This window comes from Xyrauchen texanus, chromosome 50 (assembly GCF_025860055.1).
Source record: "Xyrauchen texanus isolate HMW12.3.18 chromosome 50, RBS_HiC_50CHRs, whole genome shotgun sequence".
Taxonomy (NCBI): domain Eukaryota; kingdom Metazoa; phylum Chordata; class Actinopteri; order Cypriniformes; family Catostomidae; genus Xyrauchen; species Xyrauchen texanus.
The window spans coordinates 11,735,633-11,879,811 of record NC_068325.1 but is presented as its reverse complement, the minus strand read 5'-3'; the positions used below and the strand labels follow the sequence as shown (position 1 = coordinate 11,879,811).

The 144,179-nt window shown below is 40.4% G+C and overlaps 2 protein-coding genes across 5 annotated transcripts; one reads left to right on the top strand and one right to left on the bottom strand.

Moving 5' to 3' along the window:
• The first annotated feature begins 4,128 nt into the window (after nt 1–4,128).
• On the top strand, nt 4,129–61,086 carry LOC127641020 (transducin-like enhancer protein 1). 3 transcript variants are annotated; one of them, XM_052123749.1, is made up of 20 exons: nt 4,129–4,544; nt 16,532–16,686; nt 41,422–41,485; nt 42,840–42,884; nt 46,286–46,348; nt 46,885–46,926; nt 48,841–49,057; nt 50,549–50,565; nt 50,845–50,940; nt 51,080–51,124; nt 52,411–52,572; nt 54,571–54,697; nt 55,234–55,430; nt 55,508–55,587; nt 57,963–58,212; nt 58,311–58,558; nt 58,640–58,787; nt 59,118–59,268; nt 59,364–59,440; nt 60,291–61,086. In XM_052123749.1, the coding sequence occupies exons 1-20, from the start codon at nt 4,524–4,526 to the stop codon at nt 60,396–60,398; spliced, it is 2,313 nt and encodes a 770-aa protein (XP_051979709.1). In that variant the 5' UTR covers nt 4,129–4,523; the 3' UTR covers nt 60,399–61,086. The 3 variants fall into 3 exon arrangements, with proteins under 3 accessions (XP_051979709.1, XP_051979708.1, XP_051979710.1); XM_052123748.1 differs by having other exon boundaries at nt 46,885–46,959; XM_052123750.1 differs by lacking the exons at nt 4,129–4,544; nt 41,422–41,485 and having other exon boundaries at nt 16,642–16,686; nt 46,885–46,959.
• Nucleotides 61,087–63,887: 2,801 nt separating this feature from the next.
• LOC127641021 (transducin-like enhancer protein 4) lies at nt 63,888–124,000 on the bottom strand. Of its 2 annotated transcripts, none has more exons than XM_052123752.1 (20): nt 123,397–124,000; nt 108,072–108,169; nt 105,610–105,673; nt 92,203–92,247; nt 81,217–81,279; nt 79,050–79,124; nt 75,955–76,132; nt 75,582–75,598; nt 72,969–73,103; nt 69,939–69,992; nt 69,133–69,291; nt 68,468–68,609; nt 68,206–68,375; nt 67,928–68,004; nt 65,821–66,070; nt 65,444–65,691; nt 65,215–65,362; nt 64,972–65,122; nt 64,756–64,832; nt 63,888–64,390 (listed from the first exon to the last, which is right to left on the bottom strand). In XM_052123752.1, exons 1-20 carry the CDS (start codon nt 123,418–123,420, stop codon nt 64,283–64,285), a joined length of 2,283 nt encoding a protein of 760 aa, XP_051979712.1. In that variant the 5' UTR covers nt 123,421–124,000; the 3' UTR covers nt 63,888–64,282. The 2 variants fall into 2 exon arrangements, with proteins under 2 accessions (XP_051979712.1, XP_051979713.1); XM_052123753.1 differs by having other exon boundaries at nt 75,955–76,129.
• Nucleotides 124,001–144,179: the final 20,179 nt, after the last annotated feature.

Genomic DNA, 144,179 nt, shown 5'->3' with positions numbered 1-144,179 from the left:
GTCACCACCGTACTGGCCAAGCAACATGCTCACATGCCTCCATTGGGAGGCCACAGATCCTCATTAGCATTCATCCATTATTTTTCTATGCAAAATTCAGGCAGGCTGATACAGCAGGCTTGCCTGTAAAAAGTAATGGATGTGTTTGGTTTGTTACTTTGTTGTATAATATTTTTTCGCACAAGCAGAAATATCCCAACACTTTCCTCTAGTCTTTTGGCTGGTGACCATGTCATTAAGTGGACATAAGTTTATTTCACTTATATTTATTCTATTAAAAGGTGCTTTCCTAGCAAGGCCATTGTAAGTGCATATTTGGTGATAACTATTTAAGCAGGTAGTCAGGAACCAAGACAAAACCTCAAGTGCCACACCGAGAGCAAAGAACATACAAATGCAAACAAATTCTCTCTCTATCACTGAATTAATTTTGGGTTCTACTCTAATGTAGGTCTGTAACTGGAGAATGCTTCTTTCATGTTTGTGTTAAAGTATTAGTTCATAGTTGCACACATTCAAACATATGCAAGATTTTCAGTACATTACAACTTACATACAAATTTCAGTCTCTTACTCACACCGATCTACTGCATGACTTCAGAAGACTTACAGTACAGCTTACTACAACTTAAAAGCCCTTAGTTTGCTGTAGAGCACAACATTCTGGTTCTGGAAGTAAAGATTCCATTCATATTTTCCATAGGAAAAGACCGACCCACAAAGTACTCAGAGGTTATTAATCAGTGGTTCTGTTAAAGCTATCAATCTGGTGTTATTTCAACTTCTTTAAAAAAAAAATTGTGTTTAATAGTGGAATGTCTGGTTAAGAACTACACTACCCATGATCCTGACGAGAATCGATCCACCAATTAGAATATTGCGGCGAACAAAGCGCACCAAAAGAGCTCTACAGTGACTCCCCACTTCCATGACGCACTGTGAATAATGCTGGCTTCAAGTGGACCTGGGAAGATCATACCTCTGGGCATTTGTTAATATGACATGTCATACATTCAAGTGGGAAACAAAATACGGAAGAAACCAAAGTCAAACAAATGCACAGCAAAAGGTCTTTTTCTGTTGTACCAATGAATAAACATGAGTGAATAAACCTGCTTTATACAGAACATAAATGGTTTATTAATGCATGGTATCTAACAAACTATTAATCAATTTGCTTAAAACAAACCGTGAAGAGTGATATCTAACAAATTTATATTTTTCAAATAAAGTAAAGAAGATAAATAAATTTTGCAAAATCATTGGTTTCCATCAGTCATGTAGACATGCCCCTTACAAAGTCCCAACTTGGAAATTCGTGTATCATCAAGCATGTCGACTTTCCCTCTCGTAAATATGACTTTGCTGTCATTCATGTCATCGGAACTCGTAATTATGATATTTCCGACTCCACTTTAAGGGTGCAGTAAGCAATTATAGCCGTTCTGGAATCTCCACAGGATGAGCCATTGGATTAGCCATGCCAACAAAACGCTGCTCTCCAAAGATACCAAAATAGCCCTATTGAGACCAACACAAGCAGAAACGGTTTTCAAAAACAACAGTAGCATAATAGCGCCCTCAACTGACAACTGTTATGAACAACATGGCATAAAAATGCCATTAAGCCTCAATAATTCACAGCAACAACAAAACTATGAGAACGCGTCATTCGCTGCGGCCCACAGACACATTTTTGTTTACTGTTTACAGAGTCTAGAGCTGTCACAGAGACCAGTGAGAAACACTTAAAAATACTTCATATCTTTCAGGGAGTAGTAAAATATTTTTCATACATTTTCGTGAGAAAAATCAGTTACAGCACATTTAAGGGCACATGAATAACGCAATTGGGTCGGTCACCTACACACTCAAACTACTAATATTGTTGTGTATATCAGAATGTTTTGGAATAAAATGTAAATATATTGTTTCTATACTCATAATCGACAAATTAAAATCAATAGTCATATGTTTTCATAATTTTTAATTTGATTACATCATTCACAATGCTTCATGGGATTGTAGTTCATTTTCTCAAAGACGTTATGTACACAGTGTTATTATTTTTTGTCTTATTTAATGTTTGTAACCTTGTGATTCTCTTCAGAGCTGGTTGGTTTGGTTCATCCCTTAGAATGCTTTTATGAAATCCTTATGGAAGAAATGAATGAGAAAAATACTTCCGGAACCAAGACGGCTAAAAAATATTCAGATTGCGCTCATAGTGTCACTGTATGGAAAAGAGCAGTGTGAACATTCTTTGAAATATTTCCTTTTGTGTCATTTTTTTGAGTAAATTAGAGAATTAAAGTTTTTGGGTGAACTATTCTTTTAAATGTTTGTTTGTGTAGGGTGTAACATACTGGTGCACGTGCAAGTCTTTTTCTGTTGATTTCAAAATGCATGATCATCTTCTCTGATGCAATATTGTGTGGGCTGCATTCAGTCGACCAGCCGAAAGTGAATTACAAGGGAGGATCATTGATAAAATGTATTTGCTACTTGTGAGGGATGTCTCTCGAGTTGATAATGTAAAACATTGTAGGGGATTAAAAACATCTATTGTTCTGTTTTCTTGGCTCAAGCACTCAGCCTCCAAAGGCACCTTATTTTATATGCTTCTCTTGCCTGATCTGAGAAATGATGATAAATGGAGAAATTGACAGTTGCTGTAAACTTTTGCAAAATCTGAAAATAAAAAGCCGTACTTTCTTCCATTTCTCTCTCACCAGCTCTGTGCATTAATATTCATGGGAAAAATGGCAATAATGGCCCCCCACCCCCCTACAAACCCCATACATCCTTTAAATCTGTGTCTCTCTTTTAACCAGATCCCTCTCTCCATCTTCTTCCTATTTTCTCTCCTCCTCTGCATCCCTTCTTTCTATTTCTCAGCCACATTGCTGGTCGGTAGTGATTTCTACAGTGGGAAAATTGCTTTTTCAATATCAGTCCCTCTAATTATGAGCCCAGCTAAAGGGATAGTGCCACCAGAATACTAATTAATGTCTCCAGCATTTTTTTATTTCTTTACACCAAAATGGAGTTTACATATTATATTTTGCATGTCACAATGATGCTTGAAAATCAGCCATGCTGTCTTTCCTGCAATTGTTTGACTCAAATTCAGCTGATTCCTTGAAATTCCTAAGTGCCTTTGTAGGCATATTAAGCTGTATTCCCTGACAGAGTGCAACAGACACTCACTAGAGACTTGATTTAGGTCACACACTGCGCTTATTGTCCCCTGGAGCATGTCAAGTGATGTTTCACGTGAGATCAAAATTCAGAGATAAAAAAAATTATGTATGAATTTTAAGAATCTTGAAAATCAAGACATAAACAGATTGAGAGAATGGGAGTCTAAACACAAAGTAATTTACATAAGAAAAAATACTCCCCCGCCCATGGCATTTGATTGTAGGCGTTCAGAAACAATGCAAAGCGCTTTAAAGTAACAACAAAAAAAGAAGCTATTTTGCATCACAAAGGGAATTTGAATTCAAATGTTCTCCCAGCGCGCACCGAAACAGTTAAATTATTTTCTTGGTCGTTCCATGAGCCCCTGATTGACGTTTGGGGTTCTAGTTTTGTGACGCACACCAATCAGGGAGCGGTCAGTGGGCACCACGTGGGGCGCTCTTGGTGCTGATTGGCTACCTCCACCAGTGTTGATTATGGCTGGGTCAAACCCCACGTGGAGATTTCATTCAATCAATGTACAGTTAGCTGCACCTTTATTTTTCAATCGAAATTCTCGAAGGCTTATGCATAAAATTAGTCACCGTGAAGGTAGCGAGTGTGAACAGCCTACGGAGACTGAGTGATATATTTTAGTCACATAATTAAATATTTAGCAGTGCACAACAATACGCCTAGCTCTGATTGCCTATTTTTATTAATATATTAGGGAAAGTTTTCGAATTTTTGGGTTGTTTTGCACATGCATAATGAAATACAGCACTGAACACATCAATCCATGTGTCTTGAGCACTATGGATCCATGGTCCCAACAACCTAAAAAGAGAGTAACATGAGAATTTAACTCTTTGGTTGCCACAAGCCAAACCCCTTCCCTTTGCACAACTCGAATGTCCCATTGAAAAACATCTGAGGATCCGAAAGGAAGGGGTTGTGTGAAAGAAGTGGGACAGTGAAGCAGACAAAAGAAGCTGCGGCTGCGTGAATGTCGCACTATTGCTGGACATCCACTTCGTTTCTTTATTATTTTCATCAGCAAAACACATCCAGAGTGGCTGAAGGCCGAACGCCTGCATTCTGATATTTCGCGGTGCGTCTTACCGAAGGACTCGATACAACACCGGACTCGGCGCATCGTAATATTGCGCGATAAAGCAGAACAAAGGGAGTTTCGAGCGAGGAATGAGCGAGCCGAGTCTGGCGCCACTGAAGCAGGACCAAATGTTCTTGTGAGAGCCGTAAAAAGCACAAAAACTCCTTTGAAACAACATTTAACAACACTGGAAGACCCTCGAACCGCTGCAAACTCGCTATTCACAATGTTTCCGAATCGACCTCCAGTAAGTTCCTTCAGTACTTCACATATTTTGTGAGCCATGCGTTTAAATGTGTTTCATCTTTACATTAAAGCGTGTTTGCACCCTTTGTATTTTAATTTAGGGTAAACAGTCACGTGCAGTGTGCAACTGTAGTTGATAGTGCGGCTTATCAAAGCATGATTGCATCAAAACTACAATCACTTTAATGTGTTTGGGTCCGTAATTTTGAAAGTAATGGATTAGTTGATGCATTTGATCAGTCGGTGTGCCGCCCTTTTAAATTCCTTTGAGAAAAGTTCTTATATGCAGCAAATGTTAGTAATTCCCTTGATGTTGACCCCCTTTCATCAAAGAGCTTGAAGAGATCTCTGCATTTCGAGGACTTGCTACAGTATATTGCTTTCTTGCTAATTGCATTCTATTTGGAGTTTTAAGTTTCTTCAGTAGCCTTTCATCTTTCATAAAGGTAATATCATACATTTTCAGATTTAAGTACTGTATGGTCAAACCCACAATGTGGGCACCATTTGATGCAGAATATGCCAACCTTCCCTAAGAATGCTTTGACATTTATTTCCTAAGGGATGGAAATTAGATTCCACTGCAGTGTGCAATGTTATCATCTGGACAAGGTGCGAGATATATAGGTGGAATCAGTGGCATAGCCAAGGGTGGCAGGGCCACCCTAATTAGACCCTGTCCCACCCAGAATATTAGAGATGTTCTTTAAATTCAAATATATATTTCTAAAATTGTGTAAAAAATGCATAAATTCTGATTTCTGAATGTGTGAGAACTTTTTGAACGCTTCTCTGTTAAGTAAAATGTGGTTAAAAATAATTGGGGCGAAAACTTGGCCCATCCATTTTTATTTAGGCCCACCAAAAAGTAATTTCCTGGCTACGCTCTTGGGTGAAGTATTAAGACATTTTACCACTTTTAGTCGAGCTCTATAGTGACCATGTTGCTTGGTTCTTTTTTTTTTTTTTATTTGGAATGAGTGATTTGTCCAACTTGCTTTCCCAGGACGCTCATTTTAGCTAGTTTGGAAGAAGGGCTTGTAATGGATCTGTTTCCACTAGCATGAAACATCTAGAGACATTAAGAGGTAGATGGGCTACGATGTGAAAGAGCTAAACCACCCCAGATCAGCTGATTTGGAAAAGAGATCTTCATTAATGTCTAAATCATAGTTTTATGTTTGTAGATGTTATCTGTACATCCCAGGATTTTTAAGGTGAAGCGTTATGTACCCATGGTTGTATACTGTATAAGCATCTTATAATTCTATGGGTAATTGGCTGTGTAATCCATTTATAGTATTAAACTTGAAGTGTGATTTGAACTGAGATTTACTATGGCCTAGGTTTTTACTTTGGCAAAATATGAGCAAATATCTCTGGAAATGGCAATAAAACAGCAAGCATCAACCCAAACATTCCTGTGAAAACGGTTATTACATCAAACTGTCATGTTGTTTAAAGCAAGCAATTTAATACAAATACCATCTTTTGTATGACTTATGTTGATGGCTTTATAATAATAAAAATTATCTTTATTTGTCCTCTTAACAAAGACAATAATTTTATTATATATAAAAATGCTAATTAGTCCATCAGTTGTAAAAACACTTAACTGTGAAAAGAAAGTAAAGGCTCCTTCGTTTTTCGTTCCAAGCTGGAAAGAAGGTTGAAACAGCTGAGCAACGGTATACTGTTTGCAAACATTTGGACACAACCCCACGCGCCAGTGTTGCCAACTATTTCTCATGGGAAGTCATCAAAGGCTCGCTGAAATATCTCTAAACGTAGCTGAATCATGCGATAGTGTCATTTATTGCGTTATACATAAAATTAAGGCCTTCATACGTAAATTAATTGGTGTAAAGAGCTATGGAAATTCCTTAAATTTGTAGTGTTGAAGAACCATCATGTGTGTTTTTTTTTTTTATTGATCTAATCATTTAAGTATTTAACTACTAATCATTTAACTATCACAAATTAAACTTGTCAAACATTAAGCAAGTTGTGGTAGGCAGTGTGATTGATGCTTTTTGCTATTTGTTTGTGTGTTCTTTTTTTTGTGCATGTTTTGTAATAAAACTATTTTAACATTCATGGAAAAGCTGGCCAAAATTAACCTATTAAACTCTGCAGTGCATGCAGGGGAAGACAGTGGGGGATTTCTATTTATTATTACTTATGTATGTTTATTTTCTTTTGAAATTGAACTGCAGTATTGAACCAGTATCGGCAAGGCCAAAAGTCCTAGCGATATCAACCAGGGTGTTGGGGATGATTTTTTATTATTTATTTTTAAATATAGATGCCTAAAAATGCCTTGCATGGAGCGTTTTTTTTGAGATAAATGTAATATGTTTTATTTTTTAACTTATCTGGTGTGTAATGCTGAACCATCAGTGTTTATTACTTGTGCCAGTGTTACTGTGTCACAATGATTTTTGACAGTGACACCTCATCTGTTCATATCACTTATCTCTATACTTTATTATAGATCAGGGGTTCATTACCATTCTATCTCTCGCCCTGCTAGATCATTTCTCAATGGTCTTCTATCGCTGTAGGCTGACTTTTCCTCTAAATGGAGAGCATGCATGTGAATTGAGGTTGAGATACTCTCAGCAAATACCAACAACATAAAAGCTTGTCAGTCTTTCTGTTTATAGAACATCCGTTTGCACGTAAGTCCAACTGCTGATGCTGATGGCATGCCTCAATCATATTACTTGAAATGTAGGTGGAGCACTAGAACACCCATAAACATGAGACCTCATTCACAATAGAGCTGATTTTTTTTTTCTGTCACCAGATGTGGAAGAATGTCTCTAAAACAGCTAGATGGCTTTTTTACTCTCTAATGAGGTCAAAAGGTTGCCAAGTCTAGCGACAAAGTCATTAATCAAGGGTGTTCAGCCAGTACAAAGTTTTCCTGAAGTTTGTGCTGGCGAGCTGTTTCAAACCTAAGTCACACCTATTCTTTCTTCGATTTCCCTAGAATCATGGACCGATTAACCAGCCTGATCTCACAGTGAAATCGGAAAGAGTAGACGACTTTTCTTTCGGTAAAATCAGTATAAGAAGATTTAAATTTCGAAATGCTGCCCCCAGTGGCCAAATCGGTAAGTGTTGTAGGGCATATGGGCTTTACAGAAAGTTATACAATGAAGAGAAAAGCATATGTTTATAGATTCTATCCCCAAACCCAAATCTTACCTTAACCATTAGTGGAGTAAAAAATTTATGTTAGAGGGAAAAGTGAAACCACCTCGAAGTGAATCATGCTCTTCATTGATTATTCAAATGTGGTTATTGCCTGGCTTTGAAACCTTCTCTCCCACGCACCTGATGCAATGTGCTAGCAATCGCAACAGGTGGAAAGGTAAACACATTGAAACCACTGCAAACATGTCTGATAAGAATGCTGCATGTCAGCGCATCGACATACAGTCGCTGTTCCTAAGGTACCGAAACTTTTGGAAACATCTTGCCGACTTCATGTGTGATCATGTTGGATTAACCATATGGGCAATTGGGCGTGCGCTCTGGGGCTCTCAGGGCTGACTTAAATAGAAATAGAAAGGTTAAACCATACGTTTTGTTTTTAGCTCTTGGAAAATCCACAACTAATGTCTATTAAGAGTATTGCAACAAAGAACATGAGATGATGTTTACTTTGCTATTCTCGAGTGCTCAAACTTTAGCGAATTGCCATGTTTTCAGGGTCGAGGTAATATTCCGTGCTCGAGCCTCGAACCACAATTTTATTCACTGCATGCAAAAACACAAGAATAGCAGAAACTGTGAAGCGATCAAATTATTCTGTTTGCACAAGTATAAGAGTATTTGAAACTTTACTTATAGAACAAGCTTAAAGATGGTGAGCTTTGACTCAGAAACACTGAATTCACTCAATTCATTGTGTGGCTGTTGTCCAGAAACACCGTAAAGCCATAATACGCCACTGGCTAGAAGTATAATGGCTCCTTAAGTGGTTGTTATCCTGTATGACTTTGGGCGAAAAGGGAGAGTCATACCAAAATTTGATATAATTTAAATAAGGTTATTGTATTCAGTTTAAAAGAGAACACAACATTTGCAGCTGTATTTATATTAAAGCTTGAGTAATGCAAACTACAAACCAGACAGTTGTTCATATTTGTGACCATGGTGGTTGTACAATGTCAGAAACCAAGTGAAAATCACTAGGTTAGGTCACCAGACTGAAGCAGTGGGCAGTTTATACAGCTTGCCAACTGATACCTGCTGACTGGTTTTAATACTGGCTTCTGGAGGGATCTGCACCAGCTGAGACGTCTACCACAGAGTAGCTCAATCATCTTTCCTGTGTGCGGCTTTTCCCAGCATCCCTCCTTTATAGCCTTCCGAACTCAAAGGAGAATCCAAGTGCAGTCAGAGCTTGGCCCAATCCGACCATGGCACATGCCTTGGCACCCTCAGCTGTGAACATAACCATTGAGGTTTACAAAAGTCATTGGAGGAAGCATGGAATTCCTTGAGAAAGCAAGAACAAATAGGCTGCGTGTTACCTCATAAAAGAAGCACCTAGAGCAATTACCACAGCTGACAAGACAGCGTCACGCCGCCGCTAATGTATCCTGACAGCAGGGAAATTTGAATAACGAGCTTGCGGAGAGGCTAGAGAAAAGATGTGTGATAGTAATAAAACAGGTGCCTGGCACCATACTACCTTCCCCCCCTCTATGTAAATGGTTATTGGGGCATTCCTCTGTGCTGCCAGAGAGTACAGAATCAATGAAACAAGGATGTGCCACGGTCAGATTCCTGGGGAGGTTCTTAAGAATGCAAATGGCTAATGGTTGTTGACACTGTAGTCGAAAGATTTCATATTCAATGCCTGAATGTTGCTGTAGAAAGCATAGCCTGGTTCCTTGGATTTATGTGTATATCTAAAAAGAGGTTCGTCATATGGTTTGGAGATACAGAAAGTACCATTCTGTTTATTTTTAGCCTCAGTCCTTCTCATTTTCCATGGCTGGATGTACACAAATATGTTGTTTTTAAAGGAAAACATTGCTAGTTCTACAAGGCATCACTTATTAAGGCTACCACGAAAATACACTAATCTGAATATGGTGAAGTAAAGCAAACTGTTTATAAATTTACACAATGACCATAGCAGAGTAAAAATGTTTGTGTGATTCCAAATTAGGCTCTGTAGTTATTCTCTATGAATAAAATCATAGAGTGTGTTGTCAGTTATTTCCGAGTGATTTGTGTGTGAAAGGAGAAGCTGCTTTATCAAAGGTTATGCCACTGTGTTGACAGGTCTTGGGATGTCGGTCATCATGGCTGGCCGCAGCATTTCACAGACTGTGTAGCATTTCTCAGATGTAGGCCAAGTGGGAGTCATGCGTGTCCCTAGCCAGACCTCTGACAGAATGATAGATGCTGTGGTTTGGACAGCTAAATGGGCATAGCAGTAATTCTGTGTATGATTGTTTGTAGTGTTTACCAGTGCCTTCCTTGTTTTGAGTCTTGGCAAGTGGGTGGGCAGGAGGGTTTGGGAGGTTTGATGCAGCACAACATTCATTTAGAGAAAAATATATGAAAACATTGCATGCGCACACACACATACTCCTATAATATACGCATACTGGTATTTTAATGGTAGCCAGACTGCTCAAGCTGTAATTAATTTGCAACTCCCAACTTTCACCCCAGGCTGTTCCTTACCAAGTGTCACATTACGGCTTCTTCTCTGTTTGAAGTCCAGAGGGACATTCTCGCCTGACCAATCAGCTTTGCACAATCATGGATATTCAATCAGTTCAATTGAATAGGGTGTTCCGTGTTTGCCATAATTTAGATTAGTGTGACCTTGACACTTAGACAAGATTGGCCCACAATGCTGACTGACTGTTCTGTGCCATGTTACATTTACATTTATGCATTTGGCAGACACTTTTATACAAAGCAACTTGCAGTGCACTTATAACAGGGACAATCCCCCCCCCGGAACATCCTGGAGTTAAGGACACAATGGTGGTGCATTTGGCAGACATTTACATTTATGCATTTGGCAGATGCTTTTATCCAAAGTGACTTACAGTGCAATTATTACAGGGACAATCCCCCCGGAGCAACCTGGAGTTAAGTGCCTTGTTCAAGGACACAATGGTGGTGGCTGTGGGGATCGAACCAGCGACCTTCTGATTAATAGCCCTGGGCTTTAACCACTACGCCACCACCTCTCAAAATCGTGTTGTGAAATTGTTGTGGTCAAGTGATCCATAAATTGTGACAACCGACAAGGAAAGATGCATGGAGGCTTTTCAAATCGATTTAGCCAAGAAGCAAGTAATAAGAGCATTAAATAAAAATGGCTGCTATCCACAGTTTTCCCGAGCAACTACTGGGTGGTGCCATGATGATTCTAATTGCCTGTTTTTTTTCTGGCCTTGAGACACAATCTAAAACTAACTGAAATGAGCGATCCAGAGGGAGAACAACAGCCATTTAAGTGTTATTTGGATTAAAAATATATTTCGCACTCAACTTGTGAACTTGTTGGCTATCATAACTCAAATTAGTTAATGATATCAACTTAACTAATCTCTGACCATTGCTTCATGTCATTGCTTCCTATTCAGGTGAGGCTCTGTCAACAAAAAAAAGCTAATCTTGACTCTGTGAAGTATAGTTACTATAGAGCCACATATTTTTTGACAATTTCTACAAGTGTAATACTTTACCAGCTAAGAATAAACACAGATGCGGGTGAAAACACTGGAAAGCGGAAATGGAAAACAGGTGAATCATGGAAAACTTCCGTGTTCTGAAAAAAGGTGAATAATGTACTCTGGACTAAACACAAACGCACTACATGACTTGTAGTCTGCGCCCTGTTCACACTAAACGACTGGGCATACCAACTACATGACCATTCGTCCCTGACTTCTCATCTTGTAGTGTCACTACATGTTGATATCAGGTATACAGTCAGATCTTTGAAGTTCTTGTGCATGTAAATATATTCTCCTTTTTTGATTTTCCAGTCGAAATGTTAATTTCTATTTAAGTCAGCACGTAACTGGCAAAGGACCAAACTAATAAACTAAAATGCATTTTAAAGATATGATCACGAATTAATGAACTCACGCATGTGCTACGGATGAGTTTATTAGTAATGACATGTCAACAAACAATATTAAAAAGGGGCTTGTGCTTGTTTATTGTAATGATTTGCACAGAATGAACTACTGCTTCTCAATGCAATTGTTTTCCTCTTGCTCTCTCTCTGTATTTCATTGGCTTTTGCTCATTGTCAGTCTCTCATCAGGACAGTGCGCACACCTGACAAGACATCTAGATCAAGGGCGGATTAATGCACAGGCTAACCTAGACTGTAGCCTAGGGGCACAAAATAAGCCTATTAAGCCCAAAAAATATGATGTTATTAAAAGCAAATTGATTTATTTCTGTTAATATTTACCAGCTGTTTCTGATATTCAACTGACAGTCAATCAGTTTTGTCATATATGTGATGCTCTCTGGTTGAACCTTCACTGTTAATTTCCAGTGGTCCTGCATCCATTTAACAACATTTGCACTCTTTCACATTTGCCACACATTTGGTGAAAATATGCAGTCTGTATTTGTTTTTTTGTTGAGATACTTTAACTCTTGATTGACTTGGGATAATACATATCTGTTAAACTCATCACGGTCTTAACGACCTGCCTTAACGAAGCTTCAGGTTAGAAGGCACAGACAGCGATTTCAAAATGAATGTATTCTTTAGTGCAAAGAGTGCATGAAAATAACAAAGGACCCTTAATAATTGATATTGAATACATAGCCTAAAAGAAAATATTTTCATGCAATGAACAAGTATATTTTACTTGTATATTTTACAAAGTTCTATTTTAAAAAGAAATATGCAGTACATTTTAGAATTTTATTGAAATACATTTTAAAGAATTTGAAATTCATTGTTTTGTTCTATTTATGATCTGAAATATTTCTGTTCAAATTATTACAGTTTGAATGCTCCCCTTAACAGTTCTAAATACTTTAAACTTCGATACATTAATTATTATTATTTACTCTGCACTTGATGCTTGTATCATAGGCCTACTATTTCAGTTTCTTATTGACAACACTTGGCGGTGTAGTTAACTAATATGTTGACAGGCAATGTAAATGTATTCATGTTGATATTATGCATCAGGGCCCTTTGGTAGAGCCGCGCAATAAAATCACGATATTGGCATGCAATTTCAGAACTGCAGCAATGCAAAAAATTCTGTGATGTTTAATTCACTATTCTGATTGATACACATCTTTTGTACACTGGCAAGATCTCGCCAATCAGAATACAATGCACAAAGTAGGTAACGATGAGAGAACAGAAATTGGAAATTTATGCAATTTGATCTAAAATGTTTGCAAATACATTTTATTTCCCTCCTGAAATGTGTTTTTGAACACTGAATTGCATTTTTGTTTTTAAATGTTTGAATAAGGAACAATATTTGCCAAAAATTGCATTTAATCCCGCAATCACAATATCTATCAAAAATGTGCTAATATAATCAACTTTGTTGATCTCTGCTGTCAGTTACTTGAGATATTTCATATAAAAAAAGCAAGTAGCCTATGCACAACAGCATTTTTTCTCTGATAGTGCACAATAGTGGTTATGTGCACATGTTCTTGTGTAAAGATGTGCGAAGGGGGTTGGGAGGCCTCTGGAAACCTTCAAGCCTAGGGGCTTGTGCAGACCTTAATCCGGTCCTGGTCTAGATATCAAGCTGGTTTAAAAAAATTTGCAGAGACTGCATCTAGTCTGGGCATGTCACAGAATTGCGCACTGGCCATCGGTCGTGGGATTTCAGACCTCTCGTTGCGGACGAGTCACCGACTCAAATCATCAAAGGATATGAGCTTGAGTTGTTTATTGCTTGGCTTTCTTAATACTCAATTCTGAACTGTCAGTCATGCCATCCGGCTGTCTGATATTTCTGAACAATGACAACACATCCAGGGATAAAGTGAAATCAGACTGGTCATTGGGGCATTGCAAGTCATATCTCCTACTTGACATATCAATCTGTGATATCTCTCACTCTACAAGTGAGGTAATAAAATAATTTAATCAATAAATATTTCATATCCATTTGATAATGTATTTGACCAGTCATGCTAGAAGTCTGATAATGGGCTGTCAGATGATCATTTTCACAATATAAACACCTTACAGAACTCTGATGTGAATTTGGCTGTTTCTGGAGACTCCAGTCTCTTCTCACAAAATAACATAAATTCCCAAGTGCACGTCAGGGTAGTGACCACCGTCTGGGTTTATTTTGCAATAATGACCAGCTGACTGTACATTGCATTTTTTGCACTGATCACGGTTTGCAACTTTATGCAAGAAATAGCCATATGATCTACTACATTTGCCAAAATGTGCAGTATACAACAGAGCACCCTGTACAGAAAACAGTTTCCCAATGTGATGCACTTCACACTTTCCATTTACAGTGTGAGGAATTAACACTTTTTATTTAATCAGACTGCCAAAGGTTAAAGATATTTTTATGCAAAATTGATTTACAAATGCAACATAACCTTTTCTATTAATTCACTAATAGTACTGTAGGCAGTATATGGTGTAAAGTAAGTGGTAAGGTAGCATTTCATTCTGAACGTAGCTCATGGCCTATAATGGAGAGGTGAGAATCAGAGGTGGTTTTGGAAACCAGAATGTCTAGGTTAATTAATGAACATTCAGTCTCCAAGAAGCTCCATGCAACTGGCTCTTTGCTCTTACCCATTCAGCAAAGGCCCTGCATTGCCTTTCCTTTATTCCGGAAGTGTCTTACGCACCTGTACGCAAAATTCAATAAAAAGAGGTAAATATCAGCGTGAGAGGTTAGGTGGGGTTGAGAAAGAGAAGAGAAAGAAGGGAATAGATACAAGTGTCATCCCCCCTCCTTTCGCCTTCCCTGTCAAATGGCCTTCCTTCCGCTTATTCTCCAAACTCTTTTCTTTTGGCCTGCAAGGAGAAATTGTGGTGTGTGCGCTCCCTGCTAAGCTGGAGCTGTGAGAGTCTGGGGATCTGGACAGCAGATTGAATGCAGGGCTGCAGAGTGGAGCTCGTTAGAGTCTCTAACAATGCGCTGTGTCTGCCATTAGTCGATGGCCGAGGGGCTCCATTATTCCCATGTAGTTGGGTCCAACCCCCTACTAACATCCCTGCTGCTCCAACACAGGGTGACCCCTTTTGCCCACATACACCCCTACCCCCCAGTGGATACTTGAAGCTACATCTGTCCCCATCCCTCCAAGAAAAGCTTTAAGCTCCATGTACTGTATTTTTATTTCTTAGGTCGTGTCAAGGATTATCCTGTGTTAATGCATGCCACACATGAGTATAACACCCTTTGAGATTTTGCCAATTTTAAGTCATAAGTGTTTGGCAGTAAATGTGACTACCGTCAAAACCACATGCTCCAAACTAATTGAAGTAATGGGGTATTATGCAGTTTAACATTTTATCAATCATGCCCTTTTGGCAGGGTTTTCCCTCCTTTTGGCTCATTAAAAGCATAGATTCCCACGAGAATTGCAAGAACCCCTGCAAGGTGCATTGGCTAACTATAGGACCTTCGTCAGCAGAGGTATTTAGAGAGAGATAGACGGACAGATAGGCCCTACTGTATGGCACTTAGGCTTTTGTCTGTCTGTCTGTCTGTCTGTCTGCATTACCCTGAGGCCAAGCTCTTACAGTAATTGGAGGAGTTGATGGGATTCAGTTAGCTTGGTGGGGTCTCACTCTAATGGGGTCATCTTTCATGTGCCCTCCTCTAATCCATGCGTAATTTAAGCAAATGTCTTAATTCTAGCAGTGTGCATGGTCCCCACCCCAGTCCCCCATCATTAGCACACAGTGATATAGACACATTTGTCTGTATTGCTGTATCCCTTTACAATGGAGCCTATGTCATAGAACTACCCCAACCCCCATCCTCATCTCCTTCTTTCACTGCTTTCTCTCGTACAGGGGAGCTTGTCTTTCATCAGTGTCCTTCATTTCTGCCTTGTGCACAGTACTCTCTGTCTTGCACTCAGACGTTGCCCTCAATTCAATGAACTCCTCATCATGTTCGTGCTAACCATTCCCATCAGCTTTTGGAAATTATTTTTGAAGAATGGATAACTTTTTAGCTGAGGTTTACTACTTGCATTAACTGAAATTATTGTCATCTCCAGGTTCTTGTGTCAGAAATGTGCTTTACAGAGATAGTTGACCCAAAAATGAGAATGTATAATTTCCTCACACTTGTCATGCTGTTCCAAATCTGTGACTCCTGACTATTATCTCAGTGGCATAAATGTTTGGCCAAATGTTCAAACTTCCTTCTTCCATTCAATTAAAGCATATAGTGTTCAAAATGGATGACAAATCACCATAAATGTTTAAAAAGTGGTCCATCTGACTCTAGCACTATATTCTAAGTTGTGACGAGGAGGCGGGAAGGGCTGTGAGTGCGCATGGCTGGCCCCCAATCGGGCTAATCAGCCAAGGAGAGGGTAAAGCCGAGCCAGATGCGGCAGTTCGAGAGAGAGAGTCACATGCAGCTGCCATCTGTGTTTATGTTTATGTCTTTTTAAATTTTCATTAAACATTATTTTGACTGTTCAGGTGGTTCCTGCCGCCTCCTTGTCTATTTTAAACCCTGTTACATTGGTTCCGAAACCCGGGAGGGAGGAAGGATGTGCTGTCATGGATTCCTCACCACTGCCACATCCGGCTCTGCTTTATACCACTCCTCGACTGATTAGCCCGATTGGGGGCCGGCCGTGTGCACTCACAGCCTGGCCCCGCCCTCCTCCTCATCACACAAGTCTTCTGAAGTCATGACAGAATTTTGAGTCGTAGGTTTTCGTCATGCTTTAGAAAAGTTATCTGATGCTAATACTACTCCTTTTTTCCTGCAGGCGCCTCTGCAGCCACCACCCGGGGCCTCGGCTTCAGCTGCAGCAGCTGCCGCGGCCGCAGCATCAGGGTCGTCCCAATCTCTAAAACTCACCTACCCTGAGACCCTGGACCGCATAAAGGAGGAGTTCCAGTTCTTACAGACCCAGTATCACAGGTACAACCCTTGTGGAAATGCAATCATTCATTAAGATCTAAGATGCCCAATGTCAGTTTTATCTAAATGCATTTTTCCCTAGTCTGATACCAGTCTGTCTATCCATGGGAGGACTTCTTTACAGAATTCCTGATACAGTGTATTTGTATGAAGAAGGCTAAGAAGAAAGTTTCAAAAGTCTGTGTTTATAGTTGGATCCCTGCTGGAAAAACCAGGTTATATTAGCTTAACGTGGTGCGTTTGGTTCTTAGGACATGGTATCTGATTTCGAGCTGGTCCAAGGTAGTTCAGCTGATCAACCATTAGCACAAGCCATCTAAATTCAGCTATCATCAGAAGCTAGTTTCAGCTGGATTTTCTTTTATGAAAGGCATATCAATTTGTTAGTTTTCAATAAAAATACCTTGCTATACATTTTCAGAGCAGGGAGGGCCCAAAACGTTTTCAAAACACACACACGTGCACCTTTGATTCAGTGGGTTTGAGTCCCAGGAATGTGGCCAGACCAGACATGACCCGTGTGTGATTTCTGGTAGGTGCTGGCATCCTCTCTGGCAATCTGTGCCCCCTCTGCACACCCGCGCACTCCTCCTTATTCCTGGCATGACTTCACACGGCTCCAGCTTTGATTCCTTGAGCCAGATTTGACAAATCCACCCAATCCCCACATTCCTATTGTTAGGTCTCTTCTGTTCCCGCCTACAGAGTTCAGTCGCATAAGCTCAGAAATCCTCTGTCCAAACAGTGTTCAGCCATTCTTAAAACTGCTGGCTTTACACTTCTATCTGCCTCTAGAGTAATCACATCATTTGCTCAAAATAATTCCCAGAAGCCAGCAGTGAACAGTTATTATGTGTACCTTTCCCATATACATTTCATTGTTAATACTAAACACTCATGTGTCTCTTTATCGATCTGCCAATCAGATTTTAAGTGTGCTTGACGATCTAATGAATCTGACTGAAGCCTGCTGCAAAGGGAAAAACTTATTTTTATTAGAACAAAAGCCTTTTCTTAGATTTTGATTTGTTGGATGAATTGTCATTACAGCATTTCAACAAGTTAAAACAGAGTCTCTTAAAGGCAAATCAGGTCACAATCTAAAGCCGTGTTCGAAATGACTTCTGGCAGCCTGCAGGATGCTGTTTTCTATGGATACAAGTAAAGCTCATATACTTGAATGGGGTAAGATATTCTGCATTATTAATTATCCCATTCTTAAGTATACCAGTGACCTGTTTTGATTTTTACAGTCACTGGTTTAAGTTTATACTTTGCTCTAGAAATACATTTTACAATTACCGGTACATTTAATTTAGTATGCAAATATTACAATTACATCATCACGGAATGTTATGATGCCTTCAAGTCCTTCCTTTTTATTAGTTAAGAAGTCATAATAATGATGTCCTTTTGTGATTTTGGTTTAAATAATATTGATGTGGGCAACAGTATTTTTCTTTTGTTACTTCCCAACAAACACAATCATATTAAGCAATATGAAGAACAAGCTATGTGCATCTGTCTATTTAATCAGTCTTGTGCTGACAGAGAATAACGAAAAATAGTTTGGTGGTATAAGCCTGTCAAATAGGCTAAATGAGTAGAATTGTATGGTAAGTTTATTGCTATTCTTCATCAGCAGTACACATAAACAATGCAACTTGTTTCACAATTGCAGCACATAAACAATACAACTTGGCTTCCTCCATGAGTTTTTCCTTTGTGTTTACAACATTGTGGTAAGTCTAATAAATGTGTGGTTCTCTTACGAGAGGTTCTCTAGTATTGCGTAAGCTAGCTTACGCTACAGGAAAGATTCATCTTTTCTGAGATATTGAAGCCAAAAAATTATCCTTAATTTTGTATCATTTGTCAACGCAGTGCAGCAACTGCAGACCTTGAGCGGGCTAGCTAGCGAGCTCATTGGTTGCTCTGCGGCAACTGCTGCAGCCTATAGACGAACTTGCGTGAACTCGCGCCCAATGAGAGGCGCCAGCGCTCACTGTCCCAAAGCCCGCCAGAATGGGCGTGGCTAGGGTGCATATAAGCGCAGTTCGTGAGGCTGGAACCCTGATTTTAATCTCTTCAGCGAAGCTCTTCGCATCTCTGAAACTGCAAGACGCCGCGTCGCCGTTCGAGGGGCATCAAGCAAGCTTGGACAGCGCTCGAAGAAGCCGCCGCCGCCACCTTCAGCCATCCTTCGAGCTACGCCATCCGGCGACGTATCCTTTTTAAAGCAAACTAGTTCCTCAATGAACTTCACAAAAGAGCACGAGCGTCTTTTTAAAGATGCCTCGCACCTGCGGTTCATGCCGCACCCCTCTCAGCGCCGGAGACCGCCACATCATCTGCGCTCTCTGCCTGGACTGGGGCATGCAGAGCTCGCCTTCGCTGACGGCGGATGCGAACTCTGCGAGGAGCTTCCGATGTCGACCCTGCGGGCTCGACTCGAAGTGCTCAGGACCGAAGCCGCCACGCCGCCTTCTGTTTCACCGCGCCGGAAGAAGCGCCGCTCCCAAAGGCTGCCGGAACCGGGTTTAGAAGCGACTGTCTCGCCAGAGCCTCTCCCTCGAGCATCGCGTTCACCCTCCCCGCCCTCCCGGAGAGCGAGGCGGAGGACAAGGGCTGCTGTTCCATCATGGCTTCGGACAGCGAGGAGTGGTCACAAGCCTCCTCATCGGCCCAGGAATCCAGCAGGACCCGCGCCGGAGTCGAAGGGGAACTGATACGCCTCCTCACACAGGCCGTCGACCGCCTCGGGCTCGAGTGGTCACCGCCCCCTGAGCAGGCTCCCAACAGACTCGGCGGCTGCTTTCTTCAAAGCCGTCACCGTCGCGGCGCCAGCGGCCGGACGCTCTCTTCCTGCCGAACTCCACGCCAAGCTCTCTAAATCGTGGAATCGCCTCTCTCGGCCAGGATTCGATCCCACGTCTCCACCTCTCTCGCTTCAGTGGACGGCGCCGCCGAGAAGGGCTACTCTTCCATCCCCCCCGGTCAAGGATTCGGTAGCAGCACACCTTTGCCCGCCCTCCGCGAGATGGCGGTTTAAGCCAGTGCTCCCGTCTAAGGCCTGCAGAACTACTTCCGCCTGTGTTGGCGCGCCTATTCCGCCGCCGGCCAAGCCGCATCTGCTCTGCATTCCATGGCCGTCTTGCAGATCCTCCAAGCGGACCTTCTTCGGGAATGGAATGAGAAAGGCAGGCACCCAGAGGCTGTTACAGATCTAAGGAGCGCGATGGACCTCGCCCTTCGCGCCACCAAAGCTGCAGCTCAAGCCCTAGGGAAGTGCATGGCCTCGCTGACTGTAACCGAGAGACACCTGTGGCTAACGCTAGCCGACGTGGGAGAAGCTGAGTGCTCCACGTTCCTCAACGAGCCGCTCTCTCCATCCGGTCTCTTCGGTTCCGCGGTAAGTGGCATTGTTGACCGTTTTTCGGAAGTCCAGAAAGCCACCCAAGCCATGAATCTCTTCCTGCCTCGCCGCGCTAGCTCCTCTGCAGGCCGCCCACATAACCAGCCTCCTGCACGAGCATCTTCACAGCGCCCAGCTCAACAAAGCCAGACTTCCCAGCGTCGACGGGGCGGCCGCCCCAGATCGCGCTCAGACAGCTGCCGCAGACCGCCGCCCCCCCCGCGGGCCTATGTGAAAAAACGACGGCTCAGTCCCGCCGCGGCCGGACCACCGTCAAAGCTTCGCCCCCTGTCAGTCCCCTTCTCTCAGGCTACTACAGTGGTGAATTCAGCAGCCAACAAGCCAGTGTTACTACCCGCTTGCCTGCACTCAAACGCCGTTTTCACGGTGGCACAAAAAGATCTTGTAAAGAGCAAACATGTCTTATGTGTAGAAAATGTGCCTACAATCCAGTGTTCACCCCTACACACAAGCATTACACTTCCCGTGTCCCTATCAGAGAGCAAACATGTCTTATGTGTAGAAAATGTGCCCACAATCCAGTGTTCACCCCTACATACAAGCATTACACTTCCCGTGTTCCTATCAGAGCACACTCACATAAAGCGGGCACAGCCCGCTCGAGTGTTGGAGTCAATAACGCAGCCCACGAGCCCGTCGCGCACGTCCCCTCTCTGCCCGCTCTGTCACACGGCCAGCAAACACCTCTCTACGTGTAAGTCCCGTGCCCGTGACTATGCTCGCGCATCACTTAACAGATGTGACTCTTTCCCCATTCATCTCAATCAGGAAGTCACTCACAGAACAGCATGTCCCTGCTGTCTGCGAGCAGTCATGCATAAGCACAATAAGCGCGCTCACACATTCTGTTCAGCCCGCTGTGTACGGCAATCAGGGCGTCTCGGCCATTCACCCTCTAGCGTTACGCTTCAAAGCGTGGGAAGCTATCACAGGGATATGCAAATGGGCGTTAAGCACAATAAAACAGGGCTATTTGCTACAGTTCGATCGCCGCCCTCCCCACTTCAGGGCGCGGCTCGAAACTATGTGAACACGGAAGCAGCCTGCATGCTTCGTTCAGAAATAGCAAACCTTCTGTGCAAAAGGGCCATAGAGAGAGTGCCGCCTTCACTGAGCGAGTCGGGGTTTTACAGCCGTTATTTTCTTGTCCCCAAGAAAGACGGCGGCCTCAGACCAATATTACATCTCAGGGTTTTGAACAAGGTGCTTGCAAAAAGACCGTTCAAAATGCTTACAATCAGGAAACTCCTCGCGCATGTGCGCCAGGGGGACTGGTTTATTTCTCTCGATCTGAAAGATGCCTATTTTCAGATTCAGATAAATCCCGTCACAGGCCATTTTTGAGATTAGCCTCGACGGTCAGGTTTATCAATACACCGTCCTTCCGTTCGGCCTGTCCTTAGCACCCGTACTTTCACGAAGTGCATGGATGCGGCGCTAGCACCCCTCGTGAGTCAGGGCTTGTGAATTCTGAACTATTTGTGACGATTGGCTGATTTTGGCACAGTCACATCACGGAGCTTCTGTCTCACAGGACAGTTCTCCTCAGTCATCTGAACAGTCTGGGTCTTGCAGTCAATTGGACCAAGAGCTCACTACAGCCCAGTCATGCAATTTCCTTCCTTGGAATAGAACTAGACTCTGTGGCAATGGCGGCTCAGCTTATCTACACGTGGCGTCTTTTCAGATGAACAGCCTCACGCCTCTGAAAAAATTTCAGAGAGTGTTAGGTTACATGGCCTCAGCCGCAGCAGTACTTCAGCTGGGTTTACTGTGCATCGCCCGCTTCAGCATTGGCTAAACACCAGCGTCTGCGCCGGCGTGGGCCACAGGCGCCAGCCGATCAGAGTGACTCAGACCTGTATATCAGCTCTGCAGCCTTGGGCGGTGGCGAATGGTATCAGCGGGGAGTGGCGATGGGAGCTGTATCTCGCCGAAAAGTCATCTCGACAGGCAGCGTCCAACACGGGTTGGAGCGCGGTCTCGCGAGGGCTCGCCGGTTTTCGGCCTATGGTCAGTTCAGGAAAAGCTCCTTCACATAAATTGTCTGGAAATGATAGCGGTCGAGTACGTGCTCGTGCGCTTCCTCCCGGTCATTCAGGGTCACCACGTCCTGGTCCGTTCGGACAACAGATCTGTGGTATCCTATCTAAACCGTCAGGGCGGTGTCAGATCCAGGAACCTCTTCCATCTGACAAAACGCATACTAAGTTGGTCCCAGGGCCACCTGCGCTCGCTGAGGGCGACGCACGTGCCAGGCCACCTGAACGACGGCCCAGACAGACTGTCCAGAGACAATGTTCCCCCAGGGGAATGGTCTCTGCACGCTCAAACAGTCCAGAAATTATAAGAAATATTCGGCAGAGCAGAGATAGACCTCTTCGCGTCAAAAGAGAACTCTCACTGCCCAGTATTTTTCTCGAAAACAAGGGCAGCTGGCCCAGGACTGGCCCAACCGCCCGCTTACGCCTTCCCTCCCGTCTCGCTATTGCCACAGGTAATGCAGAGGATCAGGAAGCAGCGTCACTCGGTGCTCCTCATAGCCCGGCTGGGAGAATCAGACATGGTTCCGGAGCTTACGCAGCTGTCACTGACAGCCCCGTGGCCCATCCCAGTGAGAGCAGATCTCCTCTCTCAAGCTCGCGGCACGATCTGGCATCCCCACCCAGAGCGCTGCATGCGTGGGTGATCAACGACTACCCGTCGCTTTGCCAGAAGGAGTAATGAACACTATCATACACGCTAGAGCCCCTTCCACGAGAAGACTCTATGCGTCCAAATGGTCGGTGTTTTCAAAATGGTGCACCGACAGAGACCTGGACCCACAGACATGTGGGGTGTCGTCGCTGCTCGTGTTTTTACAAGAGCTGCTGGATAAGGCCAGATCTCTATCCACGCTCAAAGTGTACGTGGCGGTCGTCGCGGCGTTCGCCGAACCCCTGCACGGCCAGTCACGGGGAAAAACGAACTGGTCATCCGCTTTCTCAGGGGAGCTAGAAGGATGAACCCCCCGCGCCCCCCATCGGTTCCTATCTGGGATCTTTCTGTAGTTCTCGAAGCTATGAAAGCCCCCTCCCCTCGAACCGCTTGAATCCGTGGATTTGAAATACCTTTCACTCAAAACCGTTTTTCTGACTGCCCTGTCATCAGTTAAACGTGTGGGAGACCTTCACGCGCTGTCTGTCAGCGCTGCGTGTATGGAGTTTGGACCAAGTGACTCCAAGGTCATTTTAAAGCCTAGACACGGCTATGTCCCCAAGGTGATCGGTACTCCTTTCAGAGTACAGATTATTTCCCTATCGGCTCTGCCAGCATCCGATAGCGAACGCGACACAAATCTCCTTTGCCCAGTCAGAGCACTGAGATTGTATACTGTGCGCTCCACCTCTTTCAGATGCGCTGAGCAGCTTTTCGTTTTGTTCGGAGGGCGCACCAAGGGTCTCGCCACCTCGAAACAGACACTGTCTAGATGGATAGTGGACGCTATTGCTGCCGCGTACGCTTCGAAAGACCTGCCATGCCCGTTAGGCATTAGGGCTCACTCCACCTGAGGCATGGCCTCCTTGTGGGCATGGTCCAGCGGGATTTCTATTCAGGACATATGTGTGGCAGCGGGCTGGGCTTCCCCCTCCACCTTTGTCAGATTTTACAATCTGGAAGTGCCCGCTCTGCAGGCAAAACTACTAGCGGTTTAATACGCTACAGCTCCCCTGGTGAGCTGCACTAATGGGACACATTCCACACAGACCGGCACCGCCGCTCTGTTTTTCCCTTCCCACTATGTGCTTATGTAGCACACACACACACACTGACCCGCACTCTTGCCGGCCAAATATTTTTTCCCCACTCACAAGGGCTCCCCCGGGTCCCCCCACCCCCTGGGGCTCATGCAGTGGATGCTTGGCGCGCACGGCGTTGACAATGGGTTCCCGTAGCGTAAGCTAGCTTACGCAATACGAGAGAACCTCTCGTAAGAGAACGTCTCGGTTACCTCACGTAACCTCGGTTCTCTCTAGATGAGGGAACGAGTATTGCGTAGCTGGCCGTGCTTTCGCGCCACGGCGATTTTCGCTTCATTCAATGAAAACCAGGGTTCCAGCCTACGAACTGCGCTTATATGCACTCTAGCCACGCCCATTCTGGCGGGCTTTGGGACAGTGAGCGCTGGCGCCTCTCATTGGGCGCGAGTTCACGCAAGTTCGTCTATAGGCTGCAGCAGTTGCCGCAGAGCAACCAATGAGCTCGCTAGCTAGCCCGCTCAAGGTCTGCAGTTGCTGCACTGCGTTGACAAATGATACAAAATTAAGGATAATTTTTTGGCTTCAATATCTCAGAAAAGATGAATCTTTCCCGTAGCGTAAGCTAGCTTACGCAATACTTGTTCCCTCATCTAGAGAGAACCGAGGTTACGTAGGTAACCGAGACGTTTTACACGCTCTTTTTATTTAAATTGTTTTGTTTTTTTCACATATTGCAAGAACTGTAATAAGGCCATGTATGGCACTTTTTGTGGCCCTGTGTGAGAAACACACTAAGGTCGAGGTCAAGTTACAGGGCAAGTTCCAGCTGGAAATACGAACATGGCTGAAACTGTATAACAAATACGATTTTTCATGTGGCGTTGACATGCTGTGTTGCTTGTAGGGTTTGTAAGGTGATCAGTACTACAAAATTGTACGATGCCAGTCATTCCGCAGTATTGCAAATATGAAATACCGACATCTTTTGGTGCATGATCACTGTCTGACTGACTGGTGGCTGCTATGGAGTCAATATGTCCTTATATATTTGAAAAAACATGAAGTATTGCAAAAGACTGACACCAGCCTGGTCTTTTATGCAACCAAATTGGCCCAGAGTCACATGGGGTCAGCTCTCAATGGGGCGCATGGTAATTGTGCGTGGATCACAGAGAGTAACATGAGCCTCCACATGCTGTGAGTCTTCACACGTGATAAAATGCACGGATTGACGTTCTCAGAAGCGGAGGCAACTGAGACTTGTCCTCTGCCACTCGGATAGAGGTGAGTAACCACGCCAACACGAGGATCTACTAAGTATTGGGAATTGGGAGAAAAGGGGAGAGAATTATATATTGCAAATGACAAAGCTGAGTTTAATTGCAAAAAACAATGTATGTTGTAAACCAAACCCAAGAATTTAGATAATTTTTTTAATCTGCAACAGACTTTTGGCATCAATTTATTTTTTCCAACACTTCATTTTCTTTGAGCTTCACTTTGCGGAAAGTATTTGTTCTTTGCGATGCTCCTTTTAATGTTTGCAGTATCTCTTTCCCTTTGCACTTCATTTCTCTTTGTGCTTCTATGTGGTACTTTTCTGACATGGGTTGCAGTTTCGAGTCTGACAACATCACGTGGGGTGTGGCTTATTCACAAGGTCAAGGAGCATGTGCAGTTTACATGCACCTTGATGCCCACTATCTTCAAAATAGCAGACGCGATCAGCAGAAAAATGCCACTGATTTTAAGGTTTGTCCTTATTTTCTCTTATTTCTAACCAAGAAAAAATCAGTTTGAAAAAAAGCTCATTTTTAGGGTGAAAGTCCTGGTTACAGTGTGTTTGTGCTGTGTCGTTTGATATTACGGTCTGCTATTTTCACCTTAACTAGGTTTTTAAAACACACTATGTTTAGAATATTATATTTCTATTTAGTAATATTTAGTTTTTTATGGCAGACCAGTCTTCTATTACTCTCAAATACTATTTCTTGTTCAGTGATGATTGACTTGTTGGTTCTTGCTATCTTTTTCAGATGTTTCCCCTGTGAACTGCCCATCAACTTTGAGCTACTTTGATGTTTCCAGCTCCAATACAGGATACATTTTTAAATGTGTAACATAGGATCAGTTATTCTCTGTTGTGGTTTTCAGACTTTTTCATGTCTTCAAATGAAAGTGTAATAAAACTTGACAAAATTAGCAACACATACTTCTTTTGGCTGAATTAAAGGTTTAGTGCACTCAAAACGTACAATTCTGTCATTGTTTACTTGCATTCATGTATGACTTTCTTCCATGGAACATGAGAAATCTGTGAATATATCACTATGAATCACTGTTCTTCCCGTACAATAAAAGTAAATGGTGATTGAGGCTCCCAGTCCCTAACATTCTGCCTAACATCTTCTGGGTTCCACAGAAGTGTGCCATATGGGTTTGAAACTACATAAGCTAAAGTAAATGACAGAATTTAGTTTTTTGTTGAACTAATCCCTTTAAAATCATACATCTCTTATTCTGTGTTTTACCAAGGCATTTCAGGTTAGTTACGTTTTTAAACAACACAAAACATGACTCAAAAGCAAGTCAGTTTTTTGTATTTTATTCAAGTATTATTTATTAATTTTTAAAAACAAATTCATTTTTTAAATATTAAAAATGGTTGTGCATGTTACTACAAAAAACAACAAATCTGGATACACTTTACACACTTGAGCTCTTGGATTTTGTGTTTGGTCATGTCAATTGTCTTGGACTGATGCCTCTATTCTGGTCAAATAAAAAAATATTAAAATTATACATAAAGCCCACTCCTTTATTGAAAGGAAAATATAACACAAAGAAACAAGATTGTGGCAATGAAGCGTTGTAATTCCTCACCAGTAGCACAAAAGCCCCACAATTGTTTTCATCATCATGTGATAAGGAGCAGGGAGCACCATTTCTCCAGTAAACACTAAATTCTTTGGTGGTCTTGTACCTCACAGCCATATACTTCCTCAGTAAATAACTGGAATACACATTGTTTCAGGGTTAATATACATTAGGATTCCTCATGAGTAACATTGGATTGGCCTGCCACTAAACAAGTGCTAAAGAAAACAAAATAATGCTGTAAAATTATACTGCTGTTCTTCAGCATTAGTGCCTTGAATTTTGTTTTTATTAATATTTAAAAATAAGACAAAGATTGTTATGTTGCACTTAAAGTAACAGCTTCATATACTGACTTTTTATCAGACAGGAAACAGTTAGAACTATAATCAAGGCTTTGATGACACCATCACATACTTCCCATTATTGAAATAGGAGTTTTTAAAAACCTAGTTAAGGCAAAAATAGCAGACCGTAACATCAAACAACACAGGCCAGTGATATTAGCTAAAAATCTACATGAAGCACAAATGGACCGTAACCAGGACTTTGACCTTAAAAATGAGCTTGTTTAACAATTTTACATTGTGATATTTTTGGTTAGAAATTAGAGAAAATTAGAAAACCTTAAATCACAGTGAGATATTTCGGCCAAATTTTTGGCTAGTTTTGAAGTTAGCGGGCATCATTGTGCTTGTGAACTGCACATGCTCCTTGACCTCGTGAATAAGCCACACCCCACGTGATGTCATCAGCTCTAAACTCCGCCCCATGTCAAAAAAGTACCACATAGTGAAGGGCAAAAATAAATGAAGTGCAAAGGGACAGAGGTAAAGGGACAACGCAAAAAAGTGAAGCTCAAAGAAAAGTGTTGCCAAAAAATTTATTCCAATAGTCTGTTGCAGATTTAAAAAATGATCTAAATTCTGGGGTTTCGTTTACAACATGCATTGTTTTTTGCAATTAAACACAGCTTTGTCTTTTGCAATACTTTATATGCAAATATATAATGCATCATATTGACTCCATAGGCTGCTTTCTAATTCTCACACTTATTTATGCGTATGATCTTTTAGGAGCACTTGTGCCAGCCTGCAAAAATGGTCAAATTAACTTATTGATCACTTATTGATCAAAATGCTTGTCATGGTGAGATATTAATGTTAACAATGTAGTTTATGTCTTTGGTGAATGTAAGGACAAAAACAATCGGATGTGCCAAAATGAGATTTGTGCTTCAGGCTTTACAGTATAAATACTGTCCACACAATCACGGAACTAGAGCACGTTTTCGTCCACGCTAATCACTTTTCATTTCCAAACGTGATCTTTTTCCAAAGTTTGTGTTAATTGAGAGCACTTTCTAAATGCTCAGTTTTTGGTGGAGGCATAAAAGTAGAAAAATATGTTTTCAAACCCAATTGTCTTACCGTAGTGTGGATATGGCCATAGTTCTCAATAGAGAAACTGTTGTTCCAGTGTGGAAGATTGAAAATGGATTAGTGTTCATGTGGCCTTAATTTGTATCTTTTTATTTTTTATTACTGTACCTATTTTATTTCTTTTCATTTTGTTTGCTTTACATTTATTATTGCCTGTGTACTTGAAAAATTACTTTAGAACTTGAAGCAATATTTACTTTTAGAAATATTTAGACTACAAGCCATTTTTTATATATTAGTATGCTATCTACAATAGCATGTCAGGTTTTGCTGTGGTATTTAAATTGCTTTTGAGAAACACCAAATTAACTGGTATTGCTGAAATTTTGTTTTAGTGACAACCCTAGTTGCTCACATTGATGCATATGTTTTGTGTATGTCTCAGTGTGTTTATGAGTGTTTAGGTTTGGGGTTTTGTGTGTAAAAGGCCTCTAATAAGCACACAGGATGGCTTTAGACTGGAGGTTCTCATTACAGTGGTTCTTGTTTTGCCCAACCCATTCCAAATACACACACACAAGCTCACCTACTGTGCTAATGTTTCCTCTAGGTTTGCAATGCTTCGACATAAAGAAAGCCAAACCACAGGCAGCCACACACATGCAAACATTGCAGTAGTACCCAGGCATCTTTATGATGAAGCCTGGAGTTTTTGGTTGAGGTTTAGTGTGGTGGATACACATCTCTGAATGTGTGTGGCCCGGCATTTCCCCATTTGAGCGTGTATTTTTAAGAGCATGTGTTGGCGGTAGGTGGTTTGATTTGTAATTGTGCTTTAATGTTGTTGGTGTGTGTCTGATTGTGCGTTTCATCAGTAATGTTTGCTGTGTGTGTTGACTAAGGACTTTTTTTGGTTTGCAACATGTGGAGTGGCCTTATTTTGTTGTGATGTACTTATTCGAAGACAAAAAAACATGTGTGTGTGGCAATGTTTGGAATAGCATGCTACTACCTCCATTCTAGTGTTTCTGCTGTGTATATAGTATGTATACTGTGCATTGGAGGCAAACTATCTGTATGAATGGAATACCTGGATAACCTACTACATTTTCCAAAACGTAAAGCATTAGGGCTGTTACGATTATGAAATTTGACTTCCTACTAATTGTCAAACAAGTAATTGCAATTATTACTATTAATTGTCTGTTTAGGGCTCAAGATTATGACTAATTATTTGTTTCTGTCTTAGGGTTTTCACGGTTATGATGATTAATTGTCATACAAATTGTCATGCTTTTGTCTTAGCTGTAAGTGTGCTTCATAAACCTTAAGTAATTTATTCATATTAAACTGTTACATGATTTCCTTTAACCTTAACTTGTGAATGACATAAAAACAATATTAATATTTTTTAAACAATATTTAAAGATACTTAAAATATCTGTTCTCTGTTTGGTCAGCTTTAGTCTTGGTCCATTTTGCATTTGCACTGTTGTTGTTGTTGTTGTTGTTGTTGTTATTGGAACCCAGCCAACCTGAATAGCTATTATATTATATTAAAGCATGCAACAGAAAAATATTTCTATCCAAAATTCTTCACTTTCACACATTACTTTTAAGGCTCTCCTGTTAAACCCATGAGCCCTTATTTCACATGTAGAAAGGCCTTTGCGATTCTGTGTTTCTTCATTCTGTAATTTCGGACATGACACAGGGCTCCTCTGTGTTACTGCTTGTCATTTACACTGCCTGTATGAACCCACAATGACAAAGGGTTCCCACGCTTTCTGGAAAACCTGGAAATTTGCAATGCATTTTTCCAGTCATGGAAAAGTCCTGGAAAATTGGAAAAAATACCTATATGTCCTAGAAATTGAGTATTTGTCTTGGAAAATATTTTAGTATAACAAGACGGTTTGATTGTGTTGCTAGCAAGGTTTTCGTTACATGTACAAAAACATGGTAAAAACGGGATTCGGAATAGGAGTGAAATACGCTGTATCGGTTTGTCACTGCCAGCAGCTTCGCATTGTGAAACAATGTCAGTGGTTAAGGTTGCTTACACCCTCGTGATTGATTTCAGCTGCATCCAACTGTGTGCTTTGGGTCCAACCGATGCAGATCACTTGATCGGTTACAGCTACAGCCAGTCGCGTGCTTGGTTACAGCAGCACGTGCACGGTGAAAAGCAGCATTCGGGAAACTTTTCATTCATAAACAAACTGAATGACTTTGTACATGTACTGACCGTCTGAATGAGAAGGGCATGTTGCTCATTTACTTCAGCATTGGCATGTGAGACAATATTGTTCATCATGGAGACAAAAGGGCGGAAGAGTTATTAATGTGTAAAAGTGACTGATGATTATACATGTTGTGGGCCTTTCACCAAAGTGTTTTTCACACACTGTTTTCACTCATAAATTATGTCTTTGAGAGTAAAAAGCTACAATAAATATTTTAAAACTGTCCAAATTTATGAAGAGAGATTTGATGTCTCATTATTTATTTTAATTCATTATTACCTTATCTTTTCAGAGTATTTGGAGACACCATTTATATGATAGCAATACAGCGCAGAATGTCGTGGAATATGATATAGTTGGACGAAAATGAATGTTTGAATGTATAATTAATCAAATTCAAATTGTGATATGTCCTAGTGTGATAATTAAACTAAAAAATTCTCTGATTTTATTGAATGAATAAATAATCTGCAAGTGATGCGCACTTCAAAATGAAACACAATACATGGAAAACACCTCATCGTCATGCACAGTCTTGTGTGTATGAGATGACAGATACAGAGAGCACTCTGAAGTGCGCAGCACATACAGACTATGCATTTATTTAATTGAATCACAGCTTTACAGGGATTAATAATCACACTGGGCCATGGAGCAAACTGCTTATCTGGAGGTGAGAAACTACTGTCAAAAACAAATAAACACCAAAATATAAGCTTGATTTAAATGGACGCATGTGTTGTTGCTTTAAATATTACACTTGACCAAACAAATGACCAAACAATTATTTAATAATCGCAATTATAGTGTTCAACAGGTGGGGATCAGCAGGGACTTGACGATTTTTGTAAAATAAAAAGGGATTAAAAATGTCAACTTAAAGGTGGGGTATGTGATTTGCAAAACGGCCGGCAGATTTTGAAAATACACAACTCTAAGGTCCTACCTTCTCTCCTCCAACGCTGGCCCTGACTCCACCCATTCGAAAAACATGTACGCGCAATCATGCACGAGCGAAAACTCAGATGCGCAGTGTTCTAGCAGTGTTCTAGACTGACTAGTCAAACAGTGCATTCACCTGTCAGACAATTTTTCAGAGCAAATTGCTGACACAGCAGGAGGAGGGGTTCGCATACCACTCTTGAAAGGTGTAGAGCTGATTTTCTCATAACTGTAAAAAAAAAAGAACATAGCCAGCCCTGGCGTCTGTACAGCGGTCTTCTATTCAAAACAGGATTCATAGAAATGTGGAACAACCCCACTAGCACTATAAAAGCTCTATTCTCCATACATAAATACAATCGCTTCCTGTTACTGGGTCACGAGCTTTGAGTATGCGCATCGAACGGGACACGCGCCAGGGTGGTGGGGGAGGGGGCATGGTACGACCGTTTGATTGACACATTTTCTGTCCAATGATTCTAGATGGTCTTGAAAATGATTGGCTGGAGTTTTTCGAGTCCTGCCCGTTCCACAGATGATTAAATTGCTTAATTTTCATTTCAGTGCTTCTAATTTACAGCCAGTAAGTGGGTTAGGAATAGGATTTCAAGTTATTTTGAAAAAATGGTCAAAAAAGAAAATCACATACCCCACCTTTAATCATACATTTCAAAAAAGTTTTCAAACATATCATGAATTTTGAGTCATGAATATCAATAAGTTTTCTTAGGGTTACTCCATTTGACCTAAACAAAATGTGCATTTTTAATAAAAATTTCAAAACATATTAAACAGTCATGAGTCATTAATTGACAACAATGTAGCATTCTACAATTTGAAACCTCTTTTGCTGCATATTGCATACTATTTTACATATTTTTATAAAAATAGAAAGCACTTTAAAGTATATACTGTGCATTAAGTATTTAATTCCAGTATTCCATTCTGAACATAGCAAATTTTCCACAAAGGCAAATTTGCTGGGAAGAAAAGTCTTCATCAATCCTTTCTCAGACAGTAATGGGATTTAATTTAGCTCTGAGATGGACTATTTCGCTAACTAATCACTCTGTGTGCTTGTGTGTGTGTGTGTGTTTGTGTGTGTGTGTGTGTGTGTGTGTGTGTGTGTGTGTGTGTGTGTGTATACACATTAAGCAGAAAGATGAAAAAGCACTGGAGAGCATGGAGAACAAAAGGGCTTTTACTAATGAGGCACAGGCATGGCAAATGAAGATCAGAATAGTGTCCTTGCGTCCACTAATTGGACTGGTGCTTCTTACCGTTAGGGTGGATATTTGCTTTTTAGTCAAATTTTTCATTCAGACGCATCCGTTTGAGTCGTCGTTAATAATTCACTGTGTGTAAGACGATTAAAAGTGCAGTTAGCCTGTGTGTACATATTGAAGTAATGGTGCTTTGCTGACAGAACTGTTGTGCAGAATCAGTTGCCTGTTCCGATGATCATCTTATTGACTGTCAAAGGAAGGAGCATCTTTTTTTTTCCCTTCCCCTCATCTCTCTTTCTAACTCTCTCTGGAGTTTATTGAGCTATAGTCATTACAGGCAATTATTGTGATGTCAAATGCATCACAAGGCATCTCTCACTTCCTTCCCACATTTATACATTGTGCTTTCTAGACAGCTGGCAACACGTATGTGGCCATAGTGCACCAGTATACATGCTTAAAGAGACCTATACAATGATGCATTTGAGTGAGGAAAATTAACATTTATTATGGTAATCGTAGTTCCTGCCAAAATACAATTGTAACTACACTAAAAAGTTCCTAACTGTACCATTGTAAAACCATGGTATTAGTTGTTATCCTAAAGGACCCTGTAAATATCATGGTTTATAATATTCTTAACATTTAGTACCATAGTATTACTGTCTGATGCCATCCAGTGCACTATGATACCAACACAGTACTTTTTGTAAGGGTACACGTATTCCTACTACTGTAAAATGATAAAGAATTATAAATTTGACCTTTTCTAAAGAAAATGGTTTTATTGTCTACTAGTCATCAGTACATCAGATTGCTTAAAGTAATAGCACACATCTCAATAATAATAATAATAGTTATGCTTGCCGTAGCAAGTTATTAAAATGTTTCCTACAGACTGTGTTAAGCTAAAAACATGCTTTATGCAAGTAAGGAACGCTGGCCAGAGTAGGTCCTCGTGCTGGGGCGTTGCCTCTGTTTCTGAGACCGTCAATCCTCGCATCTATATCACGTGGCTTGCTGTGCATGACAGCTGAGGAGACTCACAACATGTGGAGGCACATGCTACTCTCCGCGATCCACACACAACTTACCATGGGCTCCATTGAGAGCGAGAACCACTAATTGTGACCACAAGGAGGTTATCCCATGTGACTCTACCCTCCCTAGCAACCGGGCCAATTGGGATGCTTAGAGGACCTGGCTGGAGTCACTCAGCACACTCTGAATTCTAAATCGTGACTCCAGGGGTGATAGTCAATGTCAATATTCGCTGAGCTACCCAGGCACCCCCCTGATTACGCATTAAGTTGAAGTTACAGTATTTTAACGACTGCATCTTACAAATGTGTTGCTTGTGTGCTAGATGCTGAAAAATGCATTTAGAAATGTCAAAAGTCGAAGATATGAATGGTGCAAAAGTTAATATGGTTAGAACGGCCCTTAAGAAGCTTTCAGGATTGATGTCTTTTAAGATCTTTTGTTGTTGGGGGTCTGGGTAGCTCAGCGAGTATTGACGCTGATTACCACCCCTGGAGTCACGAGTTCAAAAGTTTCTTGCTCTCAGTGGGGCTCGTGGTAAGTTGTGCGTGGATCGTGGAGAGTAGCATGAGCCTCCACATGCTGGGAGTCTCCACGGTATCATGCACAACGAGCCACATGATAAGATGCGTGGATTGAATGTCTCAGAAACTGAGGCAACCGAGACTTGTCCTCCGCCACCTGGATTGAGGTGAGATCTTTTGTTGTTGACAGGGTGGTAACGATGGTTACCATGGTGAAGTTTTGTGAGGACTACAAATATATGTGGTACAAATAAGTGGTTATTTTGTCTTAAAGAACCTTCCAGTCGCTGGTGTTTGTTGCATGTAACAGTTTGTACTTCAATTTTACATTTTTATGGATTTGACATTTTGAAGTTAAATTCCACATTAGCCTTGATTTACCTTTTGTAAATCCACTCCAGTCTCTTGGCACACTGAACTCTTTGTGTCCTCTGCTGTGTGGGAGATTTAACAGAATTTAAATTATGTATCATGTAAACCTAGATAGAAAACTCAGCATCTTTATCCAATGAATAAGACCATTTTTGAAGCTGTCGCAATGTTTTCTCAAAATTTCCTCCAAAGATTTTGCACAAGTCTGCGACGTCTCCACCGCATCACATAATTGAGGCCAAAGCATTAAGGCATGAAGAGAAATAAATAAATTAATCAGTGACAATCTCAGCTAAATGCACACCAATAGATGTGTCAGTTCTCAGAAATCCTGCGACCTGTGTGACTTTTGCAGTGAGGCAATTCCAGCATAATAAATTCTACCCGGGGAATGAATTTAATCCTCCCCAGCTCCCTCTCTCACTTCCTGCAACACCCCGTGCCCATCATCTTTTTTCCGCCCCTCTGTGGTCTTCCTCACTCATGGTGATAAATGAGTCAATTATCGATGGTTGTGCGCAGTCAGTGAAGGAGAGCGGATGTGCCGTTATTACCTGTTGCGGCGCCGTAATGTTGCAGCATTAATCATATTCTAATTTTCCCAGGCCTCCCGTGCGCTCCCATAAATCTGATGCCTACAATCAAGTCAGTGTATCGGAAGAGCTGAAATACAGCCAGGAGATGTGTGTGTGTGTCTGTGTGTGTGTGTGTGTGTGTGTGTGTGTGTGCTCTGAAATATTGAGAACTGATCATATTGCAAAGGGATGATGCAGTTTTGGTTTGACTATCCTTCTTACTATATATCTGTTTCTTCTTTGTCTATCTTTCTGTCTGTCTTTCTACATATCTTTCAGTCTGTCAAAAAAGTCACCGTTTGGATTTAAATAAGCAGATACTTAAGAGCCTATGATTGGATCATTATTGCAGTGATTGATATGCTTCAGCTGGAAACTGTTCTTTTAACCCTAACTGATGCAGTGTGCAGCTTCTAATGTTTTATACAACCATGTCGGAAGACGTCGTGCAAAAGTTACTGTGGGTAAATTATTGTCCTGCATCAAGCAAAGAAAACAACTAAGGTGATTGTTGAAATCACTGGAATTGAGTTAAGAACTGTCCAGTACATTATTAAAACCTTCTAGGATTTTGGAGAACCATCAGCTTTGTGGAAGAAATGTGGAAAATGCCGGAAAAAATCTTGAATGATCATTTTCGGCAGGGGTTAAATTGGAATTTGGAAGGTGAGGGAGCTCTTGATCTAAAATGGGACAGAGGGTCGGCAGCTTACCTCAAAACAGCTCCCAGAGCAGCGCATAGCAAGAGCTTTGGACAGAGTAACTCCTTTCTCTACATGCCAAATAATCAGCAGACCATCTTTTCAGGATAAGTTTTCTTTAAGTAATAAAATTGAGAAATGCTCCAACAACCGGGCAAATCCTTCTCTGTGGCTTTGGAGCTTTGGCTACTGTTCTGGACTGTGGCACTGTTGCTGCTACTGTTCGACTGTGGCACAGTTTCTGCTACTGTTCAACTGTGGCACTGCTATTGTTCTGGGCTGTTGCACTGCTCTGACCTGTGAAAATGCTCTGACCTGTGACTGTGCTGTGGCGCTGCTGCTCTGACCTGTGGCATTGTTTCTTTTCTGGGCTGTGGAGCTGCTGCTCTGACCTGTGGCACTGTTGCTTTTCTGGGCTGTGGAGCTGCTGCTCTGACCTGTGGCACTGTTGCTCTTCTGGGCTGTGGAGCTGCTGCTCTGACCTGTGGCATTGTTGCTGTTCTGGGCTGTGGAGCTGCTGCTCTGACCTGTGGCACTGTTGCTGTTCTGGGCTGTGGAGCTGCTGCTCTGACCTGTGGCACTGTTACATTTCACATTGAGCTTTCTCCACTACTACCAGGATGCCCACTAACAAAGCTGATCACATTCTTTTTAGTTTTTTTCCCTCCTCCGACCTAGAGGGTGCCGGAACGCCATTCTGCCCCAATATAACTCCTGGTTATTGGAGATCACTAAAATGCTTGGTCACCTGGTCGTTGAGGCAGGACACTGAAGACTTCTTTGGCATGGGGATGATGGTGGTGGCCTTGAAGCACGTTGGAACAACGGCGCTGCTCAGAGAGATGTTGAAGATGTCGGTAAGAACTCATGGCTATGTTTAATAGTGAAAGTAAGAGCATTTCCACAAGAACAATGTGGCGAGAACTCAACAACTGTGTGGCCACAAGAAAGCCACTTAGTGAGGCTAATCAGAAAAAACTACTTACATTTGCTAGAGAGAATAAAGATTGGACCGTGGAGCAATGGAAAAAGGTCATGTTGTCTGATGAGTCCAGATCTACCGTATTCCAAAGCGACGGGCACATCGGGGTAAGAAGGGAAGCACATGAAGAGATGCACCCATAATTCATAGTGCCCACTGTACAAGCCTCTGGACTAACTGAATGTACTGAATGACCAGGTGATCCTATCAGTTTATTTATTTTCTTCCCTGGTGTGGGCATAGGAGGACAATGGCAAGAAAATTGTGAAAGAGTAGTTCAGGGAGCATCAGGAATCATTTTCACACATGAATTGGCCACCACAGAGTCCTGACCTTAACCCCGTTGAAAGTCTTTGGGATGTGCTGGAGAAGACTTTACGGAGTGTTTCGACTTCCATTTAATTGGACTGAATAAAATGTTGTGACGTTACATAAGATTGCAGCAACAATGCCACAACGAATGCGTACCGTAATGAAATATAAATGCTGTCTAACAAAATATTAAGAGTATGTGACTTTGGCCAGGCAATGGATCTTTCTACGTATCTTTGTGTCTTTCAGCATATCTTTGTCAATCTGTATCTTTCTGAATGTCTTTTTGATTCTTTTCTTTCTTTCTGTCTGTCTTTCTACATATCTGTCTGTCTTTCTAAATATCTATCTGTCTTTCTACCGTTCTGTCTTTCTATCTATCTACATTTTTTTTATTCATTTACTTCATTTCTACATTTTCTTTCTTTTTCTGTCTTTCAACATATTTGTTGGTCTTTCTAAATATCTATCTGTCTTTCTATCGTTCTGTCTTTCTGTCTGTCTTTCTATCTGTTGATCTTTCTTACTGTCTTTCTACATCTCTTTCTGTATTTCCATCTGTCTGTCTTTCCACATTCCTGTCTCTTTCTATATATGTCAATCTGTCTTTATATATATATATATATATATATATATATATATATATATATATATATCTGTCTTCACATCATGTTGCAGGGATGGCAGTTTGTCAAAGGTAGAGTGGAGGCAGTACATGTTATGTTTTAATGTTTGCTATGGAGCATCTAATCAAGTCAAGTCAAGTCAAGTGGTTTTTATTGTCGTTTCAACCATATACAGTTAGTACAGTACACAGCAAAACGAGACAACGTTCCTCCAGGACCATGGTGCTACATAAAAACAACAAAGGACCAACATAGGACCACATGAGACTACACAACGAAATAAAATACCTATATAAACTACCTATATATACCTATATAAAGTGCACGTGCAAACATGTGCAAAAAGTACAGGACAGTACAACAAATTACTGACAATGAACAGGACAATAGACAGTGCAGCGCCGACCAGTACTCAGTAGTGCAAAAAGATGACAGTTTCTAAAAATGTAAACATAACATACTATGAGATAATGTTCTATGCACATAGCAGTTATTGAGGTAGCAGACAGTTATAAAGTGACAGTTATTAAAGTGCAACTCAGGACACGTGTGTGTCAAACCAGTCTCTGAGTATTGAGAAGTCTGATGGCTTGGGGAAGAAGCTGTTACACAGTCTGGCCGTGAGGGCCCGAATGCTTCGGTACCTCTTGCCAGACGGGAGGAGGGTAAAGAGTTTGTGTGAGGGGTGTGTGGGGTCAGTCCACAATGCTGGTTGCTTTGCGGATACAGTGTTTTTTGTAAATGTCTTTGATGGAGGGAAGAGAGACCCCAATGATCTTCTCAGCTGTCCTCACTATCCTCTGCAGGGCTTTGCGGTCCGAAACGGTGCAAGTCCCAAACCAGGCAGTGATGCAGCTGCTCAGGATGCTCTCAATAGTCCCTCTATAGAATGTAGTGAGGATGGGGGTTGGGAGATGTGCTTTCCTCAGCCTTCGAAGAAAGTAGAGACGCTGCTGGGCTTTCTTGGTGATAGAGCCGGTGTTGAGGGACCAGGTGAGGTTCTCCGCCAGGTGAACACCAAGGAATTTGGTGCTCTTGACGATCTCCACAGAGGAGCCGTCGATGTTCAGCGGAGTGTGTTCACCTTGTGCTCTCCTAAATTCAACAACCATCTCTTTTGTTTTGTCGACATTCAGGGACAGGTTGTTGGCTCTACACCAGTTCGTCAGCCGCTGCACCTCCTCTCTGTATGCTGACTCGTTGTTCTTGCTGATGAGACCCACCACGGTCGTGTCATCGGCGAACTTGATGATGTGATTCGAGCTGTGCATTGCTGCACAGTCGTGAGTCAGCAGAGTGAACAGCAGTGGACTGAGCACACAGCCCTGGGGGCCCCAGTGCTCAGTGTGGTGGTGGTGGAGATGCTGTTCCCGATCCGGACTGACTGAGGTCTCCCAGTCAGGAAGTCCAGGATCCAGTTGCAGAGGGAGGTGTCCAGGCCCAGCAGGTTCAGCTTTCCAATCAGGTGCTGGGGAATGATTGTGTTGAATGCTGAGCTGAAATCTATGAACAGCATTCGAACGTATGAGTCCTTATTGTCTAGGTGGGTGAGGGCCGGATGGAGGGTTGTGGTGATGGCATCGTCCGTTGAGCGGTTTGAGCGATACGCAAACTGCAGTGGGTCTAGTGAGGGGGCAGCTGGGTCTTAATCTGCCTCATGACGAGCCTCTCGAAGCACTTCATGATGATGGGTGTAAGTCGCGACGGGACGGTAGTCGTTGAGGCAGGACACTGAAGACTTCTTTGGCATGGGGATGATGGTGGTGGCCTTGAAGCACGTTGGAACAACGGCGCTGCTCAGAGAGATGTTGAAGATGTCGGTAAGAACATCTGCTAGCTGGTCTGCACATCCTCTGAGCACTCTGCCAGGAATGTTGTCTGGTCCAGCAGCCTTCCGTGGGTTGACTCTACGTAGAGTTTTCCTCACATCTGCCGTGGTAAGACAGAGCACCTGGTCGTTGGGAGGAGGGGTGGACTTCCTCGCCATCACGTCGTTCTGCACTTCAAACCGAGCGTAGAAGTCGTTCAGCGCATCTGGAAGGGAGGCATCTTTGTCACAGGCAACTGATGTTGTCCTGTAGTTGGTGATGGCCTGGATGCCCTGCCACATGCGGCGTGTCACCGCTGTCCTGGAAGTGACTGTGGATTCTCTGGGCGTGTCGCGCTTTGCCTCTCTGATTGCCCGTGACAGTTTGGCCCTAGCTGTTCTTAGGGCTGCCTTATCGCCTGCTCTGAAGGCGAGTCTCGGACCTCAGCAGCGTCGCACCTCCACAGTCATCCACGGCTTCTGGTTGGGCGTGTGGTGATGGTCTTGGAGAAAGTGACATCATCAATGCACTTGCTGATGTAGCTGGTCACTGATGCTGTGTATTCCTCCAAGTTGGTAGAATCGCCATATGTTGCAGCCTCCCTGAACATGTGCCAGTCAGTACACTCAAAACAGTCCTGAAGAGCAGAGATGGCTCCTGCTGGCCAGGTTTTCACCTGCTTCTGAAGCGGTTTTGTGCGTCTGACTAGCGGTCTGTATGCTGGAATTAATATAACAGAGATGTGGTCTGAGTAGCCGAGGTGGGGCGGGGCTCCGCCGGTTCGCGCCTGGGATGTTTGTGTAAACAAGATCAAGCTGTTCAGCCCTCTCGTTGCAAAGTCCACATACTGATGGAATTTAGGGAGCACTGTCTTGAGATTTGCATGGTTGAAATCTCCGGCGACAATAAACAGTCCGTCGGGGTGAGCGTTCTGCAGTTCAGCTCATAGCCCCATACAGTTCACAGAGCACTTCCTTAGCGTTAGGCTGGGGAATGTAAACTCGGTTATGCAAACAGTGGTGAATTCCCGTGGTAGATAAAAAGGTCTGCATCTAACAGTCACAAGCTCCAACAGCGATGAACAGTAACTAGAGACTAGCATAGAGTTCTTGCACCATTCCGTGTTGATGTAAACACACAAGCCACCACCGCGAGTCTTAAAGCAGAGAGCTGTATTTCTGTCGGCACGAAGCGAGGCGAGCCCGTCTAGCTGAATGGCGGCATCCGAACTCTGTCGCTGAGCCACGTCTCCGTGAAAACAAAGACGCAGCAGTCTCTAAACTCACGCTGCGTAGCCTGCTGGAGTCGGATATAGTCCAGTTTATTGTCCAGGGAGCAAACATTTGAGAGCAGGATAGGCGGGAGAGCCGGCCGGCTAGGGTTTGTTTTAGCCTAGCATGGACCCCGCCCTCTTTCAGCGCTTCGCTTTCTGCACACCGCTACGACGTCCTCTCCCGGCCACCGGCATCAGGCGACGCCGAGGGCTGGAGGCCTGGTCTCCGCAGCAAGCCGAGTGCAGCGTAGCACCTCCTGCAGGTCATCATGCAGCTTGGTTTTGCATGAGTCTTATATTTGAGTAGTGTCTGGCGATGGTAGACACGAACACTGGTTGCTCCGATGTCCATGTGTTGCAAAAGTCGGGCTTTTTTAACAAAAATAGCACCATTGTGGATCCGGAGTGGCCGCTGCGTGCTACCGCGCCGCCATCTTGGAACAATCATCACATTTTAAAACAACTTCATCATCCACCTCTAATTATTTTAATGAAAAGAAAATGTTTTCACCTTCATTAAAATTGGCTTCAGACAAATACAACTTGATACAGCATGTTTTAGGAGCACCAAAGCGATCAACAAAATCTCTCTTCCAAAAAACCCAATAAAATCTCTCCTCTCTCTCTCTCTCTCTCTCTCTCTCTCTCTCTCTCTCTCTCTCTCCTTTGCAGTCTGAAGTTGGAGTGTGAAAAACTGGCCACAGAGAAGACAGAAATACAGAGACATTATGTCATGGTAAGCCAAACACGCAACTTGTGTTTTGCAGCAGATACTATACACATCCAAATACTAGACATCTCCCTTCTCTGCTTAATCAGACATCCTTCAAACATGGCTCTTCCATCACAGAGTTGCTGTCATGTGCATTAATGCCCACAGAAATGGCAGCTATGTGTGCCTGGCATGCTATTTGCTCTTGGCAGACGGCTTAACCCCCTTTTCTCTGTCTATTTTTTTCTTTCTCCCTTTTTCTTCTTCTTGGCTCATAATTTTTTAGTGTGTGAGTTGCCTAGCAACACTGTCAGCTCTTGGCAAGGCTGGTGAATACAACAGGCAGCTGTCAGGATGACTTCTTTTATTGCCAGGGTCTTTTTATCCCTATGTCTCTTTTATATGTTTTACTCTTCTATCTGCCTATCCTCTCATTTTTACTTCTCTCTATCCATTGAAATTACACACTTTTTTCTCGCTCTGTCAGATCAATAATTGGCATCCAGCTGACCAGACTGGTTTAAAGCAATAGTTCATTCAAAAGCCTCACACTCATGTTGTGCCAATCATCTGTATGATTTTCTTTCCACTCTGGAATACAAAAGGGCAATGTTTACACTACACTTATGCATAAAATGAAAGTGAATGGTGACCAGGGGCTGCTGAGCTCCAAACCTGAAAAAGCACTATAGTTTGTTCTGTACAACTTGTGTGCTATATTCCAAGTTTTTTTTTTAAGCCTTTCTGTATTGTTGTGTGAGGAAAGGACTGAAGTATATGTAGTTAATCACCATTAATCTTCACTTTTGCTGTAGCTCTCAAATATTTCATGTTCATGTATATGCAAATATGCTTTGTAAGGACTTGGCATGCCGTTTGTGATGGCAATGGTACCAAATCTGAAAATGCACATTTTCAATAAGGCACACACGAGATTTGAGAGCTAAGGCAGATGACTAGATTATCGGTGATTACCAACATTCGCTTCAGTCATAAGCTCACAGAACAATACCGATAAGCTTAGAAAAACTTGGAATAATCAGATAGAAGTATCATAGCAGTAATCCAACATTTCCTTTTGTAATACGCAGAAGAGAGAATGCCATACAGGTTTGGAATGTCATGCATGTGAGTAAACGATGGTGGATTTACATTTCGGGTGAACTATCCCTTTAAGCATTGAGCTCTTGATCCAAGATGCCCTTTGGTGTTGGATGAAAACTAGCTTTTCAAACCCCAGCTTGATTCTACTAGCACTGTGGGGTCATTTGCCTCAGAAGATTCTCTTGCTAATAACAGAAATAATGCAACTAATTGCTCGATGCATCAAGTGGTAGTTTCTGTATGTCTAATGATCTCTCTCTTTTTTCTGTTTCAGTACTATGAAATGTCCTACGGCCTAAACATAGAGATGCACAAACAGGTAAGATTGCTGTTTGCCACCATTAGTAGCCAATATCTTTCGATTAGCAATGAAGATTCATGCTCAATCTTATACCAGTTATGCCTACCCTTACAAAAATCAAGAGTTCTGGCTAACTTGTTGCAAATTTGCAAAATCTATATTTTCAAATGCAAATTAGCTTTGCTGCAAACTTTTAATAATAATAATATTAATAAAACATAAATAATGACATAATAGTAGAATAATCAAAAATAGATTATCTATGATCAAATCTCCAGTGTGCCACAAGATATTTAGTCTCCCAATCCAACCCTGGTGAGCTGTCAGTTTAAAAATGAATGTTCAGTGCTTTGCTGTAATATGTCCTTTTATCTTTTTTTTTTTATCATTTTGTGAAGTTCTAAATTTAAATTATGCAGGGATCTTGTTTTATTTTTACATGCTTTTATACAGTTATATTATAATCCTCTTAGGTCTGGCCCGTGGCACTTGTTTTTAAAATTAATCTGCAAACAAATTAATTAGATCATCAAATAATGTGTCTGGAACACAAACTCCTGCTCACATACATACACACAATCATCTAAAAGTAGTTCGCCGTGACTTTCTCGCTCTTCTTCCTCAAAAATTGTCTGTTACTGCATCTGCATTTCTCAACCTTCCTCTCGCAGTCTTTCTCTCTGTGTCTCATGCAGATATCTGGTCAGTTTAAATTAGGTCAGTGCTCTCTGAGCATCTGTTCTCTTCCTCTGTTTCAATTGCACCTCTTTTTGATATTCTCAACAAATTCCCATCTCTAAAGTAGCCCCTTGCCCCCCTTCTGCATCTGGGGGAGGCCAATGATGGATGGATATAGGAGAGGAGGTGCAGGGGGAGGGATGGTGGACGTCTTCACACAGACAGTAACCCAAAGGAAATTTTGTGGCGTGCGACCACGGCACAAATGGGACTCGTAAATGCATACCGGTGTACCGATGTTTGTTCATACCTGCCGGCAAAATAAACAGCCGTGGAGGATTGCATTCATGCTAATAGCAAAGGAGCTGTGGTTTGAGTGGCTTGTAAAATATTACAATGGACCAGAAATAGATTGGTTGAGCATGGCAACCCCAGATTCAAAACTTTAGAGAAGCGTGATGGGACAGGACCACTGACCTCTACACTGGGAGCTCACAGGGGCATTGAACTCTACACTGGGAGCTCACAGGGGGAGGCGGCACTCCTCTTGCCTGGACCGGAGCAGCAGATGCTGGGCATGAATATTTCAGGCACTCCCTCTCCTCACTGCACAACAATTAGCATGAACCAGATGTGGGGGGCTAAAATATTTACTAGTTGTGTTCATATGGGGAGGTAGCAGGTTACATTCATGCAACATTGTGGTTCAATAGATAAGTTTTTAAAAGTATTGTAGTTTTATGGTTGTGGAACCATGTCTTTGACAAAAGAGCTGGTTTGTATCTTTATCAAAAGAACACATCATCACTACCTTCACGTCCACACCAATAAATTTTTATTTGAAAACGTATTGATCTTGCTACGTTTGCTCCTCTCAGCAACACTTGAACGCCGTTTTCCTCCCCCGAAACCTGTATGTTTTAAAAACTTTTTGCACACTTTGGAAAATGACGATATTACAAAAATGAAAAAGAAAAGGTTTTCAAATGAAAATGGATTAGTGTGGTCGATGCTATATTAACAGCCTTAAACTACACTCACTGAGCACTATGTTCCTAATAAAGTTCCAGACGCGGTCTTCTGCTGTTGTAGCCCATCCACCTCAAGATTCAATATGTTGTGCACTGAGATGCTATTCTGCTCACTACAATTGTACAGAGTGGTTATCTGAGTTACCGTAGCCTTTCTGTCAGCTCGAACCAGTCTGGCCATTCTCCTTTGAACTCTCTCATCAACAAGGCATTTCTGTCCGCAGAACTGGTGCTAACTGGATGTTATTTGTGATTGGCACCATTCTGAGAAAAGTCTAGAGACTGTTGTGCATGAAAATTCCAGGAGGTCAGCAGTTACAGAAATACTCGTCTGGCACCAACAATCATGCTGTGGTCAAAATCACTGAGATCACATTGTTTCCCCATTCTGATGGATAATGTGAATATTAACTGAAGCTCCTGACCCATATCTCCATGATTTTTTGTATTGCACTGCTGCCACATGATTGGCTGTTTAGATAATCAAATTAATAAATAGGTGTATATGTGTTCCTAATAAAGTGCTCGGTGAGTGTATATGTAATAAGTCTCAACCTCAAGACCATTTATTGATCGTCTCAGTGCATATTGTAAACAAAAATGACTAAATCTGACACTTTGTAATTTTAATTTAGAGTCGGGGAACACATGTTTTTAATCAATCAGTTACAAAAAAAAAATATTTGAAAAAAGTGAAAAATTATTTCAAGGTTGCTACAATGGACGATTCTGCAGAAGCTGTAGTTGCTGGATTTTAGGTTAATGGCATTGAATATTTGAAAGACAGTACAATTGTTTTTAGAGGCTGTTGGTAACAATTAAACAAAATTCTAAAGCATACCTAGTTTATTCCACTTTGTAGGGCTGGGTAAAAATATAAATGTTCTGATTAATCGTTATCGTCATTTGAATGATCATTTGTACAAACCCTCTACAATGTGAGTAGATCATTTGCATGTGCAATGCTTATGCACAAAATTTTGAGCTATGCGACTAAAATGTCTACCACTGGCTGGTAAAATTTTCAGATTTCACTTCAACGAAATGGAGAGCTTGTGAATCTGAATTAAAACGAGTCTGGAAATCTGTATCAATACCCAGCCCCAACTTTAAAGTTGACCAAATTTAGTTGTGTTAATTTATTTTATCTGTTAAATAGAGCTGTTCAGCCATGACTCGAAATTGTTGGCGAACCATGAAGTCTAATTCACCAGAGGTTCCCATGGGATTTTCCTATGGGGTTTTTTTTTTATTTTTTATTTTTTTACTTGTGTGTAAAATAAGGTCTGTGGCAAATATTACTTGCTGATATGAGGGAAACAGTGGCAAATTCTCTTTAGAGTTTTTGGACTACATCCTGAACAACACTATAAATGGCAATTGAACTACATAGTCGAAATCAGTATCAAATCAAATCGGGAGCTATTGAATCAAATTGGAGAATCTGTATCGATACTCAGCCCTACCACGTTGTTCCCCAATTTTAGATGTACTTGCCCCTAAACGTAAATAATGAATTGGTTTGGTCGTTTTACATGTCAATCAGATGGTCCCATTATGATCCAAGTTGGCAGTTCTTGTCCAGAACCTTTAATAAAAGTTTTTTGGTGTTGCTTGTCTTTTGAGTTGGTTAAATTTAAATGTATGCCTCTTTATTTCTCTTGCTTTCTTTTTGATTCTGTATCCCTCTCTGTTTCTCTCGCTCTGCAGACTGAGATTGCCAAACGGCTAAATGTGATCTGTGCCCAGCTCATTCCATTCCTGTCACAGGAGGTGAGATGAGACCTACACACAAATACACACACTTAGTCCCACAGATACACATCATGAGACTCACACATGCCACATTGTGCTCAGACACTCTGTGATTGATGTAATTCTCTCACATGTGCCCACACGCACTCACAGTATCTCTCCCTTTCTTTTTCGATCTCTCTCTCACACACATACTCGTGCAATCACTCATTTTTTTCCTCTCCCTCTCACGTTCTCACATTGTCTTTCATTTGGATGCCTCTGGGAAACCTATTGTTATTCTTGTAAACCCACTTCCACAAAAACGCTTACAGTTTGCCCAAAGCTTTTCCTGACTGAAGAAAAAACAACTTCCCCCTCCTGTTTTAAGTGTCTATTCATACAAAATTCTGCTGTGTGTGCGCAAGAAGTGTACACACTACAGAAAACGCTATGCCATGAATAGAAATCGTACACTACACAAAGACACACTAGGGTGGCCATCTGCCTTGTTTTGTTGTTTGCTGTTTGTTTATTGTTGACGTCCATTTTTCCTCTTCAACCTCCATCCGCAGCACCAGCAGCAGGTGGTCCAGGCCATGGAACGTGCCAAACAGGTGACTATGGGGGAGTTGAATGCTTCGATAGGGGTACGTGGACACCCCGCACTTACAATGGAAGTGAATGGGGCAAATTTTTGGAGGGATTAAATGCAGAATTGTGAAACTTATATTTTCAGAAAAGCACTTGCATACTTTTTACAGTCTTTTCAGAGTTGTAGTGTTTACGGCGTTATGTTTTCATGGCAACTAAGTTGTAAAATTGGTTATAACTTTAAACAAATACGGTTAGTAAGCGATTTTATCACACAAAAATCATGTTAACATGCATATTTTTTATGTCTTAATAATAATAATAATAATAATAATTCCTTATATTTATATTAATATTTATGTAGCTCTTTTCTAGGCACTCAGTGCGCTTTACATAGCTTAGAAGGAATCTCCTCAACCACCACCAGTGTGCAGCATCCACCTGATGGCAGCCATAGTGCACCAGTACGCTCAACACACACCAGCTATTGATGGAAAAGAGAGTAGAGTTATAGAGCCAAGTAATGTATGGGGATTATTAGGGGGCCATGATAGACAAGGGCCAATGTGGGAAATTTGGCCAAGACACCAGGGTTTCACCCCTACTCTTTGATTTTCTCACTTTTTCTCCCCAATTTGGAATGCCCAATTCCCTGTGCACTCCAAGTCCTCGTGATGGCGTAGTGACTCGCCTCAATCTGGGTTGCAGAGGACGAATCTCAGTTGCACATCTTATCATGTGGCTTGTTGAGCACGTTACCGTGGAGACATAGCGCGTGTGGAGGCCCACGCTATTCTCTGTGCACAACTCCCCACGCACCCTACCGAGAGCAAGAACCACACATTATAGCGACCACGAGGAGGTTACCTCATGTGACCCTACCCTCCCTAGCAAATGGACCAATTTGGTTGCTTATGAGACCTTGCTTTGACCTGACGTTTACAGATTGGCCCCATTCACTTCCTATTTAAGTGCCAACTCAGATTTGTGTTTTTTTTTTTTTTTAATCAAAGGAAAAGAGGGACGAGTCTAAATACATTAATAATAAACATAATGCTACAAATGCTTTCTATTGAGCTGAACTTTTATTCTTTCCCCAACATTCCTTAAGAGTTTAATTTAATCTATTGATAGTCTAACATAAATGTTAGCGGTCCGATTTTTGCAGACTAACAGATCTAGATAATGTGATTGTAGCTTGGCTCTGTTCAGCATCTACAGTATATACATTAAGTGGACAACAAATGACCTCAGTGTTGTGGGCATGTGCAAAGACAGAGGTAACGCACAATGTGTATTTAAAACTTCTATGCAGAAACAACCTGTAGTTCAATTTTAACTGTGCGTGTAAGCATACTAACTGACAAAGCCATCTCTGTAGGTTGCTGGTAGATGTGTAGTGCAACAGATATTGCTACAAGTCAGTGTCTGTTGCTGTAGAGAGCCAATAGACGAATAAGGTTTTCTTTCTAATCATATATGATTTTTCACATCTGATCTTTATTCGCTTTGTTGTTTGAAAAAGTCATGCTTTTATTTTTCTCATTGATCACGGGCCTGTTCGTCACTAGCCTCATTGGTTTTTTTTATTTGTTTTTGTTTTTGTTATTTTTATTTTATTTTTTGGAGATGTGCTCACTAGTGAATGCTGCAGCAGTACTGTGCTCCAGACTCAGGCTTTAGAGAGGTCACGTCAGTGTGAAGGGCTCCCTCTCTCCCAGGACACTGGGAACGGGTCATAAATGCATTCCCTTTGTAACAGCCTCTCTGGCTATGGTGCAGATCCAAGTCTTAACAGTGTTGGTGTTTTTTTTTCTTCTTTTTTCTCTTTCTCTATTTCCCCTTTTTCTCACCCCCCCATGCTCTTTTCATTTCCTCTGGCGATCTGTTTCTTCATTTTCTCCTTCATCCCTCCATCCTCCTCTTCCTCCCTCTAGCAACAGCTGCAGGCTCAGCATCTTTCCCAGCATGTCGCCCAGGGGCTGCCCATGGCCCCTCACCCCTCCGGACTGCCTCACCCGGGCCTGGCTCTGGGGGCCGGCTCTGGGCTGCTGGCCCTTTCCGGGGCCCTTGGGGCCCAGCTGGCCTCTAAAGACGAGAGAGCACATTTGGAGGCCGTGGCAGCGGCGGCCGCTGCAACTGAGCACCACAGAGGTACAACAAATAAAATCACACTAAAGTTGCAAGCTATGTACAGAATATCATAAATTACATGGGTGTATTAAATGCTGAACATACATTTACTATTCTAAATTATTGAAGTGGCTTCTATTTGCCCAAAAATGAAAATTGCTGTCTCAAACTTGTATGACTTTCTTTTTTCTGTAAAACACATACAAAGATGTTTTGAACGATGTTTGAGGTGTTTTTGTCCATAAAATGCTAGTCAATGGGGTACAAAATATTCATGCTCCAGAAAGAATATAAAAGCAGCAAGCTTCAAATCATGATCTTGCCTAGGAGACTGAAGATTGCAAGATTTATAATGAAAAAGGAGTTACGTTTTGGTCTGTTCTCACCTAGATCTGATCATAGCACTTCAGAAGACATTTTTTAAACCAGTATAGTAGCATAGATTACCTTTATGTGCTTTTTGGAGCTTGGAAGTGTTGGTTCCCATTGAATTGCATTGGATGGGATTTATTCATAATATTCCAAATATCTTTGTGATTCCAGCCAGGTCTTCTAAGCAACCAAATTGGCCTGGTTGCTAGTGACGGTAGAGTCACATGGGGTAACCTCCTCGTGATCGCTATAATGTGGTTCGCTCTCGGTCGGGCACGTGGTGAGTTGATCGAAATGCGAGAGAAAATCCCCTCCCCCCAAAAATCTGTTTGTGTTCTGAAGTCAAACGAGTTTGAGACTGTAAAATGATGAGAGAATTATAATTTTTGGGTGAACTATTTCTTTAAGAGAAGTGTCCAAAGTGTCCATGCATTTATGATTGGTTCTGGTACAATATTACTAGCAACCAATTAAGATTTTAGGGACAAAGTTAGGGATATGATTGATTTGATAGGAATGATGTTTCTTGGAACAATGAAGAATGAAACTACCCAGATATTTTAACGTTCTTTCTTTTTCCTCTCTTTATTTGTATGTACTAATTAGTGTAACAAGGTCAACCTATTACTTTACCTTGTACCTTAGTTTAGGGATTTCAACAAACCCGTAACCCAAAAGTGTAGGGTATATAAATTGTTTCTACTTGCTATTACGTCTTGCACAAGCACATTAGCCTTTCACCGTGCATGTAAAGTCGCATACAGAAAACCAAACTATACTTTGGCCTTACAGTAAATATTAAAGTATTTTACATGTTACTCTTCCCACAATGTTTGTGCTACAGACATGAATGATATGTCAAATCATGTGGCATGTTGAAGAGAGGCATGCAGTTTCTTTTTTAGGCAATCAGACATATGATTTTTGCCTGCCTAAAGCCATAAATTGGGATCAGAACATCATGAAAGGGTTAGGAACTTGAGAAATGCATTTTTGTTTTTAGTTGGTGGGCTAATTCAAAGGTTTGTTTTGATTAGTGGGGTTGAGTTTTGTCTGACAGTGATAGTCACATTGTTTGTTTTTTGGTTTGTTTTGACTGGCCGCGGGGACGTTTTCCTGCCCTTTCCATGATCCCCACAGACCGTGAACCTGGACCAGTGAGTATCTGTCCATTTTGTTCATTTCTCTCTTTTAGTTCAGTTCAGTTCTCTGTGTGCAGACTGCAATGCATTAGGCGTCTCTATTGCCTGTAGGTCCAGAAGTTATAGAGCTGTTTTGATTTAACCCTCGTCTCCTACATCATTATCTCCTTCTCCTCTTTCTCGCTCACGCACATACATCCACACAATCCTCTCTATCTCTCACTCCCCTGTTCTCCCTTTCACCCTGTTTGACTCTCATTTTCTCATCTCATTCTTCTCGTCTCGCTCTCCCAGAGTTCCCTCTCAAATGGAGACAAAGGCAGGCCTTCAGACTACCTCAGCAATGGCAAAAAGAGAAAAGTAGATGAGAAGGAGTTTATGACAGACTACGTAAGTGCTTTTTCAATATTACATTTTTGTATTATTTTTGTCATCTTTTATGAATCATTCATTTGATCTTATTTGATTTAAGCACATGTAGGAAATAAATAAAGGATACATTTACCTCTTAAGCATTTTCTCTTTTTAGGGCAGTGACGTGGAGAAGAGCGATGATAATTTGGTTGTTGATGAGGTTGGTTTCTTTTAAAGAGCTACTAACAATTAAAAACAAGGCTAGTCATTAGAGCAATTTAAGAATTCTCATTCAATTCACGAGTTGGAATTTGAATGGAATTGGCCACACTCCACAGGATGTTGAATTGAAATTGGAATTGGAATGACAGGAAGAGGAATTTACTAAAATTCAGTTCAAAGGAATGCAACAGTCACAAATTTTTTCGACAAAATAAATAATTACGTCCTTAATTTTGACTGCCTATTTATTCCCTGATATGTAGAATATGTCTTTTCTGAACAGATTAGATATATTTCTCAATTTCAAAACGGTCAAAATAATTAGCGTGCAATATGCGTTTGCCATAGAAGACCACAAAATGTCCACCATGTTTTTTTTTCCAGATAACTTTGCAAAAATAAATATTCACATCAGAATTTTGGGTTAATTAGAACATTCCTGGAAAATTAAGTGTTCTTCCACCATGGTTCATAAAACTAAAGTAATTTATTAAATATACTGTTTGCTTTCATGTACGTAAGGTTATATTCATTAACATTAGTTAAGTAGAACAAACAATGGACTACACTTTGACAGCATTTATTAATCTTGTTTAAAGGAATATTCTGGGTCCAATACAAGTTAGGCTCAGTTGACAGCATTTGTGGCATAATGTTGATTACCACAATGAATAATTTTGACTCATCCTTCCTTTTCTTTAAAAATGGAAAATAAGTAAGTTTACAGTGAGGCACCTACAATGGAATTTAATATGGCCAATTTATTGGAGGGATTTGAAGGCAGAAATGTGAAGCATATAATTTTATAAAAGCACTTGCATTCCTTCTTCTGTTAAAACTCTAAAGTATTATTTGAGCTGTAAAGTCAAAATACATTTTTGTTGTTATTATAAAATATTATAAAAATAAAAAAAAAAGTCGATTGAGCTTAATTTGTAACCATTTTTACTTCTAGATATTCTTATGCAATTAGTTGTAAATAATGTGCAAGCTAACATTAGTTAATGCAATATGAGTATTTTGATAAAATAACATTAACCAAGTCATTGTTAGTCATGAAGCCTAATACATTTATTAATGTTAACAAATAGAACCTTATGGCAAAGCATTACCAATTTACTTAAATGTAAATACATTTAAACTTTTCTATAGGCGGAATTTAAAACATTGATTATTAACATTTAATGTTTCTGGAAAGACCCAACATGTTGTCTGTATGATAACTCGGCATGAAGTTTCCCTGATAAATCCATCCTGTTTCGTGTATTTTTTTTTAATCTACAGGACCCTTCTTCTCCACGGAGCGTACAGTCGTACTCCTCCAGAGAGAATGGATTGGATAAACTCCCAGCTTCCCGTAAGGAGCCCCTGCCCCAGGTCAGTCCGACCTCACTGGCTTCCTCCAGCAGCGCTGCTTCCCCCTCACGCAGCAAGGAGCATCCACCGGTATATATTTATATTTAACACACCCACACACATGCATATTTCATGTAATACAAATGTACAAAACATTTTCTACATCCTCCCCCCAAATCAAAGACATTACAATGCTTTACCAATGCGTACCTCGAATACACACACAAACAGACTTTTGAAGATAAACAGTGTTTGGTAAGTTACTTAAAAATAGTAATCCACTACAAATTTCTAAATATTTTTCAATTTGTAATCAGATTACTTTACTGATTACTTCATTGACAAATGTATCATATTAATAATTACTTGTAATTACTTTCTAAAACACTTTTCCACTAAACACATTTTTTAAAGTTTCTTCCTTGTTCATTATTACACACAAGTCATACACTCAGCACCTCACATTTCTCTTTCACAATGACTCATTACAGGGCCATAATCCATGCATTCTACATAAAAAAGATATTAGAAATAAGCACTTAAAAGTAATTAATTTAATTGAAAGTCAGTAACTGTATTAGACATTAAAATGTAAAGCATTATACTACTTTTGTAAAGTAATTCGATTAAAGTAACGAATTACTTTTAAATATTTTATATAGTAGTGTGGGCTGCACATAGATGCAGTGGTTTTCATTCTAAAATAATATTTTCAATACCGTTCCCTAAAGATATCTCTCATAAAAGCCTGTTTACATTATTAGATTAAAGCCATACATGATTTGGCCGATTTATGATTTATGCTGGAGACCCCGGTTTGAATCCCGCTTGGAGCAGGTCGAGCAGGACCGGTTACACTCACAAGTATAGCCAAACCAGTACTGAAACACAGACCTACTCACACAAGTCTATTTATCTATTTATTTGAGGACATAGAATATTGTTTTTATTTTTAAAATATATATATCCCATTTTCTCCCCAATTTGGAATGTCCTGTTCGCACTACTTAGTAGGTTCTCGTGGTGGCAGGGTTACTCACCTCAATCCGGGTTGTGAAGGACATGTCTCAGTTGCCTCCGCTTCTGAGATAGTCAATTTGTGCATCTTATCACGTTGGCTCACTTTGCATGACATCACGGAGACTCCCAACATGTGAAGGCTCATGCACTCTCCGCTATCCACACACAACTTACCATGCGCCCCATTGAGAGCGAGAACCACTAATTACGACCATGATAAGGCTACCGCATGTGACTCTACCCTAACTAGCAACCGGGCCAATTTGGTTACTTAGGAGACCTGGCTGGAGTCACTCAGCACACCCTGCATTTGAATTTGCGAGTCCAGGTGTGTTAGTCAGCGTCAATATTCACTGAACTACCCATGCCCCATATACTATTGTTTTAAAATACACTTACTGAGCACTTTATTAGGAACACTATGGTCCTAATAAAAGTGTCCCACATGGTCTTCTTCTGTTGTAGCTCATCCGCCTCAAGGTTCAACGTGTTGTGCTTTCTGAGAGACTGTTGTGTGTGAAAATCCCAGGCGATCAGCAGTTATAGAAATACTCAAACCAGCCCATCTGGCACCAACAAAAATGCCACGGTCGAAATCACAGAGATACAAAATTTTCCCCATTCTGATGTGAACATTTAATGAAGCTCCTGACCACATTAGATAACCGCATGTATAAATAGGTCTACTGGTGTTCCTAATAAAGTGCCAAGTGAGTGTATAACAAATGATAATGACTATACACTGACCCTAGCCCTAAAATAAACATTATTCCATTTTTAGATGGAATAATTTTTACATTTTTTTTTCTTCTTCTTCTTTTTCCCCAATTAAATATGTTTTGGCAGATTTAGATCAATTCTGTGGATTAATTTGGTCCCAAACTACAACTTATCTCTTCTGCGGTGAAGCACATCCCTCCACTTACTTTTGCTGTCAGTCACTCAAAAGAAATTGACAGACAGTTCCTTTCTTGAGTTTCACTAACGATGCATCTTTTTCTGCATTTTCCCACTTTTTCATCTTCAATAAATAATTAATGTGTGAAAATGTGTTTCCTAACCTCTCAGAGAGAGAAGTCCAGCACTCCAGGCATGAAGCCCGGCACGCCCATGTCCCAGGAGTCATCCACACCGGGCCCCAGCGTCCCTCCACAGTTTCGCCCTGTCCCTGGTAAACCCGGGGTTGACCCTCTTGGTAAAATTCCCTAATCCCGTTAATCCGAGTCTCTTCTGACTGACAGAATTTGTAGAGTATTTAGTGCAGCCAGGTTTGAATATCTTTATTAAAGGTGTTGTGAGCTTGTCGGCCAGCAGAGTGCAGAAGTGGTCTTCCTCAATTTTAGCTGATGTCTTGTTTAATTGTTTCATCAAGCTGAGCTTTTCTAGCTGAGCATTCTAATTCTTAGAATGAAATTAATACAATTTACTGTCCAATGCAATTTTACATTTTACTTTAACAATTTACCTATATTGAGAATGCTAAAATATTTTGAAACAAACCCTCACACTCTGTTTTGTCTGTCTATTTGAAAAAAATATTTAGAATAAATTTGATTTAAAGTAATCTGACTTTCTTAGTATGTGCTTGGTTTGTGGACATAAATTTTTAGGAAAACTATGTGGTTTAAAAAAAGAGGAACGTTGTCTCATTTCACTGTGTACTGTACTAACTGTATATGGTTGAATGACAAAAAAATACAACTTAACTATTTCTGTTTCTGGCAATAAAAGCATTAGGTCTGAGGAATCCATTGGCGGTGCAGGGCGCGTATCCCCCAGGTGCATTCGGTCTGCCTCCCGCCGGAGTTAATGGGGAGTTGGCTGGAGCCACGGGATATGGTGCTGGTTTCCATATTGTCTCTCCTCAAATGAACGGCTCGGTCGCTGCTGCTGCCGCCGCTGCAGCTGGATACGGACGCTCACCTGTGGTAAGGGAAACACAGATTAACGTTGTCACAGAAATTAAGGTATTCAGGATAAATAATAAATTCTCTTGCTTTCCAAGGTGGGCTACGAGTCTCCGCATCCCCATATGAGAGTCCCAGGGTTACCTGCGAGTCTGCAGTCAGCTGCTTCTGGAAAACCGTAAGTGTCTGTCCCACTGTGGTTTATATTTATATTTTTGTCCCTATGATTTGTCAACACAATATTTCTTGTGTCTGTTTTGCAAGAAAGAAGTTGTTCACTAATGCCAATTTTTGTGGAAAGCAGCAGCTAATTAAATGAACAAATTATACATGAGCATTTGTGGAATGCTTCTGCAAATTAGGCCGAATTGCTTTGATACCAATTGCAAACTGTACTGGAGTCCATGGGGCATTTACATGCTTGATCTACAACAGTTATGCTTAATGACAATGTGCTTGATCATGATTATAAATGGTTTAAGCAAAAAGCAATCGGTCCACCCACACACATATATATATATATATATATATATATATATATATATATACACTGTGCATTTTCCATTCCCCTTTTTGATTTGTAACCAGTAACCCCTCAGAAACATGAAAAAAAAAAAACATTTAATTTCTTTTTTTTTTTTTTTAGACCAAATAGTTTTCCTAAAAATTGATGTCCACAAACCAAGCACATACTAAGAAAGTCAGATTTATTTCAATCAAATTGTTTGAAATAAATCAAATATTTTCAAGAGTGTTGGTTATTCATGTTTTTGAGATGTTACAGACGTCAGAAATTCAAAGTAATGGCCTGCATCATCCAATCACTGCCAACCATGTTAAAATAAAATTAAACATTATAAATTCTGAATATATGTACTGATTACCATTGTCCCATGTCTGTCAAACATGTTGAGTGGTACAAACATCATCTTTCACCTGAAACTGAACTTTTTCAGATTGTATAGGTGGAGTCAGTTGGCTACATACACTGCCTGGTCAAAAAAGTTGCCATTTGTATTTAAATAAGCAGATACTTAAGAGCCTATGATTGGATCATTATTGCAGTAATTAATGATTCAGCTGGCAACAATTATTTTAACCCTAACTGATGCTGTGTGTAGCTTCTCATTTTTTAAACAACCATGTCTGTATCCCGTGGTCATGGAAAAGATGTTACTGGGTTTCAGAAAAGTCAAATTGTTGGCCTGCATTAAGCAAAGAAAACAACTACGGAGATTGCCGTCCAACACATTATTAAAACCTGGAAGGATAGTGGTGAACATTTAGCTTCATGGAAGAAATGTGGTCAGAAAGAAATCTTGAAAGATTGTGATCGGAGATCAGTAAAATGCAGCTGGGTGGCCACAAGAAAGCCACTTGTTAGTGAGGCTAATTGGAAAAATCAACTTAAATTTGCTAGGGAGCATAAAGATTGGACTGTGGAGCAAAGGTCATGTGGTCTGATGAGTCCAGATTTACCCTACTCCAAAGCGATGGGTGTGTCAGGATCAGAAGGGAAGTGCATGAAGTGACGCACCCATCATGCATAGTGCACTGTACAAGCCTTTGGAGGCAGTGTTATGATCTGGGGTTGCTTCAATTGGTAGGTCTAGGCTCTGCACCATTATGCAGCACTAAAATGAAGTCAGCTGACTACCTGAATGTACTGAATGACCAGGTGATCCCATCAATGGATTTGCCAAGATACAATCCCAAGATTCATTGGGCTTGAATTGTGAAAGAGTGGTTCTGGAAGCCTGAGGAATAATTTTCACACATGAACTGGCCACCACAGAGTCCTGACCTTAACCCCAGTATGACTTTAGAAGACTTTACGGAATGGTTCAACTCTCCTGTCATCAATACAAGATCTCTGCAAAAACTTAAAGCAATTCTGGATGGAAATAAATGTTGTGATATTGCATAAGGTTGTCTTATGTAAACAATGCCATGACGAATGAGCGCCGTAATCAAAGCTAAACAACAAATTATCCAACAAAATATTAGTGTGTGCAAATTTTTTTTTTGGCCAGGCAGTGTAGGAAAGCTATAGGATGCTCCCTATTTGGTGAATGACTTAACATCTAGTTGGCTGTCTGTCTGCACTGGTCTCAGAACAGTTCAAAATGCAACTGTTTTTTATCCTAACTCCATATTAAGGCTTTTGGATGCATCCATTGATTCTCAATGTAATAATGCACAGTAAATATAGGATATTTTAAGGAAAATGGTATGTTTCGTGATATATCAATGACATTTTTAAATGCCATATCGGATGAGATGACAGACTCCTCTCTTTTGACTAAAACAGGTAATGTAAAAACCTTTTGTCACAAAATTTGGTGCGTCGAAGTTTAACCCTTTAATTACAGCATAGAGTGTCCTGAACTGAGATCAGCTGTTTTAAATTAAATTAAATTATGCATAGCCTATATCAAAGTCAAAACATAATGTTCACGCATGTGGAGGAAGGGTCTCTCAATCTGATGTCAGGCAGATTAAAGTCCCTTGACACTTCCCATTGAATTTGTTCTTTCACTCTCTCTCCCTCAGTGCATACTCATTCCATGTGAGTGCAGATGGTCAAATGCAGCCGGTGCCCTTCCCTCCTGATGCCCTCCTAGGCCCAGGCATCCCGCGGCACGCCCGTCAGATCCACACCCTCAGTCATGGAGAGGTGGTGTGTGCGGTCACAATCAGCACCTCCACACGTCATGTCTACACCGGTGGGAAAGGCTGCGTCAAAGTTTGGGACATCAGCCAACCGGTCAGCAAGAGCCCCATGGCCCAACTCGACTGTTTGGTGAGAGAAGCATGCAAACAGAATCAATGAAGGCATGTTATTAACCTAATGAAAATATATGTAAATGAACAAAATATTTTGGTTTTTACTTTAATCAGAATAGAGACAACTACATCCGTTCATGCAAGCTCCTCCCAGATGGGAGGACCTTGATAGTTGGAGGTGAAGCCAGCACGCTATCAATCTGGGATTTGGCCACGCCCACCCCTCGCATTAAGGCCGAATTAACGTCATCGGCTCCGGCCTGCTACGCTCTGGCCATCAGTCCAGACAACAAGGTCTGTTTCTCCTGCTGTAGTGACGGAAACATCGTGGTCTGGGATCTGCACAACCAAACGCTTGTCAGGTATTTAAAGACTACATACTCTTGATGAGATACAGAATGTTAGAACTTGAGGTGATGTCCTTGTATCTTCATCTTTTATAGGCAGTTCCAGGGCCATACAGATGGAGCCAGTTGTATCGACATCTCTAACGATGGGACCAAACTGTGGACGGGGGGTCTGGACAACACTGTGCGCTGCTGGGACCTGAGAGAGGGCCGACAGCTCCAGCAGCACGATTTCACCTCACAGGTACACCACACTGTAAATCTAGGCGTTCAGTGGCCACTTTATATAAAGCTGGTCGTTCATGTGGCAACAACTCCATGCATAAAAGCAGACCTGGTCAAGAGGTTCAGTTGTTGTTGAAACCAAACATCAGAATGGAGAAGAAACCTGATTACGTGACTTGGACCACAGAGTAATTGCTGGAGCCAGATGGGGTTGTTTGCAGAGTGTTAAAGAGGTGTTCCTAATGATCTGGCTATTGAGTGTTTATCTTGCATAGTGACATTTTATGGACTAAATGGACTTGACCTCCATTTTCAGTATGACGCAATGTGTTTATTTGTGTGTTTGCAGATCTTTTCTCTGGGTTACTGTCCTACGGGAGAGTGGCTTGCAGTGGGAATGGAGAGCAGCAATGTGGAAGTGCTGCACGTCTCTAAACCAGACAAATACCAGCTGCACCTTCACGAGAGCTGCGTTCTTTCGCTCAAGTTCGCCTATTGCGGTACACCAAAGATTTTGAGTTTCAGAAAATTCAGCATGGAAATATAGCTATAATGAAAATAAAAATTTTAACCAGTATTACTTTTAACTTTGCAGGTAAATGGTTTGTGAGCACAGGCAAAGATAATCTACTGAATGCATGGCGAACTCCTTATGGATCAAGCATATTCCAGGTATTACACTGTGATGAATAAACAATATCAAATAAACACTAAACGCTGTTCACACCAAATGTGTCCTTGTTTACAACAGTTAACTTGACACAGCATCTATAAAATGCTCCGTTCCTGCCAGGGATGTGCACGAGTAATCGATTAATCGAATAATCGTTCAACTTTAAATATTCGACTAGTAAAAACATTACTGGAAACTGCTTCTCTCACCTAAATCTTGCTGTTACACTTAATAATGTTATAGTTTTTCATTATTAACAGTGATAATATCGCTTCAAAAGACGTGGAATGTAATGTTTCTAGGTGTGGTGCAAATGCTGCTGCTGTTTTTTTGTTTTTTTTTAATCTGTTTATGCATAGTGCTAATTTTTTCATAAGGAAAACAGGTTCAAAGGTTTAAGGTTAAACTTAAATTCAAAATTTTAAGTAATCGATTACTTGTTTTGTTATGTGTTCGAGTACTCAACTACAGAATTACACGAAATGCCCATCCTTAATTCCTGCGCGAGATGCTGACAAAACAGCAAGTCGTAGCGCAGCCGGCAAAAATGTTGTTTACCGCTTGTTTACATTGAAAAACAGTGCTAACTAGCCCTAGCCCAAACTCGTGCCATTGGTTGATCCAATTTTTCTATGTCTGGTTTGTTGCGATATTTAAAAAAACTCTCAATACTCAATAAATGTTTTGATAGTGGTACAGAGCCAGTGTTTTATATATTAAAGGTCATGCTTGTAATTGTTTTTCGATTGAAGTTCAAGTACAGTTTTATCTGTAATTATGTCTTTTATTGAATTTATATTTGTATTTAAAATGTAATTATTTTTAAATAACTTCTGTTTTTGTCTCCAGTCCAAGGAATCGTCCTCCGTTCTCAGCTGTGACATCTCCCCTGATGACCAGTTTATTGTCACTGGCTCAGGAGACAAGAAAGCTACTGTGTATGAAGTCATTTACTAAACTGAATGTGTTTGGATTGCTGTTCATTAAAAGAAAAACTGATTGATGGAGGAGAGAAGATTCATCATTATTTTGCCTCTGAATTGGGAGACAGAAGTTGAGACATGGACTTGAAAGACAGCTAAACTTTTAGTTTTATTCCACTTGGAACGACGGACTCCAGGATCAGGCGGTTGATCTCCAGATCTGACCTTGTTTTTTTTTTAATGCTGTGAGAAAGCTGGTAGTCTAGCTTCAAAAACATGGGATTTCTCCAAAGACCTCATCTTTATCTTCTTTTTCTTTTCTTTTTTTAAACAAAATGAAACGTAGTGAATATAATAGTAAAAGAAATCTTATTTTTATAGCCTTCGGAATTTTCATGGAAATGGACCGTTATGGAGCCGCATTGTATGAATGCATTATGATGAGACTTAAAGGACTGGCCTAAGACTTCTTTATTGATAAAGCCTGTACTGATTTTCTAAAATCAGATCTTTTTGTTATGACTGTATGGATGGTGTTTAAGATGATGGGATCTTGGACCACAAGGTTCTGGATTTTAGCGTTTCAGTGACATCAGGGAAATGGCTGTAAAGATACTCAGTTAAGGTCCTGTCACGTGAATACTGTATGTTGGAGCATGTTGAATTATTTTGACTGTTTGATCACAAACTTGGTATGTATGAATTGTAAATAAAGCTCTTTAAAAGGCAAAAGAAACTTGGTGTTTTCCTGAGCCTGTACAGAGCCATTTAACATCTGCTATGAATTGAGAGACGTACTGCAATTCAGAAGAAATTAGACTTTGGAAGCCATCTCAACAGAGAAATCACTTTTAGCATTTTATATCTCAACTACATTACAACAATTTTCTCATTAAGAAAATTAAAATGTACATTTTAGAGTTACGATTTTAGTAGGCTACATGCCAATTTCACAAATGTATCTCTAACGTTTTTTTCAGCAGTCAAATTGCGCCATTGCAACAAATCCATTCCTTCCCACTAATGTTAAACAATTTTGTTAATAAATGTTTTAGGAGACAATAATATCCAATAGGTATTTTACCATTACGAGGCCTTTAGCTCTATTATGCCTTATCATATATAATCATGTTACTAAATGTAATTACTAACATTACCTGTTCAAAACAACAACAAAAAAACATTCATGTGTGTGTCTGGACATATGTGTGCACAAACACATGTACGATGTCAGATGCGGTATAGTAAGCATAATGGAAATAAAAAAACTTGAGTAACGGTGAACAGTCACATAACCTAAAATATACACTTTCTCTTGAATATTATATGGTAACCTAAAAAATGTGATTGGACATGTTATTTGTCAATTACCTAAGAGTTAACTAGCTCTTATTCTGTGAAACTGTCCATAAGTAATTAGTATAACCAATAACAAACTTATTCTAATAAGCATAAAACTAGTTATTTTAATTGTAATCTGTTATACTGTATTTCATGTTAACTATATTTTTCTGTACAGCTAAGATGCTTTATATATCATTTCATTCATTCCAGTAAACTGTATTTCCATCTATTATGGACAGAAATTCTCCAGTAATGTTCTAAAATGTTTGTTGAAAATGTAAGCATTGTTTTATCACTTTTGTATTAGATCATCACAGTACATCTAAAACTCAAGAATACAAATCAAAAACTTCAAAAGATGACCACAAGTTTTATTTTATTCAATGTATACGTGTCTTTTACATCACACGGGAAGTGCTACAGAGGGATATCACAGCGATGCCTTCCAAAATTGTTCCTTGGCTTTCGAGATTCATTAACGAAAACTTAACAATAGACATTGTTCTTTGTATAGACACAATGCATTATATAAGGGTAGATAGATACAGATATTCTGTTAGCATGATCTCAAAGATAGATCATGCAGTAAAGATGGTCTATCTTAAAAAGTCAAATGCCACAGTTTGCAGGCAGCCATATTTTAAGCTATTCATTAAAAAGAAACAGAAACACATTACACTCTCTGCATAATAACAGACTGATCAAAACACGACAGTAACACTGCTTACTATTTCCATAAAAAAAGAGAAGGAACTGAATGATTTCATACAATTCCTTATTCTGTTTGGAAATCTCACAATCCAAACATCATTTGATTCATCCAACCTTCCTGCGATTTCCACCACTGAGAAAAGCATTATAGATCAAAAGAAAAAACTAAATAGTAATTAAAAAAAATATATATGTTCCTAGCAGGATGTTTGGTGCATGTGGTAGATGAATACTGTTGTGTTGATTCTTGAACATTCCTGGTTAGGTTGGAAACCACAGTTACTTATGGTGTGCAAAAAGGTTCTGTGTTAGGACCTCTCAGATTTCCAAGCAGAGCATTTCCCTTTGTCAAAACTAACCTGAGAATAGTTTGCATGTTTTTTCATAATAGTTCAACCAAACATGAAAATGTTGTCATCATTTACTTACTAATAACTAATACAGAGTTTTCAAGTGAAAACAGACAAGTGTGAATGTTGCCTTCCCCTCATGTATTTTAACGTGTTCGATGAAACACAAGGATTCATTTATACTAGATGTCCAAGGTGCTCTTTTCCATACACTGAATGTGAATGGTGACAACAGCTGTCAGGTAAGGTTTTTAAGGTAACATTTTCAGAAGACTTGGGATATAGCACACTTGTTTGGACAACTTTTATTACATATTTATGGTGCTTTTTGTAATTTTTGGTGCTTGACAGACCCAGGTCCCTATCCACTTTCATTGTATGTAATTGAGAAGCTCAGATGTTCTTCCAAATTCTCCTTCTGTGTTCCTCGAAAGAAAGAAAGTCATATAGGCTTGGATCAACATTTGAGGGTGACAATATTGTTAGATTTGTCATTTTTGGGGTTAACTATCTCTTTAAATATAGGTCTTTATGCATTGCTTAATCTCATTAAGGGGGTACAATCAAGAAAAGTTTTCCTAACTCAAACCTAATAATTAATGACATGAAATAAGTATTAAATTGCAAATGAGTGCAACATCTGTATGTTAATTCAAGGAAATTAAAAAGAAAATGGCTGTGGTTTTGAATATTTGCAGCATGAATCCTGCATGATTTACCCATGCTCCTCATTAGACACCAGCTTGTGGGAGAAAGAAATTAAATGCAAGTTGTACAATTCGTCTGGGATTTGCCACATGAATGTCTAATTGGGTTGGATAGGAGAGTGGAGAATTGTTTGTATTCCCATATTGTGTTCAGGCGGAGATGCCCCAATGTGAGCCAAGAGCCTTCAAACTCTCTGTTCTTTTTGGGGAAAGATGTTGCACTCTCTTGCACACCCCCCCCATTGGAGGGAGTTTGTAACTAATGAAATGATTGTCTGGTATTGGTGTTTCTGTAAGTAGCAGCTACCTTCTGTCTTATGGGGTTTTCGACAAAAGCATCAAACATTAGTATGCCACATTGTTGTCACATAAACTTACTACCTTGCTTGTTTTTAATTACAGATGTATTCAGTTATCATCTTGGTAAAAAATTGTTATTTTCCACTTTTAGTCCAATTTTGTGAAAAAATGTCTTAGAAGGTGAAAGTTGTGCAGGTGATTTCTGCGCAACTAGCATCATCGAACCGAATTGTGAAAATTACTGTTTTCTCGAACACTATACATTACTACTTCCATTGGTCACAAAAAAAAAAACGCTGCCCCAAACTCACACCCTTGATGTCGATGTATTGGGCTGGTGTGTTGCTCAAGTGCTTGATATGGTTAATTAGTAAGAGCGAAAGGACCAGGATGTATACAGAAAACAGCAAATTGAAGAGCCATGGTTGCCCACCATGCTTGCCATGTTTCTTTCATGCTTGCCATTCTTTTTCTTCCATCCAATTACATATTCCTCATTTTTGCATTCAGTACACCACCTCATACACTGTGGCTTTCTTATCCCCAGATCCTGTCACAATATACTTGTCATCTGGGGAGACGTCACAGCTCAGGACGGATGAGGATTCCTTTGACTAGAAAGAGAGAGAACGAGACAGAAAATGAGATGTATCTGTAATAATGATAAGATCAAGGTATCTCTCACGGTGTCACTAGAGGTGTGAAATTATTTTAAAATTTAAATCAACAACTGCCAACAAAGTCAGTGAGCTAGATCCCACATCTTGGTTTGTTTTTGTTCTGTTGCCTTCAATGAACAGCGATTTCCTGTCATCATAGAGCTGATCTATTATTCTAGTTGTTAATTGGGTAGCAAACTTTTAAGGTGCATTCGGATATTAATAACTATAGTGAAGAGCCAAAAACATTGATGGAGGAGGGTTAAAGCTTGATTGCAAAAGTACAACATAAAATCTCTCATCCAGGCACATATACACACCTGGAAGATACTCGCTCCATATGGTGTCCTCCATGCATTCAGCAGATTGTCCTTTCCTGTGCTCACAAACCACTTCCCTGAAATACACATAGAGCTTTTAGAAACCACAAGTTGCACTGAAGAAATCAAAGGGAGGCACAATACATCTTCATAGTGATTGATAACAAAACAGGCTATGAGATGGCGCGATGGCATAGTCGGTTTGCTTTCTCGTACCGCAGTAGGCGAACTTGAGCGAGAGAACGCAGCTCTCGTGAAGGTGCAGCTGGTATTTGTCTGGTTTGGAGACGTGCAGCACTTCCACATTGCTGCTCTCCATTCCCACTACAAGCCACTCTCCCGTAGGACAGTAACCCAGAGAAAAGATCTGAGTGCACGTGAAACACATAAATATAAATCAGCCAACTCCAACACAAAAGGAAATAAACAATGGACTGCATTTAATTTTTGCTGCAGTACCTGTGAAGTGAAGTCGTGCTGCTGGAGCTGTCGGCCCTCTCTCAGGTCCCAGCAGCGCACAGTGTTGTCCAGACCCCCCGTCCACAGTTTGGTCCCATCGTTAGAGATGTCGATACAACTGGCTCCATCTGTATGGCCCTGGAATTGCCTATAAAAGACGAAGATACAAGGACATCACCTCAAGTTCTAACATTCTGTATCTCATCAACAGTATGTAGTCTTTAAATACCTGACAAGCGTTTGGTTGTGCAGATCCCAGACCACGATGTTTCCGTCACTACAGCAGGAGAAACAGACCTTGTTGTCTGGACTGATGGCCAGAGCGTAGCAGGCCGGAGCCGATGACGTTAATTCGGCCTTAATACGTGGAGTGGGTGTGGCCAAGTCCCAGATTGATAGCGTGCTGGCTTCACCTCCAACTATCAAGGTCCTCCCATCTGGGAGTATCTTACATGAGCGGATGTAGTTGTCTCTATTCTGATTGGAGAAGAAGACAAAATATTTTATTCGTTGACATGTATTTTCATTGTCCTATTAAAATTTATTTTTTTTTTAAATAGGATTCATTATTCATGTTTCCAAACAGTTTAGAAATGCTTCTCTCACCAAACAGTCGAGTTGGGCCATGGGGCTCTTGCTGCCCGGTTGGCTGATGTCCCAAACTTTGACGCAGCCTTTCCCACCGGTGTAGACGTGACGTGTGGAGGTGCTGATTGTGACCGCACACACCACCTCTCCATGACTGAGGGTGTGGATCTGACGGGCATGCCGGGGGATACCTGGGCCTAGGAGGGCATCAGGAGGGAAGGGCACCGGCTGCATTTGACCATCTGCACTCACGTGGAATGAGTATGCACTAGGAGAGTGGAAGACTTAGAAATTACATTTTTTTAATGATGGGAGCTATTTAGATTTACATGTCGTAGCATAACATGTTTACATGGTGTAACTGTAAATTCAACTGATGAGCGTTCACAGGTGAAAAACGATTTATTAAGAAACTGTCAAGTTTCCATCCACTTTTTCTGTTCTTTTATCGACAAAGTGAAAATGCATAAAAATGTTTGCAAAATTTGCAGTCTTCTGATAAACTAGTGCGCTTGATGATTTCATTCTTAAAAATAACATGTTGTCACATAAGTTTTGGTTTAGTGCAAAAAAGAACAACAAAAGCAACAATCTGATATTGAATTGTGTATATCACAAATTGTGTAACTTTTGTGTCCCATATGTCCCCAAATTCGTGTAAAATGGAGAGAGTATTGAGATATTTTTTTTTTAATTGGCCAGCTTATTGTTATTTTATTTTCACATAATTGTAAATGTAAGAAGCATTTACTTTAAAACTATGTCCACATCTTCCAAAAAAAAAGCCATCAAAACCTGGAATGTGTGAACAAATTTCGGTGTCTTTATAGCCTATAACTTTTGGTATAATATGGCCCCATATAGCTGTTATTTATGACTTAATTTGGCTGTCACTATACACTTATGTTTTTTTCCCCTTCATTTAAGTTAATTACTCCCTCCATATCCTTTTTCTCTTATGTCTATTTTTATCTGTATAGTAATTATTTAGTCACTTTTGTTTAATCCCCTTGATGCTACATGTTATTTCTCATTTTGTTTTTCTGTTCTGAAAACTCTTGTCTGTTATTGCATTACAATAAAAAAAGAAGCAAATTTTTCTGGAGTCTTCTCATTGGCCAACATCCACTTCAGACTTTCAGATATCTTAAACAATCATAAATAATGGGCTTACAAGCTGGACAGTGCAGATTCACAGTTTTTATGCACTAAAGTTAAACGAAAATATACTGTCGACATTTGTGAAATTTTATAGATCATTTGCATTTCTTTGTGTGCGTCATTTGCTGCCTTAAAGGTACAGTAGCAGATCAACATGTTTAATTCTAAGGGTCAGAGAGAGGGTGGAAAATGGTAGAGAAAAAATGAATTATGACAAATGTTTTTGGTGCAAGAAACCATGACCTAACATTATAAGCAGTATAGAAATGGGCCCATTTGGGGCCTGCATAGCTCAGTGAGTAAAGACGCTAACTACCACCCCTGGAGTCACGAGTTCAAATCCAGGGTGTGCTGAGTGACTCCAGCCAAGTCTCCTAAGCAATCAAATTGGCCTGGTTGCTAGGGAGGGTAGAGTCACATTGGGTAACCTCCTCATGGTCGCTATAATGTGGTTCTCGCTCTCGGTGGGGCACGTGGTGAGTTGTGCGTGGATGCCACGGAGAATAGCGTAAAGCCTCCATGCACGCTACGTCTCCGCGGTAACGCACTCAACAAGCCACGTGATAAGATGCATGGATTGACGGTCTCCGATGCAGCTGAGGTTCCTCCTCAGTAACCCGGATTGAGGCGAGTCACTACGCCACCATAAGGACTTAGAGTGCATTAGGAATTGGGCATTCCAAATTTGGGAGAAAAGGCGAGAAAGTAAAATAAATGTAAAAAAATGGGCCCATTTAAAATGTGCTTGTTAAATGGAATCAGAAGTATTTCAGCTAAAGTTTAACAATAGAATTATACAAAGTTTGTGTGTGCTGTTCAGTAGGTGCAGAAATAATTAAATAAAGTGCAGCAAAAAAAATAAATGTTTGCTTGAACTCAAGTGTTTTTCACACAGTAGCTGTCAGTAGTCAGTAATACACTTGACTAATACATCCCAAAAAACAGGGAGCTGAAAGTAACTTACGGTTTGCCACCAGTGGAGCTAGGCAGTGAGGACGAAAGCCCTGAGGATCTAAGATGTGAACGAGATTCGTATGCTACCTATGGGTTGGAGGAGAACATTCAATTATTTTACTTACACTTACTGTATGTGCATATGTTAAAGGAATATTTCATGTTAAAAACAAAGAAAACGTACTGAAATACATTTACAATTGAAGTCTACTGGCTCCTAAAATCGAAATGAAGTGGATGCCATTGATTCCCAATACAAAGCGTCTGTATGTGTTTGTGTATTTTTACCATAGGGCTGCGTGTGTAGGCACTGGCTGCTGCACTGATTTGGGGTGAAAGGGTCAGCGAGCCTCCAAACCCACCTGGGCTTGCCAGCTCTCCATTGAGCCCAGCATGAGACACAACCCCAAAGTGAGTCGGGTAAGAACCGGGTGTCATAGTCAAAGGACTCCGCAAAGCTAAAGAACACCCAACAACACAATAAACTGCACTGAATTAGAGCATGTTTCATTTTAAAGTACATAAATAGACACGGTCATGACCCTCTTACCCAGCGGGTCTGCTGAGGAGGCGGGTTTGTTGACAAGGCGTAAACAAGAAGTGCTGGGCCCGGGTGGACCAGGGGTAAGAGGGTCATGGTGGGACGGAGAGGAATTGCCTGATTTGGAGGAGGGGGACTGAGATTTCTCTCTCTGCAAAAGGAAACAAGAGACAGATAAAATTATTGGTTATAAATGTATGTTGTATAGCATCACTTGATCCCTAAAAAGAAGCATCTCAAAACTACAGTGGCCCCAAAAATAATTTTGACACTTAAAATTACGGGTTCAATACAAGTTAAGTTCAGTTGACAGAGTGCTCATTACCCCAAAATAAATTTGATTTGCCCCTCCTTTAACAAAAGAGACAATCTGAGTTATAGTGAGGCACTTACAATGGAGGTGAATGGGGCCAATCCTTAAATGTTTCAAAAGTATAACCACAAAACATAAACAAAATGTGTGTTAACATGACTTTAGTGTCATAAAATCGCTTAGTAAACTTTTCTGTGTTAAGTTATAACCAATTGTGCCATGATGATGTAATGTTAACAAACACTAAAATGACTGTAACCTTGTAAGTGCCTCACGGTAACCTTGTTTTTTTATAAAGAAAAGGGGGGATGAGTTGAAATAATTTTTTTGTATAGTAGTCATCAAAGAATAGCTATCATACTTGCAAAGTGTCCTTATTCTTGTCAGGAGGGGGGCTGTGTGGTGGGGTGGCCGGTGGGGGACTCGGGGATCCTGGGAGCTCTTTCCTCAGGGTGGGAGCTCGGTCTAAACCATTCCCATGAGGAGAAAGAGGGGTACTGTCTATGGGGGAGGAAGGCTCCTAGAAAGAGGAATATCATAAAATCTGTAATATATCAATATAATATGATATCATATTTTTTTCTTTCATGAAATCACTCCCACTCTTAAATCCATGCATTAGCATGTCAGATTCAGTATGATTTTGCTGTTCACATTGTCATCCAAAAAACAGATTTGTGTTTTATCTATCTATTTACTCTCTCTCTCTCTCTCTCTCTCTCTCTCTCTTATTATGTCAGCCTCTGTTGATGTAACTGAGTGAGAAAAAAGGGAGCTGATGTTTTCTCATTCAATGCTTGGTGTGGGGTATTGCATTAATTCTGATATTTTGCCGTAATTACGCATTTGGGTCACGTAATAAACATAATAACACACTGCAGTCCACACTGATATTATTGTGATATTATCAGCAATTACTGAATGAATAATGTTTTTTTAAATATGAGTGATGTTCACAATGAACTGTATTTATTAGGGCTGTTCTGTATTTTAGAATCAAATACAAATATGTAATTTAGAACACTGGGTAATCAGAAACATAAAGCTAAGTGTTTAATTTCTGTGCCAAGATAATACTATATAATTTAAACTGTAACGTATATATAGACTTTAGAATGTTCTGTTCACTTAATGTGTTGTATGATTTAATGGTGAATGTGAACTCACCTCATTTGAGACATCTACCACAAGATTGTCCTCGCTCTTCTCTCCATCACTATCCTAGAAGACAGCAAGCAGGATAATAAATACCCCCATGGAATAGTTATCAGGTACATACATGTACAGTATTGCAGTATACTTTTCCTGCTCTCTCTCCTGGCCAGTTTCACCAATCACAACAGGGGAGACTCTTCCCTCGCTCTCTCTCTCTTTCACCTTGTCCATTGCTATCACAGAGCTCACACTCAATTTCACTCACCTCTTTCGTCCATCTCTGGGAATCGGGGGTGACAACGCACTTTGTTGCCATGGCAACTGCGCTTTGATGTGATCATGACCTGATGTTCCTAATGACATCATCCCTCTAATTATACCCTCCCAGATGGTCACATCATACTCTTTACTACCGATGTGTGTTTTTGTGTGTTGGGTAAACATTACACATAATACGCTGTTGAGCACAGTGACCTTAAAATACATGCACAGAGACAATGTAATCTATATACTGTATATGCTGATGATTTAAGTCGTCATTTGCTGAAAATCTTCCCTGCCAGTGTAGCTCTCAAACTCAAGTGCACTTTTGCATATTCAAAATGCTGTCTAAAAATAGGTAACAAGCGGGATACAAAACAAACTTTTTTTCCCACCAGCCACAGTGACTGGTGAATGCCCAATTTGATATACACTATACAGTACATTATATAGTAGAAATGAACATATATAGTCCAAATGTCACTGCATGCCCTTTGTGTTGTACAGTAATTTATACAGCAACAAATATCTGGAATTATAATGTAAAAATACACTGAACCTTTAGAGTTGCACGTGAAAGGCAGACTGCCACTGAAGTTCTGAAAACACAGCAAATCAGACATGTGCACTGTCTGCTTTTCTTTGTGTCTGTTTTTCAAAATATAATCAGGTTTGTTTGTTCAAGCATGATTTTGTGTGTCTAAAGGCATTTCTTTTCAAATGTCACTCCGAGATGTCTAACAGATGATCAAAATTACCCGCCATTGCACAAAAAGTACCTGCATTTGGCATTTGGTGGGTGCTAATTTCATACCCTGCTTACAAGACACGTAAAAGCCAATGGCATTTGGTATTACTGAGGTGGAGCCACGGTGGATCGGACTTGTTGGTACAGCACATCCCACAGATCCTCAGTCGGATTTAGATCTGGGGAATTTGGAGGCAAAGTCAACACCTTGAACTCTTCATCATGTTCCTCAAACCATTCCCGAACAATGTTTGCAGTGTGGCAGGGTGCATTAGCCCGCTGAAAGAGGCCACTGCCATCAGGGAATACCATTGCCATGAAGGGGTGTACCTGGTCTGCAATGATGTTTAGGTAGGTGGCACATGTCAAATGTTAGAAGAACATTGCACAGAGCATCACACTTCCTCCAACTGCTTGAAGTCTTCCCACAGTGCATCCTGGTGCCATCACGTCCCCAGGTAAATGGTGCACACGTACACGACCATCCAAGTGATGTAAAAGGAAACAGGATTCATCGGACCAGGCGACCTACTTCCACTGCTCCAAGGTCCAGTTCTGATGCTCACATACCCATTGTAGGCACTTTCAATGGTGGACAGGGTTCATCATGGGCACTCTGACCGATCTGGGGCTACGCAGCCCCATATACACAGCAGGTTGCGATGCACTGTGTGTTGTGATACATTCCTCCCGTAACCATCATTAACATTTTCTGTGACTTTCTGTCAGTACAAACTAGATGGGATAGCCTCCGTTGCCTCACACATCAATGAGCCTTGAGCGCCTAACACCCTGTCACCGGTTTGTGGTTTGTCCCACCTCAGACCACTGTCGGTACGTTGTCACCACTGCTGACCAGGAGCACTCCACAAGCCTTGCCGTTTCAGATATGATCTGATCCATATTAGCTCCATTCCTGCTTGGAGGCGGACTCCACTGCTACATGAGTGATGATGACTTAATGCAACAGGTGCCAGCCAGACATCACTTCAGTCTAATACGATGGACTTCAGGGGATGATGATAACTCCAACCATAACACATGGGATACTTTATATGCCATTGCCTGAACCTTGGACTTAGGACAGACCTCACCAAAATTACCTGCTGGTTGAACTGCGATGCAACTCACTGATCTCTGCCTGCATCACCTTGGTCTAATGGTGGACTCCCATAATACACTCTTGAATTGGAATACATAGACTATCAATTAATTGCAAACAAAAGTCCTCATCAGCCAACTAACAAAGGACAATTGCATCTATGATTAATCCAGGATGAACTTCAAAGACATTAGTCAATTAATGCAAAGCTGCTTGTGTTGTGAAAAGAGCTATACAAATAAAAACATAACAATTTGACCTTTAGGTCTTCACACTTGCTTCTTTCTCATGCAACAAACACATTGACTATGAGAGCTGTTATGGCATATGGGTTTGGAACAACATGTAAATGATGGCGGAACTGTCATTTTTGGGTATGCAAACTCTTTAAGCTCCAACAAACAACAAGAATAAACATTGCATTTCCCTGAGAGTTAAACTAAATATAATTGCGTTCACGGAGCAAGATCTGAAACCCTCCCCAGCACCACATCTAAATGAGTAGTGATTCACATTTCAATAATTGTTCGTTGACAAAGGATTTTTTGATTTTGTCAACAATAACAAAAATAAGACAAAAAAGATGCATCATGACAATAATCAAACAATTTTAATTAAAACATACAGTTGCTAAAAAAAATGAATGAGAAAAATAATACCGAAAGATATTAGCAAGTCAGTTAAGATGCTGACTACCTCCCCTGGAGACGCTAGTTTGAATTGTAGAATAAAATTGACTGAAATGCTTGAATGACATGATGAAATATCGAATATATTTAAAGGACATTTTCGTCAAAAGACAAATTAGACTAAAATAAATCAATTTTAGAAAAATGAAAAGTGAAAATTAACACTGTACACAGCGATTGTATGTATTGTTTGCATAGAGATTGAGACAACTGTGATGTCATTATTGTGGGACAGAACCTACGTAGTGAGACGTGAGGACGTCTTTATCATCACACCGTCTCCGTTTGGCATCACTGCTGGTCTGTGAAGAATAAACCCCTGACGGACCCTGACGATCCTCTGCTGCCTGACTGTCTGTTGACGACACTGATTTACTCTACAGAGGCAGAGAGAACACAGTTTAAAGACACTCAAACACACGGTCCTACAAAATGATTAGATCAGAGGTCTTAAACGTGTGGTAATACAAAATAATCTTAATCTAAGATAATATTAAGAAGCTGAGGTTTAGCTGAATGTTTCATTGTCCCTTCCAAATTACAACGTATTCAGTAAAATTGAAATGTAATCTACACATTTATGACTCTGTTCATCAATTATGACTTTTTTAATGGCTTTGCAATATAAGCATGTAAATACATTAATATGGTACAATACGCATGTTAATATAGGCCATTCTTAAAATATAACTTCATACAATATGTACCAGGGGACCCCCTGCTCTATCCTGGCCTGTTCTAAGACCTGTTGGCTTAGACGATGAAAAGTTCACCTTTCAAAATGAAATCCTCTTCTATGTTCTCTTTTGCAATAATAAACATCCTTCCAAAAAAGCGATGACTACTGAAGTGGCCAAAAACAGTTGATCACCATCCAGTGTAAACTGTATGTCTCCTAGCGTTCATTGTTATTAGGAGTAGAGCAAAACTGGTCTCAGATCAGTGACTTCAAACACTGGGTTTTTTGCAACGATGCAGTTTTACGAGCCAAACGGGAAGTGCATTGGACTGAGATGAGAAAAAAGGGGACAAAGAAGCCGAGTTCTCTCAATAAATTTGCTTTCTCTCAAATATCTCTCTGTTCCTCCCTCTCTCTATCTCCTTTCACTCCTCCTCACTCAGTCATTTCCTGGACTCACTTGTTTTCTTCCTCTGAACTCAGCAACAAGAAATCACCTCAAAGACCCTGACTGTTGTGACTACTTCCCTTATGAGTATTGTATTTGTATTGTATAACAACAGAAGCTTCTTATTAACATAAAAACTCTTCAAGTAATAGTTCACCCAAAAATGTAAAATTTGAAGGAAAAACAAAAACAGTCATGCCTCTACTAACACTTGCACACACTGGATAATAGCCAGCAAGAATGCAGGTTTTTGTAATGTTTGACATAACTTTAAATTACACAAGTTGCAAAATTATTGATTCATGTTATATATGTTTTGTTAATAAATCGAGAACAAAAAAAAAAAGATTAGAAACTGATGAAATGTGCTACCAATAAATAGACAGTTACGATAAAAGTTTCGGTTATTTTTATGACTTTATAAGTGTTTTTTTTTTTAAAGAAAATGACAATATTCTTAATGACTATTAGCTGGCTGGCCTGAATGATGTAAATGCAGTTTAAAAAACTAAACGCTATCTATTCAATAGAGTGGAATTCCATAAAACATCTTGAAGTGTAAAGATTGAAATCCTAGAATTGTCCCTGCTTGCATAGATAATGTTTCAGGCTCATGCATAGCTAAATGTGTTTGTGAAACATACTTGCATAGAGTATGATCGAGGCCATTGCATTGTGTTTCAGGTCTTTGCGTTACTTGTCTTGAGTAGAATAAGTTTTAACCCCTTGCTTAGCTAGAAGTCATTTTATAGAGCAGCGTTTCCCAACCCTGGTCCTGGAGTACCCCCAAAACTGCACATTTTAGATGTCACACTTTTCTGACACACCCAGTTCTGCTCCTGGAGCCTCTACTAACAAGCTAATGAGTTGAATCAGGTTTGTTAAATAAGGAAGACAAGCAAAATGTGTAGTGTTGGGGGAACTCCAGGACCATGGTTGGGAAACACTGCTGGGTATAGAGTACATACTTGCGTAGAGTACATTTCAGCAGCCAATTGCAAGAAACCCATTAAGCTAAGAAAATAGTGACAATACACTTACAATTAGAAATAATGGTTTTCTTAACTTAAGGGGTTTCTTGCAACTGGACCCAGACCCTTGCACAGCTAGATGTGTTTGTGGAACATACTTATGTAAAGTATGTTTCAGGCCTAATACTGGAAACAATGAACTCACTCTTTCTTCTTTAAGTCTGATCTTTCGTACTGTTTGCCACAACATGACAATGGTAACTATTATGGGTTAAATTGGGATAGGTGGGGGAACCCTAAAATTGGGTGATGTTGATGTTGGCATATATGGTATGTAATTCATAGAAGTTGTTCTTCCAGATACAATTTACTAGGATTCTGTTTTACTGGAATAATGATATGTCTGTCAACATTTATTTATGTCATTATTCAACTGAATTGTGAAAATACATAATTATGGAATGTGTCAAATTAATTTAAAAAAAAATGCATCCGAGATAACAATAAATGGAATTGCATTATTTCTTTTTGTAATCGAAGGTGCAGGGACGTCATTTCCGACCGTACCAGCCCAATTTAACCTCTGGCAACTATGATGCAACAAATTGACAGAGAATTATGGTTTGTTACATAAAAAGATTTCATAACCCATTCTTCTATTTAAAGGCTCCATATTTGGAGTCATTTATCAAAGGCAATACAGTGGAGGCATGCATACACACACACACACACACACACACACACGTCTGATACTCACCCTGCTGGGTGCACCCTCTGGGAGCGGAGGAGAGAGAGGGAGAGAGAGAGAGGAGGTGAGTTTGAGGATTGACGTCAGTCTAGATAATCATAAAAATTCCATAGCAAGCCAAGGTCATGCTGAAAAATTCAGTCAGGGAGCAGTCCTCCTTCTGGCCCCACTCTCTATCAGAGCCTCCAGACTTCTCAGAACTCTATTCCATCTACTGCACTAATTCAACACATTTACTATACCCTCCTCCTCACTCTTTTTAAAAGTTCTATCTGTTTTAATCTGCTTTAAGTGATCTTACTGTAACTCTAACAAATAAGATGCCTGGTCTTTGAGAGCTTATATATGAGTGTACAGTTTGAAAGGTCAGGCATTGTCTCACCTCGCAGGTGCTCGGGGTCAAGGTGATTGCGTTCGTCCTTGTTAGTGAGGTGGGAGGAGACTCCCAGAGCTCCGGTGAGGGCCAGCAGTCCAGACGTGCCACCCAAAGACAGGCCTGAAGGGTGAGGAGTGAGAGGGATACCTGGAGTGTGGTGAGACAGGTGCTGGAGCTGCTGCTGCTGAGATGGATGGATGGATGGATGGATGGATGGATGGAAAAGAAAAGAGATCATAAACAGATAAAGTCTGTCTCTCTCCTGTGAGCAGAATTACAATTTATTTTGTTGCTGGCTGTTAGAGACACATTCTCTCAGAAATCCACTGTCAGTGATACAGCCCACACAGGACTTTAACAGCACAGAGACAGAGAAAGAAAGACGCTGTTGACTCATTTTTAAAAGTGTATGGATTTAAAACCAGAAGAATTTATCTGGTCTCTGTAAGTCATATTATTATCAGAACAGTTTAAAGCTGAAGTTTGTAAGTATACTTTTCTGTGTTAAAATACTTTCTCCTATGCCTGCTCAATGCTGCCTTCATGACATCTGAATGATCGTAAATATGAATTTCCCACTTGAAAGTTGCACATAATTGTCCCCTGGGAAGTCACTGGGAATCTCTGAGATAATTTTAATACCCAAATTTCCGAGATGGATTGAGTCATAAGCTTTCAACATGGTGGAGGAGAGTACTGTTTCTGAAAGAATGACAGGTTTTATTTATTTTTCTTAATATTTCTAAACACTCAGTTTACATCTAGACTAAAGACTCATCTATTTAGCCAGGCATACACCTAATATATCCCTCAACTCACAATTATCTGCTTTAGTTAGGTCAGACGGAACCAGAAACATTGATTGGGATCCATAACTCTGCAATAAATTGAATGGCATCTATGCTAATTTTATTTTATTTGTTTCCCTGTCTCAACCTCAGGACTCCTATCCTGAGGTCACCAGAACTGGCTGGATCCAGCTCCATTCCTGCTTCGTGTTGAACTCCTCTGCTAAGTGTCACTGTGTGATGATGAGTAATAGAAGCCAGTGCCAGCCAAACATCACTTCAGTCTATTACGATGGACTTCAGAGGATGAACTGATGCCAACTCCAACCATAAGACAAGGGATACTTCATATGCCATTGCCTGAACCTTGGACTTAGAATAGACCTCACCGAAATTACCGGCCAAGTTGAACTGCAAAGCACCTCACTGATCTCTGCCTGCATCACCTCTGTCTAATGATGGACTACACTCTTGAAATGGAATACATAGACTATCAATTGCCAACAAAAGCCTTCATCAGCAAACTAACAAGGACAATTGCATCTATGTGAACTTCTGCAGTTAATCCAGAATGGACTTCAAAGACATTAGTCATTAATCTTACAGTTCATACAAAATCTTTGTTTAAACACTGACCCTTAACACTTACTTAGTTTAATCATTTTAAACCATGACTTGCACTATACATAAGTAAAATTGGCATTATATTCATGATGTTAGCCAGAGGGGAACTGGCTCCCATGGTGAGTCTCATTTCTCCCAAGGTTATTTTTCTCCATCAACCAACATCTTATAGAGTTCTGTGTACCTTGCCACAGTCATCTTCGGCTTGCTCACTGGGGTTACTAATTTTTAAACACAATTCACAATTGTAATTTATCAAACTTCAAAATGATGATTCTAAGACATTATAGATATTACAGTTTTATTTTCTGTTAATGCCTGATCTTCTGTAAAGCTGCTTTGAAACGATGTGTGTTATGAAAGGCACTATACAAATAAAAATGACTTGTCTTGTCTATTTATCTACAGTGCTGTGAAAAAGTATTTTTCATTCTAAATTATTTGAGATATTCAAACGAGATATAACATAAAACAAAAGCAACCTGAGTAAACATAAAATACAGTTTTCAAATATAAATATATATTTTATATTAAAACAAAACATTAGCCAACAACTATTTCACCCATGTGAAAAACCAACCGTCCCCTTACACTTAGTAACTGGTTGTGCCACCTGTAGCAGCAACAACTGCAACCGAATGCTTCTGATAGCTGGAGATCAGTCTTTCACAACGCTGTGGTGGAATTTTGGCCCACTCTTCTTTGCAGAACTGCTTTAGTTTAGCCACATTGGAGGGTTTTCCAGCCTGAACTTCCCGTTTGAGGTCCTGCCACAGCATCTCAATCGGTTTCAAGTCAGGACTTTGACTAGGCCACTCCAAAACTGAAGTGGACTTACTTCTATGCTTTGGATCACTGTCTTGCTGCATAATCCAGTTGCGCTTCGGTTTTAATTTACGAACTGATGACCAGACATTCTCCTTATGGACTTTCTGGTAGAGCAGAATTGGCCCTGAAGCAGCAAAGCATCCCCACAACATCACACTACCACCACCATGCTTGACCATAGGTATAATGTTCTTTTTGTGGAATTCTGTGTTTGATTTATGCCAGATTTAACAGGACCCCTGTCTTCCAAACAGATCAACTTTCGACTCATCAGTCCACAGAACATTCACCCAAAAGATTTGAGGATTTTCAAGGTGTGTTTCGGCAAAATTCAGACGAGCATTAATGTTCTTCTGGGTTAGCAGTGATTTTCGCCTTGCCACATTTCAATGGATGGTATTTTTGGCCAGTGTCTTTCTGCTAGTGTAGTCATGAACAGTGACCTTTATTGATGCGAGAGAGGCCTGCAGTTCCTTGGATGCTGTCATTGTGTTTTTGTGACTGTCCAGCTGAACCCCATTATGAATTCAGTTTCATAGATTTGGGGATTTAGTAACTAAGGGGCAAATACGTTTTCAAGCAGGCCCAGTTGGTATTGGATAACGTTTTTGCTTCAATAAATAACATTATCATTTAAAATTTTTATTTTGTCTTTACTTAGATTGCCTTTGTTTTATGTTAGATTTTGTTAAAATCTTTTAAACAATTTAGTATGAGAAATACACAAAAACAGAAAAAATCTGCATGGGGCAACTACTTTTCCACAGCTCTGTATATACCTGTCTGTCTATTGTCTCTATTTATCTACCTGTTTGTCTGTCTATCTATTAATCTATCTAAGAAAGGTCGGAGGTCACTCACCCCTATGATCGCGTTGAGCTCTGCCATGGTGACCTGTTTGGCACGTTCCACTGCCTGAACAACCTGCTGCTGATGCTGTTTATAAACACATGCACAAGATACAGTTTAAGAAAGAGCATCAACACACATATTCAAGCACACACAAAAAATGACATACACACACTACAACAATATACTCACAATAACATACATGAACTAAAAAAAACACCTTTCTCTCCCCACCTTTTCCACACTCATTCTTTCATTCCCTCTGTCTGACACACACACCCACAGTCAATATTGACAGACATCTCACTCCGTCCTCCTCCGTCAGCAGATACTAACTCAAGGTAATTCTAAAGGTGACCTCTTAATCAATACACTTCCATCTGATTTTTATTGCTCATCTGCCCATAAATAAATCCTACTTAATTGAACTGAGGTCTGACATTACAGCCTTTTCTTTGTGGAATACAGGTATCTTCACATGAGAGGAAAACTTAACAGTATACAACTTATAAACGATCACAGACACAGGTGTCATTCAAACATAATTTTGTAACACAATCTGGCCTTTTAAGAGCTAAGAATAGTTATTATTATTTGCCTACATTTATATTTGCATACATAGAAGGATCAGAATATTATTTTGCATAAAGAAAAGGAAGCCTATTTTTAAGACCATTAAGATAAAAAAATGGGTTTTTGGATGACCTGGACATAATCTTGATTGTCTCTGAAGCTCATTCTCATTAATTCAGAAATTGTTCTTTACTTGAGTGCAATTTAAACAGAAAATTTTTACTTTATCACAATTCCAAAGAATAAATAGTACTTTTTACTCCTTACAATTTTATTTAAACTTGAAAAGTACTCACTACATTTTTGCAGATAATTTTCTTTCATCTTAGTGGACTGAAATTGCCTTTTCACTACATCTGACAAATGACAGACCAGAAGTCAGTCATTTCAAAAGCAGTGTCTCACAATGGTTGTGTGGAGTTACGACCATCTGCAGAGGTGGAATTTTGGATCTGATTTGAGCTTCGGATACGTTTAAATAGTTGTCCAACTAGACCGTATGTGGCCACCCAACTGAATGTGATGTATTCATTCAAAACTATGAGCATGAAGTGAGAAACACTGGTGGTTTTTGACCTAAACGTTATTCTAAATGCCTTCTACTGCTACAGATTGGACAGTTATGAAGTCAAATATATTCAGCACTTTGTCATTATTGGTTATGTAATGCAAACGTAAAAATGAGCCATTCGCTATAGTAAAAGTTTGTATATGTCATAAGATAGCATTGTGTGAGGAACACTGCAAAATGTACAGTTTATGAACAGATAATCTGCATAAGTCATTGTTGTTTTAGTGCCTCTAGTGTTTATTCCACCAGGAAATTGCCATGTTATGTACAACAGGCCACAGGTATTTTGCTAAAATGTAGTTATTGTAACATGATTGCCACTGGGGGAGAAATATAACTAAATAATATAATAAAAAGGCAACTTAAATCAATCAATTTAACAACGTCCTCTCTCTCACAATCTCCTCTCTTGATTTCATTGTAGCAACGAAAAAAGGTACTTTTACATTTTTAATACTTAAGTATTAAACTTTTTTACTTTCAATTAAGTATGTTTTTGGCTAGATACTTGGACTTTTAATAGAGTAATATTTTCACTCAGTAAACATACTTTCACTTAAGTATAATTTCGGAGTACTTTTTACACCCCTGATAACAGATTAATTGAATTAATTCATAGTGTGCATTCACTCAACCCACTGTGGTCTCATCGGAGCACTGCAGCTCCAAAGCTCTGAAGATGACAATGAATCTTTGGTAGTGAGGGTGAGTAAATTATTATAGAATGTTCCTTTTTGGGGTGAACTACCCATTGAATAGCTGCTAATAAAGCAGACAGTAATGCTGGACTCAAGCTGAATTTGGACCGCCATACAACCTGAGCTCATCAATTTAAAGCAGACGACATTTGGGAACTGGACTCAGTAGGAGTGTTCTGCTTTGAAGAAAAATGAAGTCCTTATTTAGACTGAGATATGAGACAGAGTCGTTAAAACCTAAATGCAGCGTGCTGTACTAAATGTGTGTGTGTATCTATGTACACCAGTGGGAGAAGACCCCAGAACCCTGATGAGTTGTCAATCACTGTCAGTGTACCTCCTGAGAGAGGAAAGGGATGATTTGAGCACAGATAGCGCTGAGTCGCTTCACGATCTCTGCCTGAAAGAGAACACACATTCACACTCACGATTAGAAGAGAAAGCATTGACAGTAATAAACCTATACAACCGCAGTGGGCTCTCAATTCCCATGCACACAAATGGTTTTAGTTTAGATTATGACAATGATATCTTAGCAGCAATGTCGTTTTTTTTATTCTTAAAATGCTATGGGTTCTATTTTCGTGAGTGCGCAAAGCGCAGCTCTACACACTACGACCATGCGCGATGTCTCATACAATTTTCGTGATAGCTCTTATTCTAAGTTCAATTCATGTTAGCGCAAAATGCAAGTGGGCATGGGTGGGAGTATTTGCGCTATCTGTGGATGTATGCGTGTAAACTGTGGATGTATTGTATGTAAATGAAGTGGCGCAAAACGCAATTTGGTGTTTTCCTGAGAAAGAGGCCATTGCGCTAAGACGTTCAATATCACCTCCTAATTTAGTGCAGTCCAAATTCAGTTCCTGCATTTGCAGTTTGGAGATTCCACCAGCAGGTGATAATAAAGTTCAGGTCTTGAACAGAGAATGGACTACTACAGTATATAATGGGATGCAGATGGTGGAATAACCGGAGAAGAACCTCAGAATTAAATTGGACTTGACACAGTCCATCTGCATGTTGTGCGGGCAATTTTGCCAAACACACTAGTGCCTAGACTTAGCGCATGCTTGTATGAAAACACCAAAACTTCATGGCCATGCCTATGCACTCATGACTATAAGCACTGCGCTGAGCTTAATGCTAGCGCTCTTAAATAGGGCCCTATATCTCCCATCATGTGTGTGTGTGTGTGTGTGTGTGTGTGTGTGTGTGTGCATACTTAGCTATAGTTTTGAGACAACATTTTTACCAAAAGTGGGCTAAATCTGACAAAACCTCCCTTTTCATAGAGATTCATAGAGTAAATAATATTTTATTTATTATTATTCCAAAAATGCCAAAAGTTTTTTAGGGGAACTATGTGGGTTAATGTTAGTCTATGGTAATTATAATTGGCTTAATATAAAAAAATCGAAGTCAATTTATTATATGTTCCCATATACAGTAGACTGCTAAGTAAACATTTGGGTGTGTTTGTGTGTGTATGTGTGCTGAGTGCTATTCATTCAGCCATATCACTGTGCTCTATTTGTGTGTGTGTGTTTCAGAGAGAGAGAGAGAGAGAGAGAGAGAGATAGCTCTTAAGGGGCTGAAAAGCTTGAATAGTCTCAATCTCCTTGAAACAGAGCAAACACACACACACACACACAGACAGACACATGTTTAATTACAGTCTCACTAAGAAAAACAACACAGACAGGCAGACAAGTGTTTCACACACACTGCAACACATGAACTGTTAATTACTTTCTCACAACCAAACACAAACGCACCACACAGTGCCAAATCACCATCCACAATCATAATCTACAATTATCATCTTTTTTCACTCTTTCTTTTCTTTCCTTTTTCAATCATAAATACACAGTGCTGGGGAGTAACGGAATACATGTAACAGGAATACGTATTTAAAATACAAAATATAAGTAACTGTATTCCACTACAGTTACAATTTAAATAATTGGTAATTATAATATCATTACATTCAAAAAGTATTTTGATTACTGAAGAGATTACTTTGCATTTTATTGTCATTTGTTTCATTTAGTATTTAGTCCTTTCAGATGGAAAACATTTATACATATAAATGACGTGATCCAAAGTGCATTTGAACAGCGGTGAAACACTTATAATGTGTTACATTCATACGAGCAGACAGAGAAGTACGTTTGAGCAGAAGAAATAGAAATAAAGCTTGTGTAAATTGATAGCTTTACGCTAAGCTAAAATGCTATTTCTAGCCATTTTACATGCACGTTACCAGATACAATCATATTTGTTTATCAAGAAAATTCACGTTGGATCATAATTTCTTTTTTCTAGTAAGACCTTTGATATTAGGACAAAAATCATATTCTTCATAGTATAGAGAACTTGTTTTGCTGTACAAATATCAAAAACATCCTTATAACAAAATTATTATTACAATTAAATTGATCTTGTTTTAGAAATAACACTATATAAGATATTTAGGTTTTTCAGAGAATGTATTTTTAACATGTGTATTTTGTCTTACTGTACTGACAGAGTTTTTATAGTCAAAACAAGTGAAGAATTCTACCAGTGTTGAAGAAGTAATCCAAAGTATTTAGATTACATTACTGACCTTGAGTAATCTAAATGAATGTTACAAATTACATTTTACAGCATGTATTCTGTAATCTGTGAATACATTTGAAAAGTAACCCTCCCAACCCTGTCCACACACACATACACACACACACACACACACATACACAGACACACACACACTAATGAAAGAGTATTTGCGGTGATGGAGGTACAGAAACACAAAGCAGACCTCTAAGTGCACTCTAATACACAAGGAGCAAATGAAAACCTCCAAGTCCTCTATATTAGAGTTCTGTGTCTGTAGAGAAGATATTTTAGTCTGAACACAATTCAAATCTTTATATTTTAATATAAATTGATATCTGATTGTTTTTATCTATCTATCTATCTATCTATCTATCTATCTATCTATCTATCTATCTATCTATCTATCTATCTATCTATCTATCTATCTATCTATCTATCTATCTGTAATTAAATACGGTTGTTTTAAACATGATTGTTTAGTAACTTATAGCTGAAATCAGTTTATGATAATGTCATAGAAGAGTGATTGTAGAATGATGCTGTGCAGATGTTATAAATTGGAAATAACACAGACTAATTGTTACTCCTGCCATATGAGACTGCAGATAAGTGAACAAAACCATGTTCAGTTGTTTGCCTTTTTTTAGGGACACTGTGTAGCAGTGATGCTGAACATCTGCAGATTGTGTGAGTGCACATGTGAAACAGAGCTTCATTTGTGTATAATGAGATTGAGAAAGCGAATGATGTAACCAGTTTGGAATGAAACAGAGTGTGTTTGAGAGAAAGAAAGAGAGAGAGAGAGAGAGAAAGAGTTGGAGAAGAAATGGATAATGAAAAGAAGACGTGTGTGTGTGTGTGTGTTTGTGTTTGTGTGGAAATCCCAGCGTGCCAACCTTTTAGCATAATGGCTTTGTCACTCGATCAAAAGGACTTGAGTAGGTGCAGATGCCCCGCTGTGTGTGTGTGTATTTACCCAGACTTCACGTGAGCGTGTGTGAATTTGTTTCCACATTTGCATAGATCTGCTTTGTAAAAGTGTGTGTGCGTGTAGCTATGTGTGCATCCAGAGTTAATAACTTTCTTCCATCCAAATCGAATGAACCATATAGTTATTTTTCATAATGGACTTTATATTTTTAACTATTCAGTATCTACATAATGACGTATGTGTGTGTATACTAGGGGTGGGAATCAGCAGGGAAGTTAATTAAATTGTGATAAAAAAAATTATATATATTGCATTTACAAATTATATATGTATCTGTGGCAGGGCGGAGGGTGGGGCCGGGTCGTGATCATACACACCCAGTCCCTTAACAGGCTAGAGATACGGACATGTCTGTCGTGTGTGTTTGTCTTTTGGTTTAAGTTATTCATTAAAATATTATTTATATTGCCAAGCCGGTTCTCGCCTCCTCCTTCCCATTGAACCCCTTTACACTGGTGCCGAAGCCTGGGAAGGAGGAGGGATGCCCATCGTGGAGTCCTCGAAACTGCCGTCCACCCAGGGGAGCGCCGCTGCCGTCCACCGGGGGAGGGAGTAGACCGACCGCCCCGACGCGGTGAACGGCCGCCGTCCACGAGGCGAGTGGGGACTGGACTCCCCGACCGCCTGGAGCGAAGGAGCCACTGCCAGGGGCGGAGGAGAGCCCTGCCACAGTATCTCTATCACTTGTTTCTCATTTATCTACATTGGACACAATTGCTGTTAAGATATCATTGTCATAATCTCACATTGAATTCATCGATAGTAAGTAAAACGTTTTTCTGCTGAAATTGGACCTTCCTTAAAGCTAGAGTATGCAATTTATACCAGAAGCATTTTTTGTTATACTGGTTGAAAGTCTATTTGCATCCTGACAGCAATCAATAATTCAAGCGCTCTGATACTAAAATAAATAAATAAAACAATCCATTATCTGTGGCAGTCATAGGCCTGTAAATGGCCCGTCCAATAATTTCATTCGGCCAGAATGCAATGATTGGATGGCCTAACTGCCTGTCAAACTATGTACCTACCTACCTCCACACACTCTGCCCATGCACTAAATGGCATGAGTCGGGGGCGGGACTATCTGACTGTAACTGCAGGCAAGGGAATATGCAGGCATATTCAGAAAGCTGTTATAAACAATGTTTATTTTTGCAATTCTGTTCGGTATTGGCTGGGGGTTGTTGGAGATGAGATGGCCGATGGACTTCAGGGCGCCCACTTTTTTGTGGGCTGCCCATGTCGCCCATGCCTAAATCCACCCCTACAATCCACCCCTAACATTAACCATATGCACTAACCAAACCCCAACCCTAAACCTAATAGTCAGTGGAGTAATTTTTTAGTGTAAATTCAACTTCTGAATCGAGCTCACCATTGTATATGTGAACACAATTCATTCCTGAGACCAGAAACCATGTCTCGGAGGTTGCGCTACAGGGAAATATATTCACACTTGAATTCATGCAAAAATATCTGATGGTGTTTGTCAGTAATTTGGAAGTATAGGGTTGATTTCATGTTACATTAACATTCGGAAGCATCAAGTTGATTTCCGACACTTTAAAATACCAAATGATTTACCCAAAGTTGTCCCAGAAGTTAGCTAAATCTCACAAAACCTCCTTTGTGGTACATCCTCAATTGGATTAATTCTCAAATAAATAATAAATGTTTTGAATTAGAGTTAGGGTCAGTCAATGGCACTGTGTGGCACTGTATGTGCATGTATGTGTGAGGGGGACATTTTGTGTTTTGGGCCATCTGCTCTAGTTTAATGTGTTAATATAATATGCAAATCAATATAAGCTGGACCAATGTGTGTGTGTGTGTGTTAGGTCTCTATGAGAGAAAAGAGATTTTGGTTGCAGGACATTTTCAAAGATGCCCCATTTATTAAGATGCCCCACCCTCTGTAAATGTTTTCACATCACATTTAATTACCCTTGAGCCTATGCATGTGTATATATATATGCATGTTTGTGTTTGTAAGTGTCCTCATGTTCTTAGTGCGTGTGTCTGATTTTCGGTGCTTTACTGCTCTCCTTTCCTCCCTCATTCAGTTTCTTTTTCCAAATGAAAGGGCCATCAATCACATAGAGAGAGAGAGAGAGAGAGAGAGAGAGTGGGGGTGAGGAAGGGAAGGAGAGGAAGATATTGGCAGAGCGCCAAGGGAAGAGAGGCTGGCACACTGCACCGAGAAAAAAAGAGAGGAAGAGAGAGAGGGAGGGATATAAAAAGGAGAGACAGAGCACTAGAGCGAAGAGGGAATTCAAGAGAGAACAAGCTCACAGAGACAGAGAGACAGGGGGTGAACAAGACCCAGCTACTGAGAGAAAAAGAGAGAGATAATGAAAGCAGTGTGACAGATGAGGGGAAGGCTAAATGAGGGCTTTATTGAATACCTCTGTGCCCGTGACCACAATCAGTGATTAGAGCGTCATTGCTTAATATTTGCCTTTAAATGTTTGGAGAGAGAGAGATAAAGAGCTCCATTAGACATGAAGGGGGCACACAGATAAGACCAAACCTGCATCTGGAGGCATCACTTTAAAAGCTTGTGCATGTGTGTGTGTGTGTGTGTGTGTGTGTGTGTGTGTGTGTGTATGTGGCTTTACATCCCCCAGATTTTCTTTTTTCCCATTTTTTTCTTTTTTGTCTCTTATCCCACACACACACATGCACGCACGCACGCACACACATCCACGCGCACACACACACACAGCTGGCTGCTCTCACACACACACCTCAATGATCATAATACCAGAGCCATTAGACAGACAGACAAACAAATATATACTATCCTGAGCTATTAGGATGATAATGATTCCTGTCACACTTAACATTATGTTGTGTTCATGTTACAGTGTTATTACTACTAATTCATATTAGAGCTGTGGAAATGAATGCAAGTAATTCATTTAAAATGTTCATAGCATTAAAAGATTTTAAGATGGAAAAAATATGACAGGAATTTTGTCAGGAAAAGTATATACATAGAGTCAAATTGTGATTAACTAAAAATCATGCGAATATAAATATTTGTATTGACAACTAGGACTAATTAATATTAATGAACAACATGTAATTAATATGTAATTATTTTGTGGAGCTATATGTACAATTGTTATTTTTACTACAATTAACTAATTTACATGTAATGTGTGCAACATTGCTACTGTAAAGTGTTTCCATTGTACAAGTCTTCTTTTATACCATTTTAAACCATTGTACAATTTTCAATCTCTCATGTATTAATGGTATGCAATGAATTACAACAATGATCGCGAAGGTAATCATGTGCAAGCACATCACAGTATTGAAAATCATGTGGCAATTTTCTCTCTCTCTGACCAATCTAAATCTCTGACTAGCCCTCCTTCATAGCCTGTCTTAAAACACACACATAGAGAGACATGGGAGTTCGGGAGAAAGAAAAAAACCTGAAAGCACTATGATCAAACCAGGATTACAGTAAGAGGTGGGAACAAAGAGAGATGGAATCCTATTAGGAGGTAAATCAGTTTGTCAAAAATGAAAGCATTAAGAAGCCGTTTAGTTATTTTAGCATTATTTTATGCCGTTTAGTCAAAGGTCTGGCGACGCGAGATTGGAATCATGTGACATTATAATCTGACTGACTGGCTTTAAGTAATTTCCAGAAGTCAGCATGCAAGAAAACACTTTATTTATATTTTATTAGTTGGGCAGAATATTTAATTGACAAGGTACCAGCTTGCTACCCTAACCTAAAAGAACTCTGGGGGAGGGGCAACTGTGGCACTTTGATATAAACCATGGCACTAAATGAGAACCATATTCATACATTGTATTTACAAGATACTCCAAGGTATATAAATATTACCATCTTTACCATCACAAAGTGCATTTAAATGCACAATCTTACACTTTCTTACGATTATGCTTGACAATGTGTAAGTCATGTAAACGCCTTCAACAAATAATCTGAGTCATCTAATACAAGTTAAACTCAATCGACAGCATTTGTGACACTATGTTGATTACCACACAATTGTATTTTGACTCATCCCTTTTTTCTTTAAAATAGCACAAATCTTGCTTACAGTGAGGCACTTACGTACAAAGGAAGTGAATGGGACCAATTTTAGTAGGGTACAAAATGTGGCGTAACAAATGACAGAAATATGAATATTACCATTTTATAAAAGCATTATTATTTGAGCTGTAAATTTGTTTAAACCATATATATATATATTTTTTTTTACTTATTTTGGGTAGTTTATTTTATTATAATAATTAATACACTGTTTAATTCACCATGGGTCCACTGTATTCATGTAATGCTCTTCAATCTATTCAGGCCTAAGTCAATGATCTAACATGTTATGATATTAATTATGCATGATGCTTATCCTAAAATAAAGGGGCTCATTTGTGAATGAAGAAGTGTGGTGTCTAGAAGGTATCCAGGAGATTACAGGAGGCTTTATCTCTGTACTCCAACCAGGTTAAAATAGAGCATTACACTGAGGAAGTAGGGAATTCATGTGAATGACAAAATAAGTCATTTAACATTTTATTCAATTACAAATTCAATTACAACCCACTTTATTTGAAAATAGAAAAGTAAACAATTTAATTTAAACCATTTGAAAAATAAAAAAGAGCAGCTATACACCAACCCTGAGTGGTTTAACTTAAAAAATAGTTGCGTGATGGTATTACAGAACCCATCAATCGGAGTAAATTACGTCATATCAGACAGACATAATGCTAGTTTTCCTTTTAAAAAAAATTGTAGACTGATATATGTTTACCCTACTACATTGCACGTTCTGCGATGTGACTATTGTGGATGTGCACATAGCGATATCGATGATGAACTGATATATATCGTGCAGCCATACTTGTGGCTATACTTTTAAAACAGAGAGTATGTTAATGTTTATGAATTGCCCCATTCACTTCCATTGTAAGAGCCTCACTGGAACATACTGTAGATTTGTGCTAGTCAAAGTTAACTTTTGTGGTTATCAGAATTATGCCACGAATGCTTTTGATTGACCTTAACTTATATAGAATGCAGAATGTTCCTTTAAACGGTTTTCCTTTAAAGGGGTTAAGTCTTAAGCGGTTTGTAGAGAGGAGGAGCGTGGGTCTGGGCTGGAACAACGCACGCCAGGTCCCCAATCAGCCTGTTGGGGGCTTGCGAGGAATAAAGGCGGCCGGTGACGACGGTTCAACAAAGAGAAAGAGAATGACATGCATCTGCTCGGTGTGTTTATGTTTGTGTGTTTTTCATTCAGTTTATTATTAAAACTATTATTTACATTGTCAAGCCATATCTCACCTCCTACTTTCCCTTAACCTGCTTTACATTGGTGCCGAAACCCGGGAAGGAGGAGGTGATGCCCTTCGCAGGTGGACGGCCGTCCACCCAATGGAGTGCCGCTGCCATCCGCCGGGTGACGGAGTGGCCTGACCACGGGGAACGGCCGCCGTCCGTGAGGCGAGTGGGGAATGGAATCCCCGACTGCTTGGAGCGATGGAGCCGCTGCCAGGGGCAGAGGAGTGCCCTTCCATTCCGCAGAAGCGCGGAGGTGTTGAAAGAAGACCGCCGTACACAAGGGGAGGAGGGAAGCGACTCCCCAACCGCCTGGAACGATAGGGCCGCTGCCAGAGGCAGAGGAGTGTCGCCACGAGTTGCCGGGAATGTGGAGGGGCATTCTGTCTGCCTGGGGTCGTAGGTCTGACTCCGGTCCGCCGTCTGCCTGAGAGGGTAGAGGAGTGATCGAGGACCACGCGACGGTGCATCAGAGAACCGGTGAGCGTTTTTTTCTTCCTCTCTCTCTCTCTCTGTCGCTCCGTGTTGGCCTTTGTCCCTCGCCTATTTTGTTTGTTGTTGTTTTTAACCTCCTGCCTCCTCCCAGGTCGAGCAATGCAGGGATGACTCGCTGGCAGACGGGGCGCAAGGCACGCCCCCCCGGAGAGAGATGGTGGGGGGTTATGTACGTCATGCCGGGGGCAACGCTTGGAGGAGTGTAGAGCGGAGGAGGGCAGGGCCGGGCTGGAACAACGCACGCCCGGTCCCCAATCAGCCTGATGGGGCCACGAGAGGGATAAAGGTGGCCGGTGATGACGGTTCGAGAGAGAGAGAGAATGACATGCAGCTGCTCTGTGTTTATGTTTGTGTGTTTTCAGTTTATTTCTTTATTAAACTATTATTTATATTGTCAAGCCGGTTCTCGCCTCCTCCTTTCCACTGAACTGCTTTACACGGTTTAAGGAACACGTCGATGTTTGGCCATTACTCCAATTTTTGTCAGCATGAAATCACCTTTAACGGCATTCTTACCAGTTTATCCAGTGTGCACTGGTGTTGCGTGCATGACTGTTAAAGGTGCTGTAAGCGATTCTAGCATTCTGAAGCTTTCACGTGACTGAGCCGTTGACTTAGCCACGCCCCTTAATTCAAAAACCCCGCCCTCCAAATATAATTTTGGGAGAAAAACCAAGCAAAACAGCAGCATTGTGTGTTTATGTGGCTGTCAAATACAAAAGTGGCACAATAGTGCCCTCAACTGACAAACATTATGAATCACAGCCTCAATGATCTGCTTCAAACCAGAACCCGCAAAATGATTGACAGGTGAAAAGTGTCAATGTCTGCACATTTTTGTTTGCTGTTTAAAAAGTCTACAGCTGTCACAGAGACCGGTGAGATATCTCAGGACACACATTTCATTAATATCTAGTAGGACATTTTTTTTGCATACTTTTCCATGAAAATAAATAATAATAAAAATCGCTTACAGCACCTTTATCTAGGTTAAAAGGGTTTTCTTGTTTCTTTTTTCATCTGTCAAAATGACAGACAGCATTTGGTAAATGACAGAGGATTTACGGTAAACGCATTGTTTCTTAATCTTATGATCTACAGTGGTGGACTGATCTGGAATCAGCAGCTGTCCACACCTTAATAATCTGAGTTACAGTGTGCTCAAAACAACACTGACCTGGATCATCTGTGTGCTGTGGGAAGGGTCTGTTTGTGAGTATGACATAAGTGAGTTTGGCCTACATTAACCTTGAGTGAGCCATTAGCAGGCTGGATAATGTGATGCACACAGACGCACACACACTGTGCCTCTACTCCTGGAAATGAACTGGAAATGAGAAGGAAATGAGAGGGATTGTGGCATGTGTGTGAAATGAGGTATGAGCAGATGTGTGTGTGTGTGTGTGTGTGTGTGTGTGTGTGTGTGTGTGTGTGTGTGTGTGTGTGTGTGTGTGTGTGTGTGTGTGTGTTTGCATGTGTTTGTGTGTGTGTGTGGATGAGGTTTTGCCTACATTGCAGCACCATATACAGTATATTAGGGCAACATACCCTCCTAATTTCAGATAAGTGGTCGGGTAATATAGGTTTTTCAATGACCATTCTTAAATGTTCCCACAAAGATATAGTTAAATCTGAAATCACTTACATTGTGGAGACCTGCCAATGGTATAAATGTAATAAATACAGATAAATACAGAAAAAAAAAGTCTGTGTAAAGGTTAAATCCAGAAAAAATCATCAGCTCAGTATAAAAACAATAAAGGCCCATGGAAAGCCACTACATGATATAAAAGCGTGTATGCATATATTTATGAATTTGTGTGTGATTGTCATGGAGGGATTTTAACACTGCTTGTTCTTAAACCCCATTAAAGCCATTTGATCACAAACAGATGGTTTCTTACCTGTTTGTGCATCTCGATGTTGAGTCCGTAGGACATCTCGTAGTACTGTGGGAACAGAGGTGCAAGAGCATCAATCAGCAACGTGATGAATTAAACAAGAGTGAATTATCATCAATCAAATTAAAACCTTAGCAGCCTGACAGACACTAACAGCTCTCTGAAACTACATCAGATTGAGAGAGTTTGAGTTCTTGAATGTTTAGATTCTTCCACCGATGTGGAGGGAACATGCAACAACAAACATACAGCATGACCAGTGAAGTCAGATTCCCAAAGGAATGACTCTTATGAGCCAGTTATTTTTATATTTTATATAGTTGGGATCAATTAATCAGTGCTTCCTCAGAAGCACTAATAATTTTGATGAATGGAAGCCAGCATAGTAAAGTGGAACTGTCAACTATGAGAATCCTTATGATTCTCATTCCTAGTCAGCATGTTTCTGTGCGCATCTATTTCAGCAGGCAGATGAGCAGCAGAGCAAGTGATGGAGATGAATCCTGACACAACTGTTTGCTTATTTTTGCTAGTCTCTTTCTCTCCATCTGTCTGTCGCGATCACACACTCTAATGCTCTGTTTGTAGTTCAATTCAGCAACCCTTTCTCTCTCTCCTTATCTGTCTTTTCTGCTTGGCTTCCTTGTTACCAGCCTTCCTCCTTTTTTTAAATCCTTCTCTGCCCCCTGTCCTCTGTTATTCCGGAAACTTCATTTCCCATCCGTGATCTCTGTCTCTGACCTCCTCTTGTCTATCAAACCTTCACCGTGGTTTAATCTGAGGATTAAAGTCTCATCATATCTAATGACAGCACTTGGAAACCAAAATGTGTCAATATGAGGTCAAAGAGTGGAAAATATTTTTCTCGATAATGCAAGTATATTGATTGAAACTTTTAAAGGGATAGATCACCCAAAAAGAAAAATTCTAAAATTGAAATGGCTTTCTTTTTTCTGCGGAATACAATTTGGGGAATTTTAAAGAATTTGTCTTGTTTGCTGATATCCATACAATGGAAGTTGATAGTGACACTTTAAAGCTTAAAAAGAACCCAAAAGTGTCACAAACGTTCATGTGACTTGTGTGGAAGCAAACGTTCTCACATGAACATAATTTCTAGCGTCAACAAATAAACATGTGAAAATCTTATTGACTGATGAAAAAACTCTCCCTACCAGATGGGTTCAAAAGTCTCCAGATATCTGTAAGGCCAAGATTTTAACGCATCCTGAGAATTGTCAATGTTGCTCTAGGGGGCTTGCAAACTTTTGCTTCACTATGATCAAGGACTGAGTCCATCAAAAGATTAAAGTCTCCTCCCAATATTATATGAGGGGTGCCAGCGACTTGTAACATCCCTTCAAGATCTATAAAAAACCCTGATCATCAGCATTAGGTGTGAAAATATTAGCCAAAATCAACTTTTGCCCCTAAATTTCTGCTAAAACAATAATGACTCTTCCTAATTTATCTTTAAAATGTTTGAGACATTTGTATTGTATATGTTTACTTATCAATGTAATGACTCCCCTGCTCTTAATCGAGCCAGCATTAAAGAAAACATGCCCACCCCATATCTTCCCGAATTTTTCAGCTTCCTGCAGGGAAAGATGCATTTCTTGAAGAAACACAATATCATATTTCTTACGTTTAAGAAAATAAATAACCTTCCTTCTTTTTATGGGGTGCCCCAAACATTCCATGTGGAGAAAGATAACCTACTCATTAACATTTGACATATTAGAAAAAAAAATTGTGTGTCAAAAACAAAATGATAAAGTCCACATTCCAACATTAATGTAACAATCAAACACCAAACTTCCCCCCGAACCAAACAAACAGAAAAACATGCTCATTAACCCCGCAGACGACAGTGCCAACCGGCATCCATCCTCAACACAAAACAGTCAATGTACGCCTACGAGTGTCCCTGCGACAAATTTGCCATCGGATTGCTCAAGTCAGGTGCTTCTATAGAAATTTTGTGAGACAGAATTACACAGCAAAAAATTGTCTATAAAACAAACTCCAGCCATTAAGTGTAATAAAACACAAAAAACATGTAGATTCATCCACTTAACTGTACCAAAGGTGTATTCCTCCACAGAACAAGCTTCAGCCATTAGCAGAACCAACACAAAAAAAAGGGGGCAGCTCAGTTCTTCGGGCAGTCAAACGAATGTTCGGTAAGCCGGCCCATTCGGCCGATACATGAGTGCAACAAAAGACCCAATCCCTCCAATGTCCTGTAAGAGATATTCCACAAAACAAATTCCAGGCCACAGGAGGCATTAGCACCAAAAACCTGCAGATTCATCCACAAGCTGTCCTGAAGAAATTATATTACACAAAACAAACTCCAACCGGGCCAATTGGTTGCTTAGGAAGCCTGACTGGAGTCACTCAGCAAATTCTGGTAGTCAGTGTCTTTACTTGCTGAGCTACTTAATAAATAATAAATTAAAAAAATTAATAAATTCACCCTTTTGTGTTCTAGAGAAAAAAGAAAGTAAAAGAAAGATGTTTCATTTTTGGGTGCACTATTCAAAAAAAGATAAATGTTGCTCTGTATTACAATTGATTGTGTTTTGAGTATCGATCGCTTCAGTGGTTGATGAATTTCAGATAAAGAATTATATAACAGTAGAACTATGTGAGGGTCATTCCGGAGAGGGAGGAGCTCAGAATATTGGTGAATTTTAAAACCAAAATAAAATCCCCTCTGTCCCTTGTGGAGACCACCTCTCACCATCCCAAATCACAGAGGTTGCCAAGTTGCAAGCGGAATTCTCTGATGTGTTTTCGCCTCTCCCCAGTCATACAAATCTCATAGAACACCACAATGAGACGACCCCGGGGGTTGTGGTATATCACTGTTTAAAAGTCTATCTGGTTTTCTGGCATATACACACACATTTAAATCACATTCACTGGTGCTGCATGCTGGTAGTGCAGTGGGAATGCTGGAAATCATTTAAAAGAATCTTTGCAATGGCCCAGAGGGCCATTCAACACTGCTTGTATTACATTCACTATGGCCAAACAAAGTGTTAGATAACACTGAGAAAACTAAAAGTTAAGATTTAAGTTAAGATTTAAACTCAGAGATAGAAGAGGTGCTGTGAAGAGTCAGGGGAAGTGAATTCCATATATTGGATGCTACTACGCTGAATGACCTGCCACACATAGTAGAGAGGCGAGCTCTAGGGACAGAAAGAAGTCTGGAAATTTCGCCTGGAATCGTAAGCTCACACATGTCCATACACAATTAAATGACATCTAATGAGAAATTAGGCAATTTTCTAAATTTTAAATGTATGATTTTGAGCCTAACACAAAGCGGAACTAACACTTCTGTTCATTAGCAAAGTGGGCATGATCATCTGCTGATGCCCATAATCTCAAACTCACTCACTGTGAATTCTGCAACAGTTTGTCGAAGGTTTTGCTGCTGAAATCGGTCTGTGTATACAGAAATTCTCCACTGTGCATGGTTTTGTTAACGCTGTCTCCCACTTCCTCATTCCTGTGTTACCAGGGAATTGGTACACTAACATTTGCTAAACCAATGGTGAGTGTTTTGTAACAGGACTCATGTTTATCTGAACAATGTAAGAAAGGCGGAGTGTTTGAAAACAGTCATCATTTTATGTTTGAAGAAAGACGCTAGTCTGAAATTTCATACTGCAGTGACAAGTAACCTATTACTTCTACTACAAATAGTCAATTGAACCCTTACCAGCACAAATGTTTAATTAAGTTGAAATTAGCAAGTTGTCTTTCCTAAAGTCTCCCTAAAAGAAATATTGAGTGACAGGGAGAAATACAGGCAATCTGGCTGAGGGACATTTAACTGAGGGATAAGATGCATGCTGCAAATTTTTGCTTCAAAGCAATTCAGTAAGTATAATGTGTCTTTCAGCCTTCTCAGTTATATTTTATAAATGTAGAGGTTTGGATTTCATACACTGAGAGCATAGTATCAATACTGTCTTTTGCTCCTATAGCTCAACTGCAAAGGTCATGGGTTCGATTCCCAGAAAACATTATTACTAAAGGTGTTAAAGGTACACCACTATTAAAGGTACTCCAAAAATGCACCGTAAGCTTTTAATTAAAAAAATAAGAATAATAAAAATAATAAAAATAAATCTGAAAAATGCATAAATGTAATTAAAATACATGTTTATGTAAGCTGATATGCCAACATTATCACATGGGATATCAACATGTTGCTTTCGAAAGAGTACCCTAAAATCGACCCCATTCTGCCGAATTACAGCATCAGCCATTTTTGCACCAATTCAAGCATGTATACATTTCCCTCTAGCACTACTAATCAACCTCTGAGGCATAGGTCCTGGTCCCATGGAAATCAAGAAGTAATCACGTTCGCATAAACAACAATGAGAGCGATACGGAGGTTGCATTTACTCTCTAAAATTACCTTTTCTACTCCACTGGCGGTTAGGTTTAGGGTTGGGGTTTGAGTTAGAGCGGCGAGTTAATAAAATATGCACTTCTGTTACAATAGTGTACGACTCACTATTGGCGCCACTCTGTGGACATTTCACTCGGAAACTGGAGCTCACACGTTCCTAAACATTCAACAGCACTTCCAGCTTTGGTCACTGGAGGCAGTGATTCGAATTATGGAAAACACAGACAGATTTCAGCTGAAGAACTTTCAAACTACTATATCTGAATTTACAATTTGATAAATCTGTATATGCTCCTAAAGTGGGTGGAAAAGTTTCACCGTGACATGATAATGGTAATTGTGATTGCGTTATTCCTGATGTCATCAGGATTGTGATGTTTTTCCTTTATACTAGCTTAATATTCTTGTGTTCCCTCGTCACAGCCTATTGTCATATAATTTCTCTCTCTCATGTCAGTGCATTCTTATTCTATACCACTAATGTATGTGTGTGTAATCCCTTGAGTTGTGTCCCTGTGTGTGTTGTCTGGAGCAGATCGTGCACGGTATGTGGCGGATATAGCGGGGCTCAGCACGGCAGAGGTTCAACAAAGCTTTTCATCCTGCCACAGTCACAGTGTGTGTGTGTGTGTATGTGTCCGTGTGCATGTGTGTATTAGTCTTTGCCGGTCTAACGAGGGGCAAAATGTACTGGGTGTCCCTTGGTTCAACTCAGCAGCTGTTTGCCATCCGTCGCTCCTGCACATATTCTGCAGTGTATAGCTGGACACTTGGCTCTGAATGCTGAAAACCTTGTAGATATGCTGGCTGTGAATAAAACCAAGACAGCTGCTTTGCTACATTGATGTTCACAGTCAGTGACTAAACAGACAGCGTTTTCTGTATTAAGGAACCTCAAATGCAAACATATTCAAGAGAGCTATAGAGGTGACCACTGATAACGCATTGATTACATTGTGTAGTTCTCAGTAGAGGTTGTCACAAATTAAAACATTTTATAGCTTTTTTGTGTGTTTGTGTGAATGTCCACTGTATTAAATGCAGCTGTGATCTTTTGAACCCAGACACATTGATTGGCTCTTCCTGTACATCTGAAACAGTAGTTTAGACGTACAACACTGATAAGATATAGTTTCCACTGAGCTGCCCTTTCTGACTCATCGCATCTACCATGACCCCATTTACACTAAACAGGCCAATTTTTCCAATTGAACTGACTGGTATAAATATAGCCACCATCTGTACTGTCAGATAAAAATAAGCTCTTAAGAAAAGGGGATTTTTTTTTTTACAAGATTTTCAATTCCTAAATGAAATATCATGCTAACAAGTAGGGATGTCATAAAATATATATTTATTACTGATTGGTACGTTATTTTATCAATATATTTTTGAGGCACCAATATATTAATATTGGCTGATATTTAAATTAGAACCCTAATTTGTGTGCTTTACAATTCACTCAATTGGTCTCCTGTGCACGAAGGCCCACGAAGGCGCCTCCTCGATCGGCCACCGGAGATCCGATTCACCTGAGTTCTAATTACCCACATACCGGGCTTAATTAATCCACAGTGTGGTGTAATAGCGTTGTGAGACCACAAGGTGGTGATATAACATTGACTAAAACCGGGTGGCAGGTAGGAAAAGCACAGGGTCTCACACACAACCACAAAAGATGTACTTGTACCTGAAAATACATTTTGCAGACTATTTGTGTCAAATTTAATGGAAATCTATGCAAGTTGCACTCTGTGGCACTGCAGAATTTTGATGTTGAATTTTGGCAGTGTGTATGTACCTTTGTAGAAAATAATTGTTATGAATTTTAGAAAGCACCATGTTGTTTGCCAGACATGTCCGGTGTGCGACCCCCTTTAATTTACCCTGCTGCTCCCACTTTATCAAAGTTGTGTAGAGAAATATGTTTGAAAAGACAAAGACTATTGTGCAATGAGCAGCCCTGTTTATATTTAAAAGAAAATCCTGATATACAGCCACAATATTAAAATCACCTGCCTAATACTGTGTAGGTTCCAAAACAGCATCTCGCATCTCGGAATAGCATTCTGAGATGCTATTCTTCTCACCACAATACCAATACCAGCCCATCTGGCACCAACAATCATCTATGGGATTATCTAATCAGCCTGTCGTGTGGCAGCAGTGCAATGCATCAAATAATTCAGATATGGGTCAGGAGCTTCAGTTAATGTTCACATCAACAATCAGAATGGGGAAAAAATGTGATCTCAGTGATTTAGACTGTTGGTGCCAGATGGGCTGGTTTGAATATTTCTATAACTGCTGATCTTCTGGGATTTTCCCACAAAACAGTCTCTAGAATTTACTCCGAATGGTACCAAATATCCTAATAGATTATACGCTACGAGACGCTACAAAAACATATGTCTGACGAATGTGTACACTCTGAATGCAGAAAGAGTCCTGTGAGAACATCTCTTATATCTACAGTAATTGGGCAGATTGATGAACTCAATTATAAAATGGCTCGCTGTGGTCTGTAGGCCATTGATTTACAAAACCAAACAACATATTGACTTCTAAAGGCACTTTTTGTATGGCCTAATCATTGATTTACTTGTGTGCCACAATAATAATATGCCTTTGATTTATCTGATTTTATTATAGAATTATTGTTTTAATGTAAATCGATATTATTATATTTACTACATATTATTGTCACAAACGCCCACGAAGGCGCCTCCTCGATCGGCCACCGGAGATCCGATTCACCTGAGTTCTAATTACCCACATACCGGGCTTAATTAATCCACAGCTGATCCCCATTCATCTCCCTCTATTTAAGCTAAACGCAGTCACACACTCACTGCAAAGTCTTGTTTGTTCCGGCTACACTACTGAGTGTTCTACTACCATTCCTGGTTGATTATATGCCTACTGACCTTGCTTTCCCTGTTGACTACGATTGATTACTGCCTGCCTACCTGAACCTTGCCTGTCTCTTCGTGATTGCCCATAGCTGCCTGCCCTGACATCCTGCTTCCCTCACAACGCTCCTACTCTGCCTACGTTTGCCCTGATTCCCCATTGCCTGACCATTGCCTGCATATATTCTGTGAGTTTCAATAAAACACTGCTTATGGATCCCAGCCTACCTGAGTCTTTGTTACAATTATATTTATCATTATTTTGATTATTTACTGAATTCTTTATTTAGGGGCCTTATTCAGCTAATTTGTATTATACAGTATGTGATTAATTGGGATTTAATGTGATTAATTAATTGGCATTTCATATAATGAATTCAATACAAATTTTAAATTGATTGACCGCACTAATAAAAATAGAATATTTGAGTTATATAAATATGGTGCTGCCTTGCAAACACTAATTATAGGCCAAATCCAACTCTAATATTTATAATATTAACAAATATTTGGTAATTAAAAATGAATGAATTCTGCAATTTCTGAGTGACAATAAAAGTGGATACACTATAGTGAAAAAGAGGGGTTAAAAGGATCAATAAACAACACAGATTCGAACCTCTGACTCACTTCAACACCACAGCTTAACATGTGTGCTAAACTCCCAAGTCTGTTTGCTTAACTGTGTTTTGATGCTAATGGACTGCAGAGTTACCTCCCTTGTCAGAACACAATGTTAAAAAGACAAGGGAACATGCAACAATATGAACAAGCATTTCATGCCAGGCAAGCTGTTTCATATCAATTTGGTACCTCATACATTGTATTTAGTGATTTGAAAATTCCATTGGATTCCAATAGTTTCCTTTTTCAAAATAAAGTGTTTAAAGGTAATGCAAATTATTCTGTTAAAACAAAGTCAAGTCAGGTCTCTTGCAGGCCATGTTTGTAAGGCCTCTGGCAAGCTATTTTATACTCCTATCTACAGTACCTGAATGGGAAAAAACAGTTGGTCATGATCGCAATCAAATAATAGCTAAAGCACATACACATTCTCAAGCAGACAGACCAGAAACCTGCTTGACAACAGTCATTATTTTTTTTTTTTTTATTACTTTTGGAGAAGCTATTGGCACAAAAATTACATACTTTTCCTTTTAAAATACAGGTGAAAATTGACTCCTGTAGATTAAATGCGATACTGGATATAATCCTTAACAAGATGGGAAGTTTCTTCAAAATATGGATTAAAATATGGATGAATTTTCTAAAACTGCTGACATCTAATGAAGTTGCGTATTGAGACATTCATATTGTCTTATTACAGCAGTGACATATTTTCAATCAGCCATAAGCTGCAAAAAGAGCTGAATCATAATTTGCTTCTTTGTAGTTCCTCTTCTTTCAAGTGAGACATTAAAGTGACATAAGAAAGTCACGAACGCTGTGGTGTTGATGTTGATGGCTCTTCTCAAATCCAAGACTGAATTATGAGGTACCTGGCAAGTTTCCTGCCACACAAAACCAGAGCAATGATGTATAGACTGCCAATTCATATGAATACAATTATAGGTGAAGCAAATTATCAAATTGAATAAAACCAAAAATAATGAGTTAACAAGTGTGATGAGAATGGGAAAGGAATACCATTAACTGAAATACAACAAACAAATAAATATAATATGTAAAACATCACTGTAATAATATATCCCAAGTTCTTTTATATCTATATATGTGGTAATAACTCAATGGTTTCTCCTAGCAGCAAAGAGAATAAATGGAAAGCAAATGGAGACTTTAGTTTTTTCCTGTTTTTCATATTTATGTCTCCTGACACTATTTCAGCAATATCTGTCAAAGCAATCCTAAAAATAAATAAATAAAAATCGCATGCAGCATCTTTAATGCACTGCAGTGACATTGCAGTGTCTTTTTTTTTACCGTTTGATTGATTTTTGGTTTGAAAATGTTTTTGTTTTTTTTTCATTGCAGCTCAGAAATAAGTTTAAAACTCTCTTAAAACATGAGCAATCCATTAGTCCATCTGCCTGCGATTTTTTTTTTTTCAACATTAATAACCCACTGCTCTCTTTATTTCGTCAATCTCTCTGTCTCATCCCCTCTCTCACTCTTTGTTTCACTCACACAGCACTCAAACATTTAGCTTACGGAGGAGTAATCATTTTCAAATGCGTCTCATCCTTCCTTGTTTTTCCCTTCTCCCCTCTTTCTCTTCTATCCTTCATTTCTCTCTTTCTCCTCTATTTTTCTTTCTCTGGCCTCATCTTTTCATCATCACATCACATCCTGCTGTCTTTTATACTGTCTCTCACTCACTCTGTTGTTTCTATTCCTCTTCATCTTCTCTCTATCGGCCTTTATCTTCCCTACTTTTTGTTTTACTGCTTTTTCAATCACCCCCTTTCTCCTTGTTCTTCTTTGCTGCTGATTTCTACATTAAAAACAACCCATTAAAATATTGGTCTAGGTGTAATTAATAATAATTAAAAGGTGTAAGATAGATAAAATCTATTGAGTAAGGTACAAATGAGATTGGGACAGGTTTCAGACTGGACTTAAACCTGTATCTTTCACATGAACACCCTGGCTCAATATCTAAGGAGTGCACACACTAAACAGTGTACCATGGCTTTGACCTGAACTACAGTGTTAAATGCTTTGCTTTATTGGATAGACATCATCTATTGAAAAAGGTAGGAATGTGATTGGGACAGGTTCTGACTGGATACAAACCTGCATCTCCTACATGAGCACCCTCTCTCTCGCTCTCTCTCTCTCTATGTAGGAGTGAGGGCAAACTGTGACAATAATGTTCTTGAGGAGAGCAGAAAGAGTCTGTCTAAATCAGACGGATGAGTTGGGGTTTTTTGTGTGTGTGTGGGGGGGGGGGGTGTAAAGCAAAAATTAGTGGTCTCTCCTTCTCTTTTTCTTTTGCTCTATCGCTCCATTCTTGGCATTCTAGACTGCACACATGGGAAACAGTGACCATGAAGACGGATACTCATTAAAGGCCAGATCATGACCCTGGGTATAACACACCCACACTCAAAAACCCAATAAATAGTGCAAGACAGAAGTGAATCGTACCGTGTAACTGCTCTGTTATGACAAAACCAATTAAAATATTGGTCTAGGTGTAATTAATGAAAATGAAAATGTTCCATCTCTAGAATTCCACAAATATTTGGATATTTGCACATCAGTGCAGAGTTTATAGAAGCTGGACACCAGTCAGTTCACAACAAGTAATCAAAGGGACACTGATTTAATTGAAGAGGACAGTGTAGAATTGACAAAGCTTCCATGAGGCTATGGTTTTATCCTGTACTATATTTTTCAAATGGGATCGCAACACACTGCATGCCAAATACAAACCTGTATTTCAAACATAAGCACCATGGCTCAATATCTCTGGAGCTTGTGTGCTAACCACTGCACCATGGCTCTGACCTGAACTACACTGTTAAATGTTTTGCTTTATTGGATACATAAAATCCATTGAAAAAGGTACGAATGTGATAAGGACAGGTTCTGACTGGATTTAAACCTGCATCTCCAACATGCGCACCCTAGCTCAATATCTAAGGAGCATGCACACTAACCAGTGCACAACGGCTTTGACCTGAACTAAGCTTTAACATGTTTTCACATAATTGGATAATGGAGATGGACATAGGTGGAATGTAATTGGTACATGTTGCAGGCTGAATTCGAACCTGCATCTCCCAAATTCGCATCTCTACTCAATATATTAGGAGTACATGGCTATCTATTGCACCACGGCATTGACCTGAACTACACTGTTATATGTTTTGCTTTATTGGATATTTAAAATCTATTGAAAAATGTACAAATGAGATTGGGACAGGTTTCAAACTGGACTTGAACCTGCATCTTTCACATGAACACCCAGGCTCAATATCTAAGGAGTATGCACACTAACCAGTGCACCATGGCTTTGACCTGAACTACGTTTTAAAATGTTTTTTTGCTTAATTGGACAGTGTAGATTGACAGAGGTGGTATGTATACGTGACATGTTGCAGGTTGGTTTTGAACCTGCATCTCCCACATTAGCAGCTCAACTCAATATATTAGGAGTATGTGCGCTAACCTCGGGGATTCATCCACTGGATTGAGGCGAGTCACTATGCGACCATGAGGACTAAAAAGCACATTGGGAATTGGGCATTCCAAATTGGGAGAAAAAAACGTGGGAGTGTCAAGATCCAAGAATTTCGGTTGAAGATTCAGAGTATATTGTGTGACTTTTTGGGCACTCAAATTTCATTTTGCCTCAGACTGTATTTTGGGAGATGGGGCAGTCATAAATTTGGGGGATAAACACATAGTAAATTATGTTCTGACCAGAATTATGATTGGCAGGCAAATTATTTTAAGGGGATGGAAGTCAGACGTAGCGCCCTAATTTCCAGAGTGGTGTGTGGAGATGGGGAGGGTGGCTGCTTTCGAGGAGGGGTCAAGCAGAAGGCTGGGGGGTCAGAATATGTTTGTTAGGAAATGGGGCAAGTGCTTAGTGTTTCTGGAGGACTCTCTGAGAGGGGCTGTGGAGAGAGTAGTTTACTTTTAATTATATATGATCATTATATTATCTTTTTTTGTGTGTGTGTATTCTTATTTGTGACTACAGGGGTGTTCGTTGGGGGTCAGGGTGGAGCTAGTGATAGGGGAGGGGTAATAATGGGGGTTAAATGTAACATGTTGATTTGATGTGTTTTTTCTGTGTTTTATGTCCATGAATCAATTATAAATGAAAAAAAATAAACAATTTAAAAAAATAATAATAATTCAAAAAATAGTCATTATTTTTTTATCATTATTTATGGAACCCAATAATAAGTTATTATTAAGTTAAGAAATATATATTTTTATATTAATTATTATTATTTATTGTTATCAGTAGTATTTTATTGTCATAAGACAGTACATTATTTATGTAATTATTTCTTAACTTGCATACAGTATTGCTATGCTGTCCAGTTATACCAATAAGTCTTTATTTTGGCAGATCACTGCAGAAAGACTCTCCACAAAAGACCTGGTGTAGTGAGGTTACTTTAGATTTGGACAGTAACTTTTAGCGGCCAAGCATATTTTAAATTATGAAAATGTGCAATTAGTAAAAACAGAGCACTGTAAATATCACAGATACAGCACAGATACAGTAGGCACATTGCATAATATTTATTTAATTAAATCAATGTGCTTGAGGTTTGATAATCGCACTACGTGATATCACAATTTCGATTTTATTTCGATTAATCGCTCAGCCCTAGATTGTGAGGAGGAATGTAATTCGGACATGTCGCAGACCAGTTTCGAACATGCATATCTCACAGGAGCACCATGACTTAATATCTCAGGGGCACATGTGCTAACAACTGTGCAACAGATGTGATCCTAAAGGTCTATAACATTACTGAATAACGTCCTATCCACTATCTCAATTGCTTTCGTTAACAAGGAGGCTAATTCGGCATCACAAATTAGCTCTGTAAAATATTTCATACCCATTAACAATAAATCATTCACTAAAGAGAGACAAAAAGAACATGCCCCATCTAATCTGTAAAGAGAAAAATGTGACTATAAATGCATGAAAATAAATGGGAAGGCCGTTGAAACAAGTCTTAAAGAACATAGCCATTCTAGCGGGCTAAATATAGCCTCCTGGGTTATATTCTCTCTGAAAGGACTGAATCTCGGTTCCCTCTCATTATTTACATGTCTGTGCTTGCGTCCTCCTTTTCTCTTGATCTTTGTTTCTCTTCATTGCCGTCTCCATCCTCATCTCTATCTCTCCCTCTCTCACATTCCTCCCTTCTCTTCCCACTTTTTCATCTCAGCCAACCCCTATCGTAATCCTGCTGACGTGTCCTCAGGTTAACCAAACACCCTGAAACATGAAATCAAGCACAATCTCTCCCTTTTAAAATACAGACGGGCTTTCATGCTATGTGAGTGTTTACTGGAGCATTCAGCGGATGTGGCAATCCGAGGGTTGATCGGACTTACCATGATGTAGTGTCTCTGCATCTCCGTCTTCTCGCTGGCCAGCTTCTCACAATCCAGTTTGAGACTGCGAAAAACACAGAAGAAACTTCACTAAGAAATTTGAGACTGCATTTGTTCATTTTTAGTGATGTACATGAACCATTAGTTACGATGTTTTGCACAAAACCATTTTATTTGCATTAGCACTTGATATTAGTTAGTCGTTAAAATGTGAGTTCTTGGCCAACGCACTGCCAAACGTGGTGGTCCGCTTGACCATGCTTAATGTGTTCCTATATTACTGTGGCTTTAACAAACCTCAAAACTCAAGGGGGCAATAGAGCAGTGTTACTGATCCATGATCAGAAATCAAATAAGCTAATTTGTGACTAACTGTGTTAACTCATTTTGTACAAAAGGACAGGCTTTCTTTCATTAAAGCACTTTCAGAAGATGCTCTGTGAAAATTCACATGCAGGATTATGATTATATCATAATCATCGGGTTTTGCAAAAAATTTGCAATCAAACTTTTATACTGATAACATAATTTGTAATAAAAAATTTTAAAATACTAGGGCCTTACTAATTATTCTTGTTAAATAATATAATAATAATACAATAAATCTTTATACTGTTTGTCATTTTTAATATGTATATTAATATAAAGAGTAAAAATATTTTAACACATGTACATTATTGTATTTATTTGTTATACATTAGTATCTTTAAACTCCAATACAAGCTGGGTAGTGTTTCTGGGCTCACTGTACCCTCATCCTACATGTTATGACCAAATATTTAAATCATCCACAGAATTATCATTTCCAAGGCATGTAGTCTCCTGAGTTCAAATAATATAACCTCAGTGAATAATTTAGTAAATCAAGAAATCTTCAGCTTAATGGCAAACTTCAGTATAAATATAAAGAGTACATTTTAAAATGTACTGTATCTGTATGTTTTGCCTCTCTATATGTTATTATGTTAATCAAGTAATGATTTGTCAAAAACTAATTTAATACATTCAGCATGAAATAGAACATTGCAGGAGTGAAGGAAGCAGTAAAATCCCAGCTTGTACGTCTTCCCCGTGGTGGATTGTGGGAAATTAACCATCAGCGAGTAAACTTGAAATGTACACTTGAAATTAAAGTGCATTGTGGGTAAGAATGAGTGAACAAAAGTAGGGAACGAGTGGCTCACTCAGAATTCAGAAACTCCTACAAAATAGAGACACTTGAAATAGTGGATAAGGGGTGGTTTCAGACACAGCGAGTGTTCCGTGACCGGAGTTGGTGCCCTACGTAGGCTGCGTACTCTGCGTTTAGATAGTGGCGGTACAGCTGTACAGAACTAATGATCTAAATTCTTTTGACACTGAAAACTGTAACTACACTGAAATACACGCAGGACTTTAAAAGCTATGAAATAGCGAAAGTAGGCATTAAAAAAACGATATCTTGCTTTGGTTTATATTTCAGCATTATGTATAATGTCCCTGTGGGGCATTTTTACGTTTTCACTGTAATAATTACTAGAATGGATTCCAAACCTCTCTTCTTATTGACAAATTCATTCAGATCTGACAAGAGCCATTAAAGATCGATAGATAGATCACCCAAAAATACAAATTATTTCATTATTTACTCACCCTCATGCCATCACAGATGTGTATGACTTTCTTTCATCCTCTGAACACAAATTAAGATTTTTAGAAGAATTTCTCAGCTCTTTTGGTCCATACAATATTCTGTCTGATATCTCCTTATTGTGTTGCATGGAAAAAAAGCAAGTCATATGGGTTTGGAACAACATGGTGGTAAATGATGACAGAATTTCCATTACATTCATTATGTCATTTGGGAAAGTAACGAGTTACTCACTACTTGAGTACTCTTTTAATTTGATATTTTCTTACTCTTACTCAAGTAATTGTACTTTTACTTGAGTACAGTTATTGCCTACTCTACCCACTTCTGCTGTAGAGTATGTTTACATCTTAAGTCTGACATCATGTTGACTTCACACTGACAATGTCATTCACTTTCATTGAGATTTTGCCATTTGAGGTGACATGAGCGGCAGAGACCATTTGCGATACAATATCATTGATGTTTAACTGTACAGCAACACGATGCAGTGATTACCAATGGGAGTGCAGAGAGTGGAGCACCCATGACCTGCCTCATGATTCATTTACATGTATTTATTTAGCAAATGCTTTTATCCAAAGCTGATACAGTCGAGTTGAAACGCCTACAAGCAAACAACAGTACAGCGACTTGCTGACCTCCAATGGTTTAATGTGAACGATCTTCCAACAGATCACACATCACATTGTTTATGTCATATTGTCTTATGCCATATATTAACATTAATTCAACACACATCCAGCCTGTTATTAGCCTGTGGGCAGAGATTCATGAATAATACAAAGCTTTTCACATGCTGAGATGAGTGAATTAACACATAATAGCTCACCTGTGGTACTGAGCCTGCAGGAACTGGAACTCCTCTTTAATGCGGTCCAGAGTCTCCAGCACTGTGAACTTAAATGACTGTCCAGGCTGCAGAGGTACCTGAGGAACCAACAGAGAGAGGGGTGGGGGGTGGGTTATTAAATCGTAAACAACCATCTCTCTGTGTTCTCTCTGTGTCTCTCTGAGTTAATTAACTTCAAAAGGTAAGATCAAAAGTGACTCATTCAGAAGAAATTGAAAAGTGCTCCTGCCGCATTATCTTTGACCTTGGCCTCACTATAAACATTACATGCCTTTTTGGAGGTGAAGAAATTAACATTTAAAAACATGTGTTGTTTTCCCAAGAGTCACCGGAGAGCTTGCTGCTTAAGAAAATGTATTTGCCTGTCCTTTCTAATTGGAACCAGAGCATAATTTTATTTTGAATAGAAATGATAACCAATTCCATGCTGAAGAGAAGGAAGTTCTCTCGCAAGAAACTAACCTTACCCTCAGCCTTTCCCTTTGATAGCCACAATATGTTCTTGCGAGAGTTTCCATTGAATGAGGGTTACCATCTAAACGTCACAGTTTCCCAGGTGGTAACCAGCCAGTAAGGAACTAAAACTAACAATCGTTCATATTACACATTTTACCATATTTAATATCCTCTTGAAATGGCGTGATGAGCGCAGTTTTCTTTCTTGCGTTTCTGTTGAAACAGTAAGTTGGGTCTGGACATATCTACAGGTTTGTATAGGCATCGCCATTAACTATTTGCCTCTTGCTATTGCAAGCCAGAAGTATTAAGGGGGAGGGGCATTTTCATTATGCAGAGAATTTTATTGGACAAAACTTTGGATATGGCCATTTGTGCAAGGTGAGTCATAAATATTTTTTGTAGTATTTTGGAAATATTTTTCCCAGAAGAGAAAGGCCTAACATTTTAAATGCGAATATTTGTTAAAAGATAATTTCGTCAATTTTTAGTAGTACACCAGAATTTAGATGGCCTTTCAGAAATTGGCTAAAAGACACAAAACTACAATTGTGATTTTATGGAGTATTTAAATACCTCTCCTTCTCATTAAGAACCAAAGTACTTTCCATAGCTATTTTTAAACACGTTTCCAATTCTGTCAGCTGCTTTCTAAAATGGCCGCCTTTGTCCTGCTCTCCTCAGGGCTTTCCGTCATCCCAAGTCCTCTCTCTGAATCACGGTGTCTGGCATGCAGCTGAAGATTGGCGGTTTCAGTAGGAGCTTAATTAGTCTACACAAGCAAAATTCAATTAAATTTCAATTAGGCTAACGGTGGAGGTCAGACACTCTGTGAGCTTTTGAGTAATTAAGCTGCAGGCGCACAGCTGACTGGATGACTTCAGTACACAACGTGTGTGTGTGTGTGTGTGTGTGTGGATGGGGAGGGGGATGTCATCATATCCCTGCTAACTCTCATTCATTCAAACGCGCATTTGTGTGTGTGTAGAGTAACTATCCTGAACACTGTGTAAACCTCACAAGACTTATTGGCGCGCAGAAGATCAGGGCATGGTTTCAACATCAACATGGCGATACGGTTTCATCATATTCAATCACAAGAAATCAAACATTAGCAAATATCTAATATTGATGTAACCTTGGAAGAATTGAATTAACTAGTAAGCTAGGGTAATGTGGGTGGGAATGTGGTTGCTAATGTGTTCTGATTGGTTTTGGGTTTGCTAGGGTGTTCTGGAGGATTGCTAGGTGGTTGATATTCTGATACCTAGATATGTCCCCAAGAAGTTTTTGCTCATTTTATAATCCACCAGGTGAAAATCATAAATCCGACTGCTTAGAAAAGTAAAAGAACACCTCTCCACAACAAGCCGCATACTTTGAGTTATCATCAAATTACACACTAAAGTTGAATACTTAAGGCTAGGGTTTTATCTGTCAGAGAAGTTTTGAATTAACAAATTGTTCAATAATTTCACATCCAAGGTTTTCCATTCAACTGAAATGCGAAGCCAACACCATCCAGTGGCCCATAAGGCTAAGGTTTTTCCGCGTGCCGTTCCATCTCGTGCATGGCCGAGTGCTCAGCCTTTCAAAGTGTAACATTTTGGCCCGTACAGATGCATTCGATGCATGCACCAACGATGTGCATACGTGGACTGTCCACGCGTACTGTGCTTATGACAGTATTTGCATCATACGGAAAACCAAAATATACTAGGGCCTTAAGATTTAAGGATTTTTTCAAATTCCTAATCCTAAATATAAACAATAATAATAGTTATGCATGTCTTAATAATAACTGATAATGTTTAATGATGGTATAAAACATCTATCGTTACATTAGTTCTGAATCAAAATATGATTCACTGATATTTATCGTGACGAACAGATGGTTATTCAGACTGTATGAAATGGAGGGGAGTCAACAAACACGCGCACAGATGCAAACGCATGTGTACATGTACAAACACGCATCCACAAACAAACACACGGACGAAACCTGTGTTACAGCGTCTGTTTAGACACTGTGTGTCAGACAGAAGGAGGGGGAATCCTGAAATCCAAAACTGATCCAGTTAATCTGGGCGAAGTGGGCGAGGCCTGGCGGAAACACAGACAGCGAGCCATGTGGGACAGCACCTAGTCAATCACAATTTAGACGAGCTGCAGCAGGCTAGCCTAGAATTACTGGAGATTATCTTCTGAGAGAGGTCATGAGGGGAGAGACAGACGAGAGAGAGAGAGAGAGAGAGAGAGAGAGAGAGGCAACCAGATCCCATAACAATGGTGAGAAATGAAATCTCTCCCAATCACCAACTCTGATCATCTATCACTGCTGGAGTTGCTATTTTGGGCACAGTGGAGGGAGTTCACTACGAATGAATCATGCAGCTGATTGCATGTACTATGTGTTATTTTACCAAAAGCAAAGATTCTCAACCTTTGTGTCACCAGAGATGCAGATACATAGAAGTTTTCTATGAACCATATGTTATTTATGGTATATTTAAAAAAACTACTTTTTACCACAATATTTGTAGAAACTATTCTAGGTGCTTCTTTTATGATTAATAATGACATAATATGAAAGCTACTACAGCCACAAAGGTGAACTCAATATAATGAGCAAGTTGATGTAAAAATGCGAATGCGCATATGTGTCACCTACTGCTGGTACAATATGCTTGCAAATATTTGTGCGAAGCAAACACCTATTAAAGTTGTATATAACAGCAGAAATGTTATGCATGCTTTAAGCAATAAGAGGGGTGTTCACACAGACATGTTCTTGCGAACAAAAAAGCTTGACGAAGCGCAACAGAATGGAGTAAAATGCAGGGGTTTTGAGACACGTTTTTCAAAAGTTAAACTGCATTTAACTTGATACAGCATCTTTAAAGCAGGTCTCTGTGATGTAACACACTGAGATGAGGCAGTCAATAATAAGTTAAATTTAATGAAAACAGTAAATAATTAGAAGAGTGTTACTCTTAAGAATGTAATTTACTGGGGCCTGGGTAGCTCAGCAAGTAAAGACACTGACTACCACACCTGGAGTCGCAAGTTCAAATCCAGGGCGTGCTGAGTGACTCCAGTAAGGCTTCCTAAGCAACCAATTGGCCCGGTTGCTAGGGTGGGTAGAGTCACGTTGGGTTAACCTCATCGTGGTCGCTATACTGTGGTTCTCGCTTTCGATGGGGCGCGTGGTAGGCTATGCGTGGATGCTGCGGAGAATAGCGTGAAGCCTCCACACACTACGTCTCCGCGGTAATGCGCTCAACAAGCCATGTGATAAGATGTGCAGAATGACGGTCTCAGACACTGTGACTACAAGACTGTACTACAAGAGTGTCACAAAGCAGTTGTAATGCGTATGCGTAGAACACGTTCATATTTGTTCGCGGGCAGAAAAGTATACTCAGTTCCGATCTGAAATGTCAAAAAATGTCAGGTGTTTTTTGCGCTGAAATATAGCACATAAAAGTGCCACAACAGTTTTGTGATTTTGGCCTACTGTTTTAAATTGATGGGAGAAAGAGATGTTGAGAAAGATGTGCTGGCAGGTTCAGAGATGCCTACGGAACTGTTTTCCGCTGGCATCCGTGCAGACAGGCTGGGGATAGAGACATACATGAAATAATCATCCACTGGTGAAATATTTAGTGCGAAAAGGCACATGAATAGATGAGGATCACCAGAGAGTTGGAAGAAGGGAAGTGTCATTGTGATCTCGAGGGGAGCTAGGCGAATGAGTGTGTATCTGTATGTTCTCACTCTCTGAAAATCCATCTCTCCTTCCTGGCCAGTTCTGCAAGGCTGATCAAAGCCTTATCTCCACATAACTACAGCTAGAATTCCCAGATTTGATAGTTGCTCAAGTTTAGCAGGTTCACCTCCCAAAAAATTTCGGTCACAAAGAGATGAGTTTTGGACTAGTGGTGGTGATTTCGTCACACCCTCATTAAACCACCTGAGAGAACATCCCTTTTTTCCGACCTTCATATCTGAGGCTTTCACCCAGTCTTAAACCCCAATGAATGCCGAGAAATCGGATGACCGCACAGAGTATCTCTGGCAGTTTTAGCATGACGGCTCCCATTGTGAGGCCAAGCAAAAGCCATCGCTGTCCAATACTGGATTAGGAAGTGTGTATTGGCAGGCAGAGAAAACAGCTTTTAGACGTTACATAGTATATCAGCAATGGTTTTGCCTGACGACAGAAAGAAAGAAAGAAAGAAAGAAAGAAAGAAAGAAAGAAAGAAAGAAAGAAAGAAAGAAAGAATCTGGATTTGTTCTTGACCTGTTTTTATACCAACAAAAAAAGAGTCACAATAAAACAGTGGGAAGATATGAAACTAGAAACCAAGAGGATTAATGTCAAAATGTAGCCAGAACGTAAGATTTATTAAAACAACAAGGCTGTAAGTAACAGAATGAGCAAAAGTGAGCACACAGCTCAAACTATCAGCTTGTTAAAGGACCATATGTGAATTCTATGGCCAGGAATTTGGCTATGATTTTCCCTTGGCACCACATAAAATTGGCCATCTCTCTCAAACATACACAATAACATAAAAGGCATGAATGAATATGGTGCAAATTCAGGATTTTGTATAAGCAGTGGTTAGAACCAATAAGACTTTATAAGTTCCATTTATTAATACACAATGTGGGTTAGGAACTTGCCATTTTATAGGGACTTTAAATGTTACGAATAGCAGCTGAACTGGTAAACCTATTAGATATGTTTTGTACAACCAATGAGATTGTTCTCCTAACTCCATCTTTGTCATTAGATCATGAGTTTAGTATTCAAATAAAACCTCCAACATTGTCTTATGATAACTTGTAATAATTCATACAATACAAAAAGGTATGACTTTTATTCCTATAGAGACCAACCAATCAACAAAGATCTTTTTATTAAATCGGTACAATACAAAATAAATTATGTTTTCCTTCTTCCGTGGTAAACAAAATATATTTTCTTATTAAAATCATGGTTTAGGGTTTGGGTAAAGGGTTTAACTTAGTAAACTTTCAGAAAAATGTATTAACAAAGTTCAGTGGTTTGTTTATTTTTCTTTATGGGAATAGAAGTTGAACATTTTCGTAGGAGCCAACTCTACAATTTCTTCCGATTTCGTACTGCTGTATTATTACGACTTGTCATGAGACCAAGTTGAAAATCTCTTTTAACACTTCCTGACACAGTTCACATAAATACCTGCCCCTACTAAAAAAAAACATAAATCCACAGGTGCTGTTAGTGAGAGCACAAACACGCCAATATCTCTCACGCAAACATGTGCTACGTGCAGTATTACACACGCAGAATATTACAGCCTCTTTTTTGTATCCGGTCTCTCTGTCTCTTGGTTATGTCAAACATATCCCCAGACCTCCAGCGGAGAAAAGGGATTACGTTTCTCACACCCTTTCCCTCTGATTAAGGACCAGCTTTACCATCCAGACACTCACTAGAACACAATCATCAGCACTGATCTGAGATCAGATGTAAAAGCAAGTTTAAATATCTGCTTTAATGGGATAGTTCAGTCAAAAATAAAAATTCTGTTATCATTTACTCTTCATGAATTAAATTCAAAAAGTCAAAAAGGTTTGAGGGTGATTATATGATGACATTTAATTTATTTTCATTTTGGGTGAACTAACCTGTTGTATCATTTAGAACTAACTAAGTGTTGGAAGTTTGCATTCTGTAACTGTTGGAAACTTAAGGTGTGGCTGCAGTGGATTATGAGCTTTCCCAGCTCGGGTTCTTTTTTTATTGTTATTGTTTTTGTCTCTAAAGCACAGAACACATTGACCCTACTCTCATTACACCCCCTCGCCCCCAATCCCCCTGCTTCAGATAACTCTAACCACAAAAATCCAGTGGAACCAATTACCAATCCTCCTGATGCTGTTTGCCTTGCAAATCAGGTGTTAACCCTTTTACTGGGCAGGTCCATGCAGAGCAGAATCATGCATATGTGTGTAAAAATGGAAAAATAAGCAAACGTGTTAAGAAGGGGTCATTACATTATAGTTACCATTTGATACTGATAGTCTCCATCTGATTGCACTGGATGGTGTTGGATTTGCATTTCAATTGAATGAAAAACCTTAGATGTCAAATGATCTAACGAATCATTTATTAAAATCTTCTCTAACTAGCTATGTTTCCATCCAAGGTGTGAATTCAGAGCGAATAATCAGAATATCACAAGAACAAAGTGCATATAAAGCCGTGTTTCCATCCCGTTTTTTCAAAAGAACAAAACTTGTCACATCCGTGGAAATGTGACTTTTTTTAATCAAATACTTACGTATTATAGCACCCAGAAAAATACTGTAAAGAACTTTGTCTCATATCTGGGAGCAACAGCGCGTTACACAGTTTGGGAGCGCAATGCGTGTGCGTTTCTCTGTCCTTATGGCTTTACCGTGTGGGTCAATTTGACATTTTTCAAAAGTGTCAATAAACCTTCTCTGCGGCACAGTTCAAGCTTGTACTCGATTTATTTATTTGTGCAAACTCTTTACAGGCTTTGGATTTTCAGGACATTGATATGTTAGAATGACCAGAGCAACATTTCATAAGCGTTTTCTGAGAGTCCTCTGGTTAGTCCAGTTATGAACGATAAATTCAGTCACATGACTTTTTTGATGTGCATCTTCAATTCCTAATAAAATCAATAGGAGTTTATTTGGTAAATGTGTTTCCATTACAGTTTATGCACATTTCTTTTTCTATAATAATTTTTCTAAATGTATCCACCTCAAGTGAGCGTATACATTTTTGATGCGCATTTTGGAGATTTTATTTGCATCTTAGTGTTTCCATCCAGCAGTTTTTATGCAATATCCCAAAATGTGTATAAAAATACATGGATGGAAACCCAGTTAATGATACGACACTGACTGATCTCTTGGTTTGTACATAAAGGGTAACAAGATTAAAAAACAGATTTTTACATTTTCTGAAGAAATGGTGCATGGTGCAAAGGGGGGCATGCCCACGCAAAACTCCATGGGTTTTGTAAAAGATTGCAGGCCGTTGCTATGCAGTTGCTAGGGTGTTCTGAGTGGTTTTTAGAATCTTGCTGTGGAGTTGCTAGGGTCGTTACTGACTGGCCCACTTCCAAGTCTCTATGATTTTCTTGTTCCTAAATTTGTCGCCCTTTTTATCATCTGCCAGGTTTCGCTAACCCTAACCCTTCCTGGCAAAATTCTTTAGTCCGATCACTTATAAAAGTGACAGCACAGAACACCTATTTCAACAAGCCACATGAATGAGGTACATCTTTAATGTCTGTAGTAAAACCATGCCGGACTAAAGTTTCAAACTTAGGGTTAGCAATATTAAACTAGCAAAAGTAAAAGTGACGCTTCCCTTGTTTAAAACCGTTTGTTCTCTTTCGAGAGGTTCTCTCGTATTGCGTAAGCTAGCTTACGATACGGAAAAGATTCATCTTTTCTGAGATATTGAAGCCAAAAAATTATCCTTAATTTTTGTATCCATTGTCAACGCAGTGCGGCAGCTGCAGACCTTGAGCGGGCTAGCTAGCGAGCTATAGACGAGCTTGGGCGAACTCTCATCCAATGAGAGGCGTCCGCGCGCTCACTGCATCAAAGCCCGCCAAAATGGGTGTGACTAGAGTGCATATAAGCGTAGTTCGTAGGCTGGAGCCCTGATTTTCATCTCTTCAGCGAAGCTCTTCGCATCGCTGACCTGGAAGCCGCGTCGCTGTTCGATGGGCATCAAGCAAGCGTGGACAGCGCTAGAAGAAACCGGCCGTCTCAGCCACCTTCAGCCATCCTGCGAGCTACGCCATCCGACGACGTATCCTTTTTATTCAGCAAGCTAGTTCTTACGAACTATTCACAAAAGAGTACGAGCGTCTTTTTCAAGATGCCTCGTTCCACTTGCGCCTCATGTCGCGCCCTTCTCAGCACCGGAGACCGCCACATCATCTGCGCTCTCTGCCTGGGACTGGGACACGCAGAGCTCGCCCTCACTGAGGGCGGATGCGATTTCTGTGAGGAGCTACCGATGTCGACCCTGCGGGCTCGACTTGAAGCGCTCAAAGCAGAAGCCGCCACGCCGCCTTACATTCCGCCGCACAGAAAGAAGCGCCGGAAACTGTGGTTGAAGCGACTGCCTCGCCGGAGCCTCTCCCTCGAGCATCGTTTTCACCCTCCCCGCCCCCCCCGGGACACGCAGTTGCCGCCGAGCGGCCGCACTGCTGCCATCTCGGATGACGAGGCGGAGGATAAGGGCTGCTGTTCCATCATGGCTTCGGACAGCGAGGAGTGGTCAGGCTCCCAAGCCTCCTCCTCGGCCCAGGAATCCAGCAGGACCCGCGCCGCAGTCGAAGGGGAGTTAACACGCCTCCTCACACAGGCCGTCGACCGCCTCGGGCTCGAGTGGTCACCGCCCCGAGCAGGCACCCAACAGACTCGACGGCTGCTTTCTTCAAAGCCATCGCCGCTCTACACCCGCGGCCCGGGCCGCTCCCTTCCTGCCGGAACTACACACGGAGCTTGCAAAGTCGTGGAACGCTCCTTTTTCGGCCAGGTCCCGTTCCCACGTCTCCACCTCTCTTGCGTCGGTGGACGGCGCCACCGAGAGAGGCTACTCCTCCATCCCCCCGGTCGAGGACTCGGTAGCAGCACACCTTTGCCCGCCGTCCACGAGATGGCGGTCTAAGCCTGTGCTCCCGTCTAAGGCCTGCAGAGCGACTTCCGCCTATGTTGGCCGCGCCTATTCCGCCGCCGGCCAAGCCGCATCTGCTCTGCACTCCATGGCCGTTTTACAGATCCTACAAGCGGACCTTCTTCGGGAGTGGGATGAGAAAGGCAGGCACCCAGAGGCTGTTACTGATCTACGAAGCACGACAGACCAAGCCCTTCGCGCTACCAAAGCTGCAGCTCAAGCTCTAGGGAAGTGCATGGCCTCGCTGACTGTGACCGAGAGACACCTGTGGCTAACGCTAGCCGACATGACAGAAGCAGAGCGCTCCACGTTCCTCAACGCACCGCTCTCTCCGACCGGTCTCTTCGGCTCCGCGGTGAGTGGCATTGTTGACCTCTTCTCAGAAGTCCAGAAAGCCACTCAAGCCATGAACCTCTTCCTGCCACGTCGCGCTAGCTCCTCTGCAGGCCGCTCAGGTGATCAGCCTCCTGCACGAGCCTCTTCACAGCGCCCAGCTCAACAAACTCAGACTTCTCAGCGTCGACAGGGCGGCCGCCCTCGATCGCGCTCAGACAGCCGCAGCAGACCGCTGCCCCCCGCGGGCCTCGATTTAAGGTAACGCTGAAACCAGAGCAACCGAAGTCTTCCTAACTTTGTTGAACAAACGACGGCTCAGTCCCGCCGCGGCCGGACCACCGTCAAAGCTTTGCCCCCTGTCAGTCCCCTTCTCTCAGGCTACTACAGTGGTGAATTTAGCAGCCAACAAGCCAGTGACACTGCCCGCTTGCCTGCACTCAAACGCCGTTTTTACGGCGACCCAAATAAATCTTGTAAAGTGCAAACATGTCTTATGTGTAGAACATGTGCCCACAACCCAGTGTTCACCCCTACACACAAGCATAACACATTCCGTGCCCCTATCAGAGCACGCTCGCATAAAGCGGTTACGAACCGCTCGAGCGCCAGAGTCAATGAAGGCGCCCACGAATGCGTGCGCGCGCCCATTCTCTGGCCGCTCTGTCACACGACCAGCCCTATGTGTAGAAAATGTGCCCACAATCCAGAGTTCACCTCTACACACAAGCACTACATGTCTCGTGTCCCCACCAGAGCACGCTCACATAAAGCGGTTACGAACCGCTCGAGTGTTAGAGTCAATAAATGCGCCCACGAATACGTCGCGTGCGCCCATTCTCTGCCCGCTCTGTTACACGGCCAGCAAACATTCCTCTGTGTGTAAGTCCCGTGTCCATGACTATGCTTGCGCATCAAGTAACAGATGTGACTCTTTCCCCATTCATTCCAATCGGGAAGTCACTCACAAAACAGCCTGTTCATGCTGTCTGCGAGCAATCATGCATAAACACACTAAACGCGCTCACACATTTTCTTCAGCGCTCTGTGTGCGGCAATCAGAGCGAATTGGCCATTCACCCTCTAGCGTTACGCTTCAAAGCGTGGGAAGCTATTCCAGGGATATTCAAGTGGGTGTTAAGCACAATACAACAGGGCTATTTGCTACAGTTCGATCGCTGCCCTCCTCGCTTCAGAGCGCGGCTCGAATCCACTGTGAACACGGAAGCAGCGTGCATGCTTCGTTCAGAAATAGCAAGCCTTCTGTGCAAAAGGGCCATAGAGAAAGTGCCACCCTCTCTGAGCGAGTCGGGGCTTTACAGCCGTTATTTTCTTGTTCCCAAGAAAGACGGCGGCCTCAGACCCATATTAGATCTCAGGGTTTTGAACAAGGTGCTTGCAAAAAGACCATTCAAAATGCTTACAATCGGGAAACTCCTCGCGCATGTGCGCCAGGGGGACTGGTTTATTTCTCTCGATCTGAAAGATGCATACTTTCAGATTCAGGTAAATCCCCATCACAGGCCATTCTTGAGATTCGCCTCGACGGCCAGGTTTATCAATACACCGTCCTCCCGTTCGGCCTGTCCTTAGCACCCCGTACTTTCACGAAGTGCATGGATGCGGCGCTCGCACCCCTGCGGAGTCAGGGTTTGCGAATTTTTAACTATTTGGACGACTGGCTGATTATGGCACAGTCACATATGGAGCTTCTGTCTCACAGAGCAGTTCTCCTCAGCCATCTGAACAGTTTGGGTCTTGCAGTCAATTGGACCAAGAGCTCACTACAGCCCAGTCAGACAATTTCCTTCCTTGGAATAGAACTAGACTCTGTGGCAATGACGGCTCGCTTATCTACACAGCGCGCGCGCCGTGTTCAGCAACTAGCCGCATCTTTTCAGATGAACAGCCTCACGCCTCTGAAGAAATTCCAGAGAGTGCTAGGTTACATGGCCTCAGCCGCAGCAGTACTTCAGCTGGGTTTACTGCACATGCGCCCGCTTCAGCATTGGCTAAACACCCGCGCATCTCGCCGGGCTTGGGCCACAGGCCGCCAGCCCATCAAGGTGACTCAGACCTGTATATCAGCTCTGCAGCCCTGGACAGTGGCCGAATGGTATCAGCGGGGAGTGACAATGGGAGCTGTATCTCGCCGAAAAGTCATCTCGACAGACGCGTCCAACACGGGTTGGGGTGCGGTCTGCGAGGGCTCTCCGGTTTTCGGCCTATGGTCAGTTCAGGAAAAGCTCCTTCACATAAATTGTCTGGAAATGATAGCGGTCGAGTACGCGCTGTGCGCTTTCTCCGGTCATTCAGGGTCACCACGTCCTGGTCCGTTCGGACAACAGATCTGTGGTATCCTACCTAAACCGTCAGGGCGGTGTCAGATCCAGGAACCTCTTCCATCTGACAAAACGCATACTGAGTTGGTCCCAGTGCCACCTGTGCTCGCTGAGGGCGACGCACGTGCCAGGCCACCTGGACGACGGCCCGGACAGACTGTCCAGAGACAATATTCCCCCAGGGGAATGGTCCCTGCACGCTCAAACAGTCCAGACGTTATGGCACCTATTCGGCAGAGCAGAGATAGACCTCTTTGCGTCCAAAGAGAACTCTCACTGCCCAATATTTTTCTCGAAAAGCGAGGACGCGCTGGCCCAGGACTGGCCCAGACGCCCGCTTTACGCCTTCCCTCCCGTCTCGCTATTGCCACAGGTAATGCAGAGGATCAGGGAAACGCGTCACTCGGTACTCCTCATAGCCCCGCATTGGGAGAATCAGACATGGTTCCCGGAGTTTACGCAGCTGTCACTGACAGCGCCGTGGCCCATCCCAGTGAGAGCAGATCTCCTCTCTCAAGCTCGCGGCACAATCTGGCATCCCCACCCAGAGCGCTGGGCGCTGCATGCGTGGGTGATCAACGACTACCCGTCGCTCTGCCAGAAGGAGTAATAAACACCATCATACACGCTAGAGCCCCTTCCACGAGAAGACTCTATGCGTCAAAATGGTCTGTGTTCTCAAAATGGTGCACCGACAGAGACCTGGACCCGCGGACATGACTCGTATTTCTACAAGAGCTGCCGGATAAGGGCAGATCCCCATCCACGCTCAAAGTGTATGTGGCGGCCGTTGCGGCGTTCGCTGAACCCCTGCACGGCCAGTCATGGGGTAAAAACGAGCTGGTCATCCGCTTCCTCAGGGGAGCTAGAAGGATGAACCCCCCGCGCCCCCATCGGTTCCTATCTGGGATCTTTCTATAGTTCTCGAAACTATGAAAGCCCCCTCTTTCGAACCACTTCAATCCGTGGATTTGAAATACCTTTCACTCAAAACCGTTTTTCTGACTGCCCTGTCATCAGTCAAACGTGTGGGAGACCTTCACGCGCTGTCTGTCAGCGCTGCGTGTCTTGAGTTTGGACCAAGTGACTCCAAGGTCATTTTAAAGCCTAGACACGGCTATGTTCCCAAGGTGATCGGTACTCCTTTCAGAGCACAGGTCATTTCCCTATCGGCGCTGCCAGCATCCGATAGCTGAACGCGATGCCAATCTCCTTTGCCCGGTCAGAGCACTGAGATTGTATACTGCGCGCTCCGCCGCTTTCAGACGCTCTGAGCAGCTTTTCGTTTCGTTCGAGGGCGCACCAAAGGTCTCGCCGCCTCGAAACAGACACTATCTAGATGGATAGTGGACGCTATTGCTGCTGCATACGCGTCAAAAGACCTGCCATGCCCGTTGGGCATTAGGGCTCACTCCACTAGAGGCATGGCATCCTCGTGGGCATGGTCCAGCGGGATTTCCATTCACGACATATGTGTGGCAGCGGGATGGACTTCCCCTCCACCTTTGTCAGATTTTACAATATGGAAGTGCCCGCTCTGCAGGCAAAACTACTAGCGGCTTAATACGCTACAGCTCCCCTGGTGAGCTGCACTGATGGGACACATTCCACACAGACCGGCACCGCCGCTCTGTCGTTCCCTTCCCACTATGTGCTTATGTATTACACAATCAATGACCCGCATTCTTGCCGGCCAAATATTATTTCCCCACTCATAAGGGCTCCCCGGGTCCCCCTTAATTCCCTGGGGCTCATAAAGTGGATGCTTGGCGCGCACGGCGTTGACAATGGGTTCCGTAGCGTAAGCTAGCTTACGCAATACTGAGAAGCTCTCGTAAGAGAACGTATCGGTTACCTAACGTAACCTTGGTTCTCTCTAGATGAGGGAACGAGTATTGCGTAGCCGGCCGTGCTTCAGCGCCACGAGCGACTTTTCGCTTCAGTCAATGAAAACCAGGGTTCCAGCCTACGAACTACGCTTATATGCACTCTAGTCACGTCCATTTTGGCGGGCTTTGAAGCAGTGAGCGCGCGGACGCCTCTCATTGGATGAGAGTTCGCCCAAGCTCATCTATAGGCTGCAGCAGTTGCCGCAGAGCAACCTATGAGCTCGCTAGCTAGCCCGCTCAAGGTCTGCAGCTGCCGCACTGCGTTGACAATGGATACAAAAATTAAGGATAATTTTTTGGCTTCAATATCTCAGAAAAGATGAATCTTTCCCGTAGCGTAAGCTAGCTTACGCAATACTCGTTCCCTCATCTAGAGAGAACCGAGGTTATGTTAGGTAACCGATACGTTTCCTGGGAACAGAAATTTCTATGTCTAAACAAGAAATGGTGAAAACCCAAAAACCTATGTTTATGCTTAGTAAAACACAGTAGCACTCATAGACCATTTTCACACCTTTTGCTCTTGCTGATCATATTTCACAGGTCATTTTGTTTGGTAGTTTGTTCAGTTTATCATTATGAGATGCATTACCTCTCTCAGACTGGGAACTCAGGACATTTTTGCATATCCCAGATACGTAAAAGATAGGTTCACCTCTCTCTGATAGCATCTGTGGCATGGTATTGATTGTCATAAAAAACTATTTTAAATCAACAGCTAGATATTACTAAATGGACAGTTCTATGACAGTTACACACTTACAACAGAAGTCTATGGGGCAAGCAGTTGCCCCACTGCCATCCATTGCAAGTGCATTTCTGTATATAGATTCTTTGCTTGTTTTTACAAACTGAGGAACAAGTTGAAATTATTTTCTGTGGTATTTGTTGTCCATTGAGCTAAATTTGTTTAAATCCCGAATATTTCTTTACGAGAAGGGCATATTGAAACATTATCACTATTTATCATATAAACAGATATATACAGGAGTAGTGGTTCTGACTTAAACTACACACACTAAAACAGTTTCAAGGGACCTTTCAGTCATTTATAAAGACATTTCATGGTTTGTGCTCTTATTTATGACAGGTTTAGACAGATATGCTGAACCATATTTAAAACAGGCTGCAATCTGGATGGACTGTTTGGATTCTAGAGGCGCTTGAATCAATTCACTGGCCTATTTGCCCAAGACAGATAACAAATAAAGTTTCCACAGTCAACCCTAGTATCCAACCTAACCCACATACATCTAACCCACTCAAAATCTGCCCAAACACACTACGCGGTGTGACATTTATTAGAAGGGGTGTTAAAAAATTTTTATTACACAAACTAACACACACACACACACACACACACACACACACACACACAGAGTGACTGATGCCTCCCACACAACTTTCTATCAAATGGCCCTTGAGAGCACCTGGGTGCAGCTGACAGTGTGTGTGTGAAAGTCTACATAAAGATCTCGATTACATCCAATTGCTTAATCTGTCTCATTTGTCTTCTACCAGCAAGAACGAAGGAGAACAAGAGAGTGCAGAATACTTACCGGGTGTCTACCCTGTGGGTACATGGTCACAGGAGAGAGGCTTTTGGTCTGATGGCCAACTCGCTCCCTTGACCCTCCGCACCCTTTTGTACTCCCTCCACCTGGGATAGAGCCCCAGATCGAGCTTCTCTGCTGGGAATCTGGCTATGTCTTTTCCGATCCCGGATACCACAAGGCTGTCAGTGCATCCAATGAGGGGTACTCATAAAACAGATCCCCTTACTTACACTTGGACAGGATTTCTGAAGTCCCACTCTTGATGTCCTTTTAGTGTCTGTCTCTCCCTGAATGACAGCTCATGAGACCAGGTAATTCTGAAGAACCACATCCAACTGTCCCCCTTCTTGTCCTTCTGCAAATGTCCCCAACAAGCTACAAAAACAAACACGTACCTCCATCCGAATGTACTACAGTCCAAACCTTGTTCCTCTTGTAACACTACCTTGAAACTAACAGTCCTTCTTTGCTGTTGTCTAAAAGACAAGGGAAAAGGAGGAACAAGCTTTGCTTTTAATTTAAATCTAGAAAGGACAAAAAACACACAGGAAAGCAGGAAAGAACAGCAGGTCACTGGAAGATCCAGCAGGCTTTTCAGCAGCGAGCCCTAGACTGTAATATATTGTGCCTGTTGGCTTCAACACAAACATGACAGCCTGCTCAGGCTGCAATTAAGGTGGACTGAGCGAGATAGATAAGGATACATGGAGGGAGAAATAGAGCTATTCAGTCAGACAGAAATAGATACCTACAGTACATACATGAACAAGTAATCATACATAATTCCTTGTTGTTGTTGCTTTGAACTAGTGGTCGACCGATATATCGGCCGATATTAATATTTTTAATTATCAGCATCGGACAATACATTTTCCTGTTTGGCCGATTTGTTTCTTGAGGGCGCTGAGAATCACAGCCACAGTCCGTTTTGTTGTTACGTGCCATCATGTTACTACAATAATTGTGTGCAACACAGTCTCATTTAAACGGGCCGCATATCAGAGGACAGATGCGTTTGAGCTCATAATTTTAAAGTGCTTGTCTGTTTCATTCTCCCCCTTCATCAGTTCCCTGTAACTTTTAACTGTCTTGTCTAATGATAAAAAGGCAAATATCAATAAAACTAATATAATATACTGTCTACAAATATGTGCATTTCTCATTTAAACAGATGTAATAAACCAACCTCACAAAACTTGAGCAGATCCAGCATCCTTTGGGGCGCTCACATATCTTCCTCTGAAGAACGTATTCTAACAGCCTCTCCTCAACAGTTTCCTGTAAATCTTAACTTTCTTTTCTAATTATAAAAGGCAAATATTAATAAAAATTATATTATATACCAGCTGCAAATATTCATATATCTCATTTAAACAGATGTAATTCACGTACCTCACGAAAATTCTTCATTTGATTCCTGTCAAGCACTTTTCTAATATCTTCCTCTTCATTCTATCAGCCAGAATCAAAACTTCAAGATCAGGATCAAAAGTTCCTCTCATTCACAAATCATGACGGTCACTCCATTACAAACCAAGCAGGCGATCCAGGCCATTTAAACTGTCAGTAGATTGCTGCTGCTCGCGCTGTATCCGCACGAGCATGTGAGTGCAACTTCAAAGCAAAAGTGATTCACGTGCACTATAAGTAAATGTCATATTCACTATGCACTTTATGTGCAATTGGTATGATTCAGTATTTTTTTAGAAAATGTGATTGTTAATGCGCACATGCCATCCATGGTTGCTGCACTACAGTGTGTGCTGTTATTTCCTTCTCCCTAATATATTAACAATTTCTTCATGTTCAAATAAATTACAAACATTTGATGACTAAACAGAAATCAGAAAAAACTACTATCTACCATTTAAAATACAATATTATTTTATATTATTATTATAAGTTAAAAACAACTTATCTAAGCTCTAAGGATATCGGCATCTGCCATTAAAAAACCCATATCGGTAGATCATTTCTTTGAAGTCTATAGATCCATATAATTCAAAAGATAGACCCAGAGAAGGGTAACATACATAATGGTAAATGTAATAGAAATTACATTTGGTTATGTAAATTAGGTTTATACACGAACTAGAGCTGTCGAAATTAACACATTAATGCATGCAATTAATAAAAAATACGTAAAGGAATATTCCGGGTTCAATACAAATTAAGCTCAATCGACAATGTTGATTACCACAAAAAAATTTTTTACTCATCCCTCATTTCTTAAAAAAAAAAATCTGGGTTACAGTGAGGCACTTACAATGGAAGAGAATTTGGGCCAATCTGTAAACGTTAAAATACTCACTTTTCCAAAGTTTAGCCACAAAATGTAAACAATGTGTTAACATGTTTTAGTGTGATAAAATCGCTTGCTAAACTTCTCTGTGTAAAGTTATATCCAATTTTACAACTTTGTTGCCATGATAACGTTACATCATAAACACTAAAACCTTAAAACGACCTTAAAAATGGTGATTTAAACAACTTAACAGCACAAATAATGTATGAGTTTCAACAGACAAATTAATTATAAGCTTCACATTTCTGCATTTAAACAGAGATTCTGTGTGTTTTTGTCAACAATGAGCAAGTGATGTAGAAATGACCTTTTACAAAACAAACCCAGATGGGACTTGGGACAATAATAAAGTACTTTGATTCCTTTGTAAGGTGGAATTTAATTACCACAGAAACAAGTCAAGTCTTTATTATAACCTAGAAGTTAAACACACGATACAATGACCATGTTCGAAATGGCATACCACCATACTACTCTTACTACTTCTGCCATATATGGCAGAAGAAGTAAGAGTAGGATGGGTAGCATGCCATTCTGCTCGGACGTTCTCTGCAGCATTTTTCATGTTGTGCGCTGACACCCTGACGCGATCATGTAAATGCAGCTTCACGATTGCTGTAGCAAAGTGGATTGCCACAGCCTACCAGCCTAATGTGGAGGGTGAGTGTTTAAGAGATTAAATGTTCATTGCAATGAATTTTCAAGCTATGGGTACACTTTTTCAATTAGTCAAGCTCCCACTTATATTTTGGGAAATGTTTAATGTTATTAAAGTGCATTTCCATCGTTATACTGTGGTAAGCTTTGTTTGGATATTATTACATATTGGGGTTTTTTCCTAAGAAGGAACAGAAATCTGTGATTAATCATGACTAACCAATGAAAAATCATGCGATTAATGCTGCCTTCATGTGCTGTTGGAATTATCCTACTTCCCACTTCTGAAGTGGTAATTATGAGTAGGTCACGTTCAAGTGCTTTGTTGTTGGAAAGAACAAGAAACATGGAAGTCTCCAGGTCCTATTGATCTGTGAAGGTCATAGATTTCAAAGGTCATACATTTCAATATGATTTCTTATCAAATTCTTCCAAAACAAAATGATCTGAGCTATGCTAGTTACGTTCGTTTTATAGATCTATACTCTTACCATATGTCAACGAACATCTTATATGTTTCCATTTTTATTTATCCAAAGAAATTTTAGGGGAAACATCTGAGATCTTCAATAAGCATCCTGAGCTTCGGAAAAGCATCCTCTAAGCAATTAATTTTTCCTCTGGGGAGAAGAAAATTAGAAAACAACAGATATTGTATAGAAAAGCAAGATAGAGAGAGAGAGAGAGAGAGAGAGAGAGAGAGAGAGAGAGAGAGAGAGAGAGATGAGGAATGATTCAATTTGCAAACAATTTTCTGAAAACATTATGTGCATCCAACCCCATATTTGCACGTATACGCCACTGACAGATACACATTTATCTGCCCTTTGAGGAAAAAAGTGGCACATTTAGTAGTGACTACAACACTTACAACCTTGATATATCCAGAAGTTCACTTTGCTTGTTCACGTGCCTGTAAAAACACAAATAAAAAAACATTTCTGTAATTTTACAAACACAGTCCTCTGTCTTCCTTCTTTTGTCCTCTATCAGTCTAATCGCTCTGATCTCTTCATCACTTTCTTGTTCTCCTCCATCTCCTTGACTTGATCTCAGAAGTGTTTCCCGGTTAGTCATCCCTCAGTCTGTGACACCTATCAGGTCAGGGATTGCTCTAATCGGGGTTATCTAATTGTGAGGATTAGGCAGGTAATTAATCACACGACTCTCCCTTCCACCTCTTAAGCATGATAATGGTGCTGGCTGAGGACAAATAGACATTACAGACATGACCAATAGAAAGGGTCTAGAAAATAATCTCTCAAGGGAGGTCAGAGTGTCAAAAGGAGGAGCATAAACCTGAAAGGACAAAATACTGGTCACAAACACATTCCAACTATTTGAATGTATTAATGGTCGATCTATCTATCTATAAAAAAAATGTATCTGTTTCTTTAAAAATACATTTTTAAAAAAGTGCAAATATTCTATGTAGTCTCTACAGTGAGAGACATGCATAATCATTATAAAATAATCAAAAACATTTTAACAAATAGTTTGTTATGAGTATTGGCTGTCACACTGTATGACGCTGTAACTGTTCGACGTGTGTTCGACATCGCATTTTATTTATTTGAATTAATACATTATTCGCGATATAAAACCCTTTATTTAAATACCACAGCAATTTAATATAGATAAAACAAACCTCAACTCAGCTCACATCTACACAGTCCACCTTAAATCACCGCCGCTCTCGAGCACTCTCCAACGCTTCTCTGATTGGCTATTGCGACTCATTCTTTCCAGCCAATGAAACTGTCTAGAGCCCACGTTGGACCCTGACATCAGCCGGTGAACAGGACTTAATCGTGGTGTTTGCAGCCTCTGATTGGCTGCGGGCGCTGATGAGGGAGGGGTACAGTCTACAGAGATTGTGGGCATTGAAGTTCCAATTATTCCGTGCACGCGCATCCCCCCTTCTCCCCGCCACCACTACCTCAAGGTGTCAATCACGCTGCATAAACGATGGGTAAATTCCACTGTTAATTTTCAGCCTCACCTATGACTGCTAACAACAAATGAGCAGTGTGTAACACAGTGTTGACTGCCTTGCACAATTAACCACAATAATAAACCAACGCTCTTTATTTAGCAACTCCAAGTGTCTCTGTGATAACATTGTAAATAAATGAGAAGATAGCAGGAATAGTATAGCCAAAATTACATTTGTCATTATTTACTCACCCTTTCAGAAGCTGCTCTTTTCCATACAACAAAAGTGGCTGGTGATTTATACCATCAAGCTCCAAAAAATATAATTAAAGACTTCTAAAGCCAAAAGATTACACATATAATGACTCTAATGACTGTTCATCACACATAGCTATCATACAGGTTCAAGACATGCATTATAGTGTACGTAAATACAAAAAATATATATTTTTGAGTTGTGGTTCTCAAACTAGGATTTAAGACTGAGGTCAGTGGTATTACCATGTTTTGTTTCCAGCATGTGTCACGGTAATATCATGTAAATACCATGGTGTATGAGTGGGGTAATCATGTAGGATCATGATATTATCATATAGCCTACCATCTCAGTACCATATAGATAGCACACATACATCTCAGAGATGACTGTTTTGGATCTTTTCATCTGGAATGCATCATAATCTACTTAACATCTGCTAAACATGAACTAACTTAAAAAGATCAGATCTACAAACATTCTTAATCATAAACATCTCAAAGACATCTATCTGGTGAATGTCTTATGGACATCCGAGAGGAAATGTAGATGATCAAACACCCTAAAAAATATGTCTTCCAGATGTAAACACACACATCAAAATAGACGTCTAGTTGATTTTTGTGTGCTATCAGATATGTACTACCTTTTTGTAGGCTAGAAATTTGGGTCACATTTCGTCAGGCAGATTGTGTGTGTGTGCGTATGTGTATTAACCGACCAACCACACACATACACACAGTGAAAGCAAAAGAGACTACATTTGTCAGCGAGTATCGATTGCTCTGATAGATGGGGTCTATTCTTTAACTGAACTAAGCTCCAGTTGCTTGTGAGCACATCAGTGTGGCCAGGCCTCCCATCTCTCCAGTAATTAACTTCAGGCATTACCTGATGTGGCAGCTTGAATCTGAGCAGCGTCTTGCACCATCAAACACAACACAAGTCATCTGCCTGTTAGCATATCACGATCTGATCTTTATACAAAGATACTGCTTTCTTTTATAGTGCATGCTTTGCACCCTCTAGAGCATTTCTGCAATTATTGACATTGCTATTGCAAGCTACACATATGGAGGAAACCGTAGCTACAGTAGTTGTCACACGGGGAAGTTGTTGAGGGCTATATCAGTAGCATTTTGAGTTAAATGTCCAATTGTGCAAATGTGTGTTTGTGACGAGGAGGAAGGCATGGCCGGGCCGTAAGAATTGATGCCTGATACTGAGCTGACCCAATTAGCTGGGAGGTGGACAAGCAGGAGCCGGAGAAGACGAAGGTGTTCCAGCTGGCTGAGGACCGGGTAGATCATAGTCGGGACCCAGAGTTTATTTCTTTCGTTTCTCTCTCTTTTTTCTCTCGCTCTTTCTGGCTCTCCTGCTCTCTCTTTCTATCTCCCTCTCCTTGTCCTGCTCATGTTCCCATGATATTATATATTAAATTATTTTTATTTGACGGCCTTCTAATCAAATATTTATTATAAGTGATTAATTAATGGCATATTATGTAAAATAATTTGATTAAAATATTTAATTGATTGACAGACCAAGTATTTTTGTATGTTGCAGTTTACAGTTTTGTGGTTTCATGAAGGTGACATTGGGACAACAATATCGCAAAAGGTCAAAATGTTAAATTAACTGTATCATTTCCACAACACGATCGCAATGGAAAATCGGCGATAGCAGGTAGAATTTTTGCTCTGCTAAAATCAGTTTCAAAATTTTCGAACTCCCCCCAAGTGGCCGAAGCTGGAACAGCAGTCGTGCGAATGCACACCTTTCTTTAACTTATATCTTTGAATGACTGTGACAAACATTTGAGTAAAGTAGAAATTCCATTAATATACTTTTAACTCTAACCCAAAGCACATCAGGTCAGAATTTGCATGGAAACAAATTTGTGTTTCAAATGTTTAATAGCTATTTAGCAGCCAAGACTTTAAAGTATGTGCCTATACAGAAATTGACTTTTAAATATAAAAACACCTTTTTTTTTCTGATGTAAAACATCTGACAACTATCCCAGTCTCACCTACATTAAGCAGGTTGCAGGCACATAACTAGACTGCCTGAAAACATATGGCTGTACTAATGAATGTCAGTGGGAATGATTTGTGCCTGCGTTGGCTAGCATTTATTGATGCGGCTGTTCTTATTTCCTGTTGGATTAAGAGTTTGCCTCACTGGGGCAAGGTTATGGAAAACCATCATGCCACACAAACAACTCAACCAGAATGAGATCAAACACAGCCAGACCAACTGCACAGTGCCTATGTGTGTGCCCTGATAAATCCTGTTAACAGAATTCATAGGTCCTTACATGTGTATTTGTGTGTGTGTGTGTGTGTGTGTGTGTGAGAGACAGAGTGCTGGGGGAGTGTATCAGCAGCTATAAAACTCACTTTTCTGTTTGCAAATGAAAAAAGCACCAAAGGTTTGCATTTTCACTCTTAATTTTCTCTCATTTTTATTTTTACTCAATAGTTAGGTTAAGGGTTGGTGTTTGGGTTAGGGTTAGGGTTAATAAAATACGTATTCCTTTTGAGTTTATTACATTACTTAAAACTAAAAATCACTGTTGGAGCCACTCGGTGGACATTTCACTTGGAAACTGGCACTCACACCTACCCATACGTTCAACAACACTTCCAGCTTCGGCCAATTGGGGCAGTGATTTTAATTTCTGAAAACAGCAACAAATTGCAGCAGCAAAACTTTCGACTTACTGTTGCCAAATTCATAGTGACCAGGGACAATCGAGCTCCTAAAAAGACAAACAGCAACACGAAAGTAGTCCATATGACTCATGCACTAGTCTTTCAAGGCTATATGAGATTTGTGTTAGGAAATTTGAATATGCATGAGCACAAATGAGATTGAAGAGCTACTAAAGTCAGGTTTGCATATCGGTTTAGAAAATGAGGGAAATAAATTGTGACAGATTTTTTTTTTTTGGATGAACTATTACTTTAAGAGTGAGGGAACAGGGAAGTTGCTCTAAATTGCTGATCCAAGGTTAGCTCAATTCATTCTGAAGGTGATCTGAATGTATCCGTGCCCTAAGATGGAACTGTTCCCAGGTCTGCAGGAAGAGCATGACATACTGCATATTAAATACTGTGTATAAAGATCCACTAGCTATAACCTTGCTGTTACAGGAAATAGAAGACGGTCGGAATGGAAATTGACTGAGATCCTTTGCTGTCCTATACTGTGACTGCTGTGAATTTTGACATTGTGAGTCACATTTGCATACTGCATCATGACGGAAACTACAAATGTTAAGGACAGACATTGCAAGTCAAAATGTTCTCTGAATTCACATGAAATGGCATTCGAAGCCCATTTTGTAATGCTGTATGTGATGAAATTACGAGTGAAATGGTATATTATAAAGTCACATGACTGCAGTGAACATACATTGGTATTGAATGAACGTGTCAATGGGCAGAAAGAATGGTATGTTGGAACGCAGTTTTTTTTTCTCTGTGGAAATCTGCGCTGTATCTCTTTACTCTATCTCTTTCTTTCTGGCTTGCTCTGATGCATTATGTAAGCGTTAAATGCATTGGCTGAGATTCTGACCAGATGTAGTTTGCGTGTGTGTGTGTGTGTGTGAGTATGATTTAATGCAAAGAGCTCAACAAGGAAAACAGGGTTAAAAAAAAATAACAGCAGAATAAGAGTGGGAAGAAGAAAGTGGAGGAGAAATAAAGAGAGAGAGAAAGTGTATATGTGTGTGCCCTGCCTGAGGGCCAGACAGTGAGAGTAAACATTGAAAAATTCCAGATACCATGTTTGGAGGTTTTGAGGATGATTTTTTTTTGTTGTTGTTGCTTTAAATAGCCGAAAAACAGCTCAGCTTTAACTCAGTGGATGTGAATTACCAGGCAAAGAGAGAAAGTAAGACAAAATGAACTTTTTATTATTACCGACACATGTTTCAGTTCATAGACGCGACAAACAGAGCAGCAATAAATATGCGCATGTAATGGCCTCAACAAATCAAAATCAGTAATCTGCAATGGTGCATGGCCACTTTTTCAGCCATCTTGGTTCCAGAATAGTTTTTTTTTTCCCCATTAATTTTATTTCCATAGGGATTTCCTAAAATTCATCATAAAAGAGTCCTAAGCCATGAACCAAACCAACCAGCTCCAAATGGAATCACAACATTACAAACTTTGATTTGAAGCAAATTATAAATATAAATTGAAAATCAAACAAAAAGACAAAAGGAACAAGACAATGTTTACATAACATCTTTAATGAGGGCCAGGACTACTGTCCCAAGAAGCATTGCGAATTACATAATAAAATTAAATATGATGGAAAAATATAAACAACGGACTTTAGAAAAAACATTCTTTCATTTTATTGCGAAATATTCTGATATATGCAAATATACACTCATTAAGCACTTTATTAGGAACACCTGTACACCTGCTTATTCATGTGATTATCTAATCAGCCAATCGTGTGGTAGCAGAGCATAAAAGCATGCACATATGGTCAGGAGCTTCAGTTAATGTTCACATCAACCATCAGGATGAGGAAAAACTATTATTTCATTGATTTGGACTGTGGCATGATTGGTGCCAGATGTCTTGTTTAAGTATTTCTGTAACTGCTGATCTCCTGGGATTTTTACACACAACAGTTTACTCAGAATGGTGCCAGAAAACAAAAATATATTCAGTGAGCGGTTCAGTTCTGTAGACGGAAATGTATGAACTAATACAGATTGATGGCTTCAACAGAAGCATAGTGTCATAAGGTCATAAATGTCGGTCTGTTTCTCACACAAAGCTATTGTATGGCTTCAGAAGACTTGGAATATAGTGCAACTTTTATTATATGATATATATGGTACTTTTTTTGTCATATTTGGAGCTTTTGAAGCCATAGTACTCGTTTATTTTCATTACATGGAAAATAGCATTCCAGACATTCTGTTAAATATCTTCATTTCATGGCGGAAATAAAATTATATGGGTTTGAGGGCAATTAAGGAAACATTCACACTATGTTTTCAGTTGAAAAGCTTCCTAACGTCATTGTTTCCAAAGTATGCAGTCTCCATTTTTGGTGGAGGAAAACACTGTTCCTGTGTGAATGAGAAGCGTACTCATCCAAATCCATGCGTGTCCTATATGATGACACAATTTTCATTTTTGGGTGAACTATTGTTTTAAAAAGGTGTTAAATTACAGTAAATATAATGTAGTGTTTTTGTTGTTGCTGCTTTTTTTTGAAGCATCGGAAAGGTGTAATTGAACAAGGAAAGTTTCTCTCAATCTGTACACAGCTGCTGAGAGATCTGGCCAGTTGGCACGCTGCCTGGCTCATGTCATGCCAATTAAGTTCATCAGCTAAAAGTCTTCCATCTGGGAATGCCGCCTGTTACAGGCAACATTAACCCTTCCCTGATGTACTCTGAAAACACACCGACAGGAGGAAGTAAATGGTCTAATTTCCGCAAAGTTACATATTCTTTCTCTCGCTGTCTTTCTTACACACAAAGATCTTTTCGATCTCCATTAATTTTCCTCTCTTGAGCAATTTGGTCTTCATTTGGTTTGATTCCAGCATTAACCTTTATTGTTCGTAACTGTGTTGGATTACAGGCTTCAAATAAAAATGGCTGTGGGCAGACGCAATGGGCTATTGCAGATCACAATCCAGCTAAATAACTCCATCTGGTGGGAGCCTAGCATTGCCAATTACAAGAGCATTCAACATCAAGCACATATTGTAATGAAACTAAAGCTTGAATGTACCAGCGCAGCAGTAAGATGGAAATTCGGATCATTATATTCACTCAGTTTAGGCTTTCAGTCGTGGAACACATAAAACGGAAATATGGTAAGTGGTCAACATGATCACACAGGAACTCGACAGGTTGCAAACAAATGTTTCAGTACCCGGACATCAACCCCATTCAGGCGAGTTTCTGACAAGCAACTTCCACCACACATTAAATTTTTACACCACTGAAAATTACGTTTAGGGTTGGGCTTTGGGTTAGGGCATATGGTTAATAAAATATGCATTCCCGTTGACTGTATCACATCATATGTGAACATTTTAGCTTGAAACTGGAGCTCACGCATGCCCATCCGTTTAACCACACGTCCAGCTTTGGCCACTGGGGGCTGTGGATAGTATTTTCGGTTAGCACAGTCATATTTCAGCTGAAATACATTCAACCTACTTTCACCGAATTCATAGAGTTTGAGGGCCACAAAAAGGAATCAGGAGGCTTTGGATTAGTATGTCTAAAAGTGACTTGGAGTGACAACAATTCTTTCATTTCATTGAGAGTTTTTATACAAAATGTTGGATTTTGGACCAATGAGACTTCACTCTGATTAACATTGACGAGATAGGATATATCACTTGCCACTATCATTTTACACCTGGTTAGGACATGGTATGAGTCTTCCTGATGAATACTTCATTTACTCTCCCTCACTGATTTACAAGTGATCTTCTCTCTTTTCAACCCTCCCTCTTTCATCAGCCCATTCTTGTGACTCACACACCTTTTGATGCCAGTGACCTGTTCTCTCTTGGCCACTTGAGGTCCTTCTGTTCACACATACAGCCTCTTATGGCACTTTTCCACTGCACGTTACGGTTCGACTCACCTCAACTCTACTCGCTTTACATTTCTGAGCTTGCTTTTTAGTGCCATCTCAACGTGGGTGGGATTATAGGCTGATCATTATAGTTGCGCCACCTCTACTGCAGTGACATCATCTTAAACACGACACAAACTGACCAAAACAATAACACAACTGCTAGCTGTTAGCTACTAGCTCATTGTGCTGCAGAAAGCAGTTGTTGCATGGTGATTTTACACAAGTGTAACAGTTGAATTGGCAAGGTTGTTTTAGAAGCAAGCTTCCAGTAGCTGGTCAACTAAATAAAGTGAAGCTTTGAAGCGGAGTATAGAGTTAACATAACAAAACATATCATCCTCCATCATGGATCAACACCAGTCCAGGGCACTCGCCCTCCCATTGCTCTCCAGTTTAGATAGCATCCATTTGGTCAAACGACGAGTGGTCACTAACGAGTGAACCATCTGCACCTCGTTTATTGACCACGACGTGGTTTTGCACACAGCCATTTATTTTTTCACAATTCAAAAGTCACATGAACAAATTATACTGTTATCGCTGTTACTAACTTTAAAACTAGCAGGTTGATGTTGCGTGTCGGAAATCCAGTGATGCTGGTAGTGACGATTCTCCCTGACCAATCAGTGATCTGAAGGATTTTTACATCACATTTAGTATCGGCTTGGCTCGCTTGGAACCTCAACCGAAGTGGTACTAAAAAAGTATCAGGTACCAGATACTATCCACAGTGGAAAAAAGCAAGCAGAGTTGAGTCGGAGCTCTGGCTGATACCCACACTAAATGTTGTATGTAGAGAAACTTTGAGTGTAGAATAAAATGTGATATTGTGACAGTTTTAATAATAATAATGTATTAATATATTAATCAATCCAATTGCGTGTAGCAAAAAAATCCTTCAGCTTCATCTTTATATAAAAATTATAACTGTACAGACTTGCTGTGCTAAACTTGCTGAGTCCTTTTACTTGGCCAAGCTGTCTGTCCTCTCTCTCACACACACACACACACACACACACACACACACACACACACACACACATCAGGCCATCTGTGACTGAGACACAACCACTCTGGCAGTGTAAACAGACCGCACAATGACCACATGGCATTTACCCAGCCACCGCTGTTTGACAGCAGCCAAGAGTACAGGCTCGTGGGAAAACACTTTTTAGATGCAAGGGTGGGACCTAGATGCCCCCCAGGGATTCTGTTCTGCCCCTTAAGCCCTCCCTCCATCACTGAGCACATGAGCCATTTCCGCATACAGTACCTATACTTTCTATAATAGTGCCTTTTTACTGTATAATTCTTAGTTACATACTGATTGCAGCTGCAGGGGACAATGTGTACTGAATACAGTGTTGGCAAAAAGGAAGGAAGAAAAGGTAAGGAAGTAGGGAGGAAGAAAGGAAGGAAGAAAAAAAATGACCAAAGGAATGAAGGATGGGAAGAAAAAAAGAAAGAATAAAGGAAGGAGGGAGGTAGGAAGGAAATGAAGTCAGGAAACAAAGGAAAGAAAGAAAGAAAGAAAGAAAGAAAGAAAGAAAGAAAGAAAGAAAGAAAGAAAGAAAGGGAAGGGAGGGGAAGAAATGAAGTTAAGGAAGAGGGGGTGTGCAGAGTGACAGAAAAGGTGTGTGAACCGGAACAGAGAGGAGAGGTGAGAAAAAGTTGAAAAGTTGAAAAGAAGAAAGGTGGAAAGAACAATATAGAAGAAGAGTGACAGATCAGGAGAGGAAGAGATGGAGAGATTGACATCGGGAGATGGAGGGAGAAGGGCAGGAGGGCAGTACTGTGCTGGTAGCCCGGGGTGTTTTCCTACTTCAGACACCTGATGGATGGAGGAGGCGGTAAACGAATGCATAAAAAATGAGAATTCAGATGAAAGAGCTATGCAGGAACAACAGTTTCTTCTCCGTTGACAGATCCTGACCAAGACTGAAAAAGATAGAGTTAGTGTCTGATATGAGAAAGCTCATCCAATGCCAACTAAAATTTCTTCTAGTAATTGATTTAGGAATATTTTGGCATTTTTAAAGAAATAAAAATAATTTCATAACCCTCATGTCATTCCAAACCTGCATGACTTTGTTTCTTCCATTGAACACAAGACGAAATTTAATAATGATTTCGCTGCTCTTTTCCATACAATAAAAGAATATAGTGCCCAAAAGTACTATACAAGTAGTTCATATGACTCGTGTGCTATAGTCCAAGTCTTCTGAAGCCATATGATAGCTTTGTGTGAGCAGCAGGCAGAAATGCAAGTTATTATTTACTAGAAATATTTCAAATGTCATTAAAGAACCAATGGTATTTGAGGTCATTGACTTCAAACCTAAAGAGACATGTCTTTTATTGTATATTTGGTGTTTTTGGCACTTTTTATTGAGACTAGGCCAGGACTCCAACTGTGACTGGTCATTTTATAAAATTGTAATCAACCTGAAGGAGCTCCACATAAATTGAAACAAAACCGAAAACACCCACTCCACACCATAAAAGGGTCCATTAGGGTCTTTGATTGCTTTTGGAAAGGGTAAATCTCAGCCAGACTGGGTTTCAATTGGCAACCTAGTAGAAGAACAGTGCTTGATAAATTAATGAGATTGGCTGCCACAAGGGAGTGTATGGAGTCCACACAAAACTGGAGTGTAGTGGAGAAAACATTCTTACGCAAGCTGGAGACTGTTTGTAAGTTTGAATTACTGGAGAACAGCCAAAAAAATGTATTATAATCTGGGATCCCAAAGCCAGCTGTGTGCCAACCCACCGCTGCAACAAAGCATCATTAGAATCAGATCAGGACCACATCACAGCAAAAAAGCACTAGCATTAGGTGGAAACATAAACGCTTCTTGCAAACATACAAGTCGATTTTGTGTGTAGTTTCGTTCTGATCGGTCTCATACCCAAATATAATGCAATGCAAGAGCGAGTTCCATTCTCAGCATTGCCTCAAGGGGTGCTAATAATTATAATCAGGCAGCTCTATGGAATATTCTATTCTGATTGATCAGTGGTGACATCTAGGAGGTCTGATATGTCTGAGTAGCAACCGCACATCTGGGGATTAAGTAAAATCAAAATGGTTATCCCGTGTACAGCATGTATTGGGAGTTATCTTTCCTAATTCTCATATCACTCTACGATATCAACAAGTAAGATTATTAAATAATTTGATCTCATATCAATGTTTCATGTCAGTCTATTTATTTGGAAATTATGGTTGTAATCAGCTGGATAATGAGCAGTCAGTCATTTTCGCAAAATAAACAACAACAGAACTTCGCCACTAACAGGAGATGGAATTCAGCTGTTCAGCTATTTCTTTCAATTTCTTCTCACATAACAATTTCAATGCAAATCAATATTTCACATGCATTTACTTATTCATTTGGCAAGTAGACTTTTAATAAGCTGGATAATGAGCAGTCTGACAGTCATTTCCACAAAATATGGTAAAAGATGTTGGTTGTTGTCTTGTTGATGTAGAAACCGAGGCATGTGGATACAAAAATGGAGGGGAGTGGATACAGTGACACTCGGGAAGGGAGAGGTGCGGTGACCTTGGTGTGCACACATGTTAAATCTCCTGTGTGTTGCAGTTGTACAGAGACGTGTCCACCACTAAAAAACTAAAACAATTGTGCCAAAGACAAAAAATGACCAAAATGGCAATTGCGAGTGGGGTGGCAAATGGGGTGTCCAGGCTTCGTTTCATGGTGGCCACGGGCACCCCCTAGCTCCACCCCTGCCAGTAGCATAACACTGTTGGCTACATTAGGAATAATAAATAAATTCTAGCTTACTACTAATGGAATACTTCCTAGTACACACTGTATACTGCTTGATAGTTAAAAAAAATAGTAGACAGTAGGCATTACTCTACGGTCAACATTAGCATGCTACACTGTTTTCACATGCACTAATCATGAAAGTGGTGTCCAGTTAGTGGCTTCATGGGAATTTAAAAGTGGTTATTCTATACTTTTATTGCAGTTTTTTGGAAAAGATTTTAAAACATTTATCAGATAGATCAAACAAGCCAGAAAATAGATGATAGATATGGCGACTACTTTTGGCTCATTCGTCACACTGGACATTTTTTTGGTATTTCTAGCTTTGCTTTTAAAAGAAAAATCCTGACGTACATACACATAGGCATTAGTTAAAAGCTATTTTAGAGCTTTCTAGTGCATCGTTGGATAGATAAATGCAGTCAGGAAATAATTTGTTTATAGACCAGTGTATTTTAAGATCTGCTCTCTGCAGCCTGATTCTATTGTTTTTGGGATTTTTTTTCCCCCAGAATTAATGCTCCCAAATCTCAGAGCTGTCTTTCGAGCAGTGTTTTCTATGTACAGGATAAGTGCATGGAAGGGAGGAATGGATGGATGAGAAAAGAGAAGGATTAGAAAAACAGACAGACAGTCCTTCTCCCATGGTTCATCTCTGCGAGCGCTGTGTCAACAGAGAGAGAGAGAGAGATCACAGGACAAGAAGGCTAAAATAGAAATGAAGATTAAGATGAGTGCTGCGGTTATCGCCGAAAGAAAAATGGGATGAAAAAAAGCGAGAGACAGAGTGGAAAAGAGAACAATAGAATGATGAGTCTGGTGTAAGCCTGAAGGGATAGAACAAAGAGAATGAGAGTGATGGAGAAAGACAGAGAGGGAATGACCAAATGAGAGAGAGAGAGAGAAAGCTGAAAGGATTGACAGCCCACACTCTCAGTAACACCAATAATGAATAAACCAGAATCACACTGAACACAGAACGTGTCTCCATTATCAAGCTGTGAGACTTACAGAGAGAGGATGAGTCAATCATGATTAGTCAATGGCCTCTCGTCTTTAAACGATCACCCTTCCACCCATCTCTCTTGCCATTCTTGACAGGAAATTCTATGGCATAAGCAGCAAATCTGTCTTGAGTTTTTTTTTTGTGACATTATTTTAATGACAATTGAGCACATTTCCACTGATATTCTCATAAAGGTTCCAATCACTAAAGGTGCTGAAACCATGTATTTGTACTGATCGTCTACCCTAAAAGTGTCTGGACATCAGAGACTGCAAGTCGTAAAGACCCCAAACTTGTGAGAGAGGTCCTAAATCCTAACCACTACTCAGGCGTACGCACACACCCATTCAACACAATGTGGTGCTGTAATGTGATCATTTTAGCTAAAAACTCCAGATGCACATGGGCCGGCTGCATCAAATAATTTGCATTGTGAAAGGGCGATCCTTATGAAATTTGGCATCCACTTACAGGTTGCCAAAATTAGGCTGTATACCAAATTTAGTGACATTTGGCAATACAAACTTGAGAAAGGCTATTTTTTTTAAATATTGTTTCTCTACATAAGTGCATGGACCCCAATACGGCCACTTGCTGCTATATTTAATAAAGAATGTGAACCCTTTGGAATGGATTTCTGGATTTCTGCATTAATTGGTCATAAAATATGATCTTCATTACCTTCATCACAAGTCACAAGTATAAACTAACACAATGTGCTTAAGCTAACAACAAACAAACAATTAAAATATTTCATGTCTTTACTGAACACATCCTTTTAAACATTCACATTGCTGTAGAAAATGTAAGTGAACTCTTGGATTTAATAACTGGTCAATCCTCCTTTGGCAGGACCTAACCTCAACCAAGTGTTTCCGGTAGCTGCGGATTAGATGAGCACAATATTCAGAATGAATTTTGGACCGTTCTTCCTTACAGAACTTCTTCAACTCAGCCATATTCTTAGGATGTCTGGTGTGAATGGCTTTCTTCTACTGATCTTCAGCTGGCACACAGCCACCCTGACATTATCCCCCCAAAATGTTTGAGTGCTTTTTATAAGTCAAAGTAGCTCTAACCCACACCTCCAATCTTGTTTCATTAATTGGATGCCAGGTTTGCCAACTCCTGACTCTAATGATCTTTTGTTGATGTCTTTAGAATAGAGGTGCACATTCTTTTTCCAAAGCACTGTGAATGCTTAATGGGATGTGTTCAAAAAAGATTATAATTTGTTGTGTTGTTAGCTTTAGCAGATTGTGCTTTTTCTATACTTGTATATTTTTTCTTGCCACTGTAAATGCTCAACCAGTTTGCTTCATTGCCATAATGCAAACTAAACTAAATCTCATACTCATTAATTACTGTATAAACAACGATAAATTGTTTCAAGTTTAAGGCATGTTTGGCTGTATCAATCATAATATTTATTTTATTGCTTTGGGACGAAATGTTTTGAAATGTCCAAAAGCTTGTATGATCTCATTTTGCTCAATACATTGATCACAACAGCCTCCAAAGCATTACAACAATGTGCTCAACAGAAGAAAGTGAAGAGAAACAAAACCCTGCCTTTCCGACAGTATTCTGACAGAAAATAGGCCACTTTCATATTTATTTAAGCACTGGGCTCAGATCCAGAGAAATCCTGTGAGAGATTATATGAGAGAGAGAGAGAGAGAGAGAGAGAGAGAGAGATGCCAGGCACTCTGTGGCTTACCAGCACCAGCATACACACAAAATGTGACAAGGGCAGACTGTCATTCAAATGAGTGTGTGTACTGGAGAGAAAAGAGAGAGAAAAAACACACACATCACACTGTGACATTTATACTTGACTGAGAGTTACTGTTCTCTGTGATTGACAGCGGCTTATGAAACCAAATTAGACTTGAGTATCTCCAATAGTGTGATTAAAACATCATGATGTCTGGATTTCTAAAATAAACAAGGAACATGATTCCTATTATGAAAATCCATCCAGTAGCAAATGAAAAGAAAATTCCATTGAGAAACATAACCAAAGACTGTAATATTTCAATCACTGAATGGGAGGGTTGGCGTCAAATTCAAGTCAAATGCCGTAAATGATGTTGCCTTCGTAAGACATCTGGTAAGTCAGCGATAAAGACCGTTTCTCTCTCAACACTTCTGATAAGTGCTATAAAACTCAATTAGTTTCGTTTTTTAGTGCTTTATTGGCATGACAAACATTTGTACATTCGTATTGGCAAAGCGTTTAGCTGAGCTGCATATACAAATAAGACTGCAATATGAAGAGTGTGCAAAACAATGTACGTGTGGTACAATGAGAGTGGTGGTGGTGTAGTGGGCTAAAGCACATAACTGTTAATCAGAAGGTTGCTGGTTTGATCTCCACAGCCACCACCATTGTGTCCTTGAGCAAGGCACTTAACTCCAGGTTGCTCCGGGGGGATTGTCCCTGCAAAAAGTGCACTGTAAGTCGCTTTGGATAAAAGTGTCTGATAAATGTAAATAATTGCACAAGTTTTAAGTCACACATAAAGGAAAATATAACATTACTGAAAAACTAGAAAGAGACAAAGTATGTTGGAGATAGACTCGGTCAGTTCACTAACTGTCTCTCATTCATATCGCAATAGGTGATAGGATTATGTTTTACTAGTGCTGTAATTGGTTTGCATCTAATTAGTTTGGATGGGTTGTTCTGGTCCAGGTCTTTAGTGCGATGAGGGTTAGTGGATGTTGGTGAAGCATCAGGACTAAAGCTCCAGACCAACTGAGAGAGGGGATTGGTTTCTTTGCTCAACTCTTGGTGTTGCAGGGTTTTATAATGGTATGACTTGAGATCACAGAGTTTATGATTGCCATTTTTGTATTTTTATAATTAGTGGATATTTGCACAATGCATTATTTGTTGTGTGCCGGTGTACACTTGTAGACTGTTTTGACAGAATTCTGCATGTAGGTTCTCAATTGGATTTTTTCCCCATTTGGCAAATTCTTGATTTGGATTGGTCAGTGGACCCCACACTTCACTGCCATACAGGGTAATCGGCTCAATTCTAACAGGTATCTCTACTGGACATTGTCTTTTTATGGCATAGAAGGCCCTGCAAGCTTTATCTCAGTTAATTCACTGCAGGGTTGAAGTTTCCAGTGGAAGTGATATTTAGTCCTAGATAATTGTAGTGTGATGAGTGTGTTATTTGTGAATATATAATTGCGTTCCCTGGGATCTGGATCTTTTCTAGATCATCATGATTTTAGTTTTATTGAGGTTTACTGTCAAGGTCCAGGTCTGACTGTATTGCTTTAGCAGGTCCAGGTTCTGCTCTTGACTCGTTCAGTGGGAGACAACAGAACGACTCGGTTACTAACGTAACCTCGGTTCCCTGAGAGGAGGGAACGAGTATTGCGTAAGTAGCTTACGCTATGGGAAAACTCCGTTTCTCGAGAAATATTGAAGTCTTTATGTAAAACGCATTGCAGCTGCACAGCAGACAGTAATGAGCGAGGCAGCTCGGTCATTGGCTGTGCTGCGGCAACTGCTCGAACCAATGACGGGGCGACTCTGAACGCGCGACCAATGGGGGCGTGCCTTGCGTTCGCGCGCTCAGAGCCCGCCGAAATTAGCATAGCCAGGCTTTGTAATGGGCACCCCGTCATACGAGTTACTTTAGGTTCAATCGACTGAAGCGAACTGACCAAGCACAAGCACGGCAGCTTACGCAATACTCGTTCCCTCCTCTCAGGGAACCGAGGTTACGTTAGTAACCGAGTCGTTCCCTATCGAGAGGTCTCTCCTATTGCGTAAGTAGCTTACGCTATGTGAACACCCTGCAAAACGCCGTGCGTGCTGACTTCGCTCTATAAAGCCAGAGGCAGATGCCTGAGCCTTAAAGCAAAGTGATTATTCCACGAGCCGGCCAACGGCGAGCTATATAATGGGATAACACAGAGCGCCTTTGCCCCAAGGTGGGGTGCTCATAGTACAAACACAAGCACATATCTTATGTACTGAGTTTTCTATGTACTGGTACGCATAAAAATCCTCTAAGTCGGTCAGAGACGGACCTTATAAGGGAGGAGACAATGCCCAGCATATACATACTCTATTCCATTCTATAGTCAGGCTGATAGAATGTTGGAATGTAATGAGGGGACCTGTAGGTTATAAAACCTGATAAATGTCAGGCGA

Excerpts from the sequence above, each read along its gene's own strand:
- LOC127641020 (XM_052123748.1), top strand. The coding sequence starts at position 4,524 with ATGTTTCCGAATCGACCTCCA. Across the intron at positions 46,349-46,884 it reads TTCCATTCCTGTCACAGGAG|CACCAGCAGCAGGTGGTCCA; the intron begins GTGAGATGAGAC and ends CTCCATCCGCAG. Across the intron at positions 52,573-54,570 it reads GCAGCAAGGAGCATCCACCG|AGAGAGAAGTCCAGCACTCC; the intron begins GTATATATTTAT and ends CTAACCTCTCAG.
- LOC127641021 (XM_052123752.1), bottom strand. The coding sequence starts at position 123,420 with ATGTACCCACAGGGTAGACACCCG. Across the intron at positions 108,170-123,396 it reads ACCCACAGGGTAGACACCCG|GTACCTCTGCAGCCTGGACA; the intron begins GTAAGTATTCTG and ends TTGGTTCCTCAG. Across the intron at positions 64,833-64,971 it reads GCTCAAGTTCGCCTACTGCG|GGAAGTGGTTTGTGAGCACA; the intron begins GTACGAGAAAGC and ends TGTGTATTTCAG.